General features: G+C 36.4%; 1 protein-coding gene across 1 annotated transcript; it reads right to left on the reverse strand.

Annotated features, from left to right (window-relative positions):
* Positions 1-47,926: 47,926 nt before the first annotated feature.
* Positions 47,927-120,528, reverse strand: LOC149567013 (uncharacterized). Its single transcript, XM_089820219.1, has 6 exons — positions 119,898-120,528; positions 89,531-89,644; positions 88,951-89,031; positions 88,646-88,818; positions 48,528-48,624; positions 47,927-48,444 (listed from the first exon to the last, which is right to left on the reverse strand). Exons 1-6 carry the CDS (start codon positions 120,249-120,251, stop codon positions 48,337-48,339), a joined length of 927 nt encoding a protein of 308 aa, XP_089676345.1. The 5' UTR covers positions 120,252-120,528; the 3' UTR covers positions 47,927-48,336.
* Between the last annotated feature and the right edge of the window lie 13,698 nt (positions 120,529-134,226).

Below are 134,226 nucleotides of genomic sequence, written 5' to 3' on the forward strand. Positions count from 1 at the left end.
GCAAACAACTTGAAAGGGAAATTCCTAACGGACATAAACCATGGTAACAACACATCTGCAAGTTAAATCGTTGAAAAGATTGGGTAGGAAACCAATGAAAATAGGAGCAATGCTTCCTCAATTTCACTGATGCAATTTTCAGTGGGAACTCAATAATAACGGAAAGATGTTTCACTTCTCATGGAATCACAAAGCAATGAAAAGTGTGCTCATGAAAGACAAAAAGCTATGCATGAACAATAGGTGATCTTTTCTCCAACTTGATATGTTAGTGAAATTTGTTAACAAGAGGCAAACACCAGAGCTAAAAGATCACACAATCATAACAACACAACAAAACCATTGGCTCTATTATTATTCATGAACATGCATTCACAAAAATAACACACCCTGACAAGGGTAACTACACTCAGAATGAGAACACCAATAGCATATATTATTGAATCAAAATAATGGCCTTGAATACATATTACATCTATGTATTTATAAGAAATCATCTCCTCTTTTTGTGTTGAGAGTGAGAGCTCTTAAAATGCAAACACATGCTAAAAACTAATATAAAAAATATAATTATATACAAACTGACTCTCTAAATGGTGCTAAGTTGGCCTCCACCCTTGTTTATATCAATCAATGGGTGCATGAGCCTTTACATGATTTAAAAGAAAAGAAAGAAGTAGATAAGAAGAAGAAATTTGGAAGAGGATCTGAGAGGTATTGGAAGCCTAACCTTCTATAGGTGTCTTTAGGAGTTGAACTATTGTCAAAATATGTTTTCAATTCATGGAATGTTCTAAATTAGGAACATTCAATTAACTAACGGCACACTATTACTTCTTTAAAATTGTCAGTGCACCTCTATGAATAGCAAACCTACACACCTTGCACACCTTGATGGCAAGTACCAAAAATCCAAAATTTTCTCAAGTGTCAAAATTAAATTTCCAACATCTGGGTTTTTTTCTTCCTTATCCCAAAATGATGTCTTTATTCTTATTCTTGAAATTCTCTATGATCTCTTCTTCTTGGGTAGCTTCTAGCAAATCTGAAGCTACGTATTTATGTTTAACTATTTATCGATAGTTACTAACCTCCATACAGGTTTTCGCAAAATCCTCAAGTTTAGTGTCCAGTTCCAACAATACCTCTTTAGTCTTAAATATTTTCATGATATCTTCATTAGAAAAAGAATCCTCAAAAATTCTTTGAAATTGTTGGACTACTGATTATATGGAATTGAGCTTGGCTTTTGATTCATCTTCAAAAATGTCAAGGCAGGCAACATTGTAATACTTCTTTGCTTCCAAAATCTACTCTTGATTTAGGTTTGTTAACCTCTGAATATCCTCATGTAGTCCTTCCATGACCTTATTTCCAACAACTATCTTCTCAATACAATCCTTGAGCTTATCAAGCTATTCTGTTGTATATAACTCCATAAGCGTACGATACCTTTGACTTTTTATTGATGTCAAAATTTGTAGGTCTTTCACCTAGGTATGTACCTCATTCATTAACCCAAAATTCTGGTTCACTATGGACACCAGTTTATCCACACTTGATTGAATGTAGTGCAAAATGTTCAAATTGCCTTGTATTATTTGTACACCCTTTTCCTCAAAATTGTCATGCCATTCCTGACATGCTCCCAAAAATGAATCCATCTGTACTATCCCCTTTTCCTTTCTCTCTAGTGTTGCAACAAGCATGATCTTTCGATGATCCAAATCCATTAGGCCCAGTATTCCATGGAGATGTCCTCTCATAAGCTCATTTTGTCTCCATAGCATCAATAGTTTAGATTTATTTCTATTCATATGCTTAAACACTTCTTTTATGCATGTAGTAATTAGTACTTTGACAATGTCTATCATGGGCCTTCATAATAGGACCTCCTTGATTTGGTAATCATTAGAAGTCAAATCCTCAGAGTCAACATGTGGAGGAGGGATGGCTATGTGTGCAAAAAAGTCCTAATCTTAGTTCTTCATAATGAAGGCCAGTGCTTGTGCATCGCCGATAGGTGGCTCAGGCTTCTTGATGGCTTTTACGAGGTCATCCATTCCCTCCGAAATAGTTACATTCAACTACCTCTTCTATCAAACTATGATCTCCCTCTTTAGCCAAGAAATTATAGTGCCCATTGGAGACATATATTTTACTAAAGAATGGGGTTTGCATTGTAGGTCCCTTTCCTTTATCAATCCTCTCTAGAGTCTTTTCTCATTGAGCGAGATTACTAGTTTGAGTCTCTATTTCTTCTTGGGCTAAGGTCCCAACCTCAGTATCATGAGGAGTTTGTCAAGGTTCCTCATGTATTTATCCCTCCTCTAATACTTCATTGGCTTGCATTTTTTGGGGCTCTTCTTCCTTCATTGTGTGTTCTTCAGAATCTATTATGGGAAGAAGTGGCATTGTCGAGCCTTTTTTCAAGAATGACAAATCTTGATACGGTAGTGGTGGTAGGCCTAGGGGTCCTTGAGATAGAGGTGGTAATTGGTTCCAATCCTCTCCTAGGGATTGAATCATTGAGTATCTTGTATCTTCTCCCCCACCATCTCAGTTCCCACTAGCATGAAAACAAAATCTGAGATATCAAAGACATCTATCTCTTCACCCTCCATATTTATGATCCATTGTTGTTGCACATCTTCTAAAGTAGTAACCTGAATAGGCTCTTTTGGAATAGATGTCAGTGTTATAATGAAGCCTCTTCTTCTTTCCCCTTATGTGGCCCTAGCCAAGTGAGTCCTCTAACTCAAGGGGACATATTCAATGTGTTCCACTTCTTTTGCTTTAGCTTCTGGAATGGTTTTGAGCACCTATGGGTGAGGAGTATTCTTTTTCTTCAACCTTCTCCTATAGTGGACTCTACCCTGGCCTTCTTGGGAACTTAGGCGGAGACTTCTTCCTCTTGACCTATTGGTGACACCCTCTATTCTTCCTCTTCTTGCTCTAGTTCATGTTCCAGTCCTAGTTGTTGGAAAAATAATACAAGAAGTAAACTCTGAGAGGGGGGGTGAATCAGCACTTAAAACTTTCAACCTCTAAAATTATTAACCACACATCCATCTCACAATTGTATATGAGCAATGTTAGTATGCTAATAGAAACCAAATTTAAATAAAGCTTCTACAAACTAAACAAAATTCATAAACTTCAAGATAGACTAAGATGAGCTCTCAATTGAAAATATGAGCCATTGATGGGCTCTCTCAATGAGAAGCTCTCTTGTTGAGTAGCTTTGTCTAAATAGATAGGATGTAGGCTCAAGCTTATGCTTCAAAAAGGGCTTCAAATGGAGTTGGAATTTGGGTGTGAGTGTATGGTTTTGATGTAAAATGGCTTCTCAAAATGGCATTATGACTTTACTTCATGCATTGTGTTATTTTGCAAAGGGGAAGGATCCAATTTATAGGCAAGAGGCTTGAGGGTTTGAGGGCTAAGATGCAAGGATGGGAAAAAACTTATGGAGGGCTCAGATTGCATGAGAGGAGAGCACATGGATTGTGCTTCCTTATAGCCAATCAAGGAGTGACACATGTCACATGGTGAGAGGATGGAGGAAAGGGGAAGGATGAGTCAACAAAGGAGGCTCAAGGGATAAAATCTTCATAAAGACCCTCATAATGACTTGTAAGAGCAATAAAAGGGCTTGTAAGAGTCATTTATGACCTAGTGGACTTCATAAAGTTTTATGGTTGAGATATTTTGAGGGTGATGAGAGCAATTTCGACTTGGACTTGATTAGGAAGGTTTTAAGCTTGCTTAGGCTTGTGCAAATGATTAGAGGATGGATTAGGATGGTTTAGGATTAGCTTAGGGATAGGCAAGTGGATGGCATTTAATGAGGGTGGGTGAAGGAGGAGATATTTGTTAACTTTGGCTTGGGTTAGGAAGTTTTAACTCATGTTTAGGGAATGTGACAAGGTTAGGAAGGGATTAGGATTAGGTTTAAAGACATCTTCTAGAAGAGTCTAGACTTTGGATGAGGATAAAGACTTTCTAGAATAGTCTAGAATTTCCTAGGATGAGGATGAAGACTTTCTAAAAGAGTCTAGAACTTCTTAGGATGAGGATAAATTAGATTTTTAAGAAATAAATAAAGTTTTATTTATTTCAAGGGTTTGGGTTGAGGAGATATTTATTAAAACTTTTTTAATAAACATGAGGATTAATATTTAATCTTAATTAAATATTTTGAGTTGGGATTAGGGGTAGGAAATGATGGGATTAGCCTTTAATAGAAATTAAAGAAGGATTAGAAGATTTTGGAAGAGGTTATTGGTCATAAGGAAATTGGCCAAGTTTTGGGCAAAAAATAAATTTTTTATTTATTTTAGGATTTTTGGTCAATTTATTAATTAAATAATTAATAAATAAGGAAATAATGTTTAAATAAGATTTAAACATTTTTGGGAGGGATTCCTTAATTAAATATTTTTAATTAAGATAAAGGGATTTAATGGCATAAAAATTAATTAATTAATAAATGATGATGTCATTAGGTATTTTTTCAAAAAATAAAAATACTTTATTTTTTAAAGGATTTTTAGGTGTCTACATTTTGCCCCTCTTTGATGTGATGCCGCAAGTGGCATGGCATCAAAGATAAGAAAATAAGATGCCCAAGGCTAGAGCAGAAGAGGAGAGAATGGACTGTGAGATGCCCCCTCAAGAAGGCAGCGGGGAGAGAAAGCGAGGCTCGGTGGCTTCTTGGAAAGTACAAGAATCTCGAATGAGCAAGGAAACTCAGATTGGCAAAGAGAAGGGGCTGAATTAGCTCAAACTCTCACTATGGGAGAATGATAAAGGGGAATCAGATGCAGAAGAGGAAGCAAGCTTAAGACTTTAGGGAAGGTGGAGGATGAAGGAGCAGAGCGCTATAAAAAGGAATCCAAGATAGAGAGATGGATGAGGGGATTATAAAGCTAATGCAACAGGATTTCAAAGAGTCGGATTGGTGGAAGATGGGTTTCGGAGATCCCTAGGACTAGGATTGTGGATCTCGAAAGATGAGGCTTGGTGGATTGATTTGGATTGGTGGATCCCTAAGACTAGGATTGTGGATCCCTAAAGCTAAGAGTGATGAGTGATTTAAAGAGATACTGATGCATAAGTTGGGGTAGGAGAGACGGATGCTGGATATGGATGGGGGATAATGGAGATGAAGGAAAACCATTGAAGCTTTTTGAGCGGGGGGATAATTCAACGAGAAGTACCACCACGTAGTTGAGCACTAGATTTGCTATAGGACTGTTGGTTAATTGCCAAGGTTACCAAGAACATCAAGGCATTTTCACCAACTGTCCAGAGGACTGATGGACTGACTCAAAACAAACACGCAAGGATTGCCCCAATATCACACATGAATCCCAGAGGAAGCAGTGTGGAAACGACACTGGGTAACCCACAAGCAGAAAAGAAAACAAGAAAAAGACATGATCAAGACCTTACGCTCTGATTGCCCCATTCGTAGTATACCATGATATGGAAGATCGTGGCAACCTTGAGGAGGGAACAAGGAGATTTCTTGGAAAAGATATTTCAAGACCCAACAGGGAAGAGTCCAAATCAAAAGAAAGCGAAAATCCAAAAGAGAATCGTTTGCCAACGAGATGGGTAGGACGAGGTACTAACGAACCAAGATCAGACATGAGGAAAGCTATATCCTGCAAGGACCTATCGGAGAGCACCTAAGCTGGTGGATTTGGATGAGTGATGTGTTTGGCAAGCTGAACTAAGAAGGATAACACTTTGGTGACAGGAAATCTAGCTAAAGGATGCATTGGAATAGCTAACCAAGATGTGCGATGGGTGCAAGATGCTGATCAAGGATGAACTGACATGAACGCTGGATAGATGCAATGGTACTAAGCTAAAGAGGATGTACAAGCTGACAGACCAAGATATTTACAAGTGAGCTAATCAAGATATGGTACAAGCTAACGGACCAAGATAGTTACAAGCAGGCAAAAGCTTAGGATGATAGGATAGTGGTATGGTTCGATGTTGTGCAAGATGCGAAAGCTAAGGGTGGGGTGATAGCAAAAGATATGGATTTAGCAGGATGCATCCAATGATGAGGAGAGATTTTGTGACCAAGGATAGCTAGAGGAGTAGGATGAGATGGCTAGATAGGATGGTAGATAGCTAGGATTATGATGGATATAAAGAGATGACATTGGGTTTGCATGAGGATAGCCTAGAGCTAGATACCGATGACAAGGGAGGATGGACAAGACAAGATCTCCAAGGAATATAGTGACCCCAATCAGAAGATAACATGCGGAAGGAGGTCTTATGATGGATGTGATAGGATTGAAGCTAGGATGGAAAAAGCTGAAGGGGCTAGGGAGATGGATGATAGCTGAGATGATTGGCTGAAGCTGCATAAGATTAGTGGATGGTGTGAGATGGAAGCTGGAGGATGGAGGATAGGTGGATAGATTGGAAGATGGAGTTGGATGTCAAGAGATGACCAAAAGCATGAGGGTGATAGGCTAAGCTAGGGATGGCAGGATTACGCATGACGCTTGTTTGCCAAGTTTTCATCATGGTACTTGTCCAAGACACTTGAATTGCCAAGTTTTCACCAGTGGACGCTTTATTTCTCTTTACTTTTTTTTGACTTTTTGACTTTGGACTTAGCTGGAATGATTTTGGCTTTCTTCAGCTATTTTGGCTTTTTTGGGATTTTTCACTGGCTATTGGAATGTTCAATTTTGTTGCTAGCTGTTGGTACACCAGATGTGTGATTTATGCAATAGATCGGATTAGATGGGATTGATGGTAGGAGATGGAGGGATGAAAATGCTGGAAAGGAGCATGAGATGGGGATGCTTGCAAGAGCAACATTGGCACATGTTGGAATGGGTGTGAAAAGAGCATATGGGGGATAGATGGTAGATGCGGGCGTGATGGAGGATTTTTGGAAGCGTGCTTGGGGATATAGGCACCCAAGATGGAGTTAGGAGATGGGGGACATGAGTCACTAGATGGGGGATTAGCAATGGTGGATGCCATTATGCATTGGGTTTCAACTTTTTTCTTGGGTATCCACATGGTTTTGGATTTTCTTTTCATAGGCTTTTGCATTGTTTTGCATTCTTTGATTGGATTTTGCCTTTTTGGAGTATGTCTTTTAGAATAGACATATGATTGCCTAGGATGTGGATTTTTAGCTTTATGCATTTTGAAGTTGGCATTCACATTGCTGTGGTAAGCTTTGGGAAGATGGTTAGGAGAAGCTTTGTGAGATGGAGAGGATATGAAAGAGCATGTAGGGGGATGATGATGGATGATGTGCCCTGATATGTGCCTTTGTTGATTTTGCATAGGAATGGATGGAATAAGATTTTTATGATGGCTGATAGGAGGATGGAGGATGGTAGATTTTGGGACATAGGGACCCAAAATGGATTTAGCAGATGAAGGGGGGATATGGTAGGTTGTTTTGGGTTGCAAAGATGGTGGAGGGGGGATGACATAAGATTTCTTGAAGGAGTGATGGGAGGCTGGCATGGTGGGCTTGGAGATAGGCTTGGTTTGGGGGTGTGGTGTACCAACACCTTTAGATGGTGAGCCTTTGGATACATATCCAAGACCATGAAATCCTAGATTTTTTTATGCAATAATAGGCTCTCTGATTCCTTGCTCTTGTGGTCCTAAACCTTGACCTTGATAATGCCATCGATTGAGCATTTGAACAAGCTGAGGAAACTTTTTGCTTGCAGAAAATGGTAGAAGTGATTTATTAGGTGTATTGCAATGGGGAGATACTGTTCTTAATTCTTCTGCTGAGAGAGGGCCACCATGGATGAATGTAAGTGAACCAAGAGGGTAGATTATAGATGGTGAAATAGCTTGGATAGGTGGTAAGATGGAAGCATGGAGCAGGGGAGATGGAAGGATAGGATCTTGATGTAGCTGGTGGGATGACAAGATATCTTGTAGTGGAGGAGATATGGCTCGAGGTTTTGGAGATGGAGGAGATGGTGACTGCACTATGGATGGAAGACATGGTATGATGATATCTTCATTTATGCTTTGGGGGATGTCAACATGCTTTTGGGCAGGATCTTGATAGGATTGGTTTGGAGTGGATGGTGCGATAGGAGGTGAAGGGATGGATTCTTCAAAGGCAACAGATGGATAGATGGGAGATTCAATAGTGGAGATGGGTGAGTAGAAGATGGATGCATAAGGGTCATTATGAGAGATTTGGGAAATGCTTGGAGGCGATGTGGATAGGATTTGGAGGGATTTGACAGGTGGTGGGATTTTGATGCTTGCGGGAAGTGGAAGGATTTTAAGCAATTTGATGGATGGTATGGGGATGATAGCTATGGGAGATGGAGGTGATATTATAGATGGGGAAGCTTCATCACTGACTACTTCACATGGTTGGATTAGATGACATGGCTTATCGACTGTTGGAGGCAAATTTTCTTGTATTTCCTCTAGGAGATTCCTTGGAGACTCGTGTGTTGAAGGTGGAGGTGGATTGACAGGAATAGCTAGTGTGATGGGGGTGGAAGATTGGAAGCTTGGTTGATGGGGTGATCGAGGGGAAGCTGGAATATCAGATGGCATGACTAGATAGTTTGGAATAACTCTTGGATTTTGGGGGATGCTTGGGGGAATGTTTCTAAGGCTTTCAATATACCCGTCATACTCAACAAGATTTTCATCATCATTGGAATAGGAGGTGGCGGGAGCAAGGACAATGTGACCAAACACATCATGATAGGATTGGTACTTCATGCTTTGATGATGAGTTTGATCGGGATGGGGTCTTGTGTATGGATGGACACGGAAGCTCATGGTTGGATTTGGATTAAGCACAGATTTTGGATTGGCTGATGAAAGATTTCCTAGGGAGAGTCAAAGCTGTATGACAGACCTAAGGAGGATTGGCTGGAGATTTTTGGCTTTCTTGTGGGTGGAAGACTTCAAGGTTATGCTATCAAAAAGTGAGAGTTTTGCTTTCCTATGTGCAGGATTCGTGGTGATTGTGTCAACTTAAGGATAGACTAGTGATCCTATGGCATGACACGAGATTGACCACTTGTGGATCCCAACCTTTAGCTCAAGGTGATGAGGGATACAAGTGACAAAGCTGGATTACCCTAGACAATGCTCTGTCAAAGGGATAACCTTGGTGAGATTGGTTGATTGGTAGGATTGATTGGATAACAAAACCTAGCAAAGTGACAACAACTCTTTAAAGGCTTGGGTGATTTTGGATTGGGTTGCTAGCTGGCTGGGGGGATGATTTGGATGGACTTTGGATTTGGGATTGTTCTAAGGCAAAGAACTAGATAGATTCGGTTGCATCAGGGGAGCTTGGATGATTTTCTGATAAGGCAGTGACTACGCTAAGTATGCCTTGAGTTGGGAGATTTTTTCTTTTCTGGGATTTCGACCAAAATTGGCAAATATTCATTCAAAATCTATGAACAAACAAGAAGACAAAAATTTTGAGCAAGCACGTCAAACACAACAACATCTTAGGAAGCTTTCTACAAGGATGAAATTTGGTTTAGCTAGGGAGTCCTCGATATACACAAGGTACATGAGGCCCAAATCCGTAGATGAAACCAAAAAGATGTCACACAGCCGAGAGGAGCGGTAACCCACTTCTCCTCTTTCACTTCTCAAGGGTATAAAGTTCCTTGAGGCTTAGCCCGAGTGACAAAATTTTGATCCCAAGAGAGGTGTCTTTGGATTCACCTCCCGATCTTTATACTCCGCCAGAACGCTGGAGTTGAGGTCGTCCCAAGGGGTGATGAAATCCCCAAGCAGGCCTCCTAAAAAGCTAAGACAAGATTTTGGATCCTAATCTTATGCACCCAAGATGGCCTTGAAAGACAACAAGGGGAGAGAAGACTTGGATGATCTTGGGCTAAAAAACACGCTTGTTCTTTTACCAACTAATGCTTAAGTTTTCTGATCTAGACTTTGCAAGCACTCATGTTTAAGATACAATTTTTATTCCAACTTTGAAGCGTCGACAAAAATAAAATTGATCGAAGAATGCAAACAAGAAGAAGAGTTAGGGTCAACAAGAAGGTAAACCCGTGCGCCCAGAGGCCCTCCACGTCAAGTATCGATTGATTTTTCTTTAAGGCATTCAAGATTGAGTGTGAGTTTATTTTAAGCCCAAAACAAAGGTGTGTGAGATTCAATTTCAAGCGCGCGCCCGGAGGCCCTCCACATCAAGATTTGTCCAATTTTTATGCCCAAATGAAGTGTGAGCGAGATTAATGCGCATTCAAGAAATTTTTTTAGAAAAACCACTAAAAACCCAAGTGAGTGGAGTTTGATTTTAGCAACATGCATTCAAAGAAAAGTGATTAAACATTCAAGTTTTTTCCTTTGAGCATTCAAGATTGAGATTTTGTGTGTTGTTTTAAGAACTTTGAAGTGCTTTGTTTTAACCTTAGATCATTCAAGATTGTTTTGGACTCAAAAGTGAAAATGACTCTTTGGAATTCGGTTTTCATTCAAGATTTTGTGTTCTAGTTTGCATATTTTAAGCCCAAAAATGATATTCCTAGATTGTTTTGATGCATGAAAATCCTAAGAAACATTCAAGATTTTGCAATAAGACATTTGTTTGGAACAAATAACAAAGCTTTTAGGAAAATTTTTGGCAACCATTTAGGACTCTTATTTTTCATGAGATTTTTTAAAAGAACTTTAGTGTGCACTTAGTGTTGATTTTGAACCTTTTGAAATGGAAACTTGAAGTTCTTTTTAAATTCCTAAAAATGAAGTGTTCCTAATTTTGCATGAATGCATCTAAAACCTTGATGTTGCAAGGATGCAAATGATTAGATTGGTTTAGTTTCACTTGTTAAAAGATTTTTTCTTTCTTGCAAATTTTTAATTTTTCAATGGATTTAAGTATGATTTGGGGGTTCATTTTAAGCACCAAAAAGAAGTGTGTATGATTTTGCTTCCTTAAAAAAAAATTGCCAAGATCTCCCACAAGAAGAAGAAGAAGAAGTAGATGGAATAAGAAGAATATAGACAAGAAGAGGAAGAAGAATTTCAAGCTCTTTGTCCACCTATAAGCTTGAAAAATCTGCAAACACTATGAGATAGATTATGAGTTCCTTTGTCTTCTTCATGCTCATGTGGACCTACAAAACCAATTTATACAATCCTACCAATCACAAAAACAAGAAAAATTAGCCAAAATCAGCAAATAACATACAAAACTTGACTAAAAAAGCTAATGAAGATGACCCATGCGGGGTCCCACCGGGCGTGCCAAAATGTATATGAGCAATGTTAGTATGCTAATAGAAACCAAATTTAAATAAAGCTTCTACAAACTAAACAAAATTCATAAACTTCAAGATAGACTAAGATGAACTCTCAATTGAAAATATGAGCCATTAATGGGCTCTCTCAATGAGAAGCTCTCTTGTTGAGTAGCTTTGTCTAAATAGATAGGATGTATGCTCAAGCTTATGCTTCAAAAAGGGCTTCAAATGGAGTTGGAATTTGGGTGTGAGTGTATGGTTTTGATGTAAAATGGCTTCTCAAAATGGCATTATGACTTTACTTCATGCATTGTGTTATTTTGCAAAGGGGAAGGATCCAATTTATAGGCAAGAGGCTTGAGGGTTTGAGGGCTAAGATGCAAGGATGGGAAAAAACTTATGGAGGGCTCAGATTGCATGAGAGGAGAGCACATGGATTGTGCTTCCTTATAGCCAATCAAAGAGTGACACATGTCACATGGTGAGAGGATGGAGGAAAGGGGAAGGATGAGTCAACAAAGGAGGCTCAAGGGATAAAATCTTCATAAAGACCCTCATAATGACTTGTAAGAGCAATAAAAGGGCTTGTAAGAGTCATTTATGACCTAGTGGACTTCATAAAGTTTTATGGTTGAGATATTTTGAGGGTGATGAGAGCAATTTCGACTTGGACTTGATTAGGAAGGTTTTAAGCTTGCTTAGGCTTGTGCAAATGATTAGAGGATGGATTAGGATGGTTTAGGATTAGCTTAGGGATAGGCAAGTGGATGGCATTTAATGAGGGTGGGTGAAGGAGGAGATATTTGTTAACTTTGGCTTGGGTTAGGAAGTTTTAACTCATGTTTAGGGAATGTGACAAGGTTAGGAAGGGATTAGGATTAGGTTTAAAGACATCTTCTAGAAGAGTCTAGACTTTGGATGAGGATAAAGACTTTCTAGAATAGTCTAGAATTTCTTAGGATGAGGATGAAGACTTTCTAGAAGAGTCTAGAACTTCTTAGGATGAGGATAAATTAGATTTTTAAGAAATAAATAAAGTTTTATTTATTTCAAGGGTTTGGGTTGAGGAGATATTTATTAAAACTTTTTTAATAAACATGAGGATTAATATTTAATCTTAATTAAATATTTTGAGTTGGGATTAGGGGTAGGAAATGATGGGATTAGCCTTTAATCGAAATTAAAGAAGGATTAGAAGATTTTGGAAGAGGTTATTGGTCATAAGGAAATTGGCCAAGTTTTGGGCAAAAAATAAATTTTTTATTTATTTTAGGATTTTTGGTCAATTTATTAATTAAATAATTAATAAATAAGGAAATAATGTTTAAATAAGATTTAAACATTTTTGGGAGGGATTCCTTAATTAAATATTTTTAATTAAGATAAAGGGATTTAATGGCATAAAAATTAATTAATTAATAAATGATGATGTCATTAGGTATTTTTTCAAAAAATAAAAATACTTTATTTTTTAAAGGATTTTTAGGTGTCTACAACAATCTATGCATATAAATTGAAATACCAAATTAAGCATATACATCCATAGCATGAAAGTAAAATATTCAACACATGTATGACACAAGATATTCAGTTACCTAGAAACTGTCTAATGAGAAGGTGAAATGGGGGTGGGGATGACACCCACAAATCTTCACTATTGTAGTAATAAAATGTATCCAATGAAGGTCACAATGTTTGACCATGAAACATGATCTACCTTGTGAAAGGTCTGCCCTGTTAAAGGCTTACAAGATTGTTAGATCTTACCTTGTTAAAGTATTTAAACACCCTGCTAAAAGTGTGTCTAGTAAAAGGAATTTAACTTACAATGAAGTAAGCACCCTATTAAAGGATTTATAATAGCCTGTTAAGACTACTTTGTTAAGATATTTAACTAATTCACCTATTAGAATGTCTCATCAATGATCCTTCAGTTAGCACTTTGTTGCTTGATGTTAGATCACCTCTATACTGATGTGTACTTGATCATTTCTAATCATATGTATCTCTATTGTCCTTTGATTCCTTTCCTCTATTCCCCTTTAATTGATTCTGCAATGTAATTCAATTCATAACACCTTAATCACCATGAATTCTTTGTTTTTGCATGCAAACTGTCTTCAATTATCCTTAGCATTCCTTAGAAAGTTTAGGGTTTGTCTTCCTTAAAAAGACCTAGGTGACTTAGGGTTAGGTATGAATCAATGGTAGTGACTCACCCATATTGATGCTTAAACCTTGCCTTTTTTTGATTGGATGCATGTAATGCATAGAGATTCATAATTAAGATTCGTCCTTATCAACAAAGATCATAAATCAATCCTTAAGTTGGCCCAAAAATGGTTTATATAGAAGTTTGTGCCATTACAAACAACTTTGTCAAAACTATGTAACTCAACACTTGAAGTCCCTGATACTTAGCATCAACTACAACTTCAATGTTGTAACTTGCCCTCTAAATGACTTAGCATCCACTAATCACTTGGCATCTGAATAGCTCATCATATATCATCTTCTCGACACTTGAGTGACTCAACACTTACTAGTTACTTGGCTCACACTAAATATTTTTCGCTCAACATATACTATCTGACAAATTATGCTCGACATGTGCTACTTGTTCAGAATGAACTAAGTAAAGGCACTTGCTCAGTCTCTTGAACTTGAGTGACATGCTTGTCTTGAGGCTCTTCTTGGTCAAGACATTCATGTAGTTATAAGATGGTTGGGTCTGAGCCATTTTTTTACTACCCTTTGTCACTCTCTTCCTTTTCACTCCTCTATCCACTTCAAAATACTCAATTTCATGTCAATGAGCCATTTATGGCCTCACTAGTGATTGAGGTGAGAAAGTTGGTACCATGACCTTCACACCTTTTCCTTTCATAGGTCATGTTGTGGCTTTTAGAGGAACAACATGTGGAATTGGATCAAGTTGGAATGGCTTCTTGATCCATTCCCTTATTAGTTGGATTATATGGTGAGCTTTGTTGTTGATGTTTGTGTTGTCATCCCTACCAATCTTTGTGTTCATGATTGGCCTATCATAGATTTTTTTTTATATACAATGGATTTAGGACATCATCAGTATCTTTCTTGACAAGCTTGAGTGGGATCTTCATTTTAAGGCATTTTCTGCCAGATATAGAGTCATTCTACAATAATCCCTTATTTGGACATCATAGTCTTCTATTGCATTCATCTAGTGATCCTTTAATGCATCTTTATATGCAAACTACTTCCCTGTCAAATGCATGACCATCCCTATGATGTCAAAATAAGGGCGAGTGGTGTTGTACTCTTATAAGGGATACTGATCCTATTTTGAATCGAAGGTCATGATGTCTTGCTTATGCTTGACCTCAAAAACACCTATGGTGAAGGGCCACAACCATGTCTTCTTGTGTTGTTTCCTCACTCTATCTTATGCAGATGTGAGTTGCATGGAAATCTCCAAAAAAATGAGCCTATCCAAAGGATATGTTGGGAGCTTCATTAGGTTCACTTGTGTGTCGACTAACCTTAGGTATGTGAATATTTTGAACTGAATGTAGTAGGCATTGATCTCTATGATTCTGGTTCTGCCTCTACTAACATCTATTTGGCATAATCACTCTCTATGAATCAAATGATTGTGAATATAAAATTGTCATTCACTATCATGTATTCTTTTCTCTAATCCAAAAGTTTCTTCTTTACCAGCTAAGGATATACCACATAGGGCCATGCATTAGTATCTTGCATGCTACCTCTTTTGTAAAGTCCTAGGTAGTCAGTTGTTCTAGCTACCAACAAGTATACCAAATATGATGTCATGTAGAATTTGGGATCATCCTTAATAGATATCAGTTATTCATCTAGGTTATCACTCAACATTGTGGGCCAGTCAATTGGCATCTTGGCCGTTTAGATGGTTTCTATGAAATGGATCATCTAGATATTGAGACGTACAGTGGTTGGTAGACCCATGACTTTTCTCAAATGCATGATGGCATATCCCACGTCATCCTTCATATATCCCTGGGTCATATCTAGCTTAATGACTCTATGGCCCACTAGTGTTCTATCAATTAGAAATGATGATTGGATTATCTCTTTTGAATGTGAAAAAAGGGTGTGCACATGTGCACCTTTATGGGGTGGACATGTGCACATTCTTATGTAGGTTTTAAGTCACATTTGAAAGGTGCACATGTGCACACCTTGGGGAGGTGTGCACATTTGCATCTTTCCTTAGGTATTTTACATTGTCTTAGCTTCAAAAGGTTGAAAAAGGGTGTGCACATGTGTACCTTGGATAGGTGTGTGTGTGCATACCTTTTCAAGACTTAGTGTTCTTGTTAGGTTGTTTAAGTTTTAGGTTTACATGAGTTCAAACATGTGCACACCTTTTGTGTCTAACACTTAAATATTTTGTGTCTTGTGCAAGGTTTAGCACATCTTTGAGGGTGCAAACATGTGGTGATCAGGAGCACACAAGAATAATGAGAAAAGGGTGCATGGGTCTCAAGCTTATAGGCTCGAGCCTGGTATGTCCACCCTTTGGAGGTGTGCACCTACACATGCACATCTCCAAAGGGAAATAAGTGTGAACTTGCACATTTAGCACACCTGCACACTTTGGATAGGTGTGTGTGTATGCTAGTGCACATTTATGCACTAAACACTTAGAAATTTTTAATTTTCTTCTTATCTGACACCCCAAACTCATCCAGTTAGAGTCTAAGGCTTGACCCAAACTTGTGAAGAGTCCCAAAATGACCCAAGCCCCAAACTAGAGGTCTGAGAGACAAAAAAAATTACTAGTGGTCCCCATTTCTAAGAAAAATAGGGCATGCATTGTGAAACCACAAAAAATAGCCACAACAAAAAGGAAAAAATGAAAAAGGCATTTCTTCACTAGCAAGCATTCTTGTGACATGTTTAAAATAACAAATAAATTCTGAACAATTTAAACAACTTTCAAGTTCCTTGATAGTCAAAACTTTAGATTCTTGAATCTTCAAGCTCAATGTGTGCACAATGTATTCATTTCCTTTGACTTTTCAAAATAGAATCTACCATGAGCCTATAGCAACTTGGAAACAATCCTCAACTCCACTAGTCTATTCATCAAAAATCCTCATAGATCATGTGTATCAATCATTATCTAACCAGATGAGAGAATTTGTTCAAAGGGCTCTTGATAGGTTATTATATTTGTATTTCAAGTCCTGAGTAATCTTTTAAATCCTGTTTCATGGAGCTCGCATGTTTCCATTTGATTCTTCCATGAAGTGATTTGTATAGATACTAGACAACCATTTTGGAGGTATATCCCTATTGTTAGATTACTTTTCTCAAACCTTTTGGAATCTTTCATTCTTAACACCATCTTTGTTTTTATGTTTTTTTTTTCTTTTGTATCCTTATCGTGCTTAAACTATGTGGCCAAGGCATTGGTGACATTTCTTAGATTCTTTCATTAGTTTGGTAACCTTTGTGTTCCTCTTTTAAGAACTTTTGGAAAATCTCATGCCAAATAGTAATCTTAGTAATTCTTTAAAAAGTCTGAACTAGTAAGTTTCAGACTATCCCTTGCTGTCGTCAACCTTGATTTGAAAACACCAAGATAGTCAATCTTTTAAATTTGAAAAAGTGTTGAGAGCTATTGATCTATAATTTTGATTTCAAAACTAAATTTTCTTTATGACTGAAAGTAATATCTTTCCTCCAGTTGGTATAAGAAACAAAATCATATAAATGCTTTGACAAAGAAATACCTCTTCCTAAAAGTTGAAACAACAAGGAGTGATTTATGAAATGCATCAAGATAGAGTCTTGATTGCACCTAACCCCTAGAATGACACGACTTTGAAAGAAAACACACAACTAAAATTAAACACACAACTGAAAGCAAATGCACATGCAAAAAATAAACACACAACTAAAAGAAAACACACTTGCAGAAAGGGAATTTTTATTTTTATATTTCTTTTTTTTTGAAATGTTTTCCACTTTTAGCCTTGAAAGTAATGCTTCAGGAACTAGCCATTGACAAGAAATGGGACCAATTCCCCTTGTAAGGAACTTAGCCTAAAAGTATTTTCTCCCAAAATCTCTACAATTTGATGAGGGTCAATCCACAAGAGTTGAAACTTAGTATAATTGCCTAGCTTTTCTTTTTCCTTATCCCATAGGAGAACAAGGTCAGATATTCTAAAAGATTTTATTGTGGCATCCTTGTCAAACCACCATTTGATGGCAGCCTAATGTTTTTCCATATGCTTCAAATATGTTGTCTTTTTCTCATCCAATTCCAAGAGATTCATTATTCTAATCTGAACTCTATCCTTGTTCTTAGCATATCCCTTCATAAATTTCAATACTAGAATCCTAAGATTAAGTGGGAACACCAATTCTTATCCGTAGACAAGTAAATAGGGAGATGTCCCCAAAGTATTTTTTGTCCTGACTTTGTTTGTCCATAATGCATACTTCAATTGAGTGTGTTAATCTTTTGGATTTTCCTATAGCAATTTCTTTATCATTGTAATCAAGTTCTTATTGGTGGACCCAGCCACACCATTCCCTTGGGGATAGTAATTTGAAGAGAACTTGATTATAACCTGATTATCTAGTGCCCATTGAGTAAGGAAGATTGATGTAAATGATGATCCATTATCACATACTAGGAAGAACAACATACTAAACCTTGTGACAATGTGTTCTTAGAAGAAATGTGTAACCACATTTCTCGTGCAATTTCAAAAAGTCTCAGCTTCTATCCAGTGCGTGCAATAGTTTGTAGCTATGAGGATGAACATATGTCTTATAGATGATGGTGGGTTTACTGGACCAATAAAGTCCAGCCCCCACTTAGAAAAATGGTGCACCTCAAATACTACTTGTAATGACATAGCAAGATATCTTTCTCTATTTGCACTTGTCTGACAAATGTGACAAGAACGCACATGTTCAAATGTATCCTTAAAGATGGTAGGCCAAAAATAACTGATCTTAAAATCATATGCAATGTAGCTTCTTTTGATCCATGTCCTATGCCATATCTGTCATGAAACTATTCCAAAACTTCTTTCACTTCTTCGCGTCCCAAGTATTTCAAATAAATTCCCTCGTAGTTCCTTTTATAAAGATTTCTATCTTGCAACATGTAGGATTCACATTTTATCTTGAGTCCTCAGCACTGGAAACTATTCATCATGTTGGGTATTGATTCTGTAAAAGATAGTAAACAATATCTTAATACCAAACATTAGTGATTATTCCTTGATCAATGTCTACTTGACACACCATGATCTTTTTTTTATTATCAATGTTGATTTCACCATCAAATCTATTTTCGTTATCAGTATTGATCTCATTATTAGCTATCATCTTGGTTAATACTTGTCCTCTAACCAACTTTATTGGTTGAATCTCCAAATTAAACTCTTGCAATATAGCTATCCATTTTCCTTGTCTCTCACCTAGTTCATTCTACATCAGCAATGTCTTAACCATAGGGTCAAGCACAATTACATATATCTTGCTCTTGACTATATAATGGAAAAATTCCTTAACTACTTTTGTCAATGCAAAAGACTCTTTGTCAAGATTAGAATAGTTCAACTCAGTATTATTTAGTGGGAAACTCATGAATGTGACTGGTCTCTCATCCTCTTTGTCTTTCTTTTGAGTAAGAATCCCAACACATGAATGCTTCAAAGAAAATGAATAGATTTTGAATGGTAACTCATAATCTAGACTTACAAGAACTGGGGTCATAGAAATTTCTACTTTGATGTCTTCAAAACATTTCTTTATTTGAGGGACCCATTCAGTCTTTTCTCCTTGCTTGATCAGGTCATTAAGAGGATGCACTATCTCAACAAATCCACTAATGAACTTACATACAAAATTGATTTTTCCAAAGAAAGATTTTGGTTCTTTGCGACTATGAGGAGGTGATAGATTAAGAATAGTCTCTATCCTTTCAAGATCAATAGATATCCCAATTTCAAAAATAATATGACCAAGAAGCTTTCCTTTGGTGACCCTAAAAGAACACTTTTTGGGATTCGGTGATATATCATACCTTCAACATCAGTTGAACACTTGTTTCAAGTCTGCAATATGAGTACTCATATCTTTAGAAAAGATAGTAAGGTAATCCATGTAGATGACTATGCACTTTTTTATAAGCTCTTTGAATGCTTCCTTCATTTCTCTTTGGAATGTAGATCCTGAATTGATCAGTCCAAAAGGCATCCTTTGATATGAAAAGGTTCCCCATTTTGTTGTAAATGCAGTCTTCAACCTATCTTCTTCATCTACCATCACTTGGTTGTATCCAAAATATTTTTCTAGAAAAGACATCATTTTAGACCCATTCACAATTTGTAATACTTCATCAAGTGAGGGCAATGAGTAATTATCCTTCTAGGAAGCCAAGTTCAAATTTTGAAAATCCACACAAAGGTGAATTTCTCTAGTCTTTCTCCTTATCGGGACCAAGTTAGAAACCCATGTAAAATGTTAGATTGGGAAGATAATTTTAGCATCAAGTAACTTTTTTACTTATTTCATTATTAAAGGCTCAATTATGGGATTCGTTGGTCTTTGTCTCTAACAAAAGTGTTTGGCATCAGGTTTCAACAGAATTTCATGAGTGATGATCTTAGGATCATAGGTCCTGATTCCTTCATAACTCCATGCTATGACATCTTTTTACTTTGTAAGAAATTGAAGCATACATTCTCATTCTTGAGGCTTACAAGCCTTTTTGATTCTCACCATATTTGGATCTTCTTTTGTGCCTAAATTATATGAATCACCTTCTTCAACCCCTTTTTCTTCAACATTCATTTTACTACGTGTTGATTCATCTTGATCGAAGATAAGTTCTAACTCTACCATCCCCTTAGGAATAGTATTGGTCTTCAAATTTATAATTCCATCTTCATCCTCTAGCTCATCTCCTTTAGGCTTGTTGCTAGGAGTATCATCAATCTCTTTTCCCTTGAAAAGGTCATTTCACATGATAAACTCCAGAATATGTTGGTCATCTTGGAAGACTTGGAAGTTCATAATGTTGTCTAGAATAGATGGGACAACAACCAATTCAACTAAAATTTTCTTTAGCTTTGTCCTTTCAATGGGTTGCAATGCACTTGCTAAAATGGCAAGAGCATCAGATACCATGTTTTTCTTCCTTGAGATAGACCTTATGTACAAGGCCTCAAATCTTACAACAAGTCCCAAAATCTTTTCCTATACGCAAGTAGTCTCCTATCATTATACGAGTAGATTGATTTAACATGTCTAATGAATAACTGAGAGTCTCCTTCAATTATGAGAGCTTTGACATCATGTTTCAATGCGAAGAGAAGTCTATGAATAAAGGATTTATACTCTACAACATTGTTACTACATCTAAATTATAAGTGATATGCTACATAAAAAGACTTACCTTTGGGATTAATTAGTTCAATACATGTGCTAGCTCCTAATTTGCATTTAGAGCCATCAAACTTGAGTTTTTAGATTGGTTGTTCTTTGGGCTTTCTGATCGTGTGCTTATTTGTATGTAGCTTTTCCTTCACTTGATTTTTTAAAGATTATTTCTTTGGGACCCATTGCAATATTTCACATGGTGGACTTGGTGGGTTGCCATAGTTTATCTTTGATAGAGGGGTTGTTTGTTTCTCTTGTTGAATTTGAATATCACCAATTAATTTGGTGATCTTATCAATTTGGGTTTTTGAATGAATGACCACTGAGGTCCAACCTTGGCCTTTTATGAAATGTCTTGTACTCTGGAATTTGATCATTCTAGGTGGAGGATTGGATAAACCCCCACCATTTAAAGAAGTGTCACTATATGAAGCATTGGAATCTTCCTTTTCTTCTTCATAAATCTCAACCAATTTAGATATGCTTGTAGAACTTGAACTTTCCTTTTGTACCTCATTTGGTATTTGGTCATTTTTTTATTGCATTATTTGAGTGAGTACCCTAGCAACCCCTTCTTGATAATGTGAGCATTCAAATTCCTAACAATTGACTTTGTGTAACCTAGAGAATCTTGAAGAAGAAGAAAATTTGGGTCTACTTCCTCTCCTAAGCATTGTAAGTTTGCAACCATAATGTCTACAAACTGAGCAATGAGTTCTTCTTTTGGAGTAGGGATCATAGATTCTTTCTTCAGATGATCAAGTTTCTCAACTGCATTTATGTCAAGAGACGTCACTTTGTAGGATCCTAGCTCAGCTTGAAAAAATGCTACTTCATTTGGTACATTGTATTTTGCGATCATTTCCTTCAACTTTGGCTCATCATCAATCTTGATCTGATTATTCAGTCCCTTCCAAGGCAGTCATAATTGAGTAAAATTAGTTGAAAACCATCCTCTCAAGCACTTTGTCCATTCTCTACTTAGCAATAATCCATAAGTTTTAGGGATTTCAACCACATGTATGTCTATAACGTCTTGAATTTGGGGGTCTATAGTCATATATATTCTAACATCTTTCAATACCCCAATAACTTTTTCTTTTGTCTTGTCGAGTTGTGTCACTATCCAATTTGAGGGTTGAGGAGTGACTCCCAATCTTTGAACTATCAAAAGTGGCATGGAATTGCAAGAAGCTCTTGAATCTATAAGATAATTGTGCAGGTTCTTTCCAAAAATTTTGAGACTAAATAAGACAGGAGGAACTTCAGTGTTGTCTTTATACATGGTAGGAACTGCCTCAAAAGTATTGACTTGTTGTGATGCCATCTTTTGAGGGACTGTGTTAGCATTTGGTGTTGTCTTTGCATGATCGAGAGTCCTTAGCACTGCTTCCCTTTGATTAGGACAATTTTCTAGCATATCAAACATGGACATATTAGCCTTGGTTTTCTTTAGATCTTCTACTCCATTGTACTTTTTAGTTTCCCATATAGGATTATTTAGTATTTTGGGCACATTCCCTTGATTTTGATTTTGTTGCCCAACATAGGTTGCTCTGGTAGGTACTAGATTGTTATTATCTCTTGGATCAAGGGGTGTTGGATACAAGGTACGAGAAATCTCATCGGTCATAGGTTCCCTTCGGTTCTACAAATTGTAAGTATTCTAATTTTTATTTTGAAAATCTAGCATCTTTTCTGGTTGAGGATCTAATTCTTGACTGAATGGAAAAGCAAATTCTTCACTAGCTAGTTGTTCTATTTGAGGATTTTGTGGAGAATCATAAGATTCTAACACCATAGCATTGTATTGCATAGAAGAATCATTATTATTGTCTTGTGAATTTTGGTTCATCTCTTGATGTCCATTGAAATATGAGCCACCATTGTTGGGTACATTTTGGTTATCTTCATATTGGTTTATATCCACAAACTAGGCGTTGTTATTATCAGCAGGGAAGCTTCCATTATTAGGACAAGTATTCCATTGCCAATTCTACCTTTGGAAGCCATTGTTGCGATCTAGAGGATTATAATTATTCCCTACATTGTTATTTCCCGCATTGTTATTTTCGTTGAAATTATTGTTGTAATTTTGTAATTTTGACCATAGTTGTTATTGTAAGGGGTTGCATTCCTTCTCTAAAATTTGTCATTCTTCCCTTGTGACAACCTCAAGTGAGGTAATTTTTTGGTAATTTGAGATTTTTTTTCTTCATTTGACCAATCTTAGATGTACCGTTGTTTTTTGGTTCAGCGGAAGTTGCTACCTTTTTCTCAAAGAAAGCAATTTTTGGAGGATCATATCCTGGATAGGTTATGGATTGAACCAGTATGATTGGTGCCTATTATAGTGGGATTGAATTTATTGGAATGAATTGGCTAGTCATCAGTGGTGTTCCAACAAGATATGTTGGTATCATTGTAGTTGCTTGAGCTGGAACCATCAATCCTCCTCCATTAGGATTGGCTTTCATGGTAAAGGTAATTGCTTCATCAAAGACCTTTTTTAATTTGTCAATGTTTACAGCAGGTAGCCTTCGTAGAAAGATAGCCATGAGATGGTCCATAGCATTGAGATAAATATGAATTGTAGCTTTGACTAGTATAGTATAAGGTATTTCCAACTTGCGAAAAGCCATATGAAAGTGATGATTGAAATGTGAAATGGTCTCTGTTGGATCCCTTTTGATTGGTATAAACTAATGATGTATCACAGATGGGTTGACAAATGTTTTGAATTGTTTGAGGAATAATTTTTTGAAGGTGGCCCAATTTTGGATACATCCTGGTGGAAAATTCATATACCAGTTAAATGCAAAAAGTATGGGAATAAATAGAGGACCACATTTTCTTGTTAAACTTGCTTTCAATTGCATATTCTTTCAAAACTTTGATACGGTCCTCAGTTATTCGTGTTTCTCCGTAGATGAACCTTGGGTAGAATTCCTCATGATTCTTGGGAAGGTCATTAAGTTCACCTTGTAATTTAATTGGTGAATTTACTACATTCACAGAAAAGGCCATCGATGGAGGATTTGGTGGAACAATGGGTGGAGGTTGGTTCGGAGGTGGAACTAAAGATGATAAAATTTGGAATGAAAGTGGTATAATTTTGGGAAATCCCTCATCACTGCATCGCTTACAAAAATGATTGAGCTCAAAGAACTTTGGCTCACTATCTAAAGATCTTAAAGCTCATTGAAATGGAGATGATGGATCAAGATCTTCCATCTTTAGCCAATTATGGAAAAAATGCACCTCTACAGAAGCACACTTTCTCAAAAAAATACACCTTATGCACCTTGCACACCTGCACACATTCTGACAATTTTAGATAGAAAATTTTCTTAACTTCTAAAAACTTCATAATTTTAAAACAATGAGTTATTTTTCTATTCCGAATGGTATGAGGCTCTTCTTCTAGCACGAATTCTATTGAGTTTTTATTTTGTATGATGCTTAATGAAAGGATTCCTTTCGAACACCTCTTGAAAGGAAAATATGGGATCAACTCCAAGATTCTAGATGATCTTCTGAACTACTGGAATCTACTCAATTGAAGATAAATTGTATGTTGACGAGGATGCCTTTGCTAGTTTCAACCAATTTCGGGCAAGATGTTTCATCTGTTGTTCTAAAAAGTAACCACAAAAAAGGAATTTTATTGGTATTTTATGTTTTATGATTAATGTAATTTATCGATGCAACTATATGAATTCCTATTCTAACCAAGTGTTAGAAAAGAAAATAATAAAGATAAGGTAACAAGAGATTAAAGCAAATAACTTGAAATGGAAATTCCTAATGGACATAAACCAAAGTAGCATACGTCTGCGAGTTAAATTATTGAAAAGCTAAGGTAGGAAACCAATAAAAGTAGGAGCAGTGCTTCCTCAATTCCACTGATGCAATCGTCGATGGGAACTCAATAATAACCGAAAGATGTTTGACTTCTCATTGAATTGCAAGGCCACAGAAAGTGTGCTCATGTGAAACAAGAAGCTATACAGGAATAATAGGTGATATTTTCTCCAACTTGGTACATCAGTGAACTTTGTTAACACAAGGAAAATACCAAAACTAAAAGATCACACAATCATTACAACACAACAAAACCATTAGCTCCATTATTATTCATGAACATGGATTCACAAAAATAACACACTCTGGCAAGAATAACTACACTCAGAATGAGAGCGCCAATAGCATATATTATTGCATCAAAATAATAGTCTAGAGTACATATTACATCCATATATTTATAAGAAATCATCTCCTCTTTTTGTGTTGAGAGTGAAAGCTCTTTAAATGAAAACACATGCTAAAAACTAATAAAACAAATCTAATTATATACAAAATGACTTTCTAAATGGTGCTAAGTAGACTCCACCCTTGTTTATATCAATTAATGGGTGCATGAGCCTTTATATGATTTAAAAGCAAAGAAAGAAGAAGTAGATAAGAAGAAGGAAGTTGTACAAGGATTTGAGAGTCACTAGAAGCTTTAAAAATGGAAGCTTAACTTTCTTTGGGTGTCTCTAGGAGTTGAACTATCATCAAAATGTGTTTCTAGTGCATGAAATGTTGGTCTCATATTGGTTTTGACAATTGAGTGTCAACACACTTAAGAAAATTCTAAGGTTGATGTCGAGTATAATATAGATGCCAAGCCAACAGGTGTTGAGTTATTAAAGTGTCAAGCAAGTTTCAAGTGTCAAGTGACAATTGATGTCGAGTGATAATAGATGTTGAGCCAGTATGTGCCGAGTAAAGTATAGGTGTCAAGTGAGATAGAGTTACTATAAGAGCCAAGCAAGACAGAAATCCTATATGTGTCGAGCATCAATAATCAATAAGTGTCGAGTAATACAAAACAATATATGAGTTTGTGCCTTTACAAACTTAGATGTAAACTATTTTTGAGCTTACTCAAGATGAATCTCGAAGGATCTAAAAGATAAGATTAAATCTATTACACTTCCTATGTAATCAGCATGCAACCAATCAGAAAAATGGAGAAAGCATGCAACCAATCAGGAAATATGGAAAGAATTGAGTGGAAAAAATGAATGAATCTCGATCATAGATTCGTACCTAACCCTAAGTCTCAAAGCCTTTATAAGGAGGTTGAAACCCCATAATTCAATAGAGAGAGTGAAAGGTCATGTGGGAATGCATGAGTGAATGCTAGCAAATTTTTGAAGGAAGTAAAAAGGGTGTGAAGACTTAGAGGAAGAACAACATTGTAGAATCAAGTTGATCATAACAAAGCATTAGCACTATGAATAGAGTTATATCAGATCAAGAAGGATCATATCAGTTTGAATAGAACAAGGGTTTGGAATCAGCAATTGAAGATTGTAAGTCATCAGGTCAACACATTCTACTATACTTTCTAGCCATTGTATTAGGAGAATCGAAATCCTATGAAGATAGGTTGGCTTAACGGCTATTTTGTAGAACCTTTTACAAGGTGATAAATCCTTTAACAGAGTGACATTCCAACTGACTATTTGTAAATCCTTTAGACAGGTCACTTTTAACAGGGTGTAAAGTCTTTAATAGGGCAGGTCTTTCACAGGGCAGACCATTGATGGTGGTCAAACTTTGTAACCTTAACCAGTTACATATTGTTGCAGTGGTAAGTTGTGGGTGTCATCCCCACCCTAGTTTTACCTTCTCATTTTGTAGGGTTTCTAGGTGACCAAAATCTTGTGTTATCTATTTTCATGCATGTCTTTACTTTCATGTTAATTAGATGTGTTAGATGCATGTGATTAATTTCAGTAAAAAAAATTTAGAGGTTAAATATTTTTACTTCTGATTCACCCCCCCCCCCCCCCCCTCTCAGAAGTAAATCTTCCCAACTGTAAATTCCAACAAAAGGTATCAGAGCTGAGTTCTCACAAGGAGAAGCCTTACAACTTGGAGAAAAAGATCTAGAAATGGAAGTCTAAAAACTTGGAAAGATCATAGAGAACCAAGAGATTGAGATACATCTCATTCTACATTCTCTAGAAGAAGCCAAGGAAGAATTGAGGAAATTCTTAAAGAGAAGAAGAGAGATTGCCATAGCTGAGAATGATACACAATACAAGGAGATTGACACCTCAAAAGTGTTTGAAAATGGAGATTCCAAAGAGTTTGATGCAGCAATAGCAGACCTGATGGAAAAGAATAGAGCTCAAGTAGAAGAGATCAGAACTCTCAAGATTGAACAAGAATCACAAGCCATGATGCTTTGTGAAGTGACTAAACAAAAGAAAGGAGTCATTGAAGATAAGGCTATGATAGAAAATGATAAGAGAAACCTTGCTAATAGATTGGAGGAAAATTCAATTGAGCTTGCAAGAATTTCCAACATGTAGCTAGGCACCCTAGCTAGATGATGAATGCACATCATGAGTTGAATGTCAAGGACATTGAGATCTCCATGTTGAATATGCAAAATGAACAACTGAAAAAATGACTAAAAAAGAGAAAAGGAAATTCTAGAGAGTTTCAACAAACCCAATGAAGCCATCAAGTATTTTGAACAACTTCTGAAATCACCAAGATCCAGTAATGACACTTCAGGACTAGGATACATCAGCATTGAAAAAGGAGATTCATCCAAGACTGCAAAGGAAAGAAGTGACAAAGGTAAGAACACTAAAGCTACTTGTCATTTTTGTGGTTAAAAAGGACATACCTCTAATGTGTGTAGGAGAAAGAATGCCAATCAGCGTAACAAACCTAAAAACATGGGTCACTGTCACAAGTGCAACAAGCAAGGACATTATGCACATGATTGCAAGACTAGAACCATTAGAACACCAAGATTTGAAGGTCACTGCTACAATTGCAAGAAGTATGGACATAGAGCTTTTGAGTGTAGATCAAAGCCTATGTGAAAACCTAATCAATCAGCAAAGACCAAAAGTCATGGACATCACTACAATTGGGACTACAACACCAGGCATGGCTATCACTACTGTCAAGAATATGGACACATCCTTGAAAATTGCATAAGAACACATTTCAATGGAAACTACAAAAGATGGTTGAGCCAAACTACATGCTTCAGTTTTTTGAAGATGGGTCATATCAATAGAAATTGTCCAACAAGGTCAAAGGCACCCAACTCAAAGTTCAATAAAGGAAAATGAAAGGTGGATGTTGAACATGTTAGAGGAGAAATGAATAAAACATGGAAGAAGAAAGATGGAGGCAGCACATCCAATGAAGGGATCACTTCACCTAAAAGGTCAAGTGGTTAAGCTTCATCCAACTAAGTAAAAAAAGGTATATGGGATTAATATTTAATGTTTTATCATACATTAGTTCCAAGACAAGTAAGTACTGAAAAGGATAGATCAACATGAATTGAGATGCAAAGTTAAAACTTTGTAAGTGTTATCGAGTCGCCTTCAAATGTCAACTAAAATCTCAGTGTATGCCTAGTTATCTACCAAAGTCAGTAGAAGCCAAGTTAGTAGAGGATGCTAAGCAAAGGGAAATTCCAGTTGAAGCCAAGTAAGGGAAACTCTATTATATGTTGAGTGTTGGAAAGACAATGGAAGCTGAGTAAAGCAAAATTTATTAAGGAGTTGAGTGGATAGTTGTAAATGCACTAAGCATTAAATGCTATGAAACAAGGGTATATGTTCACATTTTGAATCATTTTTCACCATCGAGAGCAAAAAGCAAAAGACAAGAAGAGCACAGAATGGTTTCCGAGCAATGTTCCAAGTGTTTGAGCATATTTCAACAGAGATTCAGTATAGTTTCATTGATTTTAAGGTATTTATACTAGTGTCGAGCTACACAATTTCAAAAAAAATTCGTGTTTAAACCCTAGATTGCACAAATGGCCTCCAGATCTCGAAAACCTCAGCATAAAGAACCATTTGAAGTTTAGTTAGTATCAAATAAAGTTAAACAGCCTGATTTTTGACCTATCCCTAAATTTGCATACAAGAATGACCCAGTCGGAGCCCTATTTGTAATTCATCCTAAGATAGTAATGGTTCAAGATGTTAGGAGATGCTATAACTGTAAGATAGGTGCTATTGGAGACATGGAAATCAGGGAGGCATATGATAGATTGGGTGAGAATGGAGTCTTGAAAGAAGAGTTTCAAATCATTGAGAAGAAGGGCTTAATCTGTGCCCTAGATTTCCCTACCATTTTAAAGATTGAATAAATTAGAATTGTACTCAATAGGATTCATGATGGAAGTTTGTGGTTAGAAGATGGGTCGATTAAGATATAAAAAAGGATTGTTTGTAGGGTAACAAGGTATCCAACCCTACATCGGCCCAAAACACTGAGGAGTGACTCCAAAGAAGCTATTGAAAAGAATATTGGAGCCAAGTGGAACAAGAGAGTCATGACCATAGATACCATTAAGGATCCTCTTGTCGATTTTGCTGTCAGAATCATTTCCCAAAAATTCTACCAATGTAGCAGACTCAACAGTGTTCCCTGTATTGCAGTAGATGTTGGCTATAAACTTGTTAAAAAGGATCATACCTATGATCTAGTAGAACTACAATTACAATAGATCAATGAAAATTTGGGAGCTATAAGGAAAACAAAGGGAGCTCAATGCAAATTCGGAGCAATTTTGATATGTATATTCTTTTATGTATAGAATGAGTTCCCATCTTTTGGAAAGGTTAGCTAGAAGAAAAATAGGTCCATAGTAGCCCAGGTGAATGAATATATTGAACAAATGGGGGCAAACTTTGAGACACTCATGACCAGAAATTTTGAAGATTTCAAGAAATCTATGAAACAAATACTGAGGATACCTGTTTCATTGTTGAGTAGCACATAAATGATATCTATTTTCTTGTTGATATTGATTACACTTACATTCAAGCAGCCATACCAAGGGTAAGATGGATTAGACCACTTGGGTATGAGATAAATATTGATGAAGCATCTACAGCAATAACAGCTCTACTAGCAAAGGAAGTAGATAAAGATGCTTAACATTTTGGCACATGGGTGATGCGACGCACTCCCTTGCCCACAGGTGGTTAATTATGTGGTGTTCCATGTTCACTAATAGTCATGGCTTTTGGTGCAATGGTAAATGGGCCCAACAATTGGTATTAGAGCCTGGTTTTGGCCTGGTCATGGGTTCAAATCTCCTCGGTGCCTTCCCGACCCGCGTAAGCACCTGGTATGCGCGTCGAGGGGGAGATTGTTGGGTGATGCGACGCGCTCCCCTGCCCACAGGTGGTTAATTATGTGGTGTTCCATGTTCACTAATAGTCATGGCTTTTGGTGCAACGGTATATGGGCCCAACACATATGATGTAGTGAGATCCAAGGTGGATATGGAGCTAAAGACTACTTCTGAATTGAAAAAAAAGGACAAACTAGTGAAGAAGCTCAAGGCCAAATTTGGAGATGACACAGCAGAGGCAGAGGAAGAAGAATATGAAGAAGAAGAGGAGGATGAGGAATAGGGGCAAGAACCATTTGCACTAACCCAAGGCATGGGTGAAGATGCTCAAGAAAAAGAAGGTGTTGAGCAAGAAGAAGAAGCACCTAAGGCAGGGCCCAAAAAGAGGAAAGCACAAAAGTAGCCTGCTACATAGCCTAAAGGCAAGAAGAAAATAGCTAAGCCAACCCAACAAAGCCTACCACAAGGGCAGATACAAGGGCTACAACAAAGGTGGCCAAAGAACAAGAAAACAAGAAAACCATAGAGCAAGGAAGACTAGCAGAGAAAAAGAGAAGAAAATTTGTGGCACCCCCAGAGTTAGATGATAATAGCCAATTCAGAGTGGTAAGTCACACCACAAAATCAGATTTGGAAAACATTTGTGACAACATTACGGACAATGCAGAATTTTCAGGACTTAAAGGCATTGATTTTAATAAGTTGACAAGAGAAGAGAAAAACATAGTGGAAGAAACAATTTACACTATGATGGCCAAGTTCAAGAATACTCCACTTGAACTGCACAATACTATGCCTAAGGAGCCATATACAATTGTAGAAAATAAATGGCATTATTACCTAAATATGGAGAAATAAATAAGAGAGTCAACATTGGCTTGTGTGATGGCTAAACTGACAAAAGGTCAAATAAGTAAGGCAAGTAAGAAACATGGGAGCAAGTTTGCACCCAAATATAGAGCATTTAGTATTCTACAAAATAAAATTGAAGATGTTGTGAAGAAGTCCACTCTCCTATGGAAAGTAATTAATGGCCACCAAATAGTTAAGGACAAGAAGATCCCTTTGAGGGAAGGAATAATGATGAGGAAGAAGAGAAAAATGAAAAAGAGGAAGAAGGAGAGAAAGAAAAGGAAGAAATTACAATGGAGAAGGAAACAAAAATGGGTGATATGGCAACAACTAAAGAGCAGCAATAGGAATAGAGTGTGCAAGACACACAACTGCCACCATCTAGGCCTCCACATGCAACACCTACACCTGTAGAGACAATAATTGTGAAGGATGTTCCTAACACCTCTAGTCATAACATCAACCCACTGACTGTAGAGGATCTTAGAAAGATCCTTCACCAGACCATACTATAACCACAATTGTGTAGCAATCCAATCTTGGTGAGTGTAGAGGAACTATAGAGGGCATTAACTGAAATAACAAAGAAGAAGGTGAATCCACAAGAACCACCTTCACATACTCCAATAGCTACAAGTGGACAACCACAAGAGAAACCAACACAAGATGCATCTGCTAGGGTTGATTCCATAGTCACAATGACTTCAATTACCAAGGAGCAAGCAAAGGAGCAAATAGGACAAAAGGATACCTCGGATCCTATAGCACAGAGTCAAGGTGCACCTCCTCAAATAACTATAATTGACCAAGGCAGAACTGAAGAGGAAAAAGAAGAGGAGAAAACCCCTAAGGAGAATGAACAAAAGGAAATACAAACATTGATTAATTTTCCTACTACAAGGACTCCCACTAGAACAATATAGTAGCTGAGCACTGATGCTATACCTTTGCAAATATCAGCACCAGGCTTGAGCTCTACCAAGGTAGCAAGGGTACTTCACTATGGAGACCCTGCACTTGGTGAGGAGATAGTCATACCAAGCTATGACTATAAAACAATGAACATAGAGTAGATCAATGAAGTGCAAGAGGCACTGGAGAAGAAGAAAAAGCAAGAGATACTCAAGAATGAGTATAAGAAAAAGCAAGCATTGGTTGAAATTAAAGACATCTTTCTAGATGTTTCAGCTTGCAAGTACCTAATGAGACAAAGCCCATAATGGAGCAATTATCCAACATAGTGGACCAGGTACAAAATGAAGACCTAGATACCAATGTCAAACTACTTGAATGATCTGAAAAGAAATTCAAGATGAAGGTAAATGAAAAAATATTTGGTGAAATAGCATTGTCACAAATGGAACTGGCAAAGAAGATAGAGAAGGTGAAAGCAATACTTGAGAATATATTCTCATTGTACTCCAAATTGTGTGATTCCTCATACTTCACACAAGAAACAAGCCAGAGGATATTGAGCTTGGAGAGGAACCTCAAAGTATCTAGCATGCAGTTACTGAAGGATCCAGCTCAAAGTGAGAAGCATTTTGCTACAACGCTTCACACACAAAAGGAATTAGTTGTACTCACAGTAGATGAGGCAAACACCAAGGTCAAATTAATACAAATCCAATCTGCCATAACCCCTCTCATGGAAGTTTTGCATAAAGAAATGGTCTATGCAGAAAATCTCTTGAAGAAAGATCCCAATCTTTTTACATTGGAAGGCATGGTACACCTTGCAACAGAGATAGCCATCTAGCTTAAAGCACTGGAAATTGCATTGGACAATTGGGATGTTGCTCTGAAGATCATAATGGATGTAAATAAATCTTGTTTGGCTAATTATTCAATTAACTCATAAGAACCCTTTGACATAAGTGTCAAAAAGGGGGAGATTTAATAAATTAGGGGAGATAATACATTATAGAGATAATAAATGAGACCCAAAGGGGGAGATATCAAAATTTTGAGTTATGAGGAGAGATAAGGAGATAAAGCCAAAAGGATACAAAAACTACAAGGGAAGATGTGTGAAAAGGGGGAGTAAAAACAAAGCAGACAGAAATAGATCAGATAAGGAAAGGAATGACAAGGCAAAGACAAAGAGTATCAGAATAATTAGGATGAGTCAAATATAGCATAAGGAGTTTTAGATACAGAAATGGCACATCAGCTCAGGGGGTGTTACAAGTTTTGACGTATATAGTCTCTTACAAAAAAATTGAACAAGTTTTTGAAGTTTTGTACATATACCGAATAAGATGTATATTGTACTCATAGAGATCAGACTCATAATGATTAGTTGCATGTTTTTGACACTCATGTCAAAGGGGGAGTTTGTTGGTCTCAGATTGGTTTTGACAATTGAGTGTCAACACACTTAAGAAAATGCTAAGGTTGATGCCAAGTATAATATAGATGTCAAGCCAACAGGTGCTAAGCTATTCAAGTGTCGAGTGACAATTGATGCTGAGTGATAATAGATGTCGAGCTCATATGTGTCGAGTCAAGTATAGGTGTCGAGCAAGACAGAGTTACTGTAGGAGCTGAGCAAGACAAAAATCCTATATGTGTCGAGCATTAGTAATCAGTAAGTGTCAAGTAACACAGAATCAGCATATGAGTTTGTGCCTTCACAAACTCATATGTAAACTATTTTTGAGCTAACTCAAGATGAATCTTGAAGGATCTAAAAGATAAAATCGAATCTATTACATTTCCTATGTAATCAGCATGCAACCAATCAGAAAAATGGAGAAAGCATGCAACCAATCAAGAAATATGGAAAGAATTGATCGAGAAAAATGGATGAGTCTCGATCATAGATCCATACCTAACCCTAAGTATCAAAGCCTTTATAAGGAGGTTGAAACCCCATAATTCAGTAGAGTGAGAAGTCATGTGGGAATGCATGAGTGAATACTAGCAAAGTTTTGAAGGAAGTAAAAGGGGTTTGAAGACTTAGATGAACAATAGCATTGTTGAATCAAGTTGATCAAAATAGAGCATCAGCACTATGAATAGAGTTATATCAGATCAGGAAGGATTAGATCAGATTGAACAAAACAAGGATCTAGAATCAGCAATTGAAGATTGTAAGTCATCAGGTCAACACATTCTACTATACTTTCTAGCCATTGTATTAGGAGAATGAAAATCCTATGAAGATAGGTTGGCTTAACAGCTATTTTGTAGAACCTTTTACAAGGTGATAAATCCTTTAGTAGGCCTTTTGTAGGGAAAACCATTGATGGTGGTCAAACTTTGTAACCTTAACTAGTTACATATTGCTGCATTGATAAGGTGTGGGTGTCATCCCCACCCCAGTTTTACCTTCTCATTTTTCGAGGGTTTATGGGTGATCAAAATCTTGTATTATTTATTTTCATGCATTTCTTTACTTTCATGTTAATTAGATGTGTTAGATGCATGTGATTAATTTTAGTGAAAATTTTTAGAGGTTAAATATTTTTACTTCTGATTCACCCCCCTCTCAGAAGTAAATCTTCCCAACTATAAATTCCAACATGAGATGCTCTAAATTAGGAACTAGCAGTTAAGTATCGACACACTATAACTTCTTCAAAAAAATTGACGCACCCCTATGAATAGCGCACCTTGTGCACCTGCGCACCTTGATGGTAGGTTCAAAAAATCCAAAAAAAATCTAACTGTCAAAATTAAATTTCCAGCATCTTTGTTATTTCTTATCTCAAAATGATGTCTGGATGTTTATTCTTGAACTTCTCTATAATCTCTACTACTTGGGTAGCTTATCGCAAATCCAAAGTTGCATATTTATCTTTACCTATTTGTTGGTAGTTACTATCCTCCATACAGGTTTCTGCAAAATCCTCAAGTTTAGTGTCCAATTCCAACAATACCTCTTCAGTGTTAAATACTTGCCTGATATCTTCATCAAAAAAAGCATCCTTGAAAGTTCTTTGTAATTGTTGGACTACTGATTGTATTGAATTGAACTTGGCTTTCGACTCATCTTCAAAAATGTCAAGGCAGGCAACATTGTAATACTTCTTTTCTTCCAAAATATGCTCTTGAGTCAAGTCTCTTAACCTCTGAATATCCTCATGTAGTCCTTCCATGACCTTATTGCCAGCAACTATCTTCTCAATATAATCCTCAAGCTTATCAATCTCTTCCACTACATATACCTCCATGAGTGTATGATACCTTTGACCTTTTATTGATGTCAAAATTTGTAGGTCTTTTGCCCAGGTATGTACCTTGTTCATTAACCCAAAATCTTGGTTCACTATGGACACCAGTTTATCCGCACATGACTGAATGTAGTGCAACATGTTCAAATTACCATGCATTATTTGTACACCCTTTTCCTCCAAATTGTCATGCCACTGCTGGCATGCTCCCAAAAATGAATCCATATGTATTGTCCCCTTATCCATTCTCTCTAATGTCACAACAAGAGTGATCTCTAGATGATCTGGATCTATTGGGCACACTATTCCATGGAGATAGCCTCTCATAAGCTCATTTTTCCTCTATAACATTAGCAGTTCGGACTCATTTCTATCCATATGCTTAAACACTTCTTTTATGCACATAGTAATCAATACTTTGGTGGTATCTACCATGGGCCTTCCTAATAGGACCTCCTTGATTTGGTAATCATTAGGAGTCAAATCCTCAGTATCAGCATGTGGAGGAGCAATGGTTATGTGTGTGAGATACTCTTGATCTAGGTTCTTCATAATGAAGACCAGTGGTCGTGCATCACCTGTAGGTGGCTTGGGCTTCTTGATGGCTTTTTTTTCACTCATCCATTCCCTCCTCAATAATTACATTTAACTACCTCTTTTTTCAAACCTATTGGACTAATCACCAATGTTCTTCTATGGGATTTGTGACATGGATTAACTGCCTCCCATGTTCTATAAGTCTAATGGTTGTATCAGGCATTGATAGGTCGATCTTTTGGTGCAATGGCAACTCTAGCTTGTAACAAGTGGTATCAAAGCTTGGTCACAAGTTCAAATCTCCTTGAGTAACACTAAAGGGGGGATTGTTGGACTAATAGCCAACATTCCCCTTCAAGATTCATGACATGGCTTAACTACCTCCTATGTTCTATAAGTCTAGTGGTTGTATTGGGCATTGACAAGTCGATCTTTTGGTACAACAACAACTCTAGCTAGTAACAAAACCATGACCTCCCTCTTTAGCCGATCAGGTGTAGTGCCTATTGGAAACATATATTTGACTAAAGAGGGGGTTTTCACTACAGGTCCCTTTCCCTTATCAATCCTCTCTGGAGTCTTTTCTCATTAAGCAAGATTACCAGTTTGAATCTTTATTTCTGCTTGGGCTAAGGTCCCAGCCTCGGTATCGTGAGGAGTTTTTTGAGGTTCCTCATATATTTTCCCCTCCTCTAATACTTCATTAGCTTGCATTTTTTGGGGCTCTTCATCCTCCACTACCTGTTCTTTAGAGTCTGTCACAGGAGGAAGTGGCATTGCCAAGCCTTTATCTAGGAATGAAAAATCCTCAAATGGTATTGGTGGTAGGCCCAAAGGTCCTTAAGGCAGAGATGGTAATTGATTCCAATCCTCTCCTAGGGATTGACTCATAGGAGTATCTTGTATCTTCTCCCCCGCCATCTCAATTCTCATTGGTATGAAATCAAAATTTAAGAGATCAAAGACATCTATCTCTTGACCCCCATATCTGCAATCCACTACTGTTGCTCATCCTCTAAAGTAGTAACCTGAATCTTTTGGAATAGATGTCAGCGTTATAGTGGAGCTTCTTCTTCTTTCCTCTTATGTGTCCCTAGCCAAGTGAGTACTCTGACTCAAGAGGACATATTCAATTTTTTCCCTTTCTTATTCTTCTGCTTTGGTTTCTGGAATGGTCTCGGGCACCTATGAGGGAGGAGTATTCTTTTTCTTCAACCTTCTCGTACATGTCCCTCTCATAGTGGGATCAACCCTAGACTTCTTGGGAACTGAGGAGGAGGCTTCTTCCTCTTAACTTGACTATGGCACCCTTTTTTCTTCCTCTTCTTGCACTGGCTCATGTTCCTGTCCTGGTGGAGGCACTTGCTTAGTCTCTTGGACTTGAGCTATCTGTTGGTCTTGAGGCTCTGCTTGTTCATGACCTTGTTGTGGTTGTTGAGGCAGCTAGGGCTAAGTTATTTATTTGCTACCCTTTGTCACTTCCTTCCTTTTCACTCCTCTATCCGCTTCAAAATACTCACTTTCCTGCTCATGTCAATGAATTATTTTTGGTCGCACTAGTGATTGAGCAGGGAAAGTTGGTACTGTGACCTTCACACCTTTGCCTTTCATAGGTCGTATTGTGGCTTATAGAGGAATAGCCTATGGAACTGGATCAATTTTGAAGGTCTTCTTGATTCGTTCCCTTGTTAGTTGGACTATATGGCAGGCTCTATTGTTCATGTCTTCATTCTCATCCCTACCAATCTCTGCGTTCATGATTGGCCTATTGTAGATTTTGTCCTAATTATATAATGGATCCAGGACATCTTCAGTATCTTTCTCCATAGCCTTGAGCAAGATCTTCATTTTTAAGGATTTTTTTGCCAGATATAGAGTCATTCTACAACAATCCCTTATTCAGACATCATAGTCTTCTACTGCATTCATCCAGTGATCCTCTAGTGCATCTCCATGTACAAACTGCTTTTGTACCAGATGCATGACCATCCCTATGTTGTCAAAATAAGGGTGAGGGGAGTTGCACTCTTCTAAGGGATATTGATCTCATTTTAAATCCAAGGTCACAATGCCTTGCTTCTGCTTGATCTCAAAAGCACCTATGGTGAATAGCTTACACCCATTTCTTCTTGTGTTGTTCCCTCACTCTCTCATATGCATATGTGAGTTGCCTAGCAATCTCCAACAAAATGAGTCTATCTAAAGGATATCTTGGGAGCTTCATTGTGTTCACTTGTGTGTTGTTTACCCTTACGTATGTGAATGTTTTGAACTAAATATAGTCGGCGTCGATCTCTATGATTTTGGCTACTACCTCTACTGACATGCATTTGGCATTATCACTCTCTATGAATTGCATGATTGTGAATATAAAATTGGCATTCATTGTCATGTATTATTTTCTCTAATTCGAAAGTTTCTTCTGAACCAGTTGGGAATATACCACATAGGGCCATACATTAGCATCTTGCATGCTACCTCTTTTGTAAAGTCTTGGGTAGTCAGTTGTTCTAGTTGCCAACAAGTACACCAAATATGATGTTATGTAGAATTTTGGGTCAGCCTTAACATCTATCAATTGTTCATCCAAGTTATCACTTAGCATTGTGGCCCAATCAATTGGTATCTTGGTCATTCAGATGGTTTCTATGAAATGGAATATCCAGATATTGAGATGTCCAGCTACTGGTAGACCCGTGACTCTGCTCAAAAGCATGATGCCATATCCCACGTCATCCTTCATATATCCCCAGGTCATGTCTATCTTACTGACTCTATGGCCCACTAGTGTTCTATCAATTAGAAATGATGATTGGATTATCTCTTTGGATTCCTTCTCATGTTCCTGATACCATCTTTCTACCCCTTCATAGGATATATGTACATACTAATTGACTCTAGGCAAGTGGAAGACTTTCTCAATGTTTCGAGGTTGGAGGTCAAGGACTATCTCACCTATGACACTCTTGATAACCTTCTCTTCAGTGACAATTTTCTGCAACAGCCATGATGAGTTCTGAAGACTGCACATAAGTAGGATGTGACATTGCGTTGACTAACCTTGATTGGATGAGTGCTAACACCATTGCAAATCTTTCTTTAGGCTTGTTGCAAATGGTGAGGAATGCATTCCAATCAATGTGACCAAGTTCAGTGTCTCTTATTTTGAAGTGTCCATCTTGAAAGTGGGATTTCTTCCATGTACCTTGATATTTGAACACTACAAGTTTGGGAGCCATCTTTTATGCGATGGAGGATGATGAAGATGTCATTTTATCTGCACAAAAGAATAAGACATTAGTTCATAAGCTAAAAATCTAACCCAAAACAAACCCTAACTGACAAAATCTTAGCCCAAATGCTCCAAAACAGTGAAAAGCCAGTTCGATCCCCCTTTATCCCTGATATACAAAATAGTGCACCTTCACATGTGCTCTAGGTGTGCACACATATTCTTGGAAATTGCAAAGGGTGGGGGGGGGAGGGGGGGACTTAGCTTTTGAATGTGAAAAAAGGGTGTGCATGTGTTGGTTTTAAGTCACCTTTGAAAGGTGTGCATGTGTGCACCTTGGGGAGGTGTGCACATGCACATCTTTCCTTAGGTGTTTTGCATTGTCTTAGCTTCAAAAGGTTGAAAATAGGTGTGCACATTCACACCTTGGATAGGTGTACATGTGCACACCTTTTCAAGACTTAGTGTTCTTGTTAGGTTGTTTAAGTTTAAGGTTTACATGAGTTTGCAAAGGTGTGCACATGCGCACCTTGAACAAGTGTGCATGTGTGCACCTTTGGCATCTAACACTTAAATGTTTTGTGTCTTGTGTAGGGTGTAGTGCACCTTTGAGGGTGTGAACGTGTGGTGCTCAAGCGAGTACAAGAACAATGAGGAAAGGGTGGAGGGGTCCCATGCTTATATAGGGTCGGGCCCGATGTATGCACCCTTTGGAGGTGTGTACTTGCGCATGTGCATAGGTGCACATATCTAAAGGGAAATAATTGCACACTTGTGCATTTAGCACACCCACACACCTTGGATAGGTGCACATGTGTGCTAGTGTGCTAGTGCACATTTATGCACTAAACACTTAGAAATTTTCAATTTTCTTCTTCTCTAACACTCGAAAGTCGCCCAATCAGAGTCTGAGGTTTGACCCAGACTTGTGAAGAGTCCCAAAATGACCTAGGCCCTGGACTAGGGGTCTGGGAGACAAAAAAATTACTAGGGGGTCCCCATTTCTAGAAATGGGTCGTACGTTGTGAAACCAGAACAATATATTGGAGAATTTTATTTTTTATTTTTTTTTGACACTTGTATGGTATTTGAATGAATGAATGATGTCTAACATTTTAATCATTGTTATGGTTGTTAAAGATGAATGAATGATTGAGTTTTTTCTCAACAAGTTTGGTGATTTTTTTGTGAAAGCCTTAATAGTAACCAAATATGATCACAGAATTACGAAGCATCATCAAACAAACATGTCTAGTCTGGCCTCTTTGTCTTCATCAATATGAGATGATATTGCAAATCTAATTTATTTGAATCCCGCCCTTTTCTTTATTTCTAGTTGATAAAGAGATATTACTATCATTTTTTTTTACTATTATAATATGAAAAAATACAATTTATTATTATGGACAACATATGGTATGTGGCACTTATCAATAGACCATCTCAATATATTTTTGATTAAAAATTGAATCGAATGCTAAAACAATTTACACGGACATCAATTAATAGAATTACATGGTTGCATCATTTTTTCAACTCTTGTGATATGTTGTCGAATTTACCTCTACATGACTAGGCAATTGTATCTATTTGAAAGCTTTATGCATATCTTGCAATCATGGTGGTTGTTAGTTTATTGGCTATTTGAAATGTAAATTATTCTTATTTATATGAAAGATGATATAAAATTGAGATACAAATAACAAAAATGTGTTGGATTCAATAGTAATTTGTAGGGAATTTGTTCTATTCATGCGTATAAGGTTATTTTAAACTAATATACTCAACAATATATGCTTAAGTATTTTTGACCTATTTTAGTTATGTTAATCAACATGGCTCAAGAAATGTCAATCAGCAATGTACCTACTTCTAATAGAGTACTATGGACTAGAGGTATGGAGCACAAGTTCCTTGAGTTACTCCTAGAGCAAGTCCAACTTTGTTGAAAAGCTGAAGGTGGATTTAAAAAAGAAGCTTGAAAATCAATTGAAAGGTGGTTCAATGAAGAACTAAAGCAAAATCTAACCAGGTGTAATTTTAAGAATAAACTTGAAACTTTGAAGATGGGATTTTGAGTAATGAAAGATTTGAGGAATACAAGTGGTTTTTCTTGGAATGAAGTTACACAATGTGTAGATGTTGAAGATAGTGTTTGGAATGAGCTTCTGAAAGTAAAATGATATTTAATATTCATTTTATTAAGTATAAATTTATATTGCAAAGTTAGTATTAAAATACTAATAACCATTTCAATCATTTTCCAACTTGTAGAGGAGAGAATTCAGAAATGCAAAAGTGTATAAAAGGTATCCATTCCAATACTACAATAATGAGTTACCCATCATTGTGGGAAATGACATGGCAAAAGGTACTATAGTTGCCACAGCTCAAGAGATAGAAGAAGGGCACTTTATGGATGAGGCCCTCAATCTAGATGATGATGGGGATTTCAATATACCAGTTGATCTTGATGGTCATTTGGATGATGATGATGTTCAATCCAACCATCAACTACAACTGCCACACATATAATATCACTATCCTCATCAAGGATGGAAAAGAGGAAGAAGGAGAGCATGGTTGGTCCAATGGACACCATTTGTGAAGCCATGAATAAGATCCATGAGGGTATGTTAAAGCCTTACATTGTCAAAGTGGACGAAGAGGATTTTGAATTTGTTGGAGAGAAGATTTATGATGCCCTCAAAGCCATTCCTAGAATTAGTGAAGATTTGATGATAAAGGCGTATGATACACTTTTGGTTGAAACTAAAAGAGCACAAGGTTTTTTTAGAATGACCAAAAGGGAGAGATTCAAATACATACTACTTAAGTATGGAGGACTCTACAGTCTTTGTTAAAACTATTTCAATCTATAGTCACCTTTAATTTTGGTTGCTTCATAGCATGCCTTGTGACAGCCCGTATGATTTTTATCAGCTTAAAACATGACATTTGACCATGATTTTAATCAACTTTAAATACATTTTCCTTGCTTTATCAGCTTTAAATATGATTTCTATAAAATATGGTCGTTGTATAAATATGGTTACTTTATCATTTTATGTACCTTTTTTTCTATTTCTTTGCTATGATCTTGATGACATTCGGTGCTTTTATATTTTACAATTGAAGCTCAAATCATGTGCTTAGAAATCTATTGAAAACTATGACAATTTAAATCTAATTGTGTAAGATCAGATTGAAAATTAGGCCCCTATAATGTTATCCAAAATAGGTGTTTGTAGAAAGTTGAGAGTCAAATTTGTACTACAGTTTTGCCTCAAGATATTTTTAGTCACGCTGAAGTCATTACCCAGCCTTGCATATTTCTCATTGTTGAAGGTGCGATATTATCCAAGGTTGAAGTTATTGTTGAAGGTTGGAATCATTACTCAGCCTTGCACATTTCTCTCATCTGAAGAAAAAAAAATGATCGTACAATTCCATAGCTACAAAGTGTAGAAGGGTTATGAGTTAATAGAACTGGTGTTTCGTAAAATAACCTGTTACTAACTTAAACTTTATAGATCTGAAAAATTGCTTCACTGTAAAAGGACCTTGATATATCAACCTCACTATGAGGGATATTAATGTAGCACGACTGTGAAGGTGAGTCCTAATAGTACCATTATTTTTTCATTTATTTTAATGACCTATTGGTATAATTTTTGTTCAGCAATTGTAGTTTTTAGCACTGTGTTTTCTTGATCATAAAATCCTTTGAAGATCTAAAAAATTAGAAATTTTAGAGGGACTCACTATATAATATTTAAAAAAATTGTTAACTTCAAGTGTGTGCCTCTCAAAACCACATGTGAAAGTTTTGCACTCATGCATTTTGTTAGGTCCCCACTCATGTAAATGTTATCTCCTTCTGCCTGCCTGTAGTGTTGTCCAAGGTATAAGTGTTTTTGTTAAGCCTGCTACTCTTGATTTTGGTGTCAATGTTCTTTGTGCATCATCAAAACATTTTCAAAATTTTCATAGATGAGTTGTGCCTTCTGAAAGAAAAGTTGAGACATTACCAATAATGGCCATGAACATTAACAAATTTTGGTTAGATGAGTTGTGCCATGTTGTATGATTTGCATAGAAAGAGAAGTTGAGTGTGTATTTTGAGCTTTCTCTTGAAATTGATATGTGAATGATTGGTTGTCTTGGTATTTTATACCTATTTGATTTAGACATTGTTAGTAGCAAGATGAATGAAACGACTTTACTTTTTAGTTAAGAAAGTTGTGTTGAAACTTCTAATATCAAAATTAAATAGATGGTGCCTGAATACAAATGTACTTTTGATGTTGTAGGGTTGATGGCTTTAATGAATGTTCCAACATGTCTATGTAGCGCTAGCCCGTGTTTGTTAAAGATATCGAACACACAAACAAATCTTGGGCGTAAATTTTGATGTTGCCCAAATAGGAAAAGGCTTGTTAATACAGGAAGAGCACTTCAAGGTGTAGTTTCAATTTGGGATCAAGAGTTGTCTCTTGGTACATCAGGTAACAAAAGTCAGTTGCACAAAGTTCTGCAGAGGTTGGGCATATGGCTGTCATTATGGCTACATGTGAGGCTATTTGACTTCGTAAACTTCTAGTTGGGCACTTTGATCAGAAGCTAGATCTTATAGTCATTTATTGTGATAATCAGAGTTGCATCAAACTTTTGGAGAATCCAGTGTTTCATGACAAGTCCAAGCACATTGAGATCAACAATCACTTCATCAAAGATTGTGTGGAGAATGGGATAGTAAAACTTTGGTACATTTCTACAAAAGAACAGATAGCAGACATCGTGACAAAGGTTTTGGTGAAGAATAAGTTTGTATTCTTCAGGGATAAGTTGGGTGTTGTGCAGATCACCTTCCTCACTAAGAGGGAGTGTTGATTTTTATTTTTTGTGTAGCTTGGAAGGTGGAATTGCTTTAAAACAACTCGAGTTGGATGTTTAGCAACAACTTTAGTTTTTTTTTTTTTTCCCTTTAAATAGGATAATTATGAGTTTGAGGTTGCATAAAGCAAGAGTGATTTCATGTGTTTTAAAGCCAAACAAAGCAAGGAAAGTTCATTTCCTTGCTTGTTAAGTAAAGCAACTGGGCTATATATATGTAAAGTTGATGTAGAAAACTCTATTGTATTCTGGAAGAGAAAGTTTGCTTTTAAGCTGAATAGAAAATCTAACCACTACAGGTTTTTCCCTAAGCTGGGTTTCCTGGGTATATCTTTGTTATTATCTAATTGTGTTTGGCTTATGTTATTTTGCTTCCACTATTTAGTTTTAGTTAATTAAGCCAGAGTGTTAATTGTTATATATCAAATAGAGCTTCTTTCTGTGAATTTATTGTGCAATTGATCTGTAACTTAGTTATGAGAAATTAACAACAAAAGCATGAACCAAAACAAAAACAAATTGCGTTGTCAACCGAAAAGTATGTCGTCAACCACTTAATCCAAGCAGATAACGAGGCTTGAGTACAGACTACTAAAAGTAATCTTTAACCATGCTAGCTACATAACTTTAAAAAATATCCTTGTTACAAACATCTTAGTGTGCAAAGGAAGCTGGGAGATTATAAGTTTTGGAATCCAATGTATGTTTTGGATGGTTGAGATGTCACATAGAAAGAATAAAGAGCATGTAGCCTTGCTATAGTATATCCTTGCAATCTTTTGACTAGATAAGCGTAGCAAGCACAACAAAGTCATCATATGAAAACCCAAGGTATGGTGGACTGGATTCAATAGCGACAATGACAGTAGTTGAAAAAGATTCAAATGTAGATGAAGATGTTGTAGATGTGAATGATGCTTGGGCAAATATTCAGGAGGAACCAATGGTTATTTGCATTTTCATGGTAATGGAGCTAAGGATTCTTTCCTATGGATGATATGATTGATGAAGAGAATGATCTTCTTCTGGATATCCTCCTTGATGCCCATCTAAGGGTGAAAAACTTTGTCGAGGAGTCTATGGTGGAGGTTTATTGGCTTCCAATTTGAGACTTTTAAGGATGGTGTTGTTACTTCACCTCCTTCTATTGTTTATTTTCCATCCCCTTGGGTTTTGGTGGAACTCCATGTATTGGATGTTTTGTGATGCTTCAAACTTGTAGATAATGTTGCTATGATGAAATGGCTCAGAGTTTTGGTGCCCTTGTGGCTAATGTTTCTAATCTAGACTGTGATGTGTTGGTTAGGACTCATGTGGCTATTATCCTCAACTCTTACTACCCCTAATTAAACCCCTACAGTTTTGGAGGATCTCTATGCAAAGGTATGTGGTGTGTTTATTGAAGAGAAGCACTTCCAAATTGATATGCATGATTCCCTTCTTGCGGAGTCATCAACTTAGCTTACGTGCTTGCTTGTTGGGAGATTCTTCTATGAGATTTTGGCTCCCCAAGTTTGGAAGAGGCCATGTTGAAGTAACTGCAAAGTTGAACGATCATCTCTTTTGTGTTTTTCTTGTCTAGAGGATTGCTCTAGGATTCTTTTAGATGGCCCTTGGTTTTTAGGCATAAATTATAATGTCCCCATTTTTTGGCAGCATCAAAGTTTTAGATATTAGCTTATTATTATGATCCTTGTAGGCTAATTATTGTGGGTAGAGGGTCTTTTGAGGCAATGGCTTGGCTTAATAGGGTCTTATCTTCTCCACAATTCGGTGAACTTCAATTTGGTCTTCGTTTGGCTTAATTCAAACACCATTTGCTCTACTTACTATTTTTAGTAAGTGTTGAATCATCGAGATGGACCTCTGCTATTTTTAGGAATAAGGTATGGTCGTATGTGGCTTGGTCATGTCAACTCCTAGTTCAGATAACATGAGAAGATGAGTAATATTGAAGATATTAATATTTATTTGGCCAAAATAAATATTAAATTTTGAGCTTATATTATTAAGTTATAATATAATTAATTATATTATAACTTAAGTCACTTTTAAAAAATCAAAAAGTGGAACTATATCTTTTACCCCACATCAGGGAGAAAAGTAAGTGAGTTCCCACAAGGAAAGAATAAAAGTGCATGCAAGGTTCTTTTCTTATCATCTAATTACTGTCATTTACATTTGATGAGTTGTGTGGAGCCAAGGGTTTCAACATTTGCCACTAGAGAACATAGTTCTTTTGTGTGCCTCCATTTGAGCCGGTGAAATGCCTAGTGAATTTGGTATTGGGAGGACATTGTACAAGTGTTTTATTCGAGCATATTGGTGAAAGACCATTCAAGGGTTGCAGTTGTTGGAAAAGACAAATCAGTGTTTTCATTGTGCTAGATTTGTGGCCTAGGGCCAGATTTGTGGAGTAAGATTGAAGGAATAAGTCGAATATTGCTACAGTATTGTTGCTACAATAACACTGCTACTGTGTCATTGCTACAGTGATATGTTGCAGTAATTCACTGCAATGGCGTTGCTACTATAGGAACTCACTACGGTAAAAAATCTAGATTTCCTTGACCAATTTTCGTGGTTCCTATCTATTTCATTTGTTTTGCATAGAAGACAAAGTTGAATATTTTAGGGCATGTGTAAGAATTTAGAAATCATTTGTAATCTATTTATATCAGAGTTTTACATCAAAATTTGTTGCCCTAATGTCTTATTGATGTAGATGCATATTTTGTCATTTATAGTCTATGCTCCATGTTTCAGAAAACTATAAAAATTATTTTAAATTTAAAAAAAAAAAAAAAATACAAACACAAACACAAACATTTGTTAGATGTTTTGGAGTTCTTTGCAAGCATATTACTAAAGTTTGGCATTTAGAAGGAAATCAGAAATCAGATATGCAATATATCCCTTGTGGGCAAAGTGTTTGATGAAATTCTCAAGTTGAGAAATCAGAAAATTTAATACAGAATTGAAAAGGATATTACAATGGTATCAAAGCTTGCTTGCAAAGTGTTTGATAAAAAGTCAAACAACTGAATTAGAGAAGAATTTGGTGTTTGACAAAATTATAACCGGTTGAGGTTATTACATGAATGATCTTTGTTTAGAAAATTAGTTCTCCGCTTTTCCTGTGTTCGCCTCCTAGGGCTGCCTTTGGATTATTGGAATGAAAAGAATTTAATGATGATTTCCAAATCTTTTAGGCAGTATTGTGCTATGAATATGATTACTAAATTCATGAAGCATTTTCTATTCGCAAGATTCTAAGTATTTTTTAAGAGAAATCAAGTGCTCCCCACTCAGACTGACTTATCTTCAAAATTTGGAGTTTCAGAGCAGCAGATTGAATATATCCTCTAGTCATTTGCCATTCTTGTGGTACTGTCATCCTCAAACTTATTTGAAATATAAGAAACCTCCCTTTGTTTGAAAGAGAAGGAACAAATGCCAGCTTCTATAGAGAAGCCTATTTCTTCCAATGAGGAGGTTAAGAAACAAGATTATTAAAGGAATTTCTGTATAGACTACTCGTTGATGGACACTTTAAAGCGTCGAGATTTAAAGGACCCCCTAATGATTTTCTCATTACTTCTTGTCTCGAGAATAAAAGATTTGGAGAGAAGGATACTTGCACTGTATTGAAAGCAAAAATCATTGGAATAATTTTTTGAAGCATCCTAACATGGGGTTGGTTGATTTTTGTAATAATGCTTTGCCTTTTTTAGTCTGTTAGCTGTTCCTCTCGGTAGCTCTTTGGTGATTGGTGATGTTTCATGTTATATTCTTCTATGTACAAGGTTCTAGGCCCTTTCAAAATCCTGCTTAGCTAATTAAAAATAGGATATACTTTTTTATCTCATCTCTAAGTTATAGAACCTATCGACCTTAAAAGACCATCCCCAGAAGGTTCATCTGACGTATGATGAGATTATACCTAAACAAATCAAAGAAAATCTGAATTTCATATATATCTAGTTTGCCTTATCTTGATGTAGTCTTCAATATTCTTATAAAATGATATAAACTTATCTGATATAATTGGTTTCTCAAACTGTTTAAATTTTATTTTACTCTTGCATATTGTGGAAAAACACAATGATGTGACAACTTCAACGAGGAAAACATGTTATATGTGTAAGTACAATGAAACTACAAAAAACATATGACCACCTTAAACATTGATGAAGTCTGATTGGTGAACAGATCTGAGAAAAAAAAAATTGGTATAAGATTTGCGGTGAACAGAATTTCTACTGCACTATCAAACACAATGCCTAAAAGCTTCTCTTCCATGACATTACCAAAAAAGAAAGCAAATAACATAAGAAAATTAATTCTTCAACCACAAAAGCACTTGAATATCAGAAAAGAGCAGATTCTGTTTCAAGGTTCACTTTACAAGTTTGAAGTGATACTACAGATGAAAGCAGCAATCATGGTCTATATTAGTATGTTGACATTCACTTATCTCCTTTTGACAAGTGAATAAAGAATAAACTCCCATATCATTTAAAAACAAAAATCAATATAAATTAAAACTGCATGTTATGCACTCTAGCTACAAAACCCCTTCAATATCTAACTTACAAACTAAAAATTCTTCCGATCATCTACGCTTATAGAGAATGTTCTCGTTTCATAAAATATGCCCTGGCCTGACCAAAAAACTCGGATGCAAAATAACTTATGAAATTTCAAGTCTACAAAAACTTCTTTGCTACTCATGTATGTAGTATAACTTTATGGAGAATCATCATCACCGTCAACAGAGAGAGCAAAGGCACCAATGACAACTTCAAAAGTATCTGAATTGACTTTGTCCACATATTTCATCTCAAACTCACCTTCCTGTAATGCATGTAAACATCAATATTTTTTAAACTTACTTTAAAACTTCAGAAATGAATTGCAGATAATTTAGTTGACCGTACCATCTTTCCAGTTGAAGTTCCAAGAGGACAAGCAGAAGAATACTCAAAACTAGTCCCAGAAAGTATAACTGGCTGCTCTCCAATGACACCAATGCCCCTGAAACAATACAAAACAAGACATTATGCATATACAAAGCAACATAGAGAGAATGAGAGAGTGCTAAGAGTACTGTATAACGTTTTTGATATTAATCAGCAGCAAAACTAGGGTGCTGACCCTTACAAAACCACTGCCTAAGGGTATACAGACACAGCAAACTAACAGCATATAAACATCAAAAGCAGCCTAAAACAGAGCTAAAAGAGTAAGTAAACATAGACCACAGTCAGGCAGCCTATAACAATCAAAGTTTCCACCACAGTACAAGGTAGTACTATTAATAACAGAACAAAACCCAAATCTTACTCCTACAGCTGAAATCATAGAAGCGAGCTAACAAGAAAAATATTCACAAAAACACCAGAGGGGATGGGGGGTCACAGCCCTGAGTAACTAAAGATTAAGCATTACGAGAGCGTCTGATGTTGCAACCTGACTGGTGCAGCACATGTCCTGTAATGTCCCCACTTGGGATACACTATTTAATTGTTTCAAGTTTATAATTTGGCAATTTGGAAGTGATATATTGCGAGTGCTTTGGGATATATTTGGCACTTGAAAATATGTGAAGTTTATGTCCATTCCGAAGGTATATAAGATTATTGAATAATATATCTATATGTGAGAGATAATTACTATTACACAAAATAAGGTGTACTTAATGTTATGAGTTCCTCTAATAAAATGACAATTTCACACAATATGCTTTCCTTTTATCTCCAATTACTTACCTCACTTTATTCTACTAAAATTATATTTTATTAATAAATTAAGTTTTATCTCCAATCACCTTATCATAGTGGTATCCCCCTCTTTTAATATATCTCCTTCCCCATTGGGTACTACCCACTCTTAATCACACTTAATATCTTCCCTAGTAATTGCGGCTTCTATTATTTAGGTTTCCCGCTTACTTTAGAGATACCCCCCTTTTAACTTATTAATAGGTTTAATGCCCCTTTATCGGTCCTTCACTTTCTGTTATTTAGCACTCCCTTATCACCTTACAAATCAACCCATATGCTTAGTCAGCGGGTTTTACCAGGTCACTTGGCAGGATATGTTTATGAATATTTGGCTGCCTTTTTATTCTCCGCCTAATCATCCAATGATAAATCTTTGCATGCCTCTCCATGTTAGACCCACGTGGCTATAAGTATGGGATTGTGAGTATGGGGTTGTGCATCTAGCGTGCAACGTCAACCCCCATCATGTGGGTCCCTCTTGGGATTAGGGGATTGGCGGCTTTATAACCCCATGTCTCCATGGGGCTGCTTAAAGGCAGATTCTGCCTAATTTTAAGCCATGGGAGTGTTCCCATGCAAAGATTTAATTAGCGGAAAAGGATAAATTAAAATATTTTCCTATTTTTGTGGAGCAGCTAGGCTTAAAAATGAAAAATAAGCTGGGAGTGAAAGGGGGTGGGGTGGCTGAAATAAGCAGCAGCTGCTTATTGAGAAAAAATAGGACAAAATCAGACATGGCACCACAAATTGATTTCCCTCTTTTTTTTCCTCCTATTTTTTCTCTTTAAATTTTATTTTTGAATTGCATTATCAATTACTTTATTCAAACATGCTATTTATGATGTCTGCTACAAAAATAAGCAGCAAAATATAACGACCATAGGGCCATTAGCTTCACAATTTGCTCCTAAAAAAATTGGGCAACAGCTGCTAGCCAAAATAAGTTAAGCAAATGCATGGGGGCCTGCTCTAAGAAAAGGCTACATTAAAATAAACACATCACCTCATTTTACTTGGCCCCACCAACCCATTGGGATATATATATCAATGAGATTATTATTAATATTCTGATTGTTTTGGACAGGATATATTATTAGTAATTGAGTTTGAATAGTTAAAATAGAGCATATATAAATATTCATGTTGATTATATCAATGTGAGTATATTTGTTGATTATATTCGATGATTCCTTCATTTGGCTGAATAATTATCATTCATATATATAAGTTACATTATATGATGATAATATATTTTTACTAGATATTTATTTAGTATTTCAATCGTTTATAATTGTGGGTTTCTAATTTAGGAGGGGTTATGCCGTCCACCTTTCCCAAAATTGCTAGTCCTTAAGCAATCACCAATTCAATGTAAGGGGTTTCTTTGACACTCCTCTGATATCTTATTGCCTTGTAACTTTCACTAACCCTGAAATGACAATTTCAACTTAAGTTAGAATTGTGATACCTTCTTAGAGTTATTGACTATGAAAATATTTCACCATATTAATCAATTTAAAATTTTTAAGAACAATTTTCAAAAGATAAAACTTATCTTTATTTGTTATAGCACTTATGTTCTCCACTAAGAATTGCCTTGCTCCAAGAAGACCATAATCAAGTTTGACACTCACCAAGAATACCTCTTGATCAAGTTTGGACACTCAACAAGAATGCCTAAACCATGTTTTGACACTCACCAAGAATGTCCCATCAAGCCTTGACGCTCACCAAGAAAGTCTAAACCATACTTCGACATTCACCAAGAATGTCTCTTGATCAAGCTTTAACACTCACCAAGAATGTCCTTGATCAACTTTGATGCTCACCAAGAATGCCTAAACCATGAGTGGCGATGCTCACCAAGAATGCCCTCTGCCAAGAAGGGTGATGCTCAGCAAGAATGTCCTCTGCCAGGAGGGGTGACGCTCACCAAGAATATACTCTGTCAGGAGTGTTGACACTCACCAAGAGCATCCTCTGCCAGGAGTGGCAAGGCTCACCAAGAACGTCCTCTACCAGGAATGGCGACACTCACCAAGAATCGAAACCATGTTTTGACATTCACCAAGAATGTCTTTAATAAAAAGTCCTTATTTATTTTACAATAATTTAAATTTACATAAATATATTAATTTTCATTTTGTGTTACTAACACACACCATTCCCTAGTTCATTGTCATATTTAGGACTAAACCTCCTTAACTTTCCATTGGTCATCTGTTTGGATATTATCGAGATCTTCGTGATCATTCTTTATTTTCTTACATGGTGTTATCTTAAGCTTGCGTTGCTTCAATTCAATGGATTTGGCTCCTTTTCCCGTACTTGTGTCCTTGTTCCCATGGTTCTTCGCATCTCAAACATATGCCTTTCTTCATTATTTCATCTCTTCCTTAGCATCGATGTCCTGTATGCCATTGCTCTTTACAGAAATAACATTTCTTTCCCTTATCATCTTTCCTTGATTCCTCACATCTATTTTGTATGTTATTCAAAACATTCTTTTCCTTTGGGAAATTTGATTCGAGCTTCTTGGCCTTCCTAATGGCTTCCTCCAAATTTTGGGGCTCGAGGGGTTTTACTGAGCTTTTGGTAGAGGCTTTTAGTAATTCTATGAACATAGAAGTGAGTCTTTTCTGGGAAAGATCAAGAATCATAACTGATAATGATAGGAACTTGCAGGAAAATTCTTCCATGGTTCCTGTTTGTTTCAGGTGGATTAATTCTTGGAAATACCATTCAAAATCCTTATCATCAAATCTATTAATAAGCCTTAATGTGAATTCATTATAAGCAGTGATTTGTTTATGGCCTAGAGTTTTGCAACCATAATGCCACCAGTTGTGGGCTGACCTTGCTAAATGGAATATAGAAAACTTGATAGCACCTTCTTCTATCATAGGGCTAAAAGAAAGGTATGTATCCAATTTTTTAACCCATGATTGAGTAGTTTCATTCCCTAATCCATCGAAGCATGGTAGCAATACCTTTTTAATCTTTGTTTTGAGATCTTTATTTACATAGCTCTCCTTTTTATTTTCCAATATTTTGATTTCATAGTATTCTTTAAAGGGAATAAGGTCTCTGACTTTTGGGTCCATCCTTGCATACATTTGTGCAATTTCTTCCACACTATTTGTGGTCTATCATTGGTTCTTCACTTGGAAGGAATGAAGGGTGGGTGTCTTGAAGAAAGGGGTCTTGTGTAGAAGGTACATTTTTTGAATGATTAAAATGAGTATCCCTCGCTGCATTTGGATTAGGTCTTTTGTTCTTATTACTATTGCTCAATTTTTGTATGTCTTTGACCATTTTGTATGTTCTCTCGAACCTTTCTTTAGTTTGCTCCATGAAGCTTCTTAATTGTTGTGCTAGTTGTTTTGCCATTCTGTGATCTATTGATGGATTTGCTTGAGCCACAATTTACAGGATGGCAGGAACTATGCTCCGATACCACTGTAGTGCCCCCACTTGGGATACACTATTCAATTGTTCCAAGTTTGTAATTTGGCAATTTGGAAATGATATATTGTGAGTGCTTTCAAATATATTTGGCACTTGAAAATATGCGAAGTTTATTTCTATTCCCAATGTATATAAGATTTTAAAATAATATATCTATATCTAAGACAATTACTCTATATGCAAAAAAGGTGTACTTAATGTTACCAATTTCTCTAATAATAAAACAATTTCACTTGGTATGCTTTCTTTTTATCTCCAATTACTTACCCCACTTTGTTCTACTAAAATAATCTTCTTATTAATAAATTAGGTTCTATCTCCAATCACCCTATCTTATTGGTATCCTCTCTTTTTATATATCTCCTTCTCTATTACGTACTACCACTCTTAATCACACTTAATATCTTCCCTAATAATGACGGCTTCTATTATTTAGGTTTGCCACTTTAGGAGATACTGTCATGTCCCCAAATTTATAAGATTTAATAATAAATAAATTAACAACAGAATAAATAATAATATAATTTATTATTATATATTTTAAATATAATAAGGGGATTAGTAACACATACTATATATATTATGGCGAGCGGGAGCGGTGAGAGTTCGGGCGGGAATAGGATTTTGAATCCCCCTGTACCTAGAGAACAGTTTGGGAATCTCCCTGTCAAATCTGGGGATGATGGCAACTCTGGGGATGCGAATGATGGCAGGTTCCTAGCGGATGCGGGGGGGTGCCCAAACAGAATAAAAAATGGTCTAGCTTGTTTGGGATTCGACCCGCAGGAAAATCTGCTTTTCCGCCGGTTAAAGACATTTCAGCGAAGGAGAAAGGTAAGTTTTCTATTGAGATTCCTGATCAAATTATTGATAGAAACATCTCTTGTATGGAGTCAACTCTGGTTGGGCGTTTCATTGGTGCACGACCTAATATTGAAGATGTACGGGCTTTTGTGCAGAGAAAATGGTGTTTGAAGGGTCAAGTGGATATTTTTGCTATGGCTATAGGCTGTCTTTCTTTTTGTTTCTCTTGTGATGAGGATAAGAGAGATATTTTGTGTAGTAGTCCTTGGGTTATGGGGAAGCATACCATGCTTTTACAGAAATGGGCCCCCAATCTTTACTCCCTAGATGATTCAGCTATTCAAGCTCTTGTATGGGTGAAACTTCATGGTCTCCCTCTTGAGTTTTGAATGGAAGATGTTTTCAAAGGCATAGCTAACACCTTCGGGGAACTTCTCTCTTTAGATTCGGTGACGGTTTCTAGGAGGAGATTGAACTTTGCCAGGTTTTGTGTTGGAGTATCCTGTGGGATAGACCTCCCGGAATCTATTGCTCTAAAATCTAAACTTGGGGTTTGGGACCAAAGGATTGAATATGAATCTATTCCTTTTGCATGCTTCCATTGCAAGAAAGCGGGTCACTGGGCTAAGAAAAGCTAAAAAGAATGCTAAGAAGAGTAAGAAAATTTGAGTAAAAAAAGCCCAACCTAAAGAGACAGTGGCGGAAGTCGAGGGGCCTGTTCCTCCTAAGGACCTTGCCCATTTGGATAGTAGCAGTTCTTCAGTGGGGGAAAAGAAAGATCTATCTAAAGAGTCTGTTGTGGTGACAGTTGAGGTGCTTTCTCCTACTAAGAACCAAGCTCATTTGGAAATCTCCAAGGAAGGTCATAAGGAAGTTGTGGGGCCTGTTCCTTCAAAGGACCTTGCTCATTTGGATAGAAGAAGCGCTTTAGTAGGGGAAAAGAATGTTCTATCTATAGAGGTTGTTGTGGTGACTATTGTGGTGCCTTCTCCTACTAAGAACCAAGCTCATAAGGAAATTTCTAGCAATCCAGAGGTTGTAGTGGATGCGGCTAGTGTGGATGTTGTTTCCCACCAAGATACCCCAGTATCGCATGATATTTCAAAGGAGAATGGGGAGATATCTGACTTGGGAAATCAAGATGGGGAGGATATTGTTTTGTCAGGTCCCTCAAAGGATCTTAGTTCTGCCTTACCTTTGACAACAGTGGCTGATTTGGCTACCCCTTCCTTGGATCCTCTAGAGGTTCCAGATTTGGAGATTCCTTTTACAGAGGATAGGATTAAGGTTTCTGATGGTTCTCACAAGGAGACTTTACCCCGAGCCCCTGTTGTGAAGGATAATTTCTTTGTTAGTGGAGTGGTTGAGGACATTCTCACTATATCCCATGTTGAGGAAGTAGCTATGAAAAAGGATAGTTATGGGACCTGTGGGACAACAGGAGGGAAGAAATCTAGAGGCAGAAGGATTAAAGATGGAGAGAACTTTACCCCAGTGAATAACAACAAGAAGGGAGCCAAAGTTGATTCCAAGCCTTCTAAGGGTAAGTTTGGTCTATCTAAGAATGGTAGTGCCGCCATCAAGAATGGTGATGTTGGGTCTTCGCCATCTTCTGCTGGTAGACCTTCTAATCAGCATAAAAGAATAGTTGAGGCTATTAAGAGCATAGCTGATGGTTGTCAGAGAACTATCCTCGATTCAAAACATTTTGTTAAACTATGAAGATCATACTGTGGAATATTCGAGGGTTAAATAATCCTTACAAACATGATATTTTAAAAAATATGATTAGGGATAATAGACCTGATATTTTTGTTATCCAAGAAACTAAGATGCTCAAAGATAAGGTGGAACGCCTTTCTATCTTTAAGGGAGGAAAGATTTTTGGAAGTGACTCTGATGGTGCTTCAAGTGGCTTGGCAGTGTTTTGGATTAACAAATGGATTTAAGGGGAACTCATTTATCAAAGTAGAAATATGATGAATGTGTGTTTTGTTAATTCTAAGGATAATTTTAGTTGGGTTCTCACTAATGTTTGCGCCCCTAATACTAAATGGGGGAGGAAAGCTCTGTCGGAAGAAATTTCTAATCAAAGAAAGCTTTTTGCTAAGGATAAGTGGTTGGTGATAGGGGATTTTAATACCCCCCTAAAGGAATCTGAAAAAAGGGGAGGTAATCAGTCCATTTTGGACAATAGATTAGATCTTATGCACTTTATTGACTCCCACATGCTTCATGATCTTGATTTACATGGGGTTGAGTACACATGGACGAATAGAAGAGCTGGTAAGGATCTTATTCAGGTTAGACTGGACCGGGCCCTTATCAACAATGAATGGATTTTGAAGTTTAAATGCTCTCTTAATGCTTAGGTTCGGGTGGGCTCTAATCACTTTCCAATTTTCTTTTCTGCTGCCCCTTTTAGCTTTAAAAAGAATTTCCCTTTCAGATTTGAAAAAATGTGGACCCTTCATCCTAATTTGGAGAACCTCATTCAAGAGTGGTGGAATATTGATGTCGAGGGTACAGCTATGTTTAGAGTGGCGGCCAAACTGAAAAATGTCAAGAAACGCATTAAAATCTGGAATAAAACTACTTTTGGTAATATTTTTGAGAACAAAACCAAGATATTGGAGGAGTTTAAAGACATTCAAAATAAGATATTATGAGATGGTCTCTAGGGAAGAGGAGAGTAATAAACTAGTTGAACTTCATGATCTCATTTCTAAGGAGGAGACCTTTTGGAGATAGCGTTCCCGAAAAGTTTTTCTTAAAGAAGGTGACAGAAACACCAAGTTCTTTCATATGACTACCTTGAAGCATTGGATGGCTAATAGAATATCCAAACTCATGACGGCTGATGGTATGACTAATAATGAAAATGTCATTAAAAGGGAGGCCATGGTGTTCTTTGGTAGCTTGCTGCAGTGTGACCCAAACCTGAATATGGAGAAGCAACAAATGTTCTTGGACAATATTCCTTCCTGCATTTCTAAAGCTCAGAACTCAGTCTTGACTTCCATTCCCTCTTCGGATGAGATTTCTAAGGCTGTTTTTTCTTTTGAGGGTGATAAGGCCCCTGGTCCTGATGGTTTTCCCCTCTTGTTCTTTCATAAATTTTGGCATATTATTGGTCCTGATGTTTGTAATGGTGTTAAGGAATTTTTTGGTTCAAGAAACATCCTTAGAGAGTTAAATGGGACCTTCATTGCCCTTATTCCTAAGAAGTCGGGTGCTGATAGTTTGGATCAGTTTAGGCCTATCAATTTATGCAATTCTTTTTATAAGATTATTTCCAAAGTTCTGACTCTCAGAATTCTCTCCATTCTTCCAGCTATTATTTCTAGTCAGCAAAATGGCTTTGTACCTGGCAGGCAGATCTTGGATTCCATAATTACAGTTCATGAAAACATTCATTCTCTTGTGGCGTCTAAGAAGGAAGGGTTTCTGCTTAAACTTGATCTCTCTAAAGCGTATGATAGAGTTGACTGGAAATTCCTCCTTAGGTGTTTGGAAGCGTTTGGCTTTAATAAGAGATTCACAGATATTATCTTTATGCTTATCTCTTCGGTTTCCTTTTCTGTTCTAGTTAATGGTTCCCCTTCCTCCTTTTTTAAAGCTTCCAGGGGCCTTAGACAAGGAGACCCAATCTCTCCTATTCTTTTTATTATCCTGGCTGAATGCTTGGGAAGATTTATTAATAATATGGTTGTTAAAGGAGACTTTGTTGGTCTTAGCCCTTCCTCCTCTGCTCTAGTGTGCTTGCATCAGCAATTTGTGGAAGATTCTATTGTCATGGGGGAGGCCTCGATGAGAAATGTTAGGAATATTAAGAAGGCTTTGACTAACTATGGGGATGCTTCTAGCCAAACCATTAACTGGAATAAAAGTGTGATTTATTTTATTAATGTTAGTGAGGCTAGACAATTAAAGATTAAAAGGATTATTGGGTGTGAAAGTGGATCCTTGCCTGGAACTTATTTGGGGCTACCTTTGCATTTATCTCCCCCTGATATTTTTTGGAACTCTCTAATTGACAAGATTCACTTGAAACTTGTTGTCTGGAAGGGATTCCTCTTTAGTCAGGCTGGGAAGGTCATTGTTTTGAAATCTATCCTCCAAAGTGTGCCGATCTATGCTTTGAGTGTCTTTAAAATCCCGAGAAAGTTTGCACTTGCTATTGAGAAAATACACAAAACTTTCTTGTGGACAGGTATGGAGACTAAAAAGAGACTTCCTCTTATTGCCTAGGAGAATGTTTGCATTCCCAAAGGGAAGGGAGGGCTTGGGCTTCGGAGGATTTCTTTTATGAATGAACTTTTATTGGCTAAACTTCTTTGGAGATGGCATAAGGAAGAGGGGGAATGGAGGAATATATAGAATTATAAATATAATTGGAATAACTTTGATTTTCAGCATTTTCTTCTTTCTGATTCTGATCAAGGGGGATCTCAAATTTGGAAGAATGCTCATAAATTTAAACACATTTTAAGGAAAGGAGTCAAATGGAAGGCTGGAAATGGTTTAAAGATACTAGTTTGGGAAGATATTTGGATTTTGGATTACCCCCTCTGTGAGGATCCAAGATGGAATGGGTTTATAGAGCAGTGCAAGACTTAGTTTGGTACTCTGTTTAGTATTTACTAGAAGAATGACTCATGGGTGAATCTTCTTAGCGTGGATTTGAATCTTGCTGAGCTCGCTAAATGCTTGAATGCTTATTGTCTGAACCCTCAAGATGATGTTTTGATTTGGAAAAAGGATCCTAGTGTGTACTCTACTTCGTCAGCTTTTGCTAATTCTTTTGAAAATTATGAGGTTCCCTGCTAGGCAATGGCTTGAGTAAAAGGTATGACTCCTAAAATTAATATCTTTTTTTGGATCCTTTTGCAAAAAAAAATTTTAACCCTTGATAGTCTCAAGAAGAGAGGATTCTTCATTGTTAATCGGTGTGTCCTTTGTAAGAATGATGAGGAATCGGTGGATCAATTAATGCTCCATTGCCCCTTTACTACTGAAGTTTGGGATAAAATTTGGGACTTAATGAATATGGACTGGGTCCCTCATGCTACTATCCAGTTGTTCTTTTTGTCTTGGAAAGCTCCTTCTAAGAACCCTCTGATTATTAAATTGTGGGATTTTATACTTATCTTTGTTGGGGGGTCTGGAAAGAACGTAATGATAGGATCTTCAGAGGAGTGGAATCCAACTCTATTCAGGTTTTCCATAAAATCAAGGTCCTCCTACATTAAAATATCAAAATTTGCAGTAAGGAACAGCAACCTTCTAATGATTGGGATGTTGGGGTGATGAATAATTGGAATATAAGGAGCCTGATTCTAGATACAAAGGATCCTAACCCAAGGGAAAGTGCTAGATGGGATTGTCCTCCGACTAATTGGTTTAAGTTGAACTTCGATGGGGCCTCAAAAGGGAACCCAGGCACTACTGGCTATGGAGTGGTGATTAGGAATTCTAATGGTGATTTTGTTGGTGGTATGGCTATACCTTTGGGGTGTCAAACCAATCACGTTGCGGAAGCCTCAGCTGCTCTTTATGGTCTTATGTATGCCAAAGACTTGAATCTGGTAAATATTTGGATTGAAAGTGATTCCCTCAACATTATAAATTGCTTAAAGAAGATATACCCACCATCATGGAAAAATAGTAACATTATATCTAAGGCTGGGGATATTATTAATTCTTTTCAAAATTGCATTATTTACCATAATTATAGGAAAGCAAATGGCTCAGCCGATTGGGCTTCCAATGTGGCGTGTTATAATGATCAAAAAATCATATGGGATTCATATGCCACTTTACCTGCTGATGGCTGCAAGTTTGTCAAGCATGACAAATGGAAATCCCAACAAACATCTTTTAATAATGACGCTGTCAGGGAATTATTTTTTTTACCACTTTGTAGTGAAGTGGGCAATTATTTTTGGAAATGTGGGCAGCTCACACGGATTATGGGTTACTTCTTTCTATCAGTGTTTAGGTTGTGGTGATTGCAAGGTGATTGGGGTTCTTCAGTGTGAGGAAACCAGAGCTTCTATCATGTCCCCTTCTCGATTTTAGTTCCAGGCAGCAGAATTAATCTATCTCCACATCCGGATAGATTAATATCAATTTCACGCAGGATGCTCTCTAGTCACAGTGAGAAATTTAATTTAATTTATTCCAAAACCTTATTAAATGAAGCAGAGCCAAGTCACTTTAATGTTTTAAAAGTTATTTACTTTATAATAGCTTTAAGTGACTACAGGACGAAATTGTCATTTAATCCCACATTCCTTGTGCTTTGTACTTTCCCTCATTCCGAGGCTATATATGCACATGTTTGCATTGGGATTAACACACAAAAAGAAAGATATTAAATGCTCTGATTAAACTACTGGTTGCTTGAATGTGACTGAACTGGGACTTAGAGGACGAAAACCCTCTAGTCTGGAAATTTCAAAGAGATGGACGATACCCCAAGCTCTTCAGATTTGTAGATGGGTGAAATTGGGCATCAATCAGCAAAATAAGTGAGTTACAGAATTTATGGAAGATATAGTTTTAAGGGCAGAATTTTATTCACAGGTATAAGAAAAAGGGGGAAATACACAGTTAGCTTCAAAAGCTTCTAGTTTTTTCCAGTACATGTAATTCGTGGGTTGATTTAGACAGGCATTCTACACTCAGGGCACGGCAGTTACATCACTCAGCAGGCAGTCGCATGTAAGAGGGTCGGAGTATTAGGGCGCCGGAGAAAGGTAATGTATCCGCTTGAGTTTGGGTTGAATGTTTTCCTGCACATTGTATTTCGTGGCAAGGAGGTTATTAATATCGCAGAATTGAGAAGGAAGTTCATGTGAACAGGACCAGGACATTGCTGAGTATTATACGAGCCCGACAGCAGTGATAAAGATAACCATTGTGATCCCTGGACTGTGATTGTATTGATACATCTACTGTAAAGAGGGCCGAGTGGGTTGGGTTTAACCTTTGCTTAAAGTTCTAACGCCCAGTAGCTGTGAGCATTTGTGTAAATCTCTTGACAGATTGGCTCCATTTTAAATTGTAAAGGAGGTCATCGTGAGTCACGATTCGGCAGAAGACAGGAGGGTTAATTACTGGGTCTACGTCATTGATGGCATAGTGATTCAGTCGGCTCCATACGGCAAGATTATTACCAGCAGTCCTACTGATGAGAGGTCTGTAATGCTGGCTCCTTAAGTCTATTCCATGCATTGTTTGTGAACTGGATTATTATTTTATTTTTTTCTATTTATTCCTGTACATCAAAATATACCCGGATTCACATTCAAATTGCAAACCTGAGGGGTACTGTTGTAATTTGTGGAAACCTGGAAAGCTCTGATATTAAATCTAATAGTACAGAACTGAGTCAACACTTAATTGTTCATTCTATGGATTGTGCCTTCAAATAATTTTCATATTGAGTCTATATTGCATTAATGATAATCATCTCATAATAGCGCTAGTGCATTAACAGTAACAAAATTTTAAACTCATATTTTCCATGGGAAGGACAGAAATGAAGACTGGACAATTGTTTCACAAAATGTTTATCTCTGTTATCTCATAACTGGGCTGGATTTTAAATTACATTAGAATGTTTAGCAAAATTGGGAGTTACTACAGGAACTTGTGAACTGTTTGGAAGTATTATGTCACAAAATTTACACAGCATTTGCTAGAATTCAGGGTCAGAACATTTTGGAATTTATCTGAACTGCTGTAGGTAATAGCCCAGAATATTACAGCTTCATCTTGTAGAGAGTTTGGGGTTTCTCAGTCAGAGCAAATTAGGGTGTTTGTTGCAGAGATTATGGGGGGAAAGCGGAAACGGGTCGAACCACCTAGTTGTGTGGAATGGAAGAATAAACTAGAGGTTTGGGATAGCCTCAGGCGTGGCAATTTTACCAGCTACATGGAGGAGAGACTTAAAGGAAATAATCCTGCTATCACACACCAGTTTGTAAAATCTTGGAAGGATGGCTCGATTTTGGTCGCGAATCGGAGGATGGAGGTTACGGTTGAGAGCATTGCGGAGGCTACTGGGTTGGATTTGGACGGGATGAATTTCTACAGGGAAAGGAAGATATCGGACAAGGCAATTGATGATTTTGTTGAGACTGAACAGGAAAGAAACTGTCTGGTTAAGATAAGTACTTCTTACTTTAATCTGGCTTCTGTGTCTCATCCGTGGCAGTTTATTTTCTTTGTCATCATGGAATATTTAACTTTGTATGGTAGATATACCAAATTGTATGGTTATCACTTTGTGCTTGCAAACCATTTTAGACATAATATTAGAGTGAATTTTCTTTCCTACCTGTTGCAATCTCTTGCCATTTCTACTCAAGCCATTCAGCATGACCCAACTGGGGAACATGTATGCCATGAAGGGCTTATGGTTTTGATCATGAATGTGCTCAAATCTAAAAAAATCCAGAAACCAAGGAATTTTAAAGTGGAAGATCAAGATACTAAAGGGAGTATTCAAGAAAAAGGCCATGACTCTAATACACAAGATGAGGCTGAAGGAGGTCTGGCTAGCCCTAAAATTGGTTTCGGTGGCAGCAATAAGAAAAAGAAGAAGAATACTGAGAAGGAGGATTCTGACCGGGAGAGGGAAAGTGATTTTGTTGAAGAAATTGTTTGCGAGCACATCAAAAACAGGGCAGGCAGTAAAGGTAAAGGTAAGGGTTGTCTAGATGAGAGAGTGTCTATGCATTCTAATGATGAGCCTTTGGCTCAATGCCTGGAGGGGAAAAGGAAGCTTGTGCGGTGTCAGGTCAATCTAAGAAAGTTGAAGGTGATTCTAATACTGATATTGATGAGCCGGGATCTAAATCTAAAGGGGGTGATAGTGGGTTAGGGTTTTCTAAAGGTATGTTTGGCAACCCGAGCTCTATTCGGAAGGACATTGGCATCTTAAAGCATAAAATGTTTCTGCTAAGAACCCTAGGACAGCATATTGACAAGCTCTCGGAGGTCATAGGAAATGCTGAATAAGTTAAAAATTTGATGCATAAGATTCTTGTGTTGGAAGCTAAACAGAGGGTTATGGACAAGGATATTAGCAGTGTCCAAGGGAAGGTGTCAAAACTTGAATCCAAACTAGGCAACATGGACAAACAGCTTAAGTAGATGGTGGAAAATGTTTCTACCTTCCTGAAGAAGAATGAGGTAGGTAAAGACCAAGATTCTCCCTTGGGGGCTGATTCTCAAGCACCAAGTATGCGTACCCGGGCCCATTCAAAGAAGATTGAGGAAACTAGTAGGAAAGAGGAGGTCAAAGCTGCTGCTGAAACCATGCATTCTCTGGTGGACCAGGCTGTGAATCTGATCAATACTCCTTAGCTGGTCGATTGCTATTCCTTTGCTGGACTTTTGCTGTTTTTTCCAGCACTGTCCTCTGTGACCACTTTTTGTTGTCTGAGGTTTGTTTCATGCTTGGTCTTGGTTTCTTCTCTCTGTAGTTCTTTTCTCTTGCTTGTTTCCAGAACTCTGATGTTGTATAGGTTTCGGGTCCTTTAAAACCTGCTTTTACTTAATCAAAACATATACTATATATTGATCAATAATAATCAATAAATAGAATAAAAGAATAATTAATTAATATATATATTGAATGTATTAAATAAGTAATTATTGACATATAAATAAACTATATCCTATAGACACAATTTTGAATAGATTGAATCTAGTATTTTATAGAAAACTAATATGTGTGTGTGTGTGTGTGTGTGATCGTATATATTCTAAAATATAAATATTATAATTTGAATATATATAAAATTTACATATCAAAGTGTAATAAGAGAAAGTAATAAAAAATACATATTAAAGGAATTAAAACTAATTCTTTGCCCAAGTAGAGTCGTGACTCATCATAGTCACACAAATACATAAAAGATAATAATGGAGGGACAATGTGGAGGGGGTAGCGGCACACAAGAGAAGATAAGTAATAATTATCCAATCTAGAAACTTATAGTCAGCAGGTACGTTGAAGAGAGGAGGATCAATTTCATTGGAAAATGGACAGGAAAGCAAAGAAGATAGAGTCCAGTAGAATGGCGAATAAGTAATACAAGATGGGAAGAGTACGTGGACACCAGACACAGCAGAGGATTTAATCAGAACCGATAGAGGCAGTGTTTTTTTTTTTTTTTTAAAGAAAGATAAGAGAAGATTGTCTACTACAAGTACCACATGGATAGTCAGAGATCGAAGGGGGGAGATTCGGAGTAATATATCAAGGAGTACATAGCATCTTCGAATGACTATATCCTTGGCAAACTAAGATATCTGCAGAAACGTTAAAATATAACATGAATAGACATCAATCATAATGTTTGACACCAACTGCCAATTGATAATCTTGTACTTGGCAAGGCAACAGAATAGTTTGTGTGATTCCAACAGAAGGAGCTTTAGATATACAAAGAGTTTGTTCACACCAGAATTTGCAGTTGACACTTGATTCAAGGAAGAGAAATAGAATAACACATAGCTTAGGATACTATCACTTCTACCATACCGGCATCAAGCAATATAATAGCAACAGATATAATGAGAAAGATAATTATTAGCAGGGTAGAAGCTCATCAGGTCTATGTAATAATATCACAAAAAATATTTGGAGTATTAGCAGTACTAAGTACCAGTATGGCTGGGCATATGAATCATCTAATATCCAAATCAGATGATAAATTATGGGAAGAAGAATAAAAGCAACATATCATAATATACACCTACCAACAGATGAACAGAACTTAAGAGTTTATATCGAGACTATATAAGAAGTTGTGCAAGGAATAAAAGATAAACTTTATAGTAAAGGTATGAGCAGTGCTATAGCAGATTTGTAACCAGATTTGATAAAAGGGTCAAGAGAAGATTGATGGACAAGAAAATATGTAGTATTGAAATATGTAGAATACAGATCTGGTAGGGTGAGCTAAGGAAGATAAATAAACTCAATATGCTGAAAGAGAGAGTTACACGCGTTGAGAAATATCTGAGTTTAGAGAAGACGTACGGAAGTGATAAAATAGACTATAATATTATTTAGCTTTTTATAGATGGTATTTATGAAAAAGGAGTCTTTCTGAACAGATATTTGGAGTTATACATTTTTTAGATATCTAAGAGGGTTTGCCTCTTCTTTAAATATGAAGGTTATAAGATCAGATTTAGAGGTATGAAGCAAGAGGGTTGGTTCTTAATGATTAAACAAATTAAAGGTTGATCATTTCAGGAGTATAATAATACAAGAAGGAAATACACATGAGGAATTGAATTTATTATAAGAGATTGTATATAAGATTTCGGTGAGAAGAGAGAATTCAAGTTGATGGTCTTAAATTCCCAAGCTAAGCAATTTAGTGGCCTTACAAGTTGTATCGAAGCATTGAAATTGATTCGTGTGTAGACTCCAATCATAACTATTCACCACCTATGCACAGTAAAGCCAATCGCTGCATATTTTATCAGAGTTTTTAGAGGAAGAAGTCTTGTGCAATTGAAGTTATAAGTAAATAATCCTAAGAACCTTAACAGATACAAATGGGGACAATACAAATACCCCCCTTTTAACTTATTAATAGGTTTAATGCCCCTTTATCTGTCCTTCCCTTTCTGTTATTTAATGCTTCCTCATCTCACCTCACAAGTCAATCCGTATGCTGAGTCAGTGGTTTTTATGTCACTTGGTAGGGTGTTAATAAATATTTGGCTGCCTTTTTATTCTCCACCTAATCATCCAATGATAAATCTTTTCATACCCCTCCATATAAGACCTACGTGGCTATAAGTATGGGATCGTGAGTATGGGGTCGTGCATCTAGGTCGTAACGTCAACCCCCCATCATGTGGATACCTCTTGGGATTAGGGGATCGGTGGCTTTTTTATAAGGCTATGTTAAAATAAACACACCACCTCATTTTATATGGCCCCATCATCATAACTATCCACTATTCCAAAAGTATCCTAGACAACCCTACGGGCCTTCTTTATATAGGCAATTTTGCACCACCCAAAAAGGTTCTAGAAAGTTAACCCTAGACCCTGAGGCCAACCAACCCTAAATTATTAATATTTTCATATTTTATTAAACTCAAGAAATTTTGAAGAAATTTTATTTTTGCCCATTTCAAGTGGTGCAACTTCTGAACCCCATAACTCATTGTCAATTGCTTTGATTGGCTATTATGACCCCAATTCGAAAATGCCACGACTTGATCTACAACGCCAAACTTAAGCAAGCTCTAGTGAACCAAGGTTTGACCTTCAAAACTAAGTTCAAACATTTTATACCTTGTTAGCAATACCGAAAATATTCAATTACTTCACAAATAGACTTGATATTGCAATGCAACTTTACTAGCAAGTTGATATATCTAAAATGAACCTCCAAGGGAGAGATCAAAACATTCTAAGCTAAAATGACCGACTTACTAAAAATAGTAAGCTTCTAGAAATAGTAACTCTACACTGAGATAGTCCTTATTGAAAAGACAAAATTGAAATATTTTTGGGTGATGCAAGATTGCCCTTACGTCCATGATGCTCCTGCATCAGACACCTGGGGTAAATTGAGAAGAAACCTTGTCACGTCTCAGGTGCTTAGAGATAAACCAAGAGAGTAACCTCCTCTCTTGTCAACCATGATTAATCTTCCATAAGTCATCCTTTCCACTTGACCAAATATTCTTCATGTATCCTATTTCTTGAGCTTCTACCAAAACAAGTGTCAAAGATTCCTTCAATCTCCTTTATAGCTTAAGTAGTTGTTGGAATACTCTATTGTGATTCTATTACCTCATCTTTGACACCTCCTTCATGATACTCAGTCAGATCTGAAATGTTAAACACTAGTAAAATATTCAGTTCATTGGACAACTCTACTTCATAGGTATTTCCTGAATCATGCTTCTGAAGTATCTTGCATAGTCCAAACTTCTTCATGTTCGACTCAATATATGTTTTCACTAGAAATTGCTCCTTTCTCAAATGAACCATGACTTCATCTCCAATATGAAATTCCATATGCCTCTTTTTCTCATATGCCTTAGCCTTGTACTATGTATTCAATTTGGTAATGTGTTTCCTTACCTCTACATGAATATTTTTTAAGTGCTCTACAAAATCTTTAGCTTCAACACTACTTGTCACCCCTTTGTCCAACCTCGTTAATTCATAAGCATTTCTAGGACTACTTCCATATACTATCTGAATTGGTGATTTACCAATACTCCTATTAACAAAATTATTATATGCAAATTATGTCTGTGGTAAAATTAAATCCCATTCCTTTGATTTATCTCCAAGGAAGCATCGCAGCAAATTTCCCAAACTCCTATTCACCACTTTTGTATGTTCATCAGTTTGTGGATGATGTAATGAGCTGAACTTCAAATCTTTCTTTAACTTCTTTCACAATGTACGCTAGAAGTACCCAACAAACTTGGTGTCTTGATTTCAAAGTATGCTCTTTGGTAGACCATGTAGTATTACTGTATAGGCTTAACCCTGCACACACAAACAAACTAGTTAGTAACACCGATTTATTCAAAATACTAAAGAAACAAATCCATTTAACCCTACAAACAACAAAATAAGAAGCATTTTTTTTAAAATCAAACACAAAAATGAATGCATGCAAAACCAATAAATACTCCAAGCTTTTGTTGCTTCTCTTTGTTTGTATGAAGTGTGCACTCAATTGTGATTACGATAACACTTAGACTCCAAGCTCAAAGAAAATGATCAAAAAGTAGAATGCTAATGATTGTGATGATAAACTAATAGTTTGATACAAAAGTTCATGATTGAAAACCTGCATAAGTTCGATATAGAATTGAGAGAGAGACAAAGATAATATGAAGGAATGATGGTTGCTTATATAGAATTTTTGGTTAAAATGGATGATGAAGATTAATCAAAGAAAATCATGATCAAAAAATAAGAAGGGATGAGACTAAAGAGAAATTAGCAAGTTTCCAATTTCAAACTGGAAAAATATAAGATAAAATCTGAAGATATTTTTAATTTTTGGAGAGATAAAGTTTTCAAAAAATTGAAAATAGAAACACTTTGTTTTTCCTAATTTTAAAGAATATACGATTTTTATTAAAAAAAAATTAAATTTTAGTTGCGAGGATTTTTATTTTTTAGAAAATGATTATTGCCTCGATCTTTTTTGTTTTTTCTGATTTTCGAAGATTTAATTGAATTAAAATTTTAATTAAATTAGAAAGATGGAATTAGTTGAAATTGAACGGATTTATAAGAAATTGATAGGAATTGAAATTGGGGGAAATTGACATAAAATTAACTTAAACTAATTTTAGAAATTAATTTAATTACAAGGAATAAATTAGTAAATTATGAGATTTTAAAATTTGATTTTAATTAATCAATTAAGATCAATTAAATAAAGATGATTAATTAAATAATATTAATTATTTAGTTAATAGTATGAAAATAATGAAATGATTCAAGATTGGATTATAGAGGAATAAAGATGATTAATGCAATTATGAGTGTTGTATCAAAGGATTTTAGATTAAATCATGTCCCAGCTTGCCTCGATGATAGTGGGTGGACTATATGCCCCCTCGAGAGATTGTTTGTGCAAGAAAGGCATGAATGATCTCTCGATAAAAGATGAGAAATGCTAGATGAAATGATGAAAAAGAAGAATAGTTGGTAAGGAGTGAAGACTTAGTAGATGATGATGATGATTGTTTGATCGATAGAGATTGTTTACAAGAATCTTGTCTAGTTTCAAGAAGGACCCATCTTGTATAAGACTAGCGATAGTGTTTGGTTTCAAGGAAGATATACCCTATATAAGACAAGCGACAACGTTTGGTTTCAGGAAAGATACATCCTATATAAGACATGATAATTGATTGATTGTTTGAGTGACAAAATGATTGTTTGTTTGGGTGTATACACTTGCACTTCTCTAGAAAACAATTTTGCCAAATGAACAACATCATAGTCTTCTTGCAAAGAATGAAAAGTGTCATCTTTGAAAACCTGTCAACTGCCACAAAAACTAAATCGTGGCCTTGTTGAGTCCTTGGTAAACCAAAAACAATGTCCATGCTAATATCCTCCCATCGCTTCTTTGGTACAGGTAATGGCTAATACAACCTATATTCTACTTTGCTCCCTTTGCCATCTGACATACTCTGTAATTCTGTACAAACTTCTTGACATCTTGTTGCAATTGTGGCTAGTAATAATTCTCACTATCTAGAGCAATAGCTTTATCTCAACCAAAATGTCCAACCAGTCCTCCACTATGCTTCTCCTTGATGAGATTCTCCCTCATAGAACTCCTTGGAATGCACAATTGACTCCCTCTAAATAGCATACCATTCTAGTTGATGAAATCCAATCACCTAGTTTTGTCTAGAGTAACAAGTTTTGTACAAGTTTTCCAAACTTCACCAAAATTGGGATCCTCTGGATACAAACTCTGAGTTCCTTCAACCCAAAAAACTCAATACGCATCTTTGTCAATAAACTTTGTCTCCTGCTAAGAGCATATGCAACTTTGTTAGACTTCCCACTCCTGTGTTTCAAAACAAATGTATAACTCTACAAAAACTCAACCCACTTCAAATGTCGTTGATTCAGTTTTCCTTGATTGTTCATATGTTGCAAAGTTTGATTATCAATCTATAAAAAAACCCCTTAGGCAATAGTTAATGTCTCCACTTCTTCAATGCTTGGACTTTCTTTTGGCATCATTTAACTTCTCACTGAAGTAAGCAATAGATCTGCCTTCTTGGCTCAAAATAACTCCAATTGTATTACCACTAGCATCATAGTCTACTTGAAACACATTAATAAAATTTGGAAGAGCTAAAATAGGTTGTTTTGTAACTTCTTATTTCAACAAATCAAAACTCTTGTTTGCTCATGTAGTCCACTCAAACTCCTTCCTATCCCCTCTCATTGTTTCAATCAAGGGTCCAAAGACACTGCTAAAATTCCTGATAAACTTTCTGTAAAAGCTAGCCAAACCATGAAAAGATCTTACCTCACTCACACTTCTTAGAGCAGGCCATTTGAGGATAGCCTTCACCTTCTCTAGGTACATTTTTAGACCTTGAATTGAAACTACAAATCCTGGATATACTAACTCTTTCTTCACAAAACTACACTTCTTCAAATTAATCAACAATTTCTCTTCCCTTGGCCTCTCAAAGACCCTACGAATATGCATCATATGCTCTTCCAATGTCTTACTAAAGATTAAAAAATTATCTAGGGAAAAACTTAAACCAAAAATTCTTTCACTACCTCATTCATGAGCCGCATGACTGTGCTCAGTGCGTTGGTTAGCTCAAAAGCATGAATAACCACTGATATAAACCCTCCTTTGTCTTGAAGGTTGTTTTCCATTCATTCGCTTCTCTAATTCAGATTTGATGATATCCACTTTTCAAATCTATCTTTTTGAAATACACTTATCCACTCAAATAGTCCATAATATCATCCATCCTTGGCAAAAGAAATTTGTACTTGATAGTGATCTTGTTGATGGTTTGAGAATCTATACACATCCTCCATTCTCTATTTTTCTTTGGTGCTAATATTGCTAGTACATCACTTGGACTCAAAGTCTCACGAATCAGCGCTTTCTACAATAACTCTTAGACTTGTCTATTCAATTCTTCACTTTCTGTTGGAGTCATTCTGTGAGCAGCCTTATTTGGCAAACTAGCTCCTAGAATCAGATCCATCTGATGACTGATCTTTCTCACAGATGGCAACCCATTAGGCACATTATCAGATACAATATCCTTAAACTCATCCAACAAATCTGCAACTTATGTAGGTACATCTACTTCCTCTTTACCAGATTATGGAATTAAAGCAAAACATGTATTTATGCCCATACCTTCTAGAATATTTTTGTATCAACCAAACAAATTCTAGTGTTACTACATACCTTTCCTTCTATGTCCTTCAATGACTTTAGCTTGTGTCGAACTCCATCCTTTGTCAGGGAATAGGCATTTGCATGACCATCATGTATAGCATGCTTGTCAAACTACCACAACCTTCCCAACAACATATGACATTCATCCACAAGTATGTCATATAATACCTCATCATGATAGCTCCCAACCTTGAACTTCACCAAGCATTGTTCGTTGACCATGACCTTGTGGTCGTCCTAGACCCAGACAATCCGGTATGGACGTGGGTGTCTCTCTCTTGAACTTTAAATTTGTGACCATCTCCTCTGACACCAAATTGTCAGTGCTCCCACTGTTGATAATTACATCACAAAACTTATGCTCACACTTGCACCTAGTGTGAAACAAACTCTTCCTCTAATCTAACTCCTCTTCATTTATCAGGGGTCTCCTGACAATGAGGGTTTCTCCCCTCAGCATTATCTAAGTGTTCAAACTAGATTGCTTCTTTTGCATGTGCAACACTTGTCTGGTGTTTAGCTCTCCTATTTGTCCTTCCTTGGCGTTGGGGACATTCATAGGCTCGATGCCCTTATTCACTGCAATGGAAACAAATTCCATGAAAACTTCCTCTTCCCGGTCCTTGCCCTCTTCCTCTTCCTCTTTGATCCCTATTATTATGATCATGGAAACGATTGAAATTATTTCCTCTTTGATTCTCACCGTTGCTTGTCTCATTCTTTTTTTGATCTTCATTTCGGTCTCCATAAGACCATCCGTCAGATCTTTTTCCACGACCTCTTCCACCTTGCTTGCTTTCAAACTCTTGTTTAATTATTCTTCCACCTTGAAGGCGAACTAGTATGCCTCTTCAATAGTGGTCATTCTAACTAAACTTAACTCCTCATGAATACTTGGCCTTAACCTAGTAAGAAAATGGGCAATATTCTCCTTACCAGCTTCAACATGACTTGTTCTAATGAGAACTCAATAGAACTCTTGTGTATACTCGTAAATTGATCTTCTCGCTTGCTTCAACTCTTGCATTTTCTTTAACAAATCAAGCTCATAATCGACAGGAATGAAATGTCTCTTTAATTTCTCCACCATTTGATCCCACCTTGTGATTTTCTCCTTTCCCCTTCTATTCCATTCCACCTGAATCTCCTACCACCAAATTTTTGCATGCCCTTTCAATTTGGCCTTCACAAATTTGACCCTCTTAAGATCCTTGATTTCTTCATACTCAAAATATTCTTCTAGATCATTTATCTGGTCGATCAGCTCCTCCAGGTTAAGATTTCTCGAAAATGTGGGGACTTCAATCTTGGGTCTTTTTCCAATCTTGGAAATGGCTCTAAAAAAATCTATCCTCCTCAAGATCCCTAGCCGCTTCTGGTCCTTCCTATTCAACATGCCCTTCTTCGAATTCATCCTCACTTTCATTTCTCACTGCAATATTCATTCCTCTGTGAATCTCTTCTTGCAATGCTTGCACTTATCTGTAGAGGGCTCTAAAACCCTCTTTTGTCACACTCTTTTGCCACGGTTCCTTCGCGGAGGCATTTTTGCGCTAATTGCTCAAATCCATAACCATGGTCCTAGTAAAAATTGTCTCATAGACAATAATCTATCTACTCACTCAGGAACTCTTGCTCTTATACCACTTGATGAAGGGTACTCCCCTTAATAACACAAACACATAATAAAAATTGAGAAATAACAAGTTGCGAGAACAAAAAGTTGGCTTCTTATTATCTCTAAAAGTATGGAATTACAAATTTCAGAAATAAAATATGCAAAGCCACATGGGCATTTTTCTTACAATATTTTGTAAGCCAAAGCCACCACCAATATCCCAGAACTGTCCTAGACAACCCTACAGGCCTTGTTTATATAGGCAATTTAACACCGCACAAGAATGTTCTAGAAACTTAACCCTAGACCTAGAAACTTAACCATAGACCTTGAGGCCAACCAACCCTAAATTATTATTATTATTCATATTTTATTATATTCGAGTAGGGCCCAACAACTTTTGGAACTCAAATGAAATTTCTTCAAAATTTCATTTTTGCCCATTTCAAGTGGCACAACTTTTGAAGACCCTAACCGAGTGACTATCATGACCCCATTTTGGAAATGCCACAACCTAATCTACAACACCTAACTTGCACCAGCTCCAATCTGCAGAGACTTGACCCCTTCTTGGAGCCTCTAAAACCTTCAAAGCTGAGCTCAAAGTTTTTTCACCCTACTGGCAATACCGAAAAAATTCAATAACTTCACAAATAGACTTGATATTACGATGAAACTTTATTGGAAGACTAGTATATCTAAAATGAACCTCCAGGGGAGAGATCAGAACATTTTTGTACTCAAATGAACAACTTACTAAAAGTAGTAAGCTTCTAGAAATAGTAACTTTACACTGAGATAGCCCTTATTGAAAAGACAAAAAAAACAAGAATATTTTTGGGTGATGCGAGATTTCCCTTACACCCAAGATGCTCCTGCATCAATAACAGTTTTACAAACTATAACAATTTGCCATGGATTAAATGGTTAAGAGTGTACGCTGAATATAGTAAAGTGGCTGCAAGCCACTATTCTTTCAAACAAGAACAAAATCAATTACACCTCATTACTTGACCGGCCTAACTACAAGCTAAAAGGGAAAACAATTAACAATTCATTTTCTCCGGCAACATTGAAAATAAGCCTCCATAACTACCTTTTGATCATGTAGCACCCTGTTCACATGAGTAGCCAAATTAATACGACTTTGAAAGGTAAAACACAAAAGATTTGTATACTTTCACTTATGCCAATTATTAATCATTTTTTGTAATAATCATGAAAACTAAACATTATAGACATATGCAAAGCATAAATGGCCATAAAACTAGGGTGAACATAGGAAAATAGAAGGCATGTTCGTATCCCGTCATTGGACAGCCCATTAATAGCATCAATGGTGAGCTTGGAATCTCTTTCATTTGAAAGAATTCTAATATGAATGGCAAGTGTAGTCTTGAGCCCCCTGACAAGGCTTGTTCTCTCAAATTGGTTATTCATGTGTTTGAGTATTGCACCACTATAAGTTACAAGCAGTTTCCCATTGTTCATTCTTATTACACCAACCCCTGAGTGCTTTGTAATACAATTAAAATTTAAGCTTGGACCAGCCAGGCATAGGAGGGATCCATTTTAGCCTTTAGAGGAATCAAACTTCCCAAAAAAGTCAAGAAATCTCTAATTCCTTGCAATTTGGTGATCAAAAGGAGAGGGTGGGGTAGCGGGGCAAGGCCACCTAGTGACAGCCAAGTTTTCTAGCAGCATTCTATGGAAAATACAAAAAACAACATTAGGTGAGCAATCAAGACCCTAGAAGATTTTGTTATTTCTTTCCTTCCAAATTGCCCAACTTAGGTGCAAAGGAATTTGCCACCAAAGTTGTCTAATAAGGGATTTGAAAGAGGTCCTCTCCCAATTAAAGGTTATTTGTTGACCATCTTTATTCATAACCCAATAAGTTTGAAACAAGTGCTAAACTTTGTCACAAGTTGTGTATGAATAGGCAATGTATGAGCAAATGGTCGACAAACTCCTCATTTTGTTTGCAAAGGACAAAACGGTTTGGCAGCTGAAATCCACATTTGGTGATATTATCCTACATAAAGATTTTGTTGTGCATGATCCTCCACTAAAACAAGTTAACCTTAGGGATAAGCTGTGAGAGTAGAAGATTTTATTACCTCCACCAGAACAATTAACCTTAGAGATAAGCTATGAGAGCAGTATTATATAATGTTCAGCAAGTATGTTAGTGCCATTTTTAAATTTAATACAATCTCTTGTAATTTTATTATCAGTCAACCCAATTAACAACAATAACGACATATTCCAAATATAAAAATCTCTTGGGCATATGCCTTCTACCCAAGCTTCACTGACATGAGCTATGTTATTGTTGAAGTGAGTTTTGTTCCACTACAACAAGTAGAATCAAATACCCAATGTTTCGAGGAGAAACATCAAACACTAAACCCTCTCTTGATATAAGGTCATCTCTCATGCTAAACTTGAAAAGTAAGATCATGAATAACTTCAAGGTTCCTTCAATTGTGGGTGCTCAATGAAATTATGTGATTTGCTGGTAATCACTTAAGGAGCTTAGGCCTGTTCATTCTTGGATATCAACTCGTGCACTTCTAAAGATTTGGCTTCACAATGTACAATAAGAATGTAGTTGGATTTTCCAACTTCCACTTCAACTTCAACTTAAACTCCTGCTACTTCTAACTATGAATGTAAGGAATCATGGATGACTTGGACACTACTAGATGCAGCTTACTCAGCGACTCCACGCACCTAGTACAAGCTTCCAAAGAACACTCAAATGGTTTTGAAATCAATATCTCCTCTTCAATCTCATCAAATGGATGCAAACTAAAGATTGAATATCAATTGAAGTTACGTGCTTTCAATCATCAACTTACCAGACAAGGAACACTTACAATCAGCAAGAGGGTAGTAGCCCGGAATCATCAAGTCAATCAAGTAAACATCCACAATCTCTTTCGTTCAACTAACTATTTCAACATAAAATAAAATAATATTCTAAGTGAGAGATGAGAAGAACCATGCAATACTCCAAAGTGACCATATACATCCACCATGAAGACTAACAATGAATAGAGAACAATTTTGGTAGTATTTTGGCAACAATTCTCCAACATAAATCTTCCTACTGTACTCTAAAATTAATGAGTTACAAATGAGGAGGCCTTGGCTTCAGTAGTCTCCAATACAACGAGTGGCCGAGATTAATTCACATAAGCCCTAATTAGGATTAATACAATTGCCTGCTATAAATATTAAATGCTCACCAAATTACAATGAGGCACCACCACGCGTGCCAATAGAAAAATTATATTTATTTCAAGGACCAGTGAGAAAATTCAAATCCATATCAACTAGATAAGGATCAAAGACACGTGGATCAATAAGAAGAGAGGCCATTGTGAACAACGCCACCTCATCACCTCGGGAAATGTGTTCCTTACCCTCATCCTCTTTCACATTCAATGAACCTAGACACCATCTTAGCAAATATTCTCCATGTGACACTTGGCATGTTTTTATTGATTCAAGATAAGGCTGCAGCCTCAGCAAACTTATCCTTTAAACTTGATTAATACCCTTGTTAAGGAGAGATCATTTGTTACTGCTCTATTTATGATGGCCCATGTTCTCAATTGCTTCATCCTTTAAAATTTCTTCACTTTCTTTGCCTTACAGTCTCTCTTACCATAATATTCTAAGTTGTTCCAACGAATGGATTTCAGCCCAACCTTCTTTCCCATGCCACATCTATGTTAGTGTGATGATGGAGTGTTTGCATACCATCAATGCTCTAATTTTCCAAGTTGACTTCTTAGATTTCTGATCTTCTCTTTCATGCCTTGATGTCTTGGAGATCCTACCCACTCTTGATCACAAAAAGAATATCATCCTTCGCTTCTTATCATCTACTCTTAGATAACTTGGGGCGACTTGTGATCTTGGTTTTGACGTCCTTTGGTCTCAGTCTTGTACCTGCTGCCCAGATCCATCTTGGGAACATCCTCCTTGCATTTGGACCACCCAGCTCCTGGCTTCTCCCAGCTTGGCTTGAGCCTGCAACAATAGACATAATCATAACTGTATTTCACTCTTTATGGAATCTGATTTCAAAATTACAGATCAGTACAAGTCAAGCCATTAAAATCAGAATCTCTGTTATCTGTATCAGACTTAGAAAAGGAACTAATTTGGGTTGATGCCCTCAAAGACTCCTAAAATTGATTTTCTTTGATGCTAAGGGTCCCACTACTAGTAATGCTAACCGCCATTTTGTTTATGTCTAGCCCAAGATGTGATTAAGATGCTACATCAGATCTGATGTATATGCCAAAAGCTGAAGATAACAAGAGGAATCAACCCTTTTCTTAACATCTAACACCTCTGATGTGATTAGAATGATGTGAGGTCAGCCCCAAAGCCTAAACTAGGACACAAATGTGTTGAATTACAACACAGTTATCAGCCCTGCAACAAAGTTAAATCTGCAGTTTTAAGAGTCTAAGAGATCAAAATCAAAATTTGAATGCTTCGAAATGAAGTCTCCTTGATGAAGGTTGCCTGTAGCTGAGTGTTGAACGACTGAAATGTGTTTGTATGCTGGCCCTCTACTGCAGTTGTACATACAAAGTGTGGATCAGACACCTGATGTAGGCATTAATCATAAAAAATTCCCTCAATTACCATCTGCAATTCAAAATTTGGCTTCCAATTTACCTTTGCTTGAGATGAAAATGATCTCTAAATTACTGAACAACTTGATTTATATAGGGGATGGTTGCAATTTGCCATCAAATGGCAGCATTAGATTTCCAGCCATGACATTAAATTCAATCCCTCTTCTCAATCATTATCCTCCCCTTAGCCGATCATGCTCTACTCAACCTCTCCTTCTACGCTTCCCCGTCCCCCTCCTCCCTTCCTCCCGCTTCCTCTGCCTTGTCGACCCTCACCCGCACCTCTTTGCACTTTTCACAAAGTGACTGCAACCTCTTTGTCCTCCATCTTATGTGGCTCCTCCCCCAAGCTTCCTTCACCGAGTCTGTTGATGCCTCCTCCATGTTCGATCTTATGGCGACTGCGCTTTGGGAGTTTGTCGTGCTCTCCATCCCCCATCACACCAAACCCTCTCTCCCTCAGCCCCAAGCAAAGAAGCACCTACCCCATGAACCAATGGTTTGACGATGACTGCAAATCCTTCCACCATTTGAACCGTTCGTTCTTCACCTCCCACTCTCAGTCCTTTACCCAATTGCACCTCTCCTACCACCGCCTTAGCCAATCATGCTCTGCTCAACCTCTCCTACGCTTCCCCGTTCACCCACCCCCCCTTCCTCTCACTGCCTCTGCCTTGTATACCCTCACCCACACCTCCTTTCACTTTTTGCAAAGTGACCACGACCTCTTTGTCCTCCATCTTATGCAGCTCCTCCCCCAAGCTTCCTTCACCGAGTCCATTGATGCCTCCTCCGTGTTCGATCTTATGGCGACTGCGCTTTACGAGTCTGTCCTCCTCTCCATCCCCCATCGCACCAGCCCTCTCTCTAGCCCCAAGCAGAGAAGCACCTACCCCGTGAACCAATGGTTCAATAATGACTACAAATCCTTCCAACGTTTGATCCGTTCGGCCTTCACCTCTCACTGCCAGTCCTTCGCCCAATTTGTCGTCGATAAAGATTTTGTAGCCGTCTGATATCTGCAATGACTAGGGGTCCAGGGAGCAACGCCCTCAGTGGGGTCAAGGGGCAACGCCCCCACGGGGTCCTGGGGCAGCGCCCCAAGTGCCAAGACCAATTTAGCACTCCGAAACCCACACAAAATTGCATGGAACACACTATTTTTGCAATTTCTTCTAATCCCACACTCTTTCTGGAAACTGTTGATGCTTTCCCTTCCCTTTGGCATCATCCGTTACTCATTCCAAACTGCTTCAATCTGTCGTTTTTTCTTTTCTTTTCTTTTTACCTGCTGACACTCTTCTGCTTCTACCGGTGCACTGCAATCTTCTTCTCCCATCCCAATTCCTAGCTCATTCATCGACCGCTGAACTCACACGAAATGAAGACAACAAAAAGGAGCACCTCACGGGGAAAGAAGTCTGCGGAAATCAAAAAAACACCCGTGGAAATGGTGAACGCCGGCCGCGAAACAACAGTCGAGAAGTGTATTAGGCCCGCGGGAATTAGAACCTGGAAAAGAATAGAAGTCCGCGGGAAGACCTCGGCGGGGAAGCCTTGGGGTCCGCCGGACATCACACCGCGGAAAGTTGTCCGCGGGACATCACCCCGCAGAAAGGGGTCCGCGGGTTACCCCCGCGAAAACTCTTCCGCTCACCCTTTTTTTTTTTCTTTCCTTTTTTCATTTTTTTTTTTTCCAAATAAAAAAATACAACTCAATTTTCCCTCCACACTTTGTCATTCCACCACGACGAGGGAGTCGAAAGATACATAGCAATGCCACCTGATGAACTAGGGAGCCATTCGCAAATAGAGAAGTGTGCAAGAAATAAAGGAAATTGCGGAAGAAAGAACACCACCGAGGATGGAAGAAGATGCCACCGAGGAAGAATGAAGACAACCTGCAATCACAATGCACCCTGCAGAAGAATTTGCGCAAGACAGGAAAAGGCCACACTATGTCGTGGTTGAAAAAGTGAAGCCGCCAATGAACAAGATGAGCCCGCGAACACCAAGATGCAATCCGCGGAGAATAGAAAGCCATCCACACAACAAAAGTCCGCGGGAGATAAAGATAGGTCGCGAGGAACAAAAGACTTCCCGCAGAGACACAACCCACGAAAATGGTGTCCGCAGAACAGTCCGCGGGACCCCTGTCCGGGTAGACTCCGCTCACTCTTTGATCATCATTTGGTTTCTCCTCTACTTTTCCATCAACCTTCGTTGTCTTCAGCTGTCCTTCTCCCTGTGTGATTTTCTTTACTTCTCCCTCTTCCTCTGTGATTTTCTTTGTATGTCCTTCCACTGTGGTTTTCTTCTTTACTTCCGGTGGTATTTTCTTCCCTTCTCTATCTTCCTCTGTGATTTTCTTCACTTCTCCTTTTACTTTGTTCGCTCGCTTTCTTTTCTTACTCTTCTTACGCTTGCCCTCGCTTTCTTAATTCTCAAATTTTTTCTCCACCATTTCATTGATCTCCATTTTCTCCGAGAGCTCTTGCTTTGTCACTGTTTTCACAGTAACCTCGATCTCCTCCTCTGATTCATTCTGCTGCAGCTCCACTTTTTTCGAAGTTGACTCATCGACCTCATCTCCCAAATTCATTGTTTGCAGTGTGGCTTCATTATACTTGATTGTCTCCCCCTCACTAAATGTATGAGCAGGTGTAACATCCAACGGTGCCTCCCCCTCGTTTACCTCAATGAACTCCTTTGGAAATTCATCTCCCCTCTGACCTTCCTCAATTGTCAGTACATTGCAACTCTGGAATAGTTCGTAGTCCTCTATTTGCCAGTGGTAGAGACCGTTGACCGAATCCAAGTCGTCATCTGTTGGTCCTCCGTCCAATCACAGGACTCCCTCCCGATCTGGTTCCATACGTTGTCTTCCTTCATCCTCCTCTCCCTCGGAATCTAATGACAAGGCCTCTTCCCCAACCATTTGGGTGTGCAAATCAATAACAAACCGCCGGCCTTTACTTTCGAGTGACAAGGTGTTTCCAATCGTGTCTTACTCTGGCTTGAATAAGCCATCCGCGGCCAAGGATTGCATCGTATCCTTTTCTTTTCAACGGGATCACGACAAAGTCCAACAGGAACAGCTGTGTGCCAATTGTCACTGGTTGTGCCATGAGAACGCCCAAAGGATTGATGCCATGCTGGTCTGCTGTGAGCAACTGAAATGTAGGGGTCCACAACGTTGGTTGTCCCAACTTTATCCAAGTCTCCTCCGATAAGACATTTACGCCAGACCCTCCGTCGACTATTGTGTCTATGAGAACATGTCTGAGGATCCCCATCTCGACAACCGCCGGATGCCGGACGGATGTGAGGGCTAGCAACATTTGGTCTTCTCCGCCTACATCACTTTCCTTCCCTCTACCTTGTTCTCCTGGTATCCTTGGAGTTGGTGCAATATTTGTGAGAGCAGATCGAAGCTGGGGCATCGTAAGAAGTAAATCATTTATCTTGACCGGTACCTCCGTCCACAAAATTTGTTGTACTATGTTTTGTTCCACGGAATTCCTCGCCGAAGTGTCGGTGGTGTCCTTCAACCAAGATGTTTCTACCTGCGATGCCTTTTCAATCTCCGCACGTGCTTCCTAAAATTTCCTCTTTTCTTCCGCCGAGTCCGAGTACTCTTTTGCTTGCCTCCGTGTAATCGCCAACACCTCTTCTTCAGCTGTCCCGACAGTGATCAAGTTGACTCCAGATTTTGGACATTTGGCATCGTCATGGTCATGGTCGCCAGGTCCGCACCATCTACATAATAGTTAAGGGGTATTTGCAGTTAGACATTCCCGAGCAAAGTGCCCCCACAAGTTACATGCGCGGCATTGTACGATCGACCGTCCGTTGGCATCATACTGGATTTGGCTTCTGCTAGTATTCTTAGTGTTATTTTTTGCATTGTTATTATTATTCTGCTCGCATCTATTATTCTTGTATCCTCCCGACATAGCACCAGCATTATTGGTATTTCCGCTACTACCTAACGGGGACGCCTCCTATGTAAGAAGTACCTGCGGAGATTCTCTGGTCTTCATATTAAAGGGACATTCCTTGGTTGAATGGCCCATGATCTCACAAATGTCACAGAATTGGTTCTTTGCACAGGATCCTTTAGTATGACCGTCGATTTTATACTCTGTGCACCACAGCTCACTGCTCTTTGTCTCCTTCTGCATATTTTTGAACTCCTTCATCATGCGGATCATGTCCTTCTGTAGGGCACGGACCTTCTTGCTACTGCCTTCATCGTCGCTGCTATCTTCTCTGGAAGGCTTGTCATCATCAAAATCAAATGAGCTAGTCTTCTTCTTATTTGTCTTCTGCTCACTTTCAAGGTTCAATGCTCTATTATAAGCCTCCGTGTATGACGATGGCGGCACAATTTTCATTTTCTTCCGCAAGTTTGAGCATAAACCTTCCACGAACCACCTGTTCTGAAGTCCGTCCGCCGGCTTATTTTCCATTTTGTTTATCAAATCTTTTAATTTCCTAGCGTAGACGTGAACAGTTTCGTTCTTCCCTTGCTTAGTATTGAAGATCTCTGCTACAATTTCATTATCGTCATGCAATAGTTGAAATTTTGCCAGAAACTCCTTTTTAATGTTATTCCAACTGTCTAGCTTCTGCAGATCTGTACTAGTAAACCAGTCAATTGCAACACCCCTAGGGTTGCCAAAAATTGTATCATCCAGTCGTCTTCATCAGTTATGCCATTTGCCCTCCAGATCGTTTCACATGTTTTGCAGTGTCGAATGGGATCGGCCGTACCATCGCCATCAAACTTCAGCAGTTTCTCTTTTGGTCCTGCCATCACAATTGGTTTTTGTAAACAGGCGTTGCTCGGTCCTGCAACACTGGCGTTGTTCACTCCTACACCATGGCTTTGCACTCCCACACCGGCAGACTGTTCTCCCACACCAACGAACTGTTCTCCCACACTAGCGGTCTGCACTCCCATACCGGCGATCTGCACTCCCACACCGACGGACTGTTCTCCCACACCGGCGGACTGCAATCCCACACTGGCGGATTGTTCTCCCACACCGGTGGTCTCAACAGCTACGAACGTTGGTGAAGAAGGATCTTCTGAAGTTGTCCCTTGCGGAAGTGTATCTCGGACAAAGAGTTCACTCCACGCTCGTGCTCCCTCGGCACTCCAAGCCGTGCGAATCGATGCTCTCCCGTTTGGATTCTCTTCCCTCAGCAAACACAAATTCAAAAACTCCTCCCATGCTTCTTCCACCAATTCCACCCGCTATCAAGTTTCCTCCAACAATTCTTCCGTGCTCCGATTTCCATCGGCAATCTTCTGGTATCTCCTTCGGCGTTCGGCTTGCTGTGCCATAACTAAATTTTCTTGCACAGTACGAATTCCATCTTTTCCCTTGACCTTATTTCGATTCTTGTTAAGCTGATTTGGCATTAATCTTCATTACTCCCACCTTCCAAGTTCATAGGGCAACGGTGTCAAATGTTTACTGCATAGGTTAATTAAGGAATGCACACAGATAATGAACACGAACAGCAGAACTCCTTAGATTATTCGCATATGACAACAGATTACATAACTAGTAATAAGATGATTTACAATGACCCAAGAGGGTGTATAAATACTTTCCGCCGAACCTTCCAGAAAAGGTCCGTCGGCTACAAAATCTTTACCGACGACAACATCCTGTCGGCTACAGTTTCTACCGACGACACAATTGTGCCTCTCCTACCACCACCTTCTTCGTCGCAAGAAGTTGTTCATCTCGCTGATCGGCCCCTCTGCACCTCTCTCTTGCATTCACCCAAGCTCTTTTGGCACATGTTGTTTCCTTGCCACCACCCTCCCTCCGCCTTGGACCACGGATCCTTAGTCCACCACACCTCCATGTTTTACAATGTCCCCGACCAGCCTTCCCTCCACCTCACTCCCCTAACCCACTGTCGTCTCTTCACCTTCTTTAGCATTTGTGAGGCTATCAAATCCTTAAGTTGCAATAGGTATGATGATGAGGAAGGGTTCTAAGAACTCTTCAAGCTTGGCTATATGGTTTTGCGCTCATTCCTCTTTGTGTTCTTTAATAGAATGGTTTGCATGGACTTTCCTGATTCATGGTCAAGGTACATTAACTATCCTATTCATAAGACCGTGTCAGTGTCTGATCCCAATAACTATAGGCTTGTCAAAATTGGGCACACTTTTGCCAAACTCTATGCTACAGTTCTGAACTCTATTTTATCTAGAGAGATTGATAGGTGGGGTTGTCGTGCAAGGGATCAAACTAATTTCGGCATTGATTTTCAAACTATGTATCATATTTTGACTCTAAGTGCTATTATTGAGGAGGCTCGGCACCGCTTGGCGGAAGTCTATTGCTGCTTTGTAGACTTTTGCAAAGCTTTTGACTATGTTCTTTATAAGGCACTTTTTCAGCATCTTAGAGACATTGAGAAATTTTGAGACTCTCTTGCCTGCTATCATGAGATTATACAAGACTATAACCAGCAAATTTAAGACTTCTCATGGGTTCTTTGTGTATACACTAATCTAATATGCTAGAAATACTAATTTAATGAAAACAAAAGCATTTACACATTAAACTACCATAACATATAAGAGAGACAAAGTGAAGTCCTCAAATGAGAATATGAGCTATGGATGGGCTCTCTCAATGAGGATGATCACTTGATTTGGAGATATGTCTATTATGTGGATTTTGGGATGTATGCTCAAGCTTCAAAGTTACTTCAATGGTGGAAATGGATAATAGCAAATTGGTAGCCTTGTGAGCTCTCAATTCGGCATTATGAGGGTATGATTGATGGCTTTGTTTCTCAAACTAGCATGATAACTTTACTAAAAGGGATTGTGATAAAATGGCTTGGGAGGGGATATAATTTATAGGCCAAGGGCTTGAGGGATGGAGGGTTAAGATGCAAGGAGAGATGAAAGCTTATGGAAGGTTTAGATTGAATGAGAGGAGAGCACATGGATTGTGCTTGTTTAGCACCAATCAAGGAGTGACACATGTCACAGGGTCATTGGGTGGAGGAAAGGGCAAGGATGAGTCAACAAAGGAGGCTCAAAGTCTTAAATGGCCCTCATAATGGCTTGTAAGAGCTTTTAAGAGCATGTAAGAGCATTGAAGGCTTTGTGGTTGGGATAAAGTTTTATGGTTGGGATATTTTGAGGGAGGAGACTTTGGTTTGGCTTAGGAAAGTCTTAAGCTTATTTAGGGAATGTGACAAGGTTAGGGGGGGATTAGGCTTGGGTTAGGATTAGATTAAGGATGTTAGAGATGTGCAAGTGGATGGCATTCATGAGGGTGGGTGAGTTAGTGGCTAAGCTAGGTTAGTATGGGTGGATGGAGTGGATTAGGCTAAATGGAGGATTTAGGATAGTTTAGGGGCTATTAAATTTGAGGGCTTTATTTATCAAATAGATTTATTTAATAAATGAGGGTTTTGGAATTAGATGGGAGAATAGGGTTAATTGACAAATAGTGGGTTATTTGATTTATAAATTAGGACTATAGATGATTAATTAAATTAATCAACTAGGGGATGGCAAAGGATTTAATTAAATAGGAATTTAATTAATGATGCCTTTAGAGATAGCTAAATAGGATTACCAAAGCGGTGTAATCGAATTTAGGTGTCTACACTTTGACCCAATTCAGAGCACCATCAAGGTGAAGTAGGGTTGCCCTCTCTCCACTTTATTTGGCATTTATATTGATGAGCTTGAGACCTTCCTCCATTATTCCTCACTCCCTTGTGACGGCTATTATTTGCTCTAGGTGATGATCTCCATTCTCTTATTTGCTGACGATGTGCTTCTTTTGTCCTGTTCTCTAGAGGGCCTTCAACAGCTTCTCGGTTTGGCATCCTTTTGTGACTTGAGACAGTTAGTTGTGAATATGGGGAAGACTCGAGAGATGGTCTTTAATTGCCTGAAGACCTCCCAACTTCACTTCTATTTTCAGGGTCGTGAGATTGAGATTGACTCCTCATATACTTAACTCGAGGTCAGGCTCTCTAGTACCTGCTTTAGTACGAGACCTGCCATACAACCCAAAGTCAACAAGGGGCTCGGATCCCTGGCTATGCTTGAGAGACAATGCCTAAGACATAACTTTCAAGACACCACATCCAAGTTGTCCCTTCTGGACTCCTTGGTTAAACCAAGACTTCTCTACGGTTCTGTTATGTAGGGGCCCTCTCTCTTGGACACCGACTGGACCTCTGTCGAGAGGGCTCAAATCCTTCTCCTTTAGTGCAACATCAAATGTCATCGATCTATTCCTCACAACAATATTTTGGCTAAGTTTGGTGCTTATCCCTTCAGACTTGGAGCCATCTTTGACTTGGTATGGCTCCTTTAGCATCTTCGACCTACTGCTCGTCTGTAACTATTGTTGGATCCAACCATGCTAGTAGAGCTCACTATTATTACGCCCAGGCTTCTGCCCTGCTAAGCTCGATCGGGATCGCAATTGATTGCCTCTCTCCCTTCCAGTACTCTTTGGATGCTCTTGCTCACCTCCTTCCCTCACAGCAAGAGTTAAATGAGCATGTCAGATCCGATATCTATAGATAGTACATTACCACAACCTGGTGCAACGCTTTGTGTAGTCTCCGTCCGAGGATGGCCTTCTATGCTAAGCACTTTTTGGACATTCAAGATGGGGTCATTATGCGTTCTTTCTACTTGTCTTAGTGTTGGAGTCATGTCTTTCACATCTCCCTAGGTTCCTTCTACGTTGGCTCCCACTAGCTTTGTATCTAGACTAACCGCCAGATTGACAGAGCCAACCAAATCAACCACCTTTGTGCCTTGCCTCAAGTCGAGATTGAGATTCACTTATCTTTTAGTGCCCCACCTACTATAAAATCAAGGGGAGGTTTCACTACTATTTAGAAAGTGTAGGTCACTTTAGTCTTTCTTCAGTTACGTCGACTAGCGGTGCCTTGCTCTGTACCTCTAGAAGGCCATGTGGCTTCACAATCATACCTTGCAAGATCTATTCCCTTCAAGCCAAACTTTTGATCATCTTATCACTTCCTTTTTCTCGTCGTTATCTCATGCCTAAATCATGAAGTGGTCACTTGATCCTCCCACTTCCAATCACACTAGGTTTGTGAAGCCTCGTAGTAGTTTCACTCGTCAGTGACACTCCACTTCCAACAATACTTTGAGACAATCCAAGGCTCACCCTCACCCTGGACCTTATCCTTCAGTGTTGGGATTTTTTCCCGCCTAGGAAGGACCTTTAATCTTCTTTCGTGGGTCCTTTGCTTTCTTGTTTGTTCCTTTTTTGGTCACCATTTGGTGTTCCTTTTGTTGGTTGTTGCCTTTCTTTTATGCTTTTAGTCCCTTAGACCCCTTTGTGGTCTCTTGTTTGACATTAATAAATTTATCTTATCTTATCTCAATTACAAATGGTCATTAAACACAAAGCATCTATGGTAAAACTCAAGGCAAATTTTGAATTGCCAAAGGTCTTGCAATGAAGTTTGTGCCATTTAAATGATCGCTAAAACAGCCTGCCTCGAACTTTGAACCAAGATTGCTTGGCATTTAATTCACCTTCATTTTACAAACAAACCATGCATTGAATTTAGTGCCCAGTTCTGCACTTTATAACTTCCAATAGCATCAAAACAATCTTGAATTTAGCACCAAAAGAACATATGATAGTTTGCTTGCATCTTCCTCAAGTTTTGAGCTAATTTAATCAAGTAGTGGCCCCAAAAAGACCACACATTTCCAATATTAGGGTATTAAAATTTGCTTTAGATCCATGTGACCGATCAACTAACTCAGACCTGCATTTAATTAATATTGTTACCTCGAGTTTTGCACTAATTCCCAGCCTATAAAGCCACACATTTCATATATATTAGGCCCCAGTTCAAATTAAGTTCAAGATAAGGCCATGTAGGTCCACACGTCACATACATCCATTAGGGGATGATTGCATTGAATTTGAGCCCATTACTCCACACGTTACATGCTTGGGGGGAATCCCGCTCACTTCCCAATGCCAGGCGTTAGGAATTAAGGCTCAATTAAGTTTTCTTTGAATCAATGCACAGATTTGGCTTAATTTGGGTCCACGTGGCCACATATTGAGGCCCTAACCAATGTGATTTAGGTCTGGTCCAATCTCCAAATCAAGTCACCACATATTGAGTGGGATTGGGAACCATTTTAATCCACTTTCGCATGACTTACAAGGTCTGAATTGTTTTCTGGGCTTAACCAATGCCATTAGGACTTAATAACCTTGAGCGTTGTGATGAAATTAAAAACCTTCAAGGCACCAAATGCAAGTAATACCCAGCCCACTCAAATCTGGGCTCCAATTTGATCTATACGATGAGTTTGAGAACTTAATTAAGGCTCAACTTGGGTCAATTCTAGACCTGCAGTCAAAACCAAGGCCCTAACATCACATAAAGGGCTGCATGCTTGCTCTTTGCAACAAAGTCCAAGGCTTCACTTTGATAAGTCAAGGTGCAAGGCTCGTTTCTCTAGAACCGGGTTACAATTTCAAGGCGTGAGATGAGACAAAGACTCCTACATTGGCCTTGAGATGAGACGATAATTTAGATGTATAAAGAAAAAGGCCCAGCCTTGAGATTTGACACGAATTTCATAGTAAGGAATGGGAGGCTCAGCCTCAAGGTGAGACACAAAAAATAGAGGCAAGAAAAAAAGGCTCAGCTTCAACATGAGACGAAAACTACATGGGTAGAAAATCAAGTCCCAACTCAAAGATGAAACACAAATTACATGGGTACAAAATCAAATCCCACCTCCATGATGAAGCAAAATTTTCATGGGTAGGAAAACAAGTCTCATCTCCAAAAAAAGTTATACTTAGCCAAATTTAGCTCTTCTTTAGCATCACCCTTTATTTTGTACCGTCTCCTAGACCTAGCAAACTTTGCAAAATTACTCCCATTTTGACACACAATTTTCTCAAATCTTAAACCAAATATAACCTTCTACAGCCCAGCTTAGGGCTGAATCTTTGTAAATTTTCAGACTTTTACCAAACCCAACCTCTTGCACCCAGATTGTTGCCAGATTTACTCCAACACCTAGGCCTACCAGCAAGAGAAGGGGTCACCATTTGCAATAGGGCGATGATGTGGAAACCTCACAACAGTTACAAAGTTTTCAAATAGTTTATTTTGAACTTACGGAGACTAAATTTTTAGTCCATGGCAACTATTGCCAATCATAGCTGTGTTAGGTATCTTGCAATTTCATTATCAATCCACCCAAGTAACAGCAACACTGACACATTCTGACTACAAATCTCTTGGGCTCCTGTCTCCAAGCATCATTGGCATGAGCTACATTACCAAGTTCTCAAATAGTTTGTTTCGAACTTATAAAGACTAGATTTTTAATCAATGGCAATTACTACCAAACACAGCTGTGCTCCACCAACAACAATTTCAAGCAAGCAGGAAAAAGGAAAAACCAATTGAAACTAGAGATCTTTTGCAAGACTGCAGATAAAATATTGTACATCTAGAAATGTTTATAGCAAATGAAGTATTCATTTTTTTCCAGAGGAAAATAAGCCATAAGCAGGGACAAAAGTACTATTGCTTGTTTAGTTCTTTGAAAAATAGTTGAATCCAATTTACTTCTGTGGCATAAGTAATCGAAGGTTAGCAAGAACATTTGTTATTCATGATATGAAGGAAACATACCGTATATGTTCCGTTTTACCATGTGCATCTGTAATAACCCAGTGCCTACGAAGTAGCTGAACTGGTCGATCGGATATATTGCTGATTCTTATACGATAAGCATAGAAATATTGTCCCTTCAATGGTTGGCTGCGTCCTCTTACATATACACTCCTAACTTGAACTCTGATTCCCTGCCATGAGAACCAACTATCCTTAACAAAACATTCTAAAACTAATTAGTAAATCTGATTCTGCAGCTCAAACCAATAAGTTTCCATGTCTGAAATAGAGATTACAAATATAACTAAAGCTTGAACACTTACAAAAGTAGTTGTATCACTTAAGCACTTAAGAAATGCATCAGGAGCAATAAGCTCAAGCTCGTTTCTGTATTTTGTAGCATCCTGTCAAGAGTTTCATTGTCAGCAAGAATGATGAAGGCCAATATCAGATGTTTAATCTCTAGTTTAACTTAGATTATTTTGCTTTTAACATTTTCAAAATACAGCTTGTATTTGAAGTGCTAACAAACTTGTTCATACAAAATTGGATTTCTCAAGCTAGCACTCAAGATTCTATTACTCACTAAAGAACTTTATAACCATTTTATTTTTTAAAGAGTATCATTCTACAAATTTCTGGAATAGAAAACAATAACTAGATACTTTGATGCTTTCAATATGGCATGGCATTAGACCAGAATAATGTACAGGACTGTCTTATTTTAGAAAGACTCAACAACTTCAAAACCATTTTACTTTTTAACATCATTCCTCAACTTTCTGGAAAAAAAACAATAACTAGATACTCTGATGCTTTCAATATGGTATAGCAGTAAGACCAGAATTAATGTACAGGACTGTCTTTTTTAACGAATGTAGTACACACAGCTAAGATAATTACTTCAAACCTCTCCTCAGAAATAGCTTTTTTCAACAAACTCTGTAAACGCAAAGCTGGTTCCTCTTCTTCCATCAACTTTAGAGCATCTCGTAAACGGGCAGCTTCTTTGTACTCCTGCACAACATGCAGTAAGACAATCAAAAAAGTTATGATAAGTTCTTAAACACAGGTTGATTGTTCAATCCTCTAAGAAAAGGTAACTTTGACCAGTCAATATAAATTTCCATGCCAGGTCAAATAAATAAGTAATAATACACATCATTTTGTATGCCAGTAAAACTTTGGGAATATTACTTGGCTACAGCTTGCAAAAGTCTAAAGAAGTAGCATCAAACCCAAAAAAGCAACAACTAAAATACTTTTTAACAGGGAAGAGACCAAAAAGTTGAACTTAAATTACCATATATATCACAGAAGAGGAAGAAAGAAATCCACAAGAATAATTGAATGTAGAATTTCTCCCACTAGTACAAAGGCCAGCTCATAGAAAAGCACCAGCACTCCTAATCCATAACATTGTCCATCAACTATTTTACTCATAGAAATGGGTAAGGTATAACAAACTTACAAGGGTTACACAAGAGAGCAAAACTCAATCCTCCATGGAGAGAAACAAATGCCAACAACCAACAAGATAACTGATAGAAAAGGTAGTAAAGAAAGCCCCTTTGAAGCAGACTATTCATGTCACTGCAGCGAATGTATATCCTATTCCTCATCTGATAGCGAAGCAACTTATGATCAGGAAGATGAAGAACGAAACAGCTATGAAGAATGTGAATATTGCTGTGAGCTATGTTGAAGATGATGTTTGTGCTCTACAGAAGGACCGACGAAGATTAAAAGTTTTAATCTTACTCCTATGAAGATTAGGAAGAAAAAACTTTTAATCTTACTCCTATTTCTTTTTCTCATGATACCGTTAAATCATTTAACCCTCTGTAAAATTTGCACCTCCTCCCCCACCCAGTGCATGACCTTTTGTTTGTCTATATGCGTACTGTACTCTGTTTTTACAAGTCTTTCCTCTGCATCTTACCCTATATAAGAAAATTGTCTAGAATATTAAGTTTTCCTGTTAAGCCTATCATAACTGTTAAAATAGAAGGATTTAATAAGAAACTCGCTGCACTTGTAGATACAAGTTTAGTGGTTTACAATTAGTCTTGCCAAGATATGTCCTTCCACTATTATACTGGACTCAACAGAAAATTACTGTAAAAGGATTAGGAACTGTCCAAACCATTAGACAGAGAGAATAGAACATACTTGTGAATCTAGGAGAGTTCACTTCTTTGATTTCTGTTTGGATGAATGAGAACATAGAAACTGATATAGTTCTTGGATAAGATTTCCTAAAACAGTTAAACTCAATTTACAGTATTTTCTGTTAGAGTCCAGTAAAATAGTGTAAGGACATAACTTTTGGCAACACTAATGGTAGAACCTGTATGTGCAGAGAATTTCCTACAAAATCCTTCTATTTTAAACAGTTATGATAGGCTTAACAAGAAAACTTAATATTTCAGACAATTTTCTTATATAAGGTAAGATATAGAGGAAAGATTGATCAAAACAGAGTAGACTAAAAAATTAATAGACAAAGAAAGGGTCATATGCGAACTGGGAAAACTTTACAAAGGGGTTAGATGATTTAACAATATTATGAGAAAAAGCAATATGAGGATTACAAAGTTATTTTTTCCTTATCTCTTGTATCTTCATCTTCTTCTTCTCTAGAGCGCGAACATTTTCCACATTGTTCACTGCTAGACTAAAAGATTTGATGGAATGCAGCCATTGTTCAGAAGTGAGTTACTGGGTAAATCTGGAACAAACTTATAGGGGGTTCACAAGAGAGCAAAACTCAATCAACCAAGCATAGTAACAAATACCAATAACCAACAATAAAATAACTGATAAAAAAGGTAGCTCAAATCTCAACTCAGAAAGTGCAAACCCTACAGTGTCTGAACACTTCACAAAACTCATTTCACCTTACTTATAAAATATGACTAAAACTGCACAAAGACAGGATCAAGGCTCTGATACCCTTTGTTCTTTTAAGAAAAAACTGCCAAAAGAAACAGTGTTCCACAAAGTTTCCTGGCAGGGAGACACAGGGACATGGGGACGGGTTTTGGAGACGGGGGGACAGGCCTAAATTAGGGGAGGATAAAGGGATGGTGAGGGATGGTGGTGAAGTAGTGGTTGAGGGGGTGACACAGATATACAAATGGAAGTGAATTGGAATCTGAAATATAACATCTGTGCAAATGGCCAATGAATGGCAAACTAATTTTGTGAAGTTAAAGATTGCATTTACTATGCCATGGCACGTGCCATATAGCAACCTGTGGACATCCACGGCAGAGGTAGCAGAGGTGGTGATTCTGTGGGGGGATGTTTTCCCCAAGATCCCAAATCTTGTAAACATCCCCCTACAGGGGACACAAGTTTCTTTGGGGGAATGCATCCCTGCGAAACACTGAAAAAACAGCAAAACAGCTTTTAATACAACAGGAAGCATATCATTTAGGAAAATAGAAACAGTGGGAAGCTTTAAAAGAATCTGAGTATAGGCATTAACAACAGCAGAAGCTAGAGGTTGAATGGATACGGCTTCTTGATATTATCAAAGAAGAAACATTACAAAAGGACTATTACAATGAAAAACCTATTTAAGTTACTTTCTGAGTATTCTCAGCTCACAATCAAGAGCAAGGATGGAGCATCCTCATAATCTGCTTCCTAAGACTCTCTACAAGACTCAACTCTAAGACTTAAGCTAAAACTTGAAGACTCTAAAACTCAAGGTTGCACAAAGAAGGGGGTAATTGGAGACTCCAGAGACTAGTACCAATACATATATGGATATTTTATCAAAAAAGGAGATGAGGGTACTTGGAGATGTCACTATTTTTTTTCAATATAATTAGCCAATGGGCTATTGTATTGGAGTAGCCGACGGTTTTCAATTCCTCATGCCGGAATAAAGTATAACCGGTGCCAGTAAAAGATTGCTGGTGGAATCTTTCAAATTAGAATGGTCATTATAAAGATTGAGTGGCTTCGAATAATTTCAGAAAGTATGTGCTGGAGTAAAACATTCGCCAAGATTAGAAACAAAACAGATGGCGCAATTTTCAGCCCATCCTCATAAACATATAGGTGCTACATAATGTTATACAGTAACTCATATTGTTGTGCTAAAGTTCTGTTCAATTTCCACCCCTTATTTTTACATATCTCCTGTTTGCTCAGAAAAGATTTTCCAGCCATGGCAAGGGTAGATATAATTTGGCTTGGTTAATAAATGGAAGAAAGAAAAAGGCTAAACTGACACAGCACTGTCCATGAATAGAACCGCCTTTGGAAAGTTTTAAATAGACATATGCCCTTCAGATACTGACCTGAACATTACAATCCACTAGAGCATAAAGTTTTGTTCTGATGTATATACAGGCCATTGAGTTAAGGCATATCTGAGGAGCCTAGCAGGTTAGCTCAGTCTCAAAGCTAACAACTTTATTTTGTGTGTAATATTTACAAGAGTTATGTAATGTTTGTGTGTGTATTTTATAGAGATTTTCAAACTGTTCGTGCAGACATTGCTGACTTTTCAGGTGTCATTTTTCCAAAATTTATATGATGATTCTGCTACTTTTTTGATTGAATATGATATGATTCTCTGCCGGTGTATATGATATTTGTTCCAAGCTTTCTTCTGGTTTCAGTACTTCATTATGAAGATTTCAATATATTTTCTGAAAGCATTTTCCTTAGTTGCTGAAAAAAATCCCTCAGATTTGCAGATAAGATTTATGAAAACTTCCTTGATGTTTGGAGAAATATTTTTAAATTTTTGTTGGGATAACTTTTGACTTTTTTTTATATTTTACATGTTTTTTTCCTCCTCAGCTTTTACAGCTTATTCTTCTATAAAGAAGTTTGTGGCACTTTTGAAGAATGAAATAAAATTATGATAAGCCTTCATAGAATTCACTTCTATGTAGAAGTTTGATTTAGTATGGTTGAGGTGACACTGTGAAGTACTTATATTGTTACCTTGCTTGAAAAGTCATAAATTTTTGTATTTTAACTTTTCAACTAAATTTACTACCTATTGTTTAAAATTAAAATTTGTTATTGGAATCTTCATGCCATGTGCTTCAGAAAATCCACTTGCTGGTTGGCCCCTTCACAAACGTAGTTTTAACACAGTATTATTTTATGCAGCGCTATTTTCCTAATTAAGACAGTTACAAATAAATGTGAACATGTATTTTGAAATCTTTTTTTAACTTAATCTTTACTCTCTTATTCCATGGAGAAGAGAAGCATTCAGTTACAAAGGAGGTAATAAAGAAACCTACTTTTCCTCCTCCTAGATTATTCCTATTACTTACTTTCCTCCTATATTATTCCTTTTACATTCTGTTAAATGATGTAAAACAAAATTTTCAATGTTGTGGTTGGAAAATTAGAATTTGTAATATAATATTTAGTAATAGATATAATAAAATTAATATAATCATTTGATAATGATTTGTCTACATTGTAATAAATTAAAAAATATTTAGGACTGTTCACAGCCTCCCAAGGGTTGATCCTTTAGATGGAGATGAAGAAAGGCGCAAATCTGAAGGAAAGATTGGAGAAGGATGGGTCAAAGTGCAATTCGATAGTGCATCAAAACGTAACCTAGGTAAGAGTGGAGCGAGATGTGTCATCCTTGATCCGGAGAATAATATTCTATCAATTGGAGTCAAATCTCTTCCAAAAGGGACCAATAATGTAGCAGAGTGTTTTGCTGCCATCTTTGCACTTCAAGTGGCTAAGAGAAAAAGATGCAAGAAAATCCATCTGTAAGGAGATTCGCAAATTGTCATTAATGGGATTGCAAAGGGCAAAATGGAAACATGGTTTTTGTACAAACACATTAGATGCATCAAGAAGCAACTAGAAAGCTTTGAAGATTATGTAGTTTCTCATACACAAAGTAAAGGGAACCAATTAGCGGACAAATTGGCAAACGTGGGAGTTAGGATAAGTGAAAACATAGAAATGGTGGACGATTTTTCCCATTTGCCTTTCTAATCCCATGTATATTTGGGATGATTTAGTAATGATGGTGAGGAAATTTTGCAAATCATTATATGGTCAATGGCAGCGATAGGGCACATGAGTAACTTGGTTAGTAGAGAACGATGGAGGTTTGAAGTACCATGCATTCATGATTTTGGGTGATGCACTAGTGGAATTCTCTAGATGCAGGAGGTGCTTTAAATGAAACAAGTTTTGCATAGTTTGGCACAACCTTTGTGTTGACTTAGTTGGAGAGTGAGTCATGGAAGAGAACTTTTATTGGAGACCCCTAAGAAGAAGCAGACGTTTGGCTTTTGATCTAAGATTACGCCGTGTAGACTGGAGAAGGTGTTTAGGATCGAGGAGGACAAGTTCATTCGCTTGTTGAATAATTGCTCGGAAAGGAGTTCATTGCGCGAGATTTTCATCCACACACAAATGTGGAGATCTCCTTCTTGTTCTGTGTGTGGGCATTTTTGCTTGCCTAGAATAAGGAAGAAGCTCTATGCATGGTGGAATTATCTGTAGCGCCCGAGTTGCGTTTGGGGGTCATGAAGTGATATGGCGGAAATTGGGCTGGTTTTCACACAATATAGGGTGGTGGCACCATGTGGAAGGTGCAAGGGAAAGCTTTTAGCCCTTCCTAGTATTTGGAACTTCGACACTGATCCTGTAGTGTGTGGGTGAAGCCCAAACAGCTTGGATGGAATTGTTGGCATACATGAACCACTGGGAGGTTGACCTCGACAATTGGCAAAGGAATGAAAACGTAAATGCAAACATACACCCAACAAGGTCCATGAACGAGAAGTAGGGGAGATTCCTCGGAAGGCATCGCTGTCAGTGCTAGGTCGCAAGAAATCTAAGGTGGAGACTGTTGGTGGGATCATGCTCAATGAATCCCGTGAGGAGATGCTAGCTAAGTGGGGTTTCAAGGATTAATGGAATGATGGGTATTCAGTCTGGCCTACGTGCCCATTTTGCATAGTAGGGCTATGTTTGTTCCCTTATCTCTGTGTAGTGTAGGGTTGATGATGTGTCAAGGATAGGTGCTTAGGTGACGGAAGTGTATGGGTATGCGATGGAATATTCAGGCTTGAGGCCTTATCTTGACCAATGTAATCTTTTCTTTTCAAATCATAAAAATTATTACTTATCCAAAAGAAATTAATTATAATTTTTCAGTTTTTCAGATAACACTTTACAAGAATGTGGATATTATATCCATGTTTATAGCATGGAGACTGGAGCTTGGTGAGAGCATGGAGGTGTTGAAGTATAACATCAATCGAAGTGATATACTCATTACATTGAGTATTTGTATTCATGATTTATATATGAACATTGTTTTATGTCTCATATTACTGATAAGAATATATATATGTGTGTGTGTGTGTGTGTGTGTGTGTGTGTGTGTGTGTAAGTATGTATATATATATATAGACACATATATATATGTATGTGTGTGTGTGTATGTATGTCTATGACTTACATAAGTTACGGGACATGACTTTGTTGTAGCCTCTGTTGGATTGATTTTATTAGAGCTACCCAATTGATGATAAATTGTCCTTAAGATAAGTATCTTATATATAATATATATTATATATTATGCATTTTATATATATATATATATATATATATATATATATATATATATATATATATATATGATATATGTAATATAATATATATTATATATATTCAGCATTATATATTATTATATAATAATATTATATTATATTACATATATGGTTAATATATTAATATTATATATATGTTAAAGGTGAGTTATACATATAGTTATTTATAAACTAAATGGTGATCAACTATAGAGACATGTCTCTTCATGTCTCCTGAAGAGACATGTCTCCTCTCATATTTATATGAGATCCAAATCTGCATTTGGAAATTGTCAATTACAATGGCAATGTTAGTAAATTTGCAGAAACGATCTTAAGTTACTTTAACATGGTATCAGAGTCAAACTGCAAATGTGAGAAACTAAAAAAATACCCCAAATTATGGTATGAAGATAAAGACTGTCTATATTGAAGCCAGATTAGAACTTGAGCATATTCCATTTCTCCATCGATGCATAGGAAATGACTACACTAGTAGAAGACGATATAAGGCACAGATGGATGGCATGACAAGTTGAAAATTAAGTAGTTAATAAAAGTGGATGGGTGACAGTCATCATTGAACAGTTCGTACATTAAGCATTGTTGTGTACTTTGGGCTGCAGAATATACGTGATGTAAGATATCATCGGGAGAAAAGTAATGAACTAGGAGGCTTCATTTTCTATTTCTTAGTCAACTGGGGGAGATCTCTGGAAGCATGGAAATCAAAGAAGGCATTAGATACTAAAGGAATAATAAGTATTGGTCAGTAACTACACTGTAGATTCAAGATAATGAGCCCACGAATTAACATAGAAGATATACCATTGGCTAGCAAAACAACAACGATGGTATGGTATAATAAACTGCTCAATCATGATCTTTGAAAACATTATGGGTCTGAGACCCACATGAATCAATCTAAGATCAGATTAGACTTTGTGTATGGAAAATATATTAGTTGTGCTAATGTTTCACAAGAACATCTTCCTAGATATTCCCATGGGATAGTGACTATCAGCAAATTCTTGATATGACACGATGGTTTGAGGTGTGGATGATAGACAAAGGAATTCAGTCTATCAACATACGGGAGTCACGATATCTACACAATCCTGTTAATATTTGTAATAGAAGCAATGAATGTCTTAAGCATTGGAAGGCGACATCGAATAAGGAAGAAATTCATATGCATGGGCATCGAATGTAACTCTAGCACAACAAATGCATAGAGCCTGTTGCATACTAAAACATGTTGTGTCAGAGATACTGCGATATTTGATAAGCCTCCTTTATAAATGTTATGACTCCAATCTATGTGTAGATGACACTAATATATGTTTGCACATTAGGCATATATTCTTGAGTGGCGAGTTGTTCCATTGACTGTTGTCATGTTGTCGTAGAGGTGTCATAGATGTTTAAGAGACATGTCAGGAAACAAAGGGCAACAACATCTTTGTGGCAACTAAATTTTTCCTGATTGAGGAGAAGAGACATAAGATGGGGTTGATCAACATATTGTCTGAGGAAAGAAGACATGCCTTAAAATATGTGGAGGCCATAATTTTTTTAAAGAATAGTAATCATGGTCCTATGCATCCACCAAGGAGGACATGGAAGGCGATTGAAAAAGGACCAAACCAAAGCATAAATAAACGAAGGATTTACAAACCCCATCAACAAGGACAAATCATATGAACGAGCGGCAACGGCGATTAGAAAAGGTAGACCCCACATAGAAGTGGGAAGTAAATAACGTCGATATAGTATAACCACCAAGGTACACATGGATGGAAAAAGGTAAAATTAGGTATCGTTATACTTGTTTGGTATATATCATTATATTTAATTTAATTTAATTTAGAAACATAGCATTATCGTATTCCTTTATGAATATATATGATGAAGAATTATATATATATGTAATTAGTTAAAAGGACATATAATTGTTATTAGAATAATAACATTAGTTTTAATTATTATCATTACAATCATTCATTTTTACTTTGTATAGTATGGTGAGATAATATAAACCTAAATATGTGATCTCTAGTAATGGACATATATGTCTTTTGATTTCATATTTGTTTTGATAAGGAAATATGTATATATGGAAATAAAGATAATATATGAAAGTGGATCAAGTATTGTCTCTAGGATATTATCCTTTGATTACAAGAGATAATTATTTTTTGATTATTACATATTAAGAAATATCTTTCTTACTTATATTTCTATACATATAAGCTATGTCCCTTGATCTTTTCCTTCGAGAATATTATTTCAAGAATAAGCGGGAGGTTGATATTTCAGGCAACTTTGAAAAGAGGGAGCAGCTAGATGATATGATTTAGTCAATCTTCGGTGATCTCGATCATATTGATTCAGAGGGAGTAAAATGTGTTGTGATAGAATCTTCAATGCTCAATAAATTGTAACAGTAAAGAGGCATATAATTCATTCAACTACATGATCTTAATGGACCTACCCCTTGTGTACATGATATGAAAGTGACGAGTTTGTGTTAGCTTCTACTATTAATCTTAATGAATGTTTGGAGCTTCAGTGGATGAAAAGAGCAAGTTGGAACTAAGAAAGTAAGTCGTCAAATTTGATGTGATGTGAAAGTGTTAAATGATATAAGAGTGGGAATTTTAGAAAAGGAGATATTACATGACCCTCATGGGCAGATAAGTACTTGTATCTTTAGATTTATCTGTTCATTTATTTGTAATTCTATACATACTATAAGGGTTAGTTGCTTTGATCCTTTCCTTTATGCTTGAGGATATTCTTATAGGAAAAGATAGTTGGTACTTTACATATGCTACCAAATATTGTGCAGAAGAAATCTAATGATAGTAGTTTCAAAGACACTGATGATTAAGATGGGGCTCTTGAAGAAAACATCTTTGATGATTAAGATTATGAGATTCTTCTACATTAAGAGGGAGTATGACACTTCTTCGATGGCAATATAGGAGCTTAGAAGACTGATACTCAGAGGGAGTGTAGAAATACATATGGGTGACTACATGATGTGATGGGACTACTCTTATGTATATCATGAGGAAGTGATGAATTATCACCAGAAAATCAGACAATTGATTTAGAGTGAGTTTGACAAGCATCCTTGGGTGAAGAGAATTTCTGAGGAAGTAACTAGAGGACCTAACTTCCCAGGATCGATGTTCAGAGGGAGAAATTTTGAGATGGAATTCTTTGTGGATGATATCTTCTCTATGAGGAGTTCTAAGGGAAATCCTTTATAATACACTCTCCTCTATGAGAGAAGTATGAGGTGAAAACCCTTTGTACCACCCTCTAATTTGGTTCATTGTGGTTACTATTTCACATATGATATGTAATGAAAGGTGACAATCTTTCATTGACATATATAAATAGAAGGTAGCCATTACAAGGTGACGATCTTATAAATGGTACACCTGTCATCATGGTTCTTTTGGGCCGGATTTTGCTGGACGTCATGATAACGAACAAACAGAAGGTAATCTTTGTAAGATGACGATCTTGCAAATGATAGGCCTGTTATCATGGACGTCTCTGGATATTGTTTCGGACAATTAGAAATCATAGATAACGAATCTATTATGATTACTCTAGATATTGTTTTGGACAATTAGAGATGAGATCATAACATATATTATGATAGTGTTTATAACATTGTGATTGTAGTTATTTGACAAGTCACTATTTCAGAGTGTTAAAGTCAGATAATATGTTGTGTATAGATATCCTTAATTCCGATGTCTCATAAAATGTTTTTGTTACTTCTCCCTTGCTAAGAAGGAGTGTTGAAGTATAGCATCAGTCGAAGTAATACACATTACATTGAGTATTTGTATTCATGATTTATATATGAACATTGTTTTATTCATATTGCTGATAAGAATATATATATGTATGTATGTGTGTGTGTGTGTGTGTGTGTGACTTACATAAGTTACAGGACATGACTTTGTTCTAGCCTTTGTTGGATTGATTTTATTAGACCTACCTCATTGATGATAATTTGTCCTTAAGATAACTATCTTATATGTATAATATATATTATATATGTAATATAATATATATTATATATATTATGCATTATATATTGTTATATAATAATATAATAATATTATATTATATTACATATATGGTTAATATATTAATATTATATATATATGTAATATAATATATATTATATATTATGCATTATATATCTTATATATATAATATATGTGAGATATATGTAATATATTATATATTATATATATTATGCATTATATATTGTTATATAATAATATAATAATATTATATTATATTACATATATGGTTTATATATATATGTTAAAGGTGAGTTATACATATTTATAAACTAAATGGTGATCAACCATAGAGACATGTCTCCTCCTCTCATATTTATATTAGATCCAAATCTGCATTTGGAAATCATCAATTACAATGGCAATGCTAGTACATTTGCAGAAACAATCTTAAATTACTTTAACAGGAGGAAGGGAAACGAGTTGCTTCAGCTATGTTTCATGGAAATATGCTTCTGGGATTGGACTCAATCCTCGAATGGATTGTGCCGGGGGTAGGCTCCGATATTAGTGAATGTTTCAAAGACGAGGATGATGCACACGTCTTCGGGTTGGTATCATTCATGAGATGGCGGAGCAGAATCGATAAAATAGAATATTGCCAAAGATAGGCGGAGACATGGAGGGCAACAAAAGCAGCAATTGAGGAGGCTATAGAAAAGGGTGTAAGGGTTGAACCGAGCCTCCTTTTCTCAGTGCCTAAACAGATTCGAACACAGATCCAGCAAAGAGGTCAGGTTGCCCTTCATTTTTAGTGACAAGGATGGTAAGAATAGGTAACTTTTTCAAGGTGATGAAATGTTTCAGCGGTAATGGTGCTGTGATTTTTGGTGGAGCAGTGGCTTGGTATGGGATGGTGTTACTACAGGAATGGTTTCGGCGTTTATGGGTGGAGAAGTGGTTATCTGCAGTGACAGAAGGCCTTTGGAAGTTTTGTGGCCTTAACCTTTTTTGCACAACCCGCAAAAGTTTCTCAGCTTAAAGACACAATGCTAATTTGGTGATGGAGGATATGGTCTGTGATTAGGAAGAAAGTTTTACCAGTCAGAAGGTTCACAGCCATTTTCGATGGTGGTTTTTTGCTGGTGTAGAAGCAAGATAGTTTGGAACACTTGTCTGGCTTTATAAGTCACACGAGCTTATGTCAGCCTCAAAATGCTTTGATGACACATGTTTTTTGTATAAGTTGTATGTAGATGATAGGACATTAAGTAGTAGTTAAAGTTTAATCAAATGCAGAAAGGTGAATTGAGTAGGGGTAGTTATAGTTTAGATATATGTTGAATGATAGATAATGATGTTTTCATCTGATATGTAACTAGACCTTTTATTTGTAATAAAATATATCATGTTACTGACCAAAAAATTAAAAATTTAACAATAAGATAATAATACAATAACATATTGATATAACATTATAATAATATTATATATATTATCATTATAATAATATAGTAATGATATAAAAATATTAATAATATTATTACATAAATTATAATATAATATTATTTAATAATACCATATTATTATTCTATTATGCTTAGTAAGAAATAATGAAATCTAAATATCTATTTTATATCTTCTTTAAATTTATCTACATTGTTCCTGTAATGAGCCTTGCTCTTAGCTGACTCAAAAACTCCTCTTTGTTCCCTTCAAATTTTGTCAAACAAATTGAATGCAACTTCCCAACTCGCTGGTCTGAGTTATCAGTCTGGTATAAATACTTGAAGATGATATCAAAGTACTCTAAACGATTAAAATTCAATACTACAATGCATAAATTCACATCCAAAGGCATGAATGAATTCTCTTAATCATCTACAATGCATATCAATGACTTCTAAGTAAAAGAACTTGCACCTACAGCCAACTGGTATTTTGTCAAATAGTTGTCATGCATCCTCGTACAAAGATCAAACTAATACAATGATTTAGAACAACTACTTATTCCTCCTTCATTGCAAATGCCCTTCCAATACAATGCTGATTTCAATTAGCCAAGACTCTTAACAAATTACAATGATATATAAATATGATATTTGCTGAGATGAAAGCAACCTACAGCTGAAAACTTATGTCTCCTATAATGTCAAATTTTGATCTGCAATAAACACCTACAGCTGATTACAAATGAAATAGATAGGAACCTGGAAAAACTGTTCAAGGGAATCTAGATTTTTCCTGCGGCAAGTTCTTGTAGCAGCAATAAAACTGTAGCGAATTACTATAGCAAAGTTCCTGTAGCAATTTATTGTAGCGGTGGTACTGTAGCCACGTCACTATAGTAGCATTCGTCACTGTAGTAGCGTTCCTATAGCAATTACTGTAGCCACGTCACTGTAGCAGCGTTCCTGTAGCAATTTACTATAGCCGCGTTCTTATAGCAACACCCAACTTATTCTTTCTCCACAAATCTGGCCCTTGGCCACAAATTCGGCATAATGAAGTGACTGAAATATCACCTCGATCTGCAATAATTCAGGTGATATTTCACACCCTCAAAATTGCTATCATTGGGAGTTTTCGTTCTCAAAGACAAATTGATTATCTGCAGACCACTTGGCTCCACAAATACTCAAAAAGAAATCATCAATCATCAATATCAAATCTGCCTGCCTCAATAGTGAGACCTCAAAGTCTATTTATGCTTTTTTTTCCTCTAGAGGTCGGCCTCAATAAAATAATATTATTTTATTTTTTTGACTTCTAGAAGATTCCAATATTTTTTTAATTTTTGCACTTTATAAAATATTAAAATATTATATTATTAATAAAGTGCATCTCAACATCAAATTATAAAATAAGGTTTCCATAAATAGAAACAATAATGATATATGATGGAAAACCTTACTCCAACCAAAAACTGGGCCAAGTAATCATCGAATGACTGCCAGATGACTCTCTCGCCATGCCTCATTAGCCTACGAGAGCCGTTAACAGGCTAATCCTGCTGATATGTCATTGTCAACTAGAAGGGGATATTACAGTTCCACTTATGTAAAAAAAAAAAATTAACTATTATTTTAGTAATTCTATAATTTAATTCTTATATTTATATTTGAAATATGAAGTAAATTTTAAGTAGTTGTAATATTGTAATTTAAATTAAAAATTTGAAATAGTTTGGAGGAGAAAATAGTTGTTTAGAAAAAATTTGGTGGACTAAAAGTAATTTAGGATTTTGTTAGACTTTTAAAATTACTTTCAAAATAATACTTTGATTATAATATTGTGAGAATATAGTAAAGAGTATTTTATTTTCTTAACAAAGTGGCTATGCTATTAATTTATTATTGATGTACTTCTATTGTATTCATGTCAATAATTGCCTATTTTAATTGTGTTATTTATTTCAATCTTTTCTTTTTTGCTTTTTGTAGGGGGGGCAAATTCAAGGGACCTTGTCTCTATAATATAAACATTCAAAAATCAATAATAAATGTTGATCGCATGTTTATGGGAATCCCAATCATACAATGTTCAATTAGCTCTTTCTGAATAGAGAGATGAACTAATACCAATATCATGTTGCAACCAAGTCCTCCTAATTGGTAATCCCCTTAAACTAGTAGGGTGAGGAAAAGCAAGTGGATACATGGAGAGAGAAAGAATGGAAATTTAAAAAGGGAGAAAGGAAGAGGCATAGTTAGAGATGGGATTGATAAATGTAGAAAATATGAAGATATAGATAGCAAATGATATATAGAGAAATGTGGAGAGAAGGAGAGGTAGAGAGGGTTAAAGAGATAGCGAGATATGGATAAAGGGAGAGACAAAGAATAAATATGGAGGGGCAGGGATAGAAAGATAGGGGGATATAGATGTACACAAGGATGGAGGAGGAGAGGTATAGGTACAAATGTATAGATGATGTTTAGAGAGGATGGAGGAGGAGAGTTATGGATGTATAGATGAGACATGTTTAGAGATGGATGTAGAGAGAGGTAGATAGAGTGAGAGTAAAGGAGGGGCACAAATAGAAAACCATCATTTATCAATTGCATACAATCCTCAATCTCATTCAAATATTGAATAATATGTTACATCTTTTTATTATAGCTATGGTAAGGGTTAGTTAAAATTGATACTTCTCAAGAGAGTACACGCCCCTAGGGAGAACTAGCTATGGTGCAACCACCAAGTGAATGAAGTGGGGGGAGACTAATGAAGCGAGGGGCATGTTGGTTAAACCAAAATGTCATCTCGACATGTACACATCTTCCTCCCTCTCCCTTGGCTCCTCCAGCTCATAATTCATTCATTAAAGAGAAGAGGTCAAGAATGATTGCAATTCATTCATTGGCCCACTACAAAAAAACTTCAACATGAGCCACCCCCTAGCTCTGGTCTTTTATAAGTTATTTCATGGCTTGTTTTCTTCCTTAATTTTGTAAAAATGCTACAGTGTACAATGAAGGATCCTAGGAACTTATGATGAGGATTTCATATGTCATTTTATATTTACAAAACTCTCCAACACATTATTTAGCATGTATATCTTACTATCAGCATAACCATTGCACTTTCATTTGGTGCAAGTGTTAATTTAATAATTCATAGAAAACCTGAAAATATAGTGGGTTGTAACTAAAACTTCATGATACTTGAGACTGTAACACTAAAATCCCTTACCAACACTAGAATCCTCACTCATTTCCACTGTTACAGTTGCTTTTAAAATATTAACCTTGAAATAGCATTGAAAACCAATAGATCTTTCACCACTAAATCAGCAACATCTCCACGAAAGTTTCTGGTATGGGAGACATGACCCAAGGGGTCATGGATGCATCTCCGTGCAACTATGCTAAAACTTGATTCATCATATGAGCTCATAAGGCCTCTAGTTATAACAATTTGTGGCCAAAGGCGTAGTTGGATTATTGAAAGGTGCAAATGGTAGTGGAGTGGACTTTATTTAGTGGTTGGAGTGGACTTCATTTAGTGGATATGTTAGTGTACAGGTAAGTGGAGATACTCGAGTGGTAGTGGAGATAGTGGTCTGGTACTTATTTTGAGATTATAGTGGAGTGGCATGGTAGTGGAATATGTATTTCACAATGAGGTAAGTTCATGTGAGTAAATAATACTCTTATTACTAAATATTAATATTTCCTCAAAAATTAATATTAGTGGACAAATATTTATCCATAAAATATTAATATTTAAAATGGTAGGGTACTAATATTTTCCTAATAACCTATGACACATTATCACTTATATTAAACCAAAAAGTGAGAATGGTCCACTCAACCCCCGTAAGTGGTTGCAAGGATCTTGCTTTTAAACAACAAAAGTGCAAACAGTAGTCCGATCTTAATGTGGTTAACGTCACACAGCACTAAAATGCTCATCTACTCATTAAGTTTTATTTGATATAATAACCTTAGAAATATAGGTCCACCATGTCTTCTGCATAGTGTTTTATTTATGTGGTGAACATAGGGGTCTCCCACCAATACATGCATAATTATTGTTACGGTAACCTACACCTACGTACATTAGACACAATGCACCATGCTATTGTGCAATCATCTTGGGTCCTGTTGATGTTATAGTAGCAGGAGTTAGCTTTTCCTCCTATAATTGCCTCACTTTGTAACGTCAACACAATGAAGGGTTTTCATTTTCCAACATCAAGACAATGAAGGGTCAAGACAACGAAGGATCTTCTCTTTGTAACATCAAGACAATGAAGGGTCAAGACAAGTTTCATATTCATAAAGAAGGAATTCACATATATACTATAATTTGGTATCTTTTGTTTTCAAAGAGATCGATACTAAGGATTTTATTATTGTCTATATATTAATAGGTGCTATAATCATCACTTCAGTGAAGCCTAATGTTTGGGCAAATCATAAAGTAGCCTTCTACTCATTGATTACATATGTAAGTGATCTATTTGCAGCTGGGTTTCCCTCTCAAGTCGGAGGATTTTCCTAGGATAATTTATTGTCTTATTATTCACTATTTTGTTTATGCTACTTATTTTTATTTCTCGTATATAAAATTTACAAGGTATAAGGGCATATATGATAAGGGGAGAGCAAGGCAAATAATGATGGGGCCAAGCCAAGAAGAAGACAAAAAGAGGAATACCAGAGACGAACAAAATGAGACTTTGGGCAATGTAAGGCCATAAGTCATCAATCAAAAACTTGCTTGGTTGTAATGTCCCCGCTAGCTAGGATAAGAATACATGCAAAACCAATGTTAGAATTTATATTATAATAAATCATATTTATTTATTCTACCCTCTATCCTAACCCTAACCCTAAAGACATCTCCATATCTGGACCGATAATTCTCTTGAGGATCCTTAGGTCCTCAATTACTTCTTCGTCTTCTATGAAGTGCTCCCCTTAAGGTCCTTCCTAAAAAGAGATTCTTTATCCAAGGCCCCTATCACATATGCATATGTTAACTGCAACGGAATATTACGGCATTATAACCATATTAAGATCACTCTCTTCCCAAAGGGATTCTCTTGATCTTAAAAATTAATCTTTTCCTGGTACTTCATGTTTATATATGTACAAATATACCTTTGTATATAAGTATAAATTATTCACAAAAATAAACTCATCATAACATTCATACCTTCGTTATCTTTTAAAATAAATTCATAATAAAAATCATCCATATTTCTTTACCCTTATTATAAATATAAATTCATAATAATAATTAAATCATTCATTTTATATATAAAATAAAATACATTATTATTCACTTTTTAGAAAAATGAATTATACACTTACCTTGTTTTTTACCTTTTCAGGAATTCCCATGTGACTTAGGGCCCACGTAACTTATCATTCCTTTACAAAATGCAACTACTTTATTTGGTAATGTTCTAGAGTTTATAATCCCTTATTGCTCACATGAACCTTGAATCACCACCCTTTTCTTATAAGAATCACCACTTTAATTATATAGTCTTCAATAATCTTGATTTCCTTCCTACGGATAAATAAATTAATAATCTAATATACTTATGTTTTCCAAGTTCCTATGGATCCCTTTTAAATATCTTCATCAAATGTTGTGACACTTGTCCTTACCTGTCAGCACTTAAATGTTTATTTATTTAGTTTTCTTATTGATCAAATTGTGTTTGATTTTAATTTGTCTTGGGATCGGTCAAACCAATTCCCTTATTAAGGATATCGAGTATTACCGATTTTATTTGATTTATTTAAGACTACATACCATATCTAATATTCTATGTTATTTTATTTATTATTTAAAAATGGATTTATTAAATGTTATTTAGGAGTAATATAAATATTAAAAATGGATAAAATGTATTTTTCTAATGATTTAACAAAGGCTAATCTTGTGCATTTATATTGATAATGAAAATTACATTGGTCAAATATCATTAGTAATTATTCAATTTTTTAAATTAAACCCACAACTTAGTCAAGGTTCATTGCATTGGTTGCTTTGTATTTCATCAAATGAAGTGGTCATCAAGGGATTGAGTCTCCTCAAGCCTACAAACAACTATAATGGCCCAAAATCCTATATGTCTCGAGTTCCACAGGAGAATGCAGACAACAACCTGTGCAAAAGTTGCATGCTTCCCAATTACAAGAGTTCGCCCAAGATTTCAAAGTTCGACATTAACAATGTTAAAATATGTAGGCTTGTGACTGGAACTCGAGTTGTTGTGACTGAAGAGATTAATGTTCTTCATACAATTTCTTTGAAGAAAAAGAAAGGGTTAGAGACCAAGCCTGCAACCCTGTGGAATTGATACCTGGATTGGCTTCATCAGCACAAGGATCTCGAATTGTATGTCAATGACAACCAAATCGAGTTTACCAATGAATTGTGGTGGTGACGGAACTCAAATTTCAATGTGCTCTTAAGGCCATGGAAGAGGTAGAGGTTGGATTGATTGCCAACCCCGGTGAGGGTCGTATGGTCAAGCATTATTGGCTCAAGAAGTCCAATATTGCTCCCAATCCTTCTCTACGGCAGCAGACCGATAGGATGCTTAACATCGTCAACATATTTGTTGACGATGTCATTTGTGGCAAGATGCTATTTTGAACTCTATATCAAAATTGATATCCTCATTCAGATAGGAATTCATTGCAGAAATATCCAAAATTAAAATTGAAAGCATGTAGAGAATTGCCTGATGATGGGGGTTTCAATCTAACCTGTTCATAGTCAATAGGCTTTGTTCAATATTATAACAGAGGTTCCATTGATCTAATGTTTGGCAATTAAATATTCCTGAGGAGCTTGAGTGATAAAATGTTTCATTAGAAAGATCAAGCATATGTCCAGTATGAGTATTATCTTTGCGATTTGAGTACTCAAATTTGAGTTTACAGAGGCAAGGTGCTCTCACAACACTCAGAAACATTGTCGTTGAGTGCTAATCATAGCATATTGTGAAGTTATACTATCATGAAAGTCAGAGGCTATTGATATTTATCGTGAGTTACGTATCTATTGTGATTCAATTAGAAGAGGCATAGGGGAGGCAACAAATTAGGAATTTGTTGGATGCATTTGGGGTTTCTTATGATGCTATGGAGCGATGATATGGGAGAAGGGGCAGGTCTATTTCATATAGGCTAGATAGGGGCCTAGACTTGCATTCTGACCTGCGTAAAAAAGGATCCTCAGGGAACAAGATTGCTATGCAGATTCGCATCCTAGGTATACCAATAACAAGTTAGTGTTTCGCCATGATCGCAAGTATACCAATAACTAGTTAGTGTTTCGCCATGATCTACGATCGTGGATGCAAAACAAACACTTTGAGCCTACGGTAATGGCAAATCTTATTGATCTAGTAAAGGTGGACCAACAATACATAAAGGTTAATCTAGAAGAAGACCACCAGTTTGGCAATCCACTTGATTCTCACATTTGATATCAATCGGATCGGTAGGTTTTCCCACTCAACTGGGTGGGAGAATGACAGGGGTATGGTAATTGTGCAGTGGTGGGTAACAATGGTATCCTATTGCAGAACCCCCATGGAAACCACCCTAAAGAATAGGAAGCTCCTCAAGATATGGGTTATCTCTTGATGATATGCCTCTAACATTCAGAGGGAGTCTGACATACCCTTTGAGTCTGTCGCTCCAGCTGATGTACCTAGCGATTTTGCTTGGTATTGTGGAGAATGTAGCCCGTCCTCAGAGGAAGTCTCAAAATAAATGATTCTTGCTACTTGCTACTTGCTAAAATGCATATTTCCCTGAAATGAAGAAATATGAGGTGAAAGACTTCTGATAAGTGTTGCTCTTTCCACTCATGGGAGTAGCCATGGTAGACATCGTGTTGAGAGACTCCATGACAACATCACATGGAGGGACTTTGTATGAGCACTTGTGCCATGGTGGACATCATGCTGAAAGACTCCATGATAACATCACATTGAGGGACTTTGTAATGAACACTTGTGCACATGTCTAAACATGGAAGTACCAATGGCGGACGTCATGTTGAGTGACTCCATGACATTATCACATCAAGAGATTCTGCAATAAACCCTTTTCCACAAATGGGTGTAAACATTGTGGGTGTCATGTTGAGTGACTCCATGACATAAATATCTACAAAGATACCTCCCTAGCTAAGAGGGAGTGTTGATGTTATAGTATCCGGAGTTCTCTTTCCCTCATATAGTTGCCTCACTTTGTATCATCAAGACAACGAAGGATCTTCACTCTGTAATGCCAAGACAATGAAGGGTCAAGACAATGAAGGATCTTTTCTTTGCAATGTCAAGACAATGAAGGGTCAAGACAAGCTTCATATGCTGTAGATTGATATCTATTGTTTACACTTTACAGAGAGATTGATACTAAGGAATTTATTATTGTCTGCATATTCATAGGTGCTATGATAGTCACTTTAATTTAGCCCAGTGTTTGGGCAAATAGTAAAGCAGTGTTCTACTCTTCCATTATGTGTGTGTGTGATATTTGTGGCTAGATTTTTCTCGGGTTTTCCCAGGATAGTTTGTTGTCATATTGTTCATTATTTTGTTTCTGATGCTTATTTTTATTTTTGGTACGTAAAATTAACAGGTCCAATGTCCACCATTCTAGGATGTATCAATGTCCAATATGAGGAGTGAGATGAAGTCCGAGCAGATTTAAAACAATATCAAATTTTACTACATAATTGTACATGTAAGTATGTTTCAGCCTCTTCTACATAAGGGATCATAACCAATCACCAAGAATCTGGGTGTCATGATGCTCAATTATCCATTCTAGCTCGCTTCCAGGAAAGTGTACAGCGAAGTAGATTATATCTAATAAAGTTGCACTGGACTTATAGGGAGATAACACAGAGAATAATATTTTATAAGCTAGACTAAATATAGTAGTCAAATCATCCACACTGTGAAATACACGAGGAGAGTAGCCTAAGATATATCTGCAACAGAAAATTATATGAACTTGCTTGTATTGTCTTACCAATACCTTCAAGGCAACCAATTGTCCTTTAGTGAGATTTGGGTACAAAATGTGGATCTCTTTTGTGCCTGGGACTGTCTGCAATTCTCCCATCCTCCGTCATAAATTAACAATGGAGTAGGATTGTTATAGAAATGCTTATCCAGTATGCTCCTTTGGCATTCTTCTGGTAATTCCTTAATCTTCCTGACTGCAATAACAGATGTATCTTTGGGAAGCAAATTTCCTTGTGCAGAAAATATCCCAATAACATTGACAGCTTCTGCTGTTTGAAGATGATAGAAATTTATTTCCTTATGGTCACCTAAGACATCATTCTTCAGTCCATAAAATTCTAGGTTTATTACCCTAGATTTACATCAACAATGGATTCTCAGGCTGGCTCTATGTTCACAACTCTCATCAATGCTGCCTTTGACAATTTATTCAATTGAAGAAGCATTAATAATGATTTAACAAAAAAGGATAAATTAAAAAAAAGGCACACAATACACAAATCTTTACCTGGAGAAAACTCGTATGGGTGGAAAACTCCATAAAAGGTATCCTACAAGTATCCCATTCACTAGTTCAATGCCAATAAGTGGATATTACTACCAATTGAATGCATTTGATTTATTGGTTTTGCAATCCCAACAAAATCCTCTACCTTAACTTTTTCTCTGCTACACCAAGAGCCCTATATACTTTTTGTATTCTTTGAATCAATCATAAGAGTGTATCTTCCAAGCCAATTGACTCTCAAATGACTCATTGACGGCCTATTAGTCCTTCTCCAGCCACCAACAAAGGAAAGATTGATGGTTGCCTCAAAGAACAGCCACCATCCATTTGCAATTGTCTAACTACTAGCATGCCCACACAGGAGTCCCAAACGTGCATCATCCCAACCTTAACAGCCACCAAGAAGGAATATGACATGTGGCCGACCATAGAGAATGCAGATCAATGGAGTTCCATAAGGAAATGAACAACCTACCAAAGGCAAACAGGATGCTTCTATAACTATTATAGAGTTAAAATGATTAGACACCACCAAAACAAAGTAAATGACCACCAACAGCGGATAAACAACCTGCTGCCCTAACGACCCCCAACATGCTGAGTTAATCAAATCAACTTGCAGTAGACAAATGTAAGGATAATCAACTCTGCAGCTTCGTGATGAAGTTTTGCATGACCACCAAGATGCCCACAAAACCAACTACAACCACGTATTCAATATCTTTCCCAATACTTCCAACATTATGAAAAGTGTTAGACAAGGTACATATCCTGGTAAGTTCATTTTTAGATATTTTTTACACATAATTATTATGTCCAGCAAGGGGATTTACTTTTTGTGACTCAATGTAATTATGTGTACTTGAAAAACTCAGACTTGGGATTACTCAATCCAAAATGTTTAAATACTCAAATACTCAGCAAAAACTCAAGGAAAACCTCTACAATTTATCAAGCATTGGAAAATACATTAAATTTATGATTTGAAAACATCCATATTTACTGTTGGACGCATCCACCCCCCATATTTACTATTGGACGCATCCACCCCAAATCAACAACCTGCAATAGATTCTTTACACACACAAGAGAAACAAAGCTATTTCACGAATGAGAGTGATAACTATATTAAGATACTAATAATGTAGAAACATACCCTGTATATGTATCAGAGGTGTTGGTATTAAGATAATATCTTATACTTTCTATAATAGTCAACTACTTGTCTGTAGTCCGTCTTTCAGTCTAGATAGGAATGTTTCCTATCCCATCTCTTTTTTCTTCAGTCCAGATAGGAATGTTTCCTATCCTGTCTCTAGTTTTGTTTCTAATTCCGTCTTCAGTCTACGTTGTTTCTTTTAGAAACAACGTCCTTGTAATTCTTTATAAGGAACACATTTGTTCCTCTGTTAATCAATGAATCAATCATCCGGAAATCCGTTAATCTGTCAACTCTTCTTGAATCTTGTAACATGGTATCAGAGCAAAATGTGCAGTGTAATTACTGTCACAAGTTCGGCCATATGAAGTTCGAGTGCTGGAAACGTTTGGCTGCCCAAGCAAGGCAAAATGCTTCCCAGCCAACAGCACAAGTTGTCGAGCTTCCTGATCAAGGCGAAGCTGCATTTTTCGCCTTCTGAATCTGTTTCTGTTTTTTATGGGTTTGTTGATTTTCTCCTCAAAAATCATTTCAAGTTATCTGTAATACGCAAGGTTGCGTGAGATTCTGGGTTTGTTGATTTTCTCCTCAAAAATCATTTCAAGTTGTCTGTAATACGCAAGGTTGCGTGAGATTCTGGGTTTGTTGATTTTCTCCTCAAAAATCATTTCAAGTTGTCTGTAATACGCAAGGTTGCGTGAGATTCTGGGTTTGTTGATTTTCTCCTCAAAAATCATTTCAAGTTGTCTATAATACGCAAGGTTGCGTGAGATTCTGGGTTTTACCGTTTTTTCCACAAAAACGAAGTTTTGTAAATGCAACTTATTTTGAGTCATAGCACTCTTCTGGCAAAGCTTCTTGGTTTCAGCATTCTGTAGATCCAGGGAGGGTCTCAATTATCACAGAATGTTCCGACATCCGTACGTTGACCATTAAGGGAGGGTATTAAGATAATATCTTATACTTTCTATAATAGTCAACTACTTGTCTGTAGTCCGTCTTTCAGTCTAGATAGGAATGTTTCCTATCTCGTCTCTTTTTTCTTCAGTCCAGATAGGAATGTTTCCTATCCTGTCTCTAGTTTTGTTTCTAATTCCGTCCTCAGTCTACGTTGTTTCTTTTAGAAACAACGTCCTTGTAATTCTTTATAAGGAACACATTTGTTCCTCTGTTAATCAATGAATCAATCATCCAGAAATCCGTTAATCTGTCAACTCTTCTTGAATCTTGTAACAGTTGGTAGGTAGCGATAAATGAAACCCAACTACCTAATATTGAGTATTTAATGCACGAATATTATTAAATACTAATAACTAATCATGTTGGGCGCCTAAGTAAATCTTGAGCATGTGTAAATTATAAAAACTCATTTACTCCCACAATTACATGTCAGGAAAAAACTTGCTAAATATAATGTCTAATCAAAACATTTTTGACATACAGTACATCTCTATGGATCACATAATAGGATCCAAAAACATCTCCTAGCAAATATAATTATATAGGTCCTATATGAATTTAATTATGTGTTACATATGAATCGATTAAAGAGCTGGACAACCTAATACCCTTTCTATTTTGTAGAGAGATTTTGCACAAACTTAGAAGTTAGTTTTGAAGCCTTTTTTCTTAATTTTTTTTTGTAAACATTTAGACCACTGGAATAAAGCCAAGCATGATCATGAAAATTCAAAATCAAATGCCCAATCAATATTGTGCCCTAGTCCTTTCTTCCATTTATCACACAAAAATGAATAAAAATACATGTTTTCTATACTTTTTAATCTCTAAATCTGGTTGAGTACTTTTTCATCACAATTTCCGACAAGTAGCAATAATTTGATTTTTATGCCTGAAAAATTGCAACATGTGTTAACCATGAATCAACCAAGTTTTTCAAGCAATAACTTGCCCACCAATTTTGAGAGAGTATTTGCAGGGTTTTTTAACTTAGGATTATGAAACTGATCATAATCCTACATTGTCCTAGACTCCTGTGTCTCACCCTTTCCTATATATAAGGGTTCTCCTTTATATTAGTCTACAATCATTGTATATTTGCATATTTTGATAAACTAAAATTATTCTCTCATTTTGGGTTCTTTGTGCTTTCATTAAAGCTTCTTGGTTTTGGATGGCTACCTCTGTACTCAAATTTTACATGGTATTTAGTCTTGTGAGATTGCTTATTATTAGTCTTCGAGAGATTTAGGTTGTAGATGTATTTTCTTGAAATACTCAACGTGCTCTTTTCTTGCATAAACTGATGGCCTAGAGCATCAAAAAAACTTGATAGAAATACCTCATTCTAGGGTGTTCCTATATCTGACTTCATATTGCAAGTGCATTTAAGAGCTTGATAGATCAAATGTGAGTACACATTGAACCTGATGCGCATAAAAAGCCAATGTTGACTTTTGTCTTGTCCAAAATCATAAAAAGAGGTCAATCTACAACAGGGAAGGTTTATGTGGGGTATTCATATATACTCATCAATTAAGCATTTTGAAGCAATATTGACCTTGCCATTGCATCTAAAAGACCTACAAATCCATAGATCAACCATAAAACTATCAAAATTGGACACTTTTTCCCTAAGCCCTTAAAGAATTTTCATGTCATCTTTTGTACAATTGTACCATACTATAGAATATTCTGCAAAAAAATCTACGTAAGCACTTCTGCAAGCATACAAGTTCTCTTCTTTATTTTTTAATAGAAATAAAAAAATTGGCCAACAATAAGGTACTGATTGTCCCTACATATTATACATGGCTCCAATGTTGCAAACTTTTAGCATAGGTTGTAACTTGTGTTAAAGAAGTCTCTCTTGGGGACCACAAACCAGTCTTTAAGTGCTACACCTTATAAAGGGTCACACAACACATAGGGTCCATGGACCCCATTAACAACCTTTGTGGAAACACCTCAGCGAGACCTCTCACCACACAATGCCTACATCAAATTTGAAACTCAGATGACACTTTGGCAAACCCACTAAATTTGGTAATGAATTTTCCAACTCAATCATATTCGGTGGCATTATTTCTATAATCTAGTGGCCCTCTCCATTTAGATGATAAACCTCTACATCTGTATAAAGTTTTTAGTTGAACTTTCAAAGTTGGAGGTGTTCTACTAAATTTGGCAACATTGGCTACTTGGTTTTTGGAGGCTATATCACTGGAAGTGTATCAGTTCCTTTTTCAAATAAAAAACATTTAAGCTAATTTTCCAAATACTTCATTGTGGTACAAGCTTTCTTTTTTGGTTCACAGTTTTTGTAGAATTGCAAAGTCTCACAAGTGTTGCTACACTATTCCAATTTGGGGGCCCTTCAAGACCTCATATGGGCTTCCTTTTTACTGCAAATTTTTTTAATTACATAATTTTTTGAATTTGATTATACTCTTAATGTGTAATTCCAATTTTGAACCTCTTTTCGTATTTCTAGGCATTGAAATGAAGTCCACTTTGTGATATTTGTTGGTGGAAATTGCACTTGCCCTTGGAAATAGTTTTTGCACTTGATACAAAGTGCAAGATTGTATTGTTTTGGAGGGATCATTGACAGAATAAATTCAGGGGGATCTTGTAGATGTGCTTGCATTTCTCTTGATTTGTGTTCTATCTTTTACTTCATCATGAAGAGTAGTTCAATTCCAATTATAACACCTTATAACTAGTTGTCAACTTTATTTGGTTAAACAAATGAAATTCAAGGACATTTGTAGGAAAATGAACTAACAAGTCTCAATCCATGTGACTTTGACAACATACAGCACTTCATCCCTAAATTCAAGATGCTTAGAGCACAACTACAAATTGTAAAACTTCAAAGTTGGATGTACAATTGATAATGTTCTTTCTAGGCTAGGACATAACAATTCAGCATTTGTGTTTACAAGTTATGCTAAAAGGAGTGTTGTGCGGAGTGAGTTTAAAGGTGCTAGCCTTTGAGAATTTTGCTATGTCACTCAGTAGGGATCAACATAAGCTCTTTTAGATGGGCACCCATAAGTATTCAAACCACAAGCCTTTCTTGCAAAAGAAAAGAAGGCTTCTAATGGGCAAAAAAAAACACATCCAAGAAAAATCCAAAAAGAAGCCCAAATATGCATATCGCAAGAAATCAAGACATGACAAACATCAATGTCATTCAAAACATATTGATAAGTTGCAGGATATTCTAATGAGGAATCAGATCATGATGTCTTGAACCATGTTAGGAGTTCTTCTTATACAGAGTCAGAAAAATAGAAAAAAATGCACTTGTTGAAGTTGCAGATTCTATATCAGGGAAATAAATTATTAATTCTTCAGCTTTGCTTCATATGGCTTTACCACCAAGTATGTTTTCTTCATCCTAAAATTGCTCTAGACCACATTCCTTGATGGTTAAGAATAGATATATGTGTGTTTGAGGAGAGAATCTATTGACATGGGCAATGAATCACTCAATGATCTTTGTTGATCCCCATGAGGCTCATGCCTAAATAAGGGCAGTCAGGAAGCTTTGCAGGAGTGGGACAAGGGTGCGCCCTACAAAGCAACCTTCGAGGATTTAGAAGTTGGCTCTTGTGTTGGGAAGTTTGGAGGAAAGGGAAAGGAGCCTTTCACAAGAAAACTAAGCTAAGGGAGGCGAAATGCCAAATAGAGCTTTTAAGGTGGGGTTAAGAATATAGAAGATGACATTTATAGGGGTTTGACCATTCCTAGCTAGATATTCGTGTCCTTACCTATGATGACATGATGTACCATAGACCCTTCATTGTTGGATGGGAGAACAAAGTGTCAAGGTCCAAAGGACATAGGGCAAAATATTCAAATCCCAACTTTGGGAATCACCTACAAGGGTCTGAGTAAAGATACAAAACTCCTAAGGAAAGCATAAAACCCTACACCCATAGACACGGTATAAGACATTATTCCTAAGTAGAAAAAGAATAGGTGGCACCAACAATGGGTTCTTACTTCCAGAAAAGAAAAAAGAAAAAAAAGAAAAAAATATTCACATAAGGTTCAAGTGAAGGAATGACGATCCCCAAGACAAATCTTCAAAAGAACACACTATAAATGGTACAATTCATCTTCTAAGTTAGATGCATTGTGAGGAGAAAGAAACGTTCATGATCACAAATACACCCAAACAAACCAAAAAAATATCACACCAACATAAGCAAACTAAATCAAACTCCTAAAAGATTAGCATGGGACACATTGATTAACAAAAAGAGAAAGGCAACACAGACACAATTCTCGTAATTCATTAAAAGAAAACATACCAAGGCTAGAGAGAAAGCTCCACGATTATAATGCTACAACATACACCTCCGACAGAAAAGCCATGGAGTCCCTCCTCAGGAATTTTAAACTATACAAATCTAGCAATATTTGTTAATGAGTTGAACCAAAGTTCACTCTCCACCTAATAATATACAACATCCAACCCTGTAAAATGTATGCCTTCTAATTTTATATCAACAACCATTGGCTTTTTTATCATACAACTATCATTCTTTTGTTACAATCAAAGGGCATGCCCAAAAGGCAAGCATAAATTTCTCAATTTCCCATGATACAGGCAAGTGTAAATCTTCTATTTGTTGTTCATAGCATGTTTGTTAGCTGTGGAAGAAAAGGCAATCGTGGCAAGCTTTTACGAAGGTGATTATGATTGCACAAATTAATCAACAAGATGTCATTCAACACCTATATAAATTGTCGTTAGTCACAAGTGTTGCGTGTTATGGCATATTCCAGGGAATATCCACAAGTGGTCCCGTTGCAAAGTGAGGTCAGCCACGGGGACATTTGTCAACTTGGCAAACAATGTTGAGGGGAAGCCTCGAGTGGTAGTATTTGAAACCCCGCCCGACCCACACATGTCTGATCCGATCAAGAAGTGTATGCTTAAAAGATAAATGTGTTTCGCGAAGGGGGCTCGCAGGCATATAATGCAGCCAAGTTGCCAATGGTGGAAGTAACAAGGTTGGCCTGTGTAGATGGAATCTACAATGTCCATTGAGTTAATGATAAGACAAACTCCTTTCCATCTATCAAATCACACAATATGGGGCAGGGAAAGAGTGTTGAGTTCACACCAAAAAAATTTAATTCAAGACTTGCAAAATAAAGATATTATTGCAGTTGTGGAGTTGAATGATTCTTTTGATTTTACATTTCTCACATTTTGCATTTAATGTTCCTTCAGCTAAAATTCAAACATAAAAACCTAGTGTGAACACTTTTGAGGAGAAAAAAATGGACACCTGGAGCTTGGTATTCTTTCACCAATTGAGGTTCTAGAGACATGTGCTAACACTTTGTCTCCTTTGTCTCCTATTTCTTAATGTTTAATATTGCTTTGAATGGGGCTTCACACGATTCTTTGCCACAAGATCATTGTCTTCTAGATACACCTTCTTAGAATTAAAACTTGCCAAATATATTAACTTTGTTTTCTTAGTCCCTCCTTGCAAATTTGAAGGGCATCATTAAGAAGTAGAACATTTATCTCCATTTTTATATGAACACCAAAGAGGTTGCATCCTCTTCTTCAAATGTCATAACATCACATTCAAACATGTGCCCTAAACACCTAACGCACGTATACCAGGTACGAGTTGGCATGAGGAAATGCCTGAGTATGCTCAAGGTATTTAGTGAGGCATCTCAAAACACCCAAGATGCATATTGGGCATACCCAAAGGCGTTGAGAGCCAAAAGGTAACAAATAAGGGTCATTATTTATTCCTTTTGCATCCAAAAACCCTATGATGCCCCTAAAAGCACCATTTTACCCAATTAAAAGATCATGTTGCTCTCTTCACTCTCTCTTATATCATTTTCTTTGAAACAAATTAACACCTTGTGTAGCTTATCTCCATTGCCCCTCAAAACCATTAGGATCTCCATGACCAAAACCCCCACTAGTTATTGGGATCTTGTCATATAAGAAATTTGATTGCAATGAAGGGGTCTCAAGTAAAGACTAGAATTAAACACTTTAACAAGTAAATTGTCACTAATAAATGCCAACTGATAAAGATAAATATTAAATATTTAACTATCAATTGACATTTAATATTTATCTTTATCACTACCATATATATATATATATACACACACGTGTGCCCAAATGTATTGTACCCAAAGGGTAAAAAATTGCACAGGCCGACATATCTAGTCTCACATCCATACACGTAGCGCCAACTTAGACAACATCCATGCATTCTTATCGAATCTTCGCTCACTTTCCTTTCAAAATGGGAAGATGCATACCCCTTCGTGTAGGAAAGAAATGATGTTCAATGATTTCAAATCATCTTTAGCTGTGGTCAGTACAAATTATATGTTTCTGAAACCAACAAGAACTCCCTATTCATCTTTGGTATCTTAAAAATTTAGCCTTACCTCGTTGAGGACGGCCACAGCCATCTGCTTCTTGAGCAAAACATATGTCTGAGACCTCGACAAGAAGCTTAACCTTGCTTGGGCTTGGGCTTGAGCTTGGGCTTGGGCTTGAGCTTGGGATTGGGATTGCTCTTCGCTTTGGCCTTGCCCTTCCTGTTGATCGGCCGGCCTCACCTCCTCAATTTCCGCTCTAATTTTAATCAAACTACTAGAACCCTTAAATTTGAGGATTGCCCTTTTCGTGACTCCAGCGCATTGAAACCTTGTTGAATAGTAAGGTTTAGTGAAGCCCTTGCAAGGAAGGCATTTTGCCGAACGCAGATTCAAAACCCCATTAACGCCCTGCATTTGCATGGAAATGAATGGTTTCTATACGAAGTTGTGCTTTGCACAGCTTTCTGGCATCTCCTGCTTCATCTCCCTTGCTCTGCTTGACTGAAATCGATACTCGAGCTTTGCACAGTTTGTCTAATGTACCAAATACAATTTACTTTTGTCTGGGCTTCTTTTCATTTGTCTTTTGAAAAAAAACCTTGAGAGGAGCCGCTCATGGCTAACATTGAATCTCATCTTGTGGAGGGCCCCTACTCAAGAATCGAACAAATTTAATCCATTCATTCTATTGCACCACCTCTTCCTAAATCTCTGAAAAGAGACCATTATCTATATTTTTTATTTTGCTGACTGAAAAAGTTCCAACCGTTTTGATGGAATCTTAGTATTGTGGGTGGGCTAAGTACGATTACTCGTGGCTAGGCTAAGCAGTATTATGGTGATACTCTTAAAATTTTATGCTAACTAGTGATTAAATTTTTTAGTTCTACAAATTGATTTCAAATTTTTTAGTTTTACAAATTGATTTCAAATTTTTTTATCAAACTAATATGTTGCATAGATAGATGTAAGATTGTTAATTTTACAATTTTTTAAAATTATTTTTTAGATTCATATAGCTTTGGTCAGATTTGATGGATTGTAAACTAATATTTTTTAAGAGTTGTTTTTTATTAAGATGACTATGATCCATTAATATTTTAATTTTTTTACATATAACTGAATTAGTTTAAATGTTTTATATTTTAATATTGTATTTTTTTATAATGTATTTTTTGTCATTTAATTAAAAATGCTAAAAACTAGATATTTCTTAAATTATATAATAGTTTAAGAAATATTATTAGATATTATTATTATAAAATATTATTATTTTCATATTATAATTTATGTATAATATAAATATTATTATTATTAATATCATTATAGAAAACTATAATTATCTAATAATTTTATTAATTAAAATATTTTATAAACTATAATGAATTTATTAAATTAAAACTATATTTATATAAAAACTAAATGCAAGTACACTTGTTGTATTTTTTAGTAGGCAATATTCTATTGCAAACACTTCTACTTAACTATCCATTAATCTTTTTTATTTCATCTAATTAGATTTAACTTTTTATATTTTGATTTTTTATTTTTTATTTTTGTAACATATAAATGCAAGATTTTTAATTTCTAAATTCAATAAAATTATTTTACTTTCAATTGATTGGCTCAATTATTTAGAGTCTTATAGGAGTAGATTCAAAGTAAGTGCTACCTTATATTTTGGGATGCAATAGAAACATATGAAACTAAAGCATATTTAATCATTTTTTTAATTTGAATAAAATAAAATAAAATATTAATGCAATACCATACAACTACAAACATTATAGATAAATTAAAAATAGTTTTAATGATAAATATTTTTTATTGAAAAAACTATTCATAAAATATATTTTCAAACAAAATTCAATAAAATTATTTTCTCGATAAATTATTTTATATTAAAATAATTTAATTTTTTAAATATTTAAATATGAAATACTTTTGACAAAATACAACCACAATTTTTAATCTTTATTATTAATTTTTATGTTTAATGAACTACTCTATTTAAATATGAAATAGTTTTTAAAAGATACAATTATAATGTTTTTAATCTTCATTATTAATTTTGTTTTATCTATAGTAGGTGTTGGAAAAATTATGATAGGTTAAGTTAATAAGAGGAGAGCGGTGAATCAATAACTAATAAAACTTAATCCTTAATTAACAATTAATCTTTCATGAGTATTCTAATCTAATTGCATGCATGAGAAACTGAAAACATTAAAGCACTCATAACACTTTGACACATTTGGTAACCCAAAAACCTTCCAAATAGAAAGTAAAACTAGGGTGGGGATGACACCCACAAGCTTTAGTACTGCAGTATAAATTTGGTCTGTTAAGGCTTACAATGATCACTTTTGATGATTTGCCCTGTTAGGAGCAATAAGGACTGCTAGGTCCACCTTGCAAAAGGATTTACAAACATACAATGAAGTATGCACTTAGTAAGGAGATTTACATAAGACTGTTAAGTCTACCTTGTGGATTTGATTGATCCACCTGTTAGGATGAAACAATAGCTAATCTCTGATCTGCAACTTGGTTTGTTGAATGAGATTCCTTTAAGTATAGTAATAACCTTGTTATGATAGATAAATCTGTGTTGCTCCTTATACTGTCGTAGCCTTTGAAATTCACTCTTCTGCTCTTCTTTGCTTATTACATTACTTCATGTCATGCATTGGATGTGATACAATACATTACATATATAACAATCCAATTACAAATTACAAAGTCAGCCACAATACAAGTTTACACAAAAATCACAAAGTCGGCCCAATTGTAAGAACTCGGATTCTAAAGACTAGCTCGATGAGGTTCTGATACTCGACATTCACTGTCAATGCTCGGCATCATCATACTCTCGGTAGACATAGCAGCTTGATCCATACTGATCACTTCTAAGTAGTCTTGAACTCGATCTACACTTGTGACTCGATGAATACTGTAAAACTCGGTATATAAATTGAATCACTCGATTAACACTGCATAGCTCAGTCAATGCTATCACTACGAGCTCGATATAAATTGAGTCACTTGGTTAACACTAAGTAGCTTGGTTAACACTAAACTCACATCACATCAACTACAAACTTGATAAGCACTGCACAGCTTGGTTTGCATCGATAAACTTGGCATACATTGAGATGCTCAGTTTATACTACTGATCAACACCTTGGTAGTAATTGCTCGACGCAAATTGAATATTGTCCCTTGGACTCAATAGTAATTGTAGAACTCGGTAGATACTAAAATGCTTAGTTAACATTGTTAACTGTACAATGTGCTCGATAAATACTTACAATCCGAATAAGTATATGTCACTAATAACAAACATGATCATAATGTCAACAATCTCCCCCTTTGGCATTAGTGACAAAAACACTTATTAGTAAAAACTAAATTCAAAATGTTAAGAACATCTTTTATCCATTACTTTATGTCTCCAACTCGATAAAGTATATTGTTTTTGAGATTTTTCAAAATTGGTTTTGTAAGAGATGTACCTCTGAGTATCTGTACATGAATAATATTATAATGCTCCCCCATACATAATATATAGTATACTATACATCTTTTCACACCTGATATATACATTTTCTCCTATTTTATGTACATCTTCTCCCCTTTTTCTCCACAATATACATCTTCTCCCCCATTTTGACATTAATGCCAAATATGTATGTTATATATACTATACAATAATGCCTTGTGACAAGAAATCTGAATGTACCTTAAAAATTAACACCAATGTTTTGTCCCAATTCTCTTGCAACACATTGCATGTGTGTAATGCAATTTGCACTTCTGCTGACAGCTTCATCATGTGGTCTGCAATGGTGAAGTTGTTGTCATGGATGAGCATTTTAGCATGTGCAATGTGTTTCTGCAATGCATCACATGTTTGGAATAATCATGCCCTATATATCTATCAATTTAGCTCTTATTCTTGCCTCTTCTCTCAGCAATTTTGCCTACATATCAATTAGAAATCTGATCTTGTTGTAATGGGCAGAGCTGTAGCTCAGGTCAAGTTGCAACTGTTGTGCACTTGTCTTCAAATCCTCATCAATCTTCGATAGCTTATCTTTGATTTCCTTAGTGAAAATTGAAATATCACAAAGTTTACTGAATAGTAAAGATAGATTGTTACAGGAGGTCTCCAATGAGCTTAGAATAGTAGATAATTCTACTTGATGGATAGTAATTTGTTGAGAAATAAGTTCCAAAACTTTATTCTCAAACTTCTTCTCGGCTCTCTGCAACAATTTCTCTTATCCATTCAAATCATCATTGAATTTATGGACTACCTTTGCTAACTATTTCAAAATTGGTTGAGAAGTATCAACCTCTGTATTTAATGCCTCTACAAGGATATTCTTTGCATCTTCTATTATTTAGAACTCCTTTTTCCTTTCTTCTCTAAGCCTTTGCTACTTAGATTTCTTCTAAAAAAATTCTCCAAAAATGTGCATTTGATCAGGATTGAGATTTGAGATGTCCCAATTAGGAATAACAATCTCCTCATCAAGATCTATGTCTTCTTCCTTCTCTTTTCCTTTACCCAAAAAATTTGTACTCAGTGGAGACTTGGTCTCAACTGTCTTTGCACTTATTAATTGCATGCTAGGAATGGAAACAATTGTAGAAATGGTAGGACTAGTTGTAAAAGTAGATACTGCACTTATTGTTGTAATACCTATAGTAGAAATACTTGGATTTACCAAAATTGATGTAGAGGGAAGTGTTGGCTACTCTATAGATGAAGTGCTTTCCATTTTAGTCAATGTGGCATTGAGTTGGACAGATACAAAGATTGATTGAGTGCTTGTGCTTTCAGTGTTAGTCACAATCAATCATGTTGAAGCTTTCTCTAGGCTGGATGTTTTCAATGTTTTTCTTAGAGAATGAGGAAGTGAGGCTATGACTATTGTAGCAATTTTCTCAATGTCGGTCTCCTCAATATCTTGAACATCTGGTAAATCTTCCTCGGTAGCTTCCTATCCCTATTCTTCTTCCTCATCATCTACATTGTCAAAATGTGTAACTTCTTTATTATCAATTTCCTCATTTTTTCTTGTTCATCATCGTCTTCATCTTTGTCACTAACACTAACCACAAAATCACTTGGCTTGTGAAGAAGATAAATGTTCTTTCATGTATTTGTAGCATTCTTCACTACATGTCCAATGTCTTTCAACAATAAAAGACAAGTTTTCAATCTCAAAGTAAGCTTTTCTTCATTTTTCTTCAGAGATTCCTTTACCTCCTTGTCATCCAAACTTGGCATGAGTTGCCTCAGGGTCTGCTCATATATGTCTTTGTTAGTTTTCATGGCATTCTCCTATCTTGGCTTGATCTTCTTTGTTAGAATATTAGGAATCTGTTGAGTAAGTTGGTCTGGAGAATACTTCCATTTACCCATTTTAGATATAATCAAGTCCTCTATTTGCATCTACTCTTCTACAGTCCTAGTCTCATACTTCAATGCCTCGAAGTTTGTTATGCTAGTTCCTGATTCTAAATCTTTCATCTTTTCCTCAAAAGTAGGTGGAGGCCTCTTGAAGATTACATCTCCTCCTTCTTTGTTCGCTTTCTTCCTAGATGATCTTCTTGTAAGCATAATAGTCGATGTCTTGGTAGGCTTGGTAATAATTACCTTATCATTCTTCTTCAATGGCTCTTCATCCTCTAATTTCTCTTCATCCTCTCTACTTCTTCATCCTCAATATCATCTCCTTTGTCTTTAGTCAACAGAACAGTGGAACTGGTTTTCAATTTGGCAATTCTCTTCTTTCCTTTGTTGACTACCTGAGTGAGTTTGATTTCAAGTTCTATTCTAGCCTTTGCCTCATCATAGCTGCCAAAGTATACAACTTTAGGGTCAACAGGCTCATGAATTAGTGCCTCAATAATGTCCTTGGTTTCATCTATGTTTACCTCATAACTAAGAGGTTTTACCCATACTGTGCTCAGTCTAACTACTTGAATATATACTTTGTCACTATCAACCATGAAACAAACATCATCTCTGTAATCATCAACTAATTTCTTAGGAATCTTGAATTTGTTATTCATCATCTCTTTGAATGCATCAAAGTAATTGTCCATAATACTTACATAGTTCTCTCCCATTTCAGCTATATACTTGTTGATCTGATAAAGAACAGGTACATCCTTCCTCCAAACTATTGTATCTTTAGATGGGGAAAAAAATTGTACATAGAAAAATAAACAAGTCAAAAGTGAACCGAACTTACAAGGATTTTTCTTGGAAGTTCTTATACTCTCCATGTTCTTGTTGAATTGGTTTAGCATCAACTCAGCAAGGTCAAGTGATAGATTATTCTTGACCACTTTGTATGCTAAATCCATTGCTTCACATGACACGTTGTTCAGTCTACTCAAGCTGTAAATCTTGTGAGCGATGACATGTATCCTGAACTTGAGTTCCATGTCTATGACACAATTGATCTTCATTCCCCTTCCATCCCACTTGGCAAGGGTTTTCTTCTCCAATTCAACCCAACTTAGGGTTTTGGTTGTTTTCACTTTCGCCAACATAGGAAGACCAGTAATCTTGCAAATTGTCTTCTTGGTTATCAAAATAGGTTGTTCCAACCATAGCTGACAATTGTGCACACGGCCAAGAATATATCTTATCCATTTTTTTTGAAAATCTCATGGCATATACGGAATGTGAGTTAAACCTTTTGTTTTAAGATGTTGATGTTCTGGTTTTAACACACCATTAACGCATAATTCCTTCAACAATTCATCCATCTCCAATGTTCCAATATCTTGAACAAAACATTTAAAATGCAAATGGATATCATTGATCAATAGTACCCTCGGTGGAATTTGTGACTACACTCCTCTCTGATCTAGGGTTTCTGCAATGGTAGGACTTAGCTTAAAATCTGGTGCCTTCCACTTCACGCCTCAAACTAACATGTCATAACCTTTATTTGATTTTTTATTGGTGGATGTCATCTTCACTCTGTACGGTTTAAGAGAATACAAAAATATTTAATAAAAATTCGCTCAAATTGCTTGAATTCTCTAAAGATTGCCTTGCACAAATAGCTCTCAGAAATTTATGGTGAGAAATAACTTTGTTTTCTCCCTTTTTCATCAAATTTTGCCATAAATGCCTGGTATGATTGTTCGCTCAAATGAAATATTTTCATCCACTTCACTTGTATTGAATGCTCGGCAGAGTCTTTCATGACTCAACAACCATACAATAAATATAGTAGCTCCCGACCTTGCTCGACAGAGTCTTACAACCTGACCTCACTTGGTAAGGTCTTCAACCCAACCATGCTCAGTAAAGATTGACATCTATTTACTCGGTGATCCCTTTTCATCTTGAATTTTGATTTAGATCTTTTCATTCTGCTAACTAGAACTGATGTGAGATATCTTCAATATCCTAGTTCCAGTTCTCCTTTTAGAGATCAAGTGGAAATCCTGGAGTCATCCAATTCTTGAGTGACATTATCATCATTTCTTAGACTTGCATCCTCAAAACATTTTGGAACCCATTGTTGTCCCATTTTCTTTCTGATGTTATTAGCCTTTACCTTTTTTCCATCTTCAACTCTTCCAGTATTCATACAGTTCTTGGCAAGATGACCAAGTGCTATACAAATGAAACACCCAATGCTTGAGTGACATTATCATCATTGCTTAGACTTGCATTCTTAAAAGATTTTGGAACCCATTGTTGTCCCATTTGCTTTCTGATGTTATCAGCCTTTTCTTTTTTTTCATCTTCAACTCTTCCAGTATTCATACAGTTCTTGGCAAGATGACCAAGTGCTATACAAATGAAACATCTTCTGGTAGTGTCTCTTGTCCTCATGTGATGTTTTACACAATTCATTCCAATGTGTCCAAATTCTCCACAGTAATGACATTTGCACCAAGTGTTGTAGTCTCAACCAAATATAGCTTTCACAATCTGTTCTGTTGGGTTCAATATCTTAGTTTTGCATTCTAAGGATTTGTGCCCATGATTCTTACATTTGTGACATTTGCCTTCAAACTTAGGTTTATCTTTGCATTCATTTTCCCCATGGCCATGCTGATTGCAATTGTAGCACTTTCCATTGAATTTTGCTTCCCTATTGCTCCAATATTTGATTGATGTATGACCTATCATACCACAATGACTGCAAGTAGGTCTTTGATTCTTTTGAGCTCCTTGCTTGAATGATTCACCTTCTTTTGTATATCCAATTCCTACTTTTCCTTTTTGTCTGTGATGGCTTTGTTCATTCAATTGATTCATGTATGCTTGAGATTTCATCATCCTCTCATTGGTTTGCCTTTCAGAGTTTAGATCATTCTGCAATCTTTCATTCTCTGACCTTAGATTCATGATTTCTTCATTTGCATTGGTGATTTGATCAATGAAATCTATCTACTGAAGGGATAGGTGTTGAATTTCATTGTCCTTCCCTTCCATCTTTTCTTTTATCTTGTTTTTATCTTCCATGACTTCACACAATCTTATTGACTGAATTTCTTACTCTCTTCTTAGTTTTCTTACTTCTTCTTGAAGAGTACTATTCTTTTCAAATAGCTCTTTTATTGCTTCATCTGAATTGCTTGAATGGATGTCTTTAATTATTTCTTCAATGTAGAGTTGATCATTCATCTGGATTGCAAGATCTTTACTTATTTTCAGGGATTGAGAGAGTTGCTCTTTTTATTTTTTGAGTTCTCTAATAGCTAATTCCAAATCTAGCTTCTCATTGTCAATAGCCTTGTCAAGTCTAAATACCTCCATAGCCTTTGATCTTTGCTCAAGTTGTTAAATTTCTTTCCTGAGAACCATAAAGCTCTGATACCAATTGTTGGAAATATTATGATAGGCTAAGTTACTGAGAGGGGAGGGGTGAATTAGTGACTAATGAAACTTAATCCTTAATTAGCAATTAATCCTTCATGAGTATTCTGATCTAATTGCATGCATGAGAAACTAAAAACATTAAAACATTCATAACACTTTGACACACAATTTGGTAACCTAGAAACCTTCCAAATAGAAAGTAAAATTGGGGTGGGGATGATATCCATAAACTTTGGTATTGCAATATAAAGTTGGCCTGTTAAGGCTTAGAATAATCACTTATGATGATCTGCCCTGTTAGGAGCAATAAGGACTGCTAGGTCCACCTTGCAAAAGGATTTACAAACATACAATGAAGTATGCACTCCGTAAAGAGATTTACATAAGATTGTTAAGTCTACCTTGCGAAAGGATTTGGCTGATCCACCTGTTAGGATGAAACGGTAGTTGATCTTTGATCTGCAACTTGGTTTGTTGAATGAGATTCCTTATAGTATGGTAATCACCTTGTTGTGATAGAGAAGTCTTTGTTGCTCCTTATACTATTGTAGCCTTTGTAATTTGCTCTTCTACTCTTCTTTTCTTATTACATTACTTCATGTCATACATTGGATGTGATACAATACGTTACATATATACCAATCCAATTACAAATTACAAAGTCAACCACAATACAAGTTTACACAAAAACCACAAAGTCGGCCCAACTGCAGAAACTCGGGTTCTGAAAACTGGCTCCGTGAGGTTCTGATACTCGGCATCCGTCGTCAATGCTCGACATCATGCAATTAGTAGACGTAGAAGCTTGATCCATGTTGATCACTTCTAAGTAGTCTTGAACTCAGTCTACACTGGTGACTTGATGAATACTGTGAAACTTGGCATATAAATTGAATCACTCGATTCACACTACATAGCTCGGTCAATGTTATCACTACAAGTTCAGTATAAACTGAATCACTTGGTTAACACTGAGTAGCTCAGTTAATACTAGACTAACATCACATCAACTATGAACTTGGTAAGCACTGCACAATTTGGTTTGCACTAATAAACTCAACATACACTGAGATGCTCAGTTTATACTACTGATCAACACCTTGGTAGTAACTACCTAGCACAAATTGAATACTGTCCCTTGGACTCAGTAACAATTATAGAACTTGATAGATACTTATAATTTGAATAAGTGTATGTCACTAATAGTAAACATGACTGTAATGTCAACAGTAGGTACTAATTTACTTAATCAAACTAGTATAAGCCACTATGTGGCACTTCTTTGAATTAAAAAATATTCAATATATTTTAAAGTGTAGTTAACAGATAGTTTATAAATGCATATTTTTAAGTTGGTAGACTTTGTGTAGAAGTTTTCTAGTTAAAATGTCATTTTATTTTTTATATTATATATAAAGGGATCACCAGGAAAAGAAAAAACCTGATTACATTGAAATGTACAAAAAATGGAGGCCCAGCCTCACAATAAGAGTATCATGATAGCCACAGATCACCAAGTCCTATGCATAGATACACAAGAGAGATCTAAGAGACTAATACAGGAAATCATCATGGGTGTTCACCCAGGCAGTCCACCCCATAGCTCTCTCCATCCAAACAATGTTTTTCTTCTCCTGTATTTGTGCAACCATGAGTATTTGGTCCTTATTGGAGTTTTTATTTCTTTTAACCTCTTGCTTAAGCTTCTTGACAATCTTCTCGAACATCTGTAGGTTATCCATATTCTTTCTCCATTCATAGCTATTCTTCATTTCAAAGATGAAGAACCTTTTGAGCTTTTCCTTGTCAATCAACATTGTGGTATGAACCTGTAAGAAGATTATAAAATAAGCGAGTTTTCAAAAAAAAAACTCAGTAAGAACTCTAGGGTTGTTTTAATACCTTTCCTCATTTCTACATTTCCAAATCTTCCATAAGATATTAGAAGAGAAAATGTTCCAAAAATAATAATATCTTTTTTTAGCCCATCAATATGTCTTGTAATAATTTCAAGAATATACATTCATAGGATAAGAGATACCAAACATATGCCAGATTTCCTTAGCAAAAATATAGTCAAAGAGAATGTGTCTTCTAGTTTTGAGTAGTCTACATAAGTTATAGTAATCAGCAATAGAGTTGTCTTTTCTAATTGGGAGTCTATCAAGAAACAACAACCATTTAAAGCATTTTATTTTAGGTTCAACAGAGCCTTTCCTCAATATACTAAAATAATTCTTCTAAGAGAAAATGTCCAAAAAGGAGTATCAAACATAATTGACATGTTCAATGATGGCATCATTATATCCAATCACTTTATATATGTTTTTAGCTTTGATTTTGGATAAAATGGTCCCATCAGGCCATTTATAGTTTAAGTATCTATGAGATTCCACATGACAAGTAGTAGGTAAGTCCTTGGTAGCTTTAAGAATCATATTATAAGTTCTTTTTTTTGGGAGGTTGAGATATCAAAATTACTTCTAAGTTCATTCCAATTGATTAATTTGTCTTGCTCCAAGAGTTCAGCCAGCTAAGAGATGCCCAAATTGGACTAGTATCTAGCAAAGTAGCCTTGGGAGAGGGCGAGAGGTTTGCCAGCTAAGTGCAAGTTCCACCAAATGGTTTTTTCACCATAAAGTTGATTATCATCATGGAAGTCATTTTTAATAATATATTTCCTACCATAATTCCAAGCTAACCATATGAATCTAAACACAGTTGATCCTTGAACAATAATAGGAAAGTTGCCAATAATCAAATCATTAAAAGGAAGATTCTTCCAAGATTTAGCATTTTTGGGGAATCCCCTTTCTATATTGTTCCTAACAAGGATCTTCCATGGATCATTGTCATCCATAGAGTGGAAAATCCATTTGGTCGCAAGGGCAATCCCTTAGAGTTTAAGATCTTTCAAGCCCAAACCTCCAAGGATTTTATTAGTGTGGCACCAATCCCACTTAACAACATGCATCTTTCTATTTCCTTTACCATCAGCCGAAAGGAAGTCTCTGACTGCCTTTTGGATTTCCAAGATTTGGAAGTTACTAAACATCCAAGCTGAGGATTAGTATATATTGTAGGAAGAGAGATTTTTTTGGCAGACTTGTACTCTACCAACCAAGGATAAAGATATGTTGTGCCACTTATCCAACTTCTTAGTGATATTATCTTTAACCCAAGACTACATATCCTTTAAGGAGGGATTACTAGAAAGGGTATGCCCAAATATCTCACAATTTTATGAGGACCTCCCCGTTGAAAATCATAATTTTTATCCCAGTCAGGAGGTTGTTCATCCCATCCATGACATATAGATTTGGCATGGGATAAACGAGCACCAGAGATATTGCAGTTCAAAATTGTCAGCAACAACTTCAAAGAAAATAGTAGTATCATCGAGAAATTGGCAGTTTATAAGCTCATCATATTAGGGAGAGATATGCCCCTAATTAAAGGGTAGATAGAGTTATCTCTAAGAATTTACTAATACAGAGCATAAGAGGCAATAACAAAGAGTGCAAGGGGCAAGGGGCAACCTCGCCTAATGGATCTACCAAGGGGGAAGGAGTAAAAAAGGGAGTCATTAACATCAACCTAGATAAAAACATCTTTGAGCAATATATCAATAGAATTGCAAAAAACTTTAGGAAATCCAAAGGCCTCAAGCATCATGGAGAGAAATCTCCATTCCACTCTGTCATAGGCCTTCTCGAAATCCAGAAGAAACATGGCAAAATTTTGGTGAGAGTAATTGGCCCAATTCATGGCTTCCCAGCTAGTAACATGATTCTCAAGAATATATCTTCCTTTAATGAAGCCATTTTGGGTAGAACAAACAAATTTGGCAAGGATATTATCAAGTCTCAGGGCTAGGATTTTGGCAAGGATTTTATAGGAGACATTGAGAATCTAGTGACAGGTCTCCAATTTTTTATGAGAGTGTTTTCCCCATCCTTAGAAATCAATTTGATAATACCTTTGTTGATGGAGCTATCCAGGGAACCTCTAGATAAGGCTTTTGAGTAAATATCTTGAAGATCTTTGCATATCCAACTAATATTAGCCTTGTAAAACTCCACAGGAAGCCCATCAGGCCTAAGGGCCTTGTCATTATTAAGGGAGTTAATAGCTTTTTCAATTTCTTCCAAGGAGACATCTTTAGACAACAGGTCATCATCAATATTGGATATCCTATTAGGGATAATATATTTTATTTGAATTAAAAAAAAATCAATATATTTTAAAGAGTTGTTTGTTTGTAGAGAGGTAACAAATAGTTTATAGATAGTGTATTTTTAAGTTGGTAGACTGTGTGTGGGAGTTTTGCTTGTTCTCATTTTTCTAACCTTTTTTTTAGAGAATTTCTTTTAAAACATGTTTTTTTTTCACTTTATTTCTTTGGAAAGTAAGAAAAGTTTGATTCTATATTTAATATTTCTTCTGTTTTATCTTTTTCATCTTATTGAAAAAAAATTGAGAGAGTTTCTTTTAAAACATATTTTTTCACTTTATTTCTTTAGAAAGTAGGAAAAAATTGATTCTATATTTAATAATTCTTTTGTTTTATCTTTTTCATCTTATTGAAAATAAAAATAAAAATTGATTGTTAAATAGTAAGTTACCTTGTTTATAATATTAGTAATTGCAATACCATATTATTATTATTTTTATGGAGGGTTCAAACCTATGACGCAACTCAGCGAAGCATGAAACCTATGATACTATATATACTTGTGATAATTAATTAATTGATTTTAACCAATCATAACAATAGTTTCTCTTCGTCCAATTTTTCTTCCATGTGCTTGAAACTTAGGGAAATTGATTGTCAAATAGTAAGTTACCTTGTTTGTAGTATTAGTACTTGCAATACTATATACACTTGTGATAATTGATTTCAACCAATCATAATGAATTTTTTTCTTTTTTTTTTTACATTAAGATAATTGATAAATGTTTATGAAAGTAGGAATTTCTAAGTTAGATTCTTTATATTCTATTTATTATTTATTTTTCCCTTGTTTTCTTTTAGAATAAATAAGATTGTTTGAAACCCAGAGTTTTTGTGAGTTGGTTGAGTTAATTGAAAAAAAAGCATTTCTAACATGTCTTAGACCCTTAATTGAATTGGATTTGATTTGCTTATAAATCATGTAGGAGGAAGCATTTTTTTATTCAAGAATCTTGGTCAACATTTTTGAATTTCATTCATTCATGATTTTGTTGTTCTTGCATAATGGATTGGATTCTCTATGTAAAGTTGAACCTTCTATGCAAATGAGTTTCTTTGATTATAGTGGGAAGTGGAATTTCATCGAATGATTCAATAAATAGCAGTTTCATGAATAAAGATGGACCAAGTTTTTCAGGTGATCTGTTTGAGCTCACTAGTTGGAAAGCAAAGCTTTTGTTGATGTCAATCAGAGTTCCCTAGCCCTTACTATTTCTTAAATTATAGTTTTTTGCCAATTTATTACAATTCTAACTTGAATTTGTTATTGTTTGAAAATTTCACTACTTGTG

The sequence above is a fragment of the Cupressus sempervirens genome, chromosome 3 (genome assembly GCF_028749045.1).
Source record: "Cupressus sempervirens isolate cs-2001-9-10 chromosome 3, ASM2874904v1, whole genome shotgun sequence".
NCBI lineage: Eukaryota > Viridiplantae > Streptophyta > Pinopsida > Cupressales > Cupressaceae > Cupressus > Cupressus sempervirens.

What these genes read in the sequence shown, in the direction of transcription:
- LOC149567013 (XM_089820219.1), bottom strand. Translation starts at nt 120,251, where the DNA reads ATGCAAATGCAGGGCGTTAATGGGGTTTTGAATCTGCGTTCGGCAAAA. An exon ending in TAAGTGATACAACTACTTTT is followed by an intron (nt 88,819 to 88,950) that starts GTAAGTGTTCAA and finishes TTCTCATGGCAG; the next exon opens with GGAATCAGAGTTCAAGTTAG. An exon ending in GAACTTCAACTGGAAAGATG is followed by an intron (nt 48,445 to 48,527) that starts GTACGGTCAACT and finishes CATGCATTACAG; the next exon opens with GAAGGTGAGTTTGAGATGAA.